We start from the raw sequence: 143,882 nt of genomic DNA, 5'->3' as shown, positions 1-143,882 counted from the left end.
GGTTACCATTTTAGGGGTCTTTTGGCTCATGTGTGCTTGCATGGGGTGAGCCAGTTAGTAACAGGTACGTGAATAGTGGATGTGTTTTAAATTAGTGGTCTCTGTGTTGCAAACAACACTGCTTCTGTAAATTGTTGCATTTTGACCTTCACTGGTATGACCTTGGGAGCCCAGCCTCCCTCTTTGTTATCGGCGGCTGAACAGCTGCACAGAATTAGAAAGCGGCCAAGAAGAACTAAGGAGCACTTTCTGTGTGATGTTATGATGCACTCCGTGACTGAAAAACAAGAATTGAAGGAGCGATGGGACAGCGAGAGGAGGGACTGAAAGGAGAACACAGAGGAAGCCACGGAGCAGCTCTTAAATGTTATGGAGCACCCAGTGGACATGCTCCAGGCACTACCAGCACTGCAAACTGAGCAGCTCCACGCCCGCCCTCCCCTGCAGCTGCTGTTTAGCCCTGCTAAAGTACAGTACCCACTGCCCCGTACTCCAGAGAAGAAGGTTGGATATAATACCTGGACATACACAAATCTTTAACCGTCCCGGGACCCCACCTCCTCCTGGGACCCTCCCTTCCCCCATCCCCCTCAGTGCTGATGTGGTTTTTTGTTTGTCTCTCTCGTCCAGTTGTTTTTAAATAAAAGAATTGTTTTGGTCTGAAAGCCATCTTTATTCCATTCATTGAAAGCAAACAGAGCCCTGCAAAGCAACAGGCAATTTTCTTACACCTTCATAGTGCATCATCTGCACCAATCACAACCACCTGCTAGCATTATAAGCACTGCTCTCCCGAGCAGAGCAACAAATATTAGTAGCTTTCAGCTTCAAATTGCTGCCTCCTGATCCTTATGGCCCCGCGCTGTGCCCCCCGGTCTCTTCAAATGCAGCCTCCAGGCACTGACCCTCAGTGTTCCAGCCCTAAGTGAAGCTTTCACCCTTCCCTTCACAAATATTATGGAGCATACAGCATGCATAGGAATAGTGTCATCAGCCAGGTCCAGCCTCCCATATAGGCAGTGCCAGCGGGCCTTTAAACGGCCAAAAGCACACTCAACAGTCATTCTGCACTTGCTCAGCCTGTTGTTGAACCGCTCCTTGTTGCTGTTAAGGTGCCCCATATATGGCTTCATAAACCACAGCATTAAGGGGTAGGCGGGGTTTCCCAGGATCATAATGGGCATTTCAACTCCCCCTACAGTGATCTTCTGGTCTGGGAAGAAAGTCCTTGCTTGCAGCTACCTGAACAGGCCAGTGTTCTGAAAGATGCATGCGTCATGCACCTTTCTGGACCAGCCTGTGTTAATGTCCGTGAAACACCCACAGTGATCCATATCATCACTGGAAAACCATTGAGAAATACCCCTTCTGATTAATGTACTTTGTGGCTAGATGGTCTGGTGTCAGAATTGGAATATGCATGTCATCTATCGCCCCTCCGCAGTTAGGGAAGCCCATTTGTGCAAAGCCATCCACAATATCATGCACGTTGCCCAGAGTCATGGTCTTTTGGAGCAGGGTGCGATTAATAGCCTTGCATACTTCCGTCAATATGAGTCCAACGATTGACTTTCCCACTCCAAACTGGTTAGCGACTGATCGGTAGCAGTCTGGAGTAGCCAGCTTCCACAGTGCAATCACCATGCGCTTCTTCAACAACAAGGCAGCTCTCATTCTCGTGTCCTTGTGCCGCAGGGCTGGGGCGAGCTCATCACACAGTCCTATGAATGTGGCTTTCCTCATCTGAAAGTTCTGCAGCCACTGCTCGTCATCCTAGATGTGCATCACAATGTGATCCTAAAACTCAGTGCTTGTTTCCTGAGCCCAAAAGCAGTGTTCCGCTGTGGTCAGCACCTCCACGAACGCCACAATTAATATCTTGTCGTAGCTACTATGCATGGCAAAATCAATGTCACACTCCTCTTGTCTTTGTAGTTTAAGGACTAATTCCACTGCCACTCATGACGTGTTAGTCAGAGCAAGCAGCATATTGGTCAACAGTGCAGGATCCATTCCTGCAGACTGAAGAGGCAGAGCACACAGTACACAAACCATTGAAAGATGGCGCCAAATGCAGACAGAAGCACAAGGATTGCTGAGATGCGAAGCAATGCACCACAGGTCATTGGGACAGGACCCAGGATGCCCTGTGACCCCCTCCGCCTTCCCACAACTCTTAGCAGCAGAAAAGAAAAAGGTGCTCTGTGGGATAGCTGCCCAGTGTGCACCACTCCGAATACCTTTGCAAGTGCCACAAGCGTGAACACACTATTGTGCAGGTAGCTGACAGTGTGAATACACAACAGCAGTTTCCCTTCAGCACACTCTGGGCGGTGCTGTAAATGCCAGCACTGTAACTCTGCCAGTGTAGACATACCCAAAGAGATGAGATTTCCTCCCACCCCACCACACTCCCTGGCATCCTGTGTCTGGAGGGATGGTAAAAGCCTTATGGTGTGGGAGACAAGCACTCATATGGGACATTGTAAATAAAGAACATGGTGTTGACGTTGCCATAGGAGTGTGTGAGGGCTGTTATCAACAAGCAGAGCAGGATGAGGGAACCTGACCCTGTTACAAGAAAGGGCTTGCCCAGTATGTTGCATGCTGTGGTGGATGAGAAAGACTAGAGAGGGGAGCTGATGAGAAGGAGTGCCAGACCAGGCAGCAGGGAGAAACTGATGTTCTGGGTAGCAGAACAGCAAAAGGAGTTGCAGAAAACCCTCCAAGAGTTTCAGAAGACCCAGTGACAAATGATACCATCCTTGTGTGACATTCTGTACCCCAAAGCAATGCCCTGGAACTCCCATTTTCACCATGGTGATATGATTATGATGTATCTTGTACAAAATATGTCATGTGAGGTGTCAACTGAAAAGTTATCGTTGGCTGAATATGATTCTCCTATTTCTATGCATGTATCATATTTGCATCTGAAGTAATGAATATTAAGTATGTACCTGTATTTCAAATGTGTTTGCTCCTCTGTTAACTCCCACAAAGTAGTTTACATCCAGCCTAGCCAGCACATTGTGAATAGTCTTTAGTTAATGGCCTATCAGTGATCATAATGGGCAATGGAAGAAGCTTATCTTCACCTGAGGAATTTTCCTGTGGATGTGGCAGCCAATATATGAATAATGGCTGCTATGACTCATTGAAGCATGCAAGGGCATGTGACCAGATCGTGTGATACTGGACTCCATCTTATGCCTATACTTTTCCACAAACTGTGCTGGGGACTTTGGCTGGAACAATGAAGTTCCCTCTACATGGAAGAAGCTACTGATGGGCAAGATCCCCTAGGAGAATAACATGAGGAGGAAAGGAGTCCAGGAGAGCTGGCTGTATTTTAAAGAATCCTTATTGAGGTTACAGGGACAAACCATCCCGATGTGTTGAAAGAATAGTAAATATGGCAGGCGACCAGCTTGGCTTAACAGTGAAATCCTTGCTGATCTTAAACACAAAAAGAGGCTTACAATAAGTGGAAGATTGGACAAATGACCTGGGATGAGTATATAAATATTGCTCAGGTATGTAGGAATGAAATCAGGAAGGCTAAATCAGACCTGCAGTTGCAGCTAGCGAGGGATGTTAAAAGTAACAAGAAGGGTTTCTTCAGGTATGTTGGCAATAAGAAGAAAGCCAAGGAAAGTGTGGGCCCCTTACTGAATGAGGGAGGCAACCTAGTGACAGAGGATGTGGAAAAAGCTAATGTACTCAATGTTTTTTTTGCCTCTGTCTTCACGAACAAGGTCAGCTCCCAGACTACTGCACTGGGCAGCAAAGCATGGGGAGGAGGTGGCCAGCCCTCTGTGAAGGAAGAAGTGGTTTGGGACTATTTAGAAAACTGGACGTGCACAAGTCCATGGGGCCAGATGCGTTGCATCCGAGAGTATTAAAGGAATTGGCAGATGTGATTGCAGAGCCATTGGCCATTATCTTTGAAAACTCATGGCAAACGGGGGACGTCCTGGAAGACTGGAAAAAGGCTAATGTAGTGCCAATCTTTAAAAAAGGGAAGAAGGAGGATCCTGGGAACTACAGGCCTGTCAGCCTCACCTCAGTCCCCGGAAAAATCATGGAGCATGTCCTCTAGGAATCAATTCTGAAGCACTTAGAGGAGAGGAAAGTGATCAGGAACAGTCAGCATGGATTCACCAAGGGCAAGTCATGCCTGACTAATCTAATTGCCTTCTATGATGAGATAACTGGTTCTGTGGATGAAGGGAAAGCAGTGGACGTGTTATTCCTCGACTTTAGCAAAGCTTTTGACACGGTCTCCCACAGTATTCTTGTCAGCAAGTTAAAGAAGTATGGGCTGGATGGATGCACTATAAGGTGGGTAGAAAGTTGGCTAGATTGTCGGGCTCAACGGGAAGTTACCAATGGCTCCATGTCTAGTTGGCAGCCGGTATCTAGTGCCCCAAGGGTCGGTCCTGGGGCCGGTTTTGTTCAATATCTTTATTAATGATCTGGAGGATGGTGTGGATTGCACCCTCAGCAAGTTTGCGAATGACACTAAACTGGGAGGAGTGGTAGATATGCTGGAGGGGAGGGATAGGATACAGAGGGACCTAGACAAATTGGAGGATTGGTCAAAAGAAATCTGATGAGGTTCAACAAGGACAAGTGCAGAGTCCTGCACTTGGGACGGAAGAATCCAATGCACCGCTACAGACTAGGGACTGAATGGCTAGGCAGCAGTTCTGCAGAGAAGGACCTAAGGATGACAGTGGATGAGAAGCTGGATATGAGTCAACAGTGTGCCCTTGTTGCCAAGAAGGCCAATGGCATTTTGGGATGTATAAGTAGGGGCATTGCCAACAGATCGAGGGATGTAATCATTCCCCTCTATTCAACATTGGTGAAGCCTCATCTGGAGTACTGTGTCCAGTTTTGGGCCCCACACTACAAGAAGGATGTGGAGAAATTGGAGAGAGTCCAGCGAAGGGCAACAAAAATGATTAGGGGTCTGGAACACATGACTTATGAGGAGAGGCTGAGGGAACTGGGATTCTTTAGTCTACGGAAGAGAAGAATGAGGGGGGATTTGATAGCTGCTTTTAACTACCTGAAAGGTGGATCCAAAGAGGATGGATCTAGACTATTCTCAGTGATAGCAGATGACAGGACAAGCAGTAATGGTCTCAAGTTGCAGTGGGGGAGATTTAGGTTGGATATTAGGAAAAACTTTTTCACTAGGAGGGTGGTGAAACACTGGAATGCATTACCTAGGGAGGTGGTGGAATCCCCTTCCTTGGGAGTTTTTAAGGTCAGGCTTGACAAAGCCCTGGCTGGGATGATTTAGTTGGGATTGGTCCTGCTCTGGGCAGGGGATTGGACTAGATGGCCTCCAGAGGTCCCTTCCAACTCTGTTATTCTATGATTCTATAAAAGGGGGAAGTGACATCATCATTTGGCCTCACTCCCCCCACAACTCAACACCTGGAAAGACATCTAGAAACAAAGGAATGAGCTGGGGAGAGGGTGCCAGCTGAGAAAGAAGGAATTCCAGCCTGTGTATGGAAGACTGGTGGACTGTTTGTACCATCAGGGTGAAACACTGCTTGATTCAAATCTTGTTTAGTTTATAGAACTTGAATTGTAGTTTTGTTTGATTTCTTAGGTAATCTACTTTGATCTGTACACTTAAAACTTATAATCACTTAAAATCTATCTTTCTGTAGTTAATAAATCTGTTTTATATTTTTTACCTAAAACAGTGTGTTGTTTGAAGTGCAAAGGGAAATCTGCTCCGGAACAGGGGCTGGTGCATGGTCCTCTTCACATTGAGGGAAGGGTGGATGGGGTTAAAAATGTACACTGGTCAGGCTTTTGACCAGGGCAAGTCAGTACAGTTCTGGGGTTCTAGGCTTGGGAAACTGGCTAGAGCCTCTCTATTGTTGGTTCACGTGTGGTTAGAAGCATTCATGTAACTGCACCTGGGTATGTCCCTGTCTGTAAATGTTTGTGTAAGTGAAGGATCAGAAGGGGGTCTGCAGCTCTTCACAACATCAGTGTGAGAGGGGGCCCAGGTTGGTGAGACAGAGGGCTCAGCGGTACCCCAGTTCCAGGTTGTACCCTGGGGAAGTATGTCACACCTGGCTATTCTGGCAAGAAGAACAACAGCTCCTACAACAATTTATTACATTTCAGGTATAGTTGCAGCAACAGCTCATGGAAGAACAGATGAGTCCCCTGGCAGGGGACTGTGATAACCAGGAAGTGGGTAAGGGACTGTGTAAAATAGGCCTGAAGGATGACTCCAACACCTTTTTGTTAACATTCGAGAGGGCAATGTCAGGAGCAGGCTGGTAAAGGGGATATGGGTCCTCTGATTGGCTCTCTACCTCGCAGCAGAAGCAGAAGCTGCGTATATGGTGTTGAGTGATGCACAAGCAGCCGGGGTTGTGCCATCAGCATGTGGAGGGTCACAGCAATCCCTACTGTGTGGAGGATGCCATTTTGCTCCACACGGTGTGACCTCAGATGTACAGTGCACACAAGGATACATGGAGGATTCCATATTGTAGAGCAAAATGGTGTCCTCGATGTGGTATAACCTCACTTGTTCAGTGTCTGTGAGGTCATGCTATGTGGAGGATCCCGTTTTGCTCTGCCCACTCCATTCCACTCACCAAGACAAGGAGAATAGTTTTCACCTACATATTTTTGTGAGCCCATCAGTACAGCCATGTGTGCGCTCAGCACTTTGGGTGTGTTGTGCCACACATCCATTGGTTTTAAATTTGCCCTGAGTTATAATAAATCAATAAAGGTTTTATCATGTACAATTCATCTTAAAAATTTAATGAGCTACAGACCCCCCTAATAACATTAATTATTAATAATTTCTTTACACAAACACATGGCATTCATGTCCTTGGTTACAGGATATTCATTTTCAGACACTACACTCTGACGTCAAAGTAGGAGCCCAACACATCCCTGACCGGCCCCACATCCCTAACCAGTTGAGGTACCTTGTAGAGGCCCCTTGTCTGGCCATTCACAACATACAGAAAGTCCCTCCCAGCTCCCCCTAAGCCATCACTGAGGATCTCCCCCTGGTTCTCACAGGTGTTTTTCAAAACATATCAAGCACCTATCACAAGATTCAGATATTGCTCAGCAGCCTCCAGCCTTGTCAGGAAACTTCTCCTCCTTCCCTTCAGTCTTCCAAACCCCCATTCTACTGACAATCTGCAGTTGCTTATGGCAGCAGTTCTCAAACTGTGGGTTGGGACCCCAAAGTGAGTCATGACCCCATTTTAATGGGGTCGCTAGGGCCAGCATTAGACTTGCTGGGACCCCTGGCTGAAGCTGAAGCCCGAGCTCCACCCCAACCCAGGGCAGCAGGGCTCAGGCTCTGGCCCCTTCTCCCCCTACCTGGAGTGGCAGGGCTTGGGCTCTGCCCCCACCCAGGGTCATGTCGTAACTTTATTGACACAAGGGGGGTTGTAGTGCAATGAAGTTTGAGAACTCCTGGCTTAGAGGATAGTTAAACAGCTCAAGTATCCAGAAAAATGGTTCGGAAGCTGTCTCCCAGAATGACAGGAGTGTCGGGTAAAAAGGAGTTGGATGCCAGGCAATTTTCAAAGTAAAATGACCAGAAGAACCAAACAATTATCAAACTTGATAATTGGGAGAAAGAAAATTAATTAGATTGCATTATAAAGTAATTGCTTTGTTACCCCAGAAATTGATCAAGCTAATCGCAGCCATATTATATGTATGAGGCACCATTAATTAATAAAATAGAACACCACAAGTTAAGGGTTAATTTGGACAAGCAGGGCTTTTGGAGGCAAGGTCAAATACTAGCTGCAGACCTGCAGTTTTTGCTAATCAGAATGGAGGAGGGGAGAAAAGAGTCAACAAATTATGAGACTGAAAGAAAATAAGTGGATGGAGACCTTGAGTTTGGGCACCTTTGATATAGAAGTTTATTATGGTTAAGGTTGTTAGGAATATTTTATTGATGAGTAGTTTATTGAAGATTGGAGAAGTGATGACCTAGTAGGGGTCACTATGAGCTGTATGTTTTGTAAAAGTTAGTTATAAAAAGACTAGATAATAGAGTGTACTTTGGAGCAATTCTCTGAAGCTATCCTGAGAGACTTGTTTCCTGACACCTTACTCCCCAATGCGGAAATGACTGGCCATTGCTGACCTGCTGCTAATTACTCAATACCATCTCAGATTTTAGGTAATTATTTGGGATGTCCTAAACCTATTGCTTATGTCTCTGTATGTTTAAATCTAATAAATAATAGTTTTAGATAAGAGCACACTTATTTGTATACATTTTCATCAGCCAGAAATGCTATGTTGTCATTGATTGCTAACACCACCTGGAATTAAACAGTTAAATTACCACTAATTTGGGTTAAAATCTCTGGGTGACAGATTCTCATATGAATTAAATACTACTGGGAATTATGTTAATTATGGGAGACTAACTTCCTGGATATAGATTGGTGGACAAGTGCTACTAATAATAGTTGGGCCTAGATTTTCCTGGATTTGATATTTGACAGATTTCTTCACCAAATAGTTGCTGAACCAACAAGAGGTGATACCATTTTATATTTGGTATTGGTGAGTAGTGAGGACCTCATACAAGAGCTGGTTGTAGGAGATAAGCTTGGTTTGAGTGATCATGAGCTAGTTCAGTTTAAAATAAATGGAAGGATAAACAAAAATAGATTTGTAACTAGGGTCATTGATTTCAAAAGGGCTCAGTTTAAAAATTTAAGGAAATTAGTTAGAAAATTGGACTGGACTGAAGAACTCAAGTTCTGAATGTGGAGGAGGCTTGGAATTATTTTAAGTCAAAGTTGCAAAAGCTCTCTGAAGCCTGCATCCCAAGCAAGGGGAAATATTCATAGGGAAGGGCTGCAGACCAAGCTGAATGAGCAAACATCTCAAACAGGTGATGAAGAGAAGCAGAAAGCAAAGAAGGAAGAGAAGATGGGAGGGATATGCAAGGAAAACTACCTCTTGGAGGTCAGAAAGTGCCAGGATGTAAAGTCTGAGGCCTTTTCCTGCAGCCATATTAGGAGAGCAGTAGACATGAGCCGAGAAGCAGAAAGTCACATCTGCACATTCCATCTCAATTACATGAAGATAATGTAATATCGGGCTCTTAAGAAGGGGATCCTGCCCTAACAGTACCCATCACCAGATAAAGAAGCAGATATTAAGATTTTTAAAGAAAACTTTGATGGCATTCCGTCTGGCAAGGCATCACCTATCAACAGTTGTGGGTGTGAAATCTCTACTTCTTTATTGTTTTGTCTTTATGGTCCCCACTTTTCTATTGTTTATTGGTATGTTTTTTGTCGGGTTCTGTAATTGTTTCTGTCTTCCAAAATTAGTTATGTAAGAAGGTGTAAATCAACTAAGGTGGTGGGGTACGATTGAGTAAAGAATTGTTTCTCATTATGTTAGGATTGGTCAAAGAATTATTTTGTAATACTTTAGTAAAATGATTGGTTAAGGAATAGCTAAGCAGGACTCAAGTTTCACTATATAAACTGGGGTCCAAAAGGCAGTTCTTTGGAACCAGCACCAGGACACAGCCCAATATCAGAGCTGCCAGACCTCAACACCCTGCCAACTATATGATGCAAAGCTGGAGTTTCTGGATGACCTGTGTGACAGGGTCAGGCCAGATGGCTACAGGAGAGTAATCCTATTGGGATCCAGGAAGTGGGCAGGTGGAAGCCTGCCCACTGCTAAAGGTCAACCCCCCCAGCCTAAGGTGACTGCCACGGACCTGGTCACAGAGAACAGTTTCCAGGTCCAGAGGAGGTCCTGGTAGAAGACTAGCAGCCCGGAGAGGTCTTGCGGAAGACCTCTTGGATGGAGATAAAGGAGCTTCCGGTCGTATTGGAGCTGCCGGTCGTATCGGAGCCCTCGGAAGCAGTGCAGGAAGGCGTGTACCAGTACTCTCCATGCCGGACTACCTGCACCATAAAGGAGCCTCTGCAGAGTCTGGAGGCGGAAGACATGGACCTGAGTGCCGTAGGCACTTCAGGCACTGCCCTCCTCCTCCAGGGGCAGGTGGAGGACCCCTGCAGAGACCCAGTGCACTCCTGGCCAAAAAAACTCCAGAATCACCATCCGGCAGTTGGCCAGGAAACCCAGGGCTGGGACAGAGGTGTTGAGCCAGTACCAGAGCATGGACGGGACTAGTTGATTAAGCACCAGTGCCCTCCCTCAAAGAGAGAAGCACCAGAGTAGTCCTGTCCATTTCTGGAGCCGCTCTGTCACCCTGCCTTCTAAACCATATCAGTTCTCCGGCGGAGATGGATGCATGGCAGAAAGGTAAACGCCAAGATAGAGCAGCAGACTTGCGCTCTACCGGATGGCCTGAAGCACGGGTGGGAGGGAGCTCGCCTGCCACCCATCCCCGACCACCACGCCAGAGCTCTTGACCCAGTTGGCCCGGGCAGAGGAGGCGGCCAAGTAGACGGCCTGGCAAGCCTCAACCTGTGCCAAGTTGCCCGGGTCCTGGACCACGAGGAGCACGTCGTCGGCATACACCGACAGGACCACCCGCAGCTCTGGCTCTCACAGCACCAACCCGTCAACCTCTGATGGAGGAGACAGAGGAAGGGCTCGATCTCCAGAGCATACAGCTGGCCCGAGAGGGGGCACGCCTGCCATACTACCTGCCCAAAGGTGACCGATTTGGTCAGGGTCCAGTTGAGCCTGACCAAACACTCTGTGGAGACATACAGCACCTGGAGAAAACCTACAAAGTGGGGTCTGAAGCCTAACACTTGCAGAGTGCTGAGGAGATACCCGTGGTCCACCCTGTCGAATGCCCTCTCCTGATCCAGGGACAGGAATGTGAATGACAGACCATCCCTACACCCGAGCTCCTAGAGATACCAGACCAGATACAGATTATCAAATATGGTACTACCCAGGATGGAGTAGGTCTGGTCTGGGTGGACCATGTCCACCAGCACGGACCCCAGCTGCAGCTAGATGGCCTTCGCTATGACTTTGTAATCTGTGCTGAGGAGCAAGACGGATGCCCTTCTTCAGCAATAAGGCGAGCACGGCTCACCTGCACGAGAGGGAGGACCCAGCTCTATAAGGACTCGGCCCAGGCAGTGACTAGGTCTGGGCCGAGAATGTCCCAGAACACGCGGTAGAACTCCACGGTCAGCCCATCCATGCCCAGAGATTTATTGGTGGGCTTGCGGCGGAGGGCTTCCGAGAACTCAGCCAGAGTGAGAGGCAGCTCTAGCTGGTCTTGGTTACCCACGCTGACCATCGGGAGCCCATCCCAGAGCATTCTGCAAGTATTAGGATCAGTCAGATCTGGGGAGAAAAGGCCTGCGTAGAAGGTTCTGGCCCTCCCGCATATCTCCACCGGATTTGTGAGGGGGTTTCCATCCTCTGCCAGAAGGCAGGTGACGTGCTTCTTGGCCCCCCTCCTTTTCTCCAGGGCATAGAAGAAGCGGGAGCCACGATCCATCTCTTGAAGGAAGCAGATGCTGGATCGAACAAAGGCACCCCAGGCCCAATGATCTTCAAGGGCCCGGAGCTCTTCCCGCTTTTCCCGGCACGCTTCGCAGAGGGATGGATCCTCGGGGCTGGCAGCCAGACACCTCTCCAACTCTAATACCTCCCGTTCCAACTGATCTATCGCTGCATCCCTCCATTGGCTGGCGCCCTGGGTGTAGTCACAGCAGAAGAACCGGGTGTGCACCTTTCCCACGTCCCACCACCGCGGTGCCGAGGCCTCTGCCCTCACCAGGCCAGCCAGAACTCCCAGAAGGATGCCACAAAGCCCACATCCTCCAACAAGCTGTTGTTGAAATGCCAATAGGCCGGCCCCAGCCTCTCCGCACAGAGAGAGGCCATCACGGTGGCTAGATGGTGATCTGAAAATGGGGCCGGCTGGATGTTGGAGGAACAGACCTGTGAAAGGTGGAAGTGCGACAAGTATCTGCTGTCCAACCAGGAGTGGTGTGACCGATGGGCCTCCACCTGGACAAAAGTGAACATCGAGACATCGTCCGGGTGGTGGTCACGCCAGACGTCCAACAGGGAGTGATGGTCTACAATCTCCTGGAGGATGTTCGCGGCGGCCAGGCACTGCTCGGTCCCTGAGCGGTCCCGCTCCTCAAGGATGGTGTTGAAGTCCCCGCCCAGGACCAGGCATTCGCGAGGATCCAAGGAGTCAAGGAAGGCGGACACCTGCTGATCGAAACGCAGCCGCTCCAGGCCCGATGTCAGGGCATAAATGTTAACGAGGTTGACCATGAGCCCCTCCATGCGGACCCGGAGATGCAGCAGGTGGCCTGGCACAGCCTCGGTGACCTCCAGCAGCTCGGGCTGTAGGAGAACAGCGTCGCCACTCCAGCTATACAAACTGTGAGATGGCTAAAGTAGACCCTATCCCCCAACTCCAGCCGCCAGCTGTCTTCAGCGGCTGGATCCATATGGGTGTCCTGCAGGAAAACCACAGAGTACCCCCCGCCCCCAAAGGAAGGAGAGCACCTGGCACCTGGGGAAACCCATCCTACAGTCTCAGGTGTTCAATGCTGCAAAGATAATGGGTGCCATGAGGAGGGCTGGGAGGATCCTCGCCGGCAGGGATGCTCACTGTCCCCATTGGGCCGCACAGCAAACCATGATCTACCCCCTAGGTAAGCAAGGAGTCACGGAAGCCATGGACCCTCTGATAGGCTGTGGTGGCCTGCTTCCCGGTCCTTTTACCCTCCTCCATAAGGGCCCTCGCAGCCCAAAGGATTTGATGAAAATCCCCCCATCGCTGGAGAGCGAGCTGCACCTTGTTACGGGAGCCATGGACGTCTTCAAGACACTCCCACAGCTCTTCTCTCAGCATATGGGGGCCTGGGGTCACTGGCCCCCAGCCTTGCTCCAGAGGGGCTCCTGGCACAGCCCCACTGAGATGGGCAGGCAAGGGGTGGACCCCCGACGTGGCGCCCAATCGGTCGGCGCCACACGGCCCGCCGCAGACCCCAGCTCTATGGAGGGGCAGCGCTTCTCCCCAGTGCTGCCACGTCTTCTCCAGCCGGCACCGGTGGATGGAACACACCCGTGGGCAAAGCAGAAGGCTTGGTGTTGGTGCTCCCCTTCCTGGTCTTCCGGGGAGCCTCCGCATCTGATGGAAGGAGGGGAGCTCGAGCCTTCAACTTGCCCCACTTCCCCTGTACTAGGACCCAGCCTTCCATGGCATCATCTGGGGGCTGGCTAGCAGTGGTCGGGTTGGGGGGCAGGGGCGATGGCTCAGGGACTCGGGGAGGTAACAGTGGGGCAGCATGAGGGAGGGAAGATTCCCCCTGGGGTGGGCCTTCTCCTATGCCCGGCGGTATTCCCACCGCACCTTCCTCCACAGGCCCCGCCTGATTGCAGGCAGCAGAGGTGGGGCTCTCCTGCTCGTCTGGGCATACCGGGTGAGGTGCCCTTTGGCCCAAGCGGGAGCAGTGGTGAGCTGGAGAGGAGGAGAGGCGGTTCTGGGTGCCGGGCAGCCGGGGCACCGGTGATGACAGGGCCGGTGCCCTGCCAGGGTTCGGGGGTCCAGGATGCGCCTCCATGCTGGGCCAAGGGGCAGTCCCTCCAGATGGGCCCCATTGCCCGGCAGAGGTAGCACCGGGCCTCCCCAGTTGAATAATGCACCTGGTAGCGGGCCCCCTGGTAGGGAACCAGGAAGGACCCCTCGAGCGCCTCTCTGTCACGTGCCACCAGCGGCAGTTGAAGCTGCACCTGCCGGCGGAACGAGAGGACGTGACGGAGGGTGGGGTCTTTGCAGGCCAGTGGGAGAGGGCTGACAATGGAGGTGGGCTTCCCCAGGGTAGAGAGGGTGGGTAACAGGGTGACACTGGGAAGGAAGGGAGGGACAGAGGTCAGGACTATTCGGACGCCTAGCTCCTCTAGCGTTTCTAGGGGGATGAACACCCCCCCCACACACACACACCGCCAGGCCCTTCTCTACCACCTCCTGGGCGGTGGCCTCCGATGCTAGGAAGAACATGACCTTTCTGTACATTTTTGAGGCTGCCATGATGGCCGTGGGCCCCACCACCCTTGCCAATGCCCGCACATAGGTTTCTCCATGGGGTGAGGCAGGCACCAGGAGGCAACAGACGCTGTGCTTCCTGGTCAAGGTGGGGAAGGGGCCCCAGCTGCTATAGATGGTAGCAGAGGTGGTGGTCAGAGGAGATGATGTAGTGGCAGGTGGGGGGGCTGTCGCCACCTGGGCATACACCCTGGGGGCCAGGGGAATGGCACCCGCAGAGCTGGTGGAGGGAGCAGCGGGGAGGGATGCCGCGGCCGGTGGCAGGGCTGTGGCAGTGGGGGCAGCCCCTGCCATGGAGGGCCTGGTCTTTTTGGCGGGGCCTTTCCCCTTCTTTTTGCCCTGGCCCTTCCTGCCGGCTCGGGGGCTCCCCCAGAATAGGAAGGGGCGAGGGAAGTGGCAGCAGCAGAGGTCACCCCTGTGTCCGCTGCTGCCGGCGCCCCAGCGGGGGCAATAGCAGGTGGTCTGGCAGCAGCGGTTGAGGTAGAGGCTAGCGGGGACAATGCAGGGACAGGCGGGGAAAGGGCAGTGGGATCCGCCTGAGGAGACTCACCCGCCGTGTCCCCCGCCATAATGAGCAGGGAGGGAGGGGAAACACCAGAGGGAGGAGGGGAAAGGAGGGGACAGGTCGACCACTCCTCCCCACTAGGCTGCAGGCAAGGGAGGAGACACAGGGGATGTGGCGTGGAGTAGGTCCCTTTTCCCTGGGTAAGGAAACAGGGGCAATTCCAGGACAATCAGGAAGCTACTAGAATCAATTAGGACAGGCAGGCTAATCAGGGAACCTGGTTTAAAAAGGACCTCACTTCAGTTAGTGAGGTGCGTGCGAGGAGCTGGGAGCAAGAGGTGTGCAAGAAGCTGAGAGTGAGAAGGTGTACTGCTGGAGGAGTACAAGAATTATCAGGCATCAGGAGGAAGGTCCTGCGGTAAGGATAAAGAAGATGTTGGGAGGAGGCCATGGGGAAGTAGCCCAGGGAGTTGTAGCTGTCGCACAGCTGTTACGGGAAACACTGTAGATAGCTGTGATCCACAGGGATCTGGGCTGGAACCTGGAGTAGAGGGTGGGCCCAGGTTCACCCCATCCCCCCAACTCCCTATTGGATACAGGAGGAGTTGACCTGGATTGTGGATCTCACCCGAGGGGAAGGTCCCTGGCCTGACACCAGACCCACTAGGTGAGTCTGCAGAGACTGCAGGGATTGTTCTCCTCCCTTTCCCCATGCTGGCCAGTGATTAGGTTAGCTGAGTGAACGGCAAGTTTGAACCACTAGCAAAAGTGGCCAAACTGAGGGCTGCCATGAATCTCTGAGGCGAGCAAATCCAACAATAAGCGCAGGACCCCCCAAGGCAGAGGAGGAACTTTGTCACACCTGATTATGACTTGCTAGCAGGAAAAGTTTGTTTGCCTTATTGGGAGTGGTGAGCACTGTATGCTTAGCATGTGCATTCTGTTTTGGTGATTGTTAATAAATAGAGATAAGGATATTACCATGTAATGCTCTTTCACTGGTAAAAGACCCCACAAACCCATACAGTGTAAGGTTACACCCTGAGCCATAGGAATGGAGTAAGGGTGGGTGCCTAAATTAAGAGGGTTATGCCTTGATCCCTAGAAACTGGGTAAAGGTGGGCGCCCCTAGAGTGTGCGGGTAACAGGGATAAAGTGAGAGATTCATAGATATTTAGGTCAGAAGGGACCATTATGATCATCTAGTCTGACCTCCTGCACAACGCAGGCCACAGAATTTCACCCAGCACTCCTGCAAAAAACCTCTCACCTATGTCTGTGCTATTGAAGTCCTCAAATCGTGGTTTAAAGACTTCAAGGAGTAGAGAATCCTCCAGCAAGTGACCCGTGCCCCATGCTACAGAGGAAGGCGAAAAACCTCCAGGGCCTCTTCCAATCTGCCCTGGAGGAAAATTCCTTCCCGACCCCAAATATGGCAATCAGGTAAACCCTGAGCATATGGGCAAGATTCATCAGCCAGATACTACAGAAAATTCTTTCCTGGGTAACTCAGATCCCACCCCATCTAATATCCCATCACAGGCCATTGGGCCTATTTACCATGAATATTTAATTACCAAAAACCATGTTATCCCATCATACCATCTCCTCCATAAACTTATCGAGTTTAATCTTAAAGCCAGATAGATCTTTTGCCCCCACTGCTTTCCTTGGAAGGCTATTCCAAAACTTCACTCCTCTGATGGTTAGAAACCTTCATCTAATTTCTAGTCTAAATTTCCTGGTGGCCAGTTTATATCTATTTGTTCTTGTGTCCACATTGGAACTGAGCTTAAATAATTCCTCTCCCTCTCCGGTATTTATCCCTCTGATATATTTATAGAGAGCAATCATATCTCCCCTCAACCTTCTTTTAGTTAGGCTAAACAAGCCAAGCTCCTTGAGTCTCCTTTCATATGACAAGTTTTCCATTCCTCGGATCATCCTAGTAGCCCTTCTCTGTACCTGTTCCAGTTTGAATTCATCCTTCTTAAACATGGGAGACCAGAACTGCACACAGTATTCCAGGTGAGGTCTCACCAGAGCCTTGTATAACGGTACTAACACCTCCTTATCTCTACTGGAAATACCTCGCCCGATGCATCCCAAGACCGCATTAGCTTTTTTCACGGCCATATCACATTGGCAGCTCATAGTAATCCTGTGATCAACCAATACTCTGAGGTCCTTCTCCTCCTCTGTTACTTCTAATTGATGCGTCCCCAGTTTATAACTAAAATTCTTGTTATTAATCCCTAAATGCATGACCTTACACTTCTCACTATTAAATTTCATCCTATTACTATTACTCCAGTTTACAAGGTCATCCGGATGCTCCTGTAGGATATCCCTGTCCTTCTTTAAATTGGCAATACCTCCCAGCTTTGTATCATCTGCAAACTTTATTAGCACACTCCCACTTTTTGTGCCGAGGTCAGTAATAAGAAGATTAAATAAGATTGGTCCCAAAACCGATCCTCGAGGAACTCCACTGGTAACCTCCCTCCAGCCTGACAGTTCACCTTTCAGTAGGACCCATTGTAGTCTCCCCTTTAACCAATTCCTTATCCACCTTTCAATTTTCCTATTGATCCCCATCTTATCCAATTTAACTAATAATTCCCCATGTGGCACGGTATCAAATGCCTTACTGAAATCTAGGTAAATTAGATCCACTGCGTTTCCTTTGTCTAAAAAATCTGTTACTTTCTCAAAGAAGGAGATCAGGTTGGTTTGGCACGATCTACCTTTTGTAAAACCATGTTGTATTTTGTCCCATTTACCATTGACTTCAATGTCCTTAACTACCTTCTCCTTCAAAATTTTTTCCAAGACCTTGCATACTACAGATGTCAAACTAACAGGCCTGTAGTTACCCAGATCACTTTTTTTCCCTTTCTTAAAAATAGGAACTATGTTAGCAATTCTCCAATCATACAGTACAACCCCTGAGTTCACAGATACATTAAAAATTCTTGCTAATGGGCTTGCAATTTCATGTGCCAATTCCTTTAATATTCTTGGATGAAGATTATCTGGGACCCCCGATTTAGTCCTATTAAGCTGTTTGAGTTTCACTTCTACCTCAGATATGGTAATATCTACCTCCATATCCTCATTCCCATTTGTCATGCTACCATTATCCCTAAGATCCTCATTAGCCTTATTAAAGACTGAGGCAAAGTATTTGTTTAGATATTGGGCCATGCCTAGATTATCCTTGACCTGCACTCCATCCTCAGTGTTTAGCGGTCCCACTTCTTCTTTCTTTGTTTTTGTCTTATTTATATGGCTATAGAACCTTTTACTATTGGTTTTAATTCCCTTTGCAAGGTCCAACTCTACTTAACTTTTAGCCTGTCTCACTTTATCCCTACATGTTCTGACCTCAGTAAGGTAGCTTTCCTTGCTGATCCCTCCCTTCTTCCACTCCCTGTATGTTTTCTGCTTTTTCTTAATCACCTCTCTGAGATGCTTGCTCATCCAGCTTGGTCTACAACTCCTGCCTATGAATTTTTCCCCTTTCTTGGGATGCAGGCTTCTGATAGCTTCTGCAGCTTTGATTTAAAATAATCCCAGGCCTCCTCTACCTTTAGATCCATAAATTCTTCAGTCCAATCCACTTCCCTAACTAATTTCCTTAATTTTTGAGATGCCAAAAGCCAAGCAGACAGAGTTGGACCTTCTGAAGGGAATTAAAATCAACAGTAAAAGGTTCTATAGCCATATAAATAAAAAGAAAACAAGAAAAGAAGAAGTGAGATCACTAACCACTGAGGACTGGGTGGAGATTAAAGATAATTTAGGCATGGCCCAACACCTAAACAAATACTGTCTCAGTTTTTAATGAGGCTAATGAAGAGCTTAGAGGTAGTGGCAGGGTGGCTAATGGAAACAAGGATATGGAGGTAGAAATTACCCCATCCGAGGTGGAAGTGAAACTCAAACATCTTAATGGGACTAAATTAGGAGGCCCAGATAATCTCCATGCAAGAATATTAAAGAAACTGGCACACGAAATTGCAAACCCAATAGCAAGGATTTTTAATTAATATGTAAACTGGGGGTCAGGCCCTACGACTGGAGAATTGCTAATATATTTTTAAGAAAAGGAAAAAAAGTTATCCAGGAAACTACAGGCCTGTTGTTTGACCTCAATTTTATGCAAGGTCTTTGAACAAATTTGAAAGAGAAAGCAGTTAAAGACATAGAGGTTAACAGTAATTGGGATGAAGTATAACATGTTTTTTCAAAAGGTAGATCATACAAGACCAACCTGATCTTCTTCTTTAAGAAGATAACATATTTTAGATAAAGGAAATGCAGTAGATCTAAACTACCTGGATTTCAGTAATGCATCTAATACAGTTCCACTTGGGAAATTATTAAATTGGAGAAGATGGGAATTAATATGAGAATTGAAAGGTGGATAAATAACTGGTTAAAGGAGAGGCGACAATGGGCCACACTGAAAGATGAACTGTTAGGCTGGAGAGAAATTACTAGTGGAGTTCCTCAGGGATCAGTCTTGGGACCAATCTTATTTAACATTTTTATTACTGACCATGGCACAAAAAGTGGTTGTGTGCTAATAAAATTTGCAGATGACAAAGTTGGGAGGTATTGCCAACATGGAGGAGGACCGGAATATCATACAAGAAGATCTGGATGACTTTGTAAACTGGAGTAATAGAAATGGGATTAAATTTAATAGTGCAAAGTGCAAGGTTGTGCATTTAGGGATTAACAACAAGAATTTTTGCTATAAACTCAGGATTTATCAGTTGGAAGTGACAAAGGAGGAGAAAAACCTGGGTGTACTGGTTGATCACATGATGACTATGAGCCGTCAATGTGATGCAGCCGTGAAAAAGGCTAATGCAGTCCTAGAATGCATCAGCCAAGGTATTTCCAATAGAGACAGGGAAGTGTTAGTACCATTATACAAGACACTGGTGAGCCCATATCTGGAATATTGTGTGCAATTCTAGTCTCCTATGTTAAAGATGAGTTTAAACTGGAGAAGGGTTACTAGAGTGATCAGAGGAATAGAAAACCTACCTCATGAGAGGAGACACAAGGAGCTTGGCTTGTTTAGCTTAACCAAATGAAGGCTGAGGGGAGATATGATTGCTGTCTATAAATACATCCGAGGGATAAATACCAGGGAGGGAGAGGAGTTATTTAAGTTAAACACCAATGTGGACACAAGAACAAATGAATATAAACTGACCATCAACAACTTTAGGCTTGAAATCAGATGAAGGTTTCTAACCATCAGAGGAGTGAAGTTTTGGAACAGCCTTCCAAGGGGAGGTGGGGAGGAGGTGGGAGGGAGAAGAGGAATCTAATTAGCTTCAAGGCTGAGCTTGAGAAGTTTATGAAGATGATGGTATCCTGATACTGCCTACAATGGCATGTAGCCGATCTGTGACTGCTAGCAGAAAATATCTCCAACAGCCAGTGATGGGACACTAAATGAGGAGGGCTCTGATTTACTAAAGAGAATTCTGTCCCAGGTGTCTGGCTCGTGGGTCTGATTGCCATATTTGGGGTAAGGAAAATTTTTTCTCCGAGATCAGATTGGCAGAACCCCTGGTGGATTTTCTTCTGCCTTTGCAGCATGGGGCATAGGTCACTTGCAGATTCAAACCATTACACAATGGTAACTGCAGTCTAAAAGACACAGGAGAGTCATAACAAGGCGTGGGTATGTGGTTTATTCTTTAAGTGATAATCTCATGTCAAGGGCCTTACAGAAGAAGTGGATTTTAAAGAGGGATGTGAATGAAAGCAGCATGTTTTCTAAATCTATTTAATTAGGTATTTCCCCATTGCCTGTGCTGGAAGAGGGATAACAAGCCCCACACAGAACTCTCTTTACTCCATGGTTCTCTATTTAACGCTATGTCTACTCTTAAACCATTACAGGGACACAGCTGCACCTGCACTGTTGAAGTGCATTAGGGTAGACACTTATTACCCATCAGCGTAGTTAACCAACCTCCCCAAAAAGTGTTACCTAGGTTGACAGAAGAATTTTTCCATCAACCTACCGCTGTCTACACTGGGGATTAGGTCGGTTTAACTACACCTCTCTAGGGTGTGGATTTTCACATCCCTCAGAGACACAGCTATGCTGATGTGACTTTTCTAGGTAGACTACCTTTTACTCTGTCTTTTGGGGCAATGAGGAACAACTATAGTCCTGGTTAAGAGAGCACAGTCCTGGCTTCCAGAGTTCATGATGCCCATAAAGTTTCATCCATATCTAAAGTACAAGGTTTACAAGGTTTAGTGATAAAACTATATTGAATGCCCATTCATTTGAAAATTTGCACTGAGCAAATGATCCTACAGCCCGCAAGAAATGAAACTGGGCTGTTCTCAGTGATTAGACCCCACAGGCTCACTGATAAAAATGTGATGACCAAGCAATCACATCACTAGAACACCCGTAGCCTAACTGACCGGGTTGTGATGTTTCATTATTTCATGGGCATCTATTGTATCCATTTATTTGGCTTTATGTAAAACAGTAAAGCAGACCCCCATCCTCACCAACCTTTAGAGGCTGCAATATAAAAATCATCACACCACACTGTAGCATATTTTTCCTCCCCACACATATTACAAATCAAAATCGCCCCATCACTCCCCCAAACCCACCCCACTAGTCTGCAAGTGCCAGCCCAAACAGACAGGCTTTGCAGTGTGACCAGAAGGTCAACAGATTCGGGCAATTTCAGACCCATGAACACCCTGCCGGCAGCCCCTTTTTTATGTCAAGTGGGGGAGGGGGCTCTAACTCAAGTGACCTCACTCACCTCTAGCGGAGCAGTATTATGGCAAGGGAAGTGAAATGTCTCTCAAGCAGGACGGTCTCAGGCCATTTAGGGCTCTCGGTGTCAAAACCAGAATCTAAAACTCCACATGAAAGGCTGTGGGCAACCAGTGCAGATCCAGAGCACTGGTGTCAAAGGACCCAGGACTTCCACACTTGTCTTCAGCAGCCAGACACGACATGGAGCCAAATGAAAGCGTGTGGCATGAAGTTCCCCCAACATATCCAGAACCTCCATAAGTAACGTGATGAAACTGAAGTAGAGGAGTCTTAGGCCATGTCTACACTTTGGGCTCTACAGCACTGTAGCTATGCCTCTGTAGCACCATAGTGTAGATATTTTCTACAATGGCTGAAGGGTTTTTTCTGTTGTTGTACATGATCGACCTTCCCAAGCAGCGATAGCTAGGCTAGCAGAACCATTTTCCCATCAACCTAGTTGAGTCTACAGTAGGGTTAGGAAATCCATAGCTACGTCATGCAGGAGTGTGAATTTTGGACACCCCTGAGCACCATAGCGATGTTGACCTAGTTTTTCAGCATAGGTCAGGCCCTAGAGTTGTTCCCATCACACATTGCCCTGCCTGAAAGATCACAGACAAGCTGGTCTGATTGGCTATGTATGGAACCTTTTGTCCACAGTGAATCCAGCAATTTCACTCACATCAGCAGCGAGGCAGCTGTGATTGACCAGGCAGTTCACCACCTGGAATGAAACCACTGAATGAGGCTTTGCAAATGCTCTGGAGGAGCCACAGAAATGCTTCTTTGCCTCAGGCACAGGTGGGGGTAAGATTTCATAACCTGTTTATGACAAACCAATCAGCTTCAGCATGAGATGTGGGGCATTGGCACGCTGTTCATGTTTCCTCATGTTTTGTCTGTTGCAGGGCAGTTGTGAACTGAGTGGGAGCAGGAGGAAAGAGTCAGGGAAGTGAGAGGACCAGTGCCTGCCGATAGTGGGGGGCGGGGCAGAGTGAAGGCAGCTGGCTTCAGCAGTGTTACTGAGCATGGCTGAGCAGCAAATATGGGGTGGGAGGGCACATGACCCTGCATGATCTGCCTGATGTAGAGCATGGATTTGAACTTGTGTCTCTGAAGGATACAGAGAAAGGTGCCTCACTCCATCCCAGACCTAGGTCCCAAACTCCCTTTTTAGGAACCTTTTTTAGGCCACACACCCCTCTCCTCAACATTTCCCATTGGCCAGCCTAGATAGCCCCTCCCTCTCTGCTCACTGGCTTTTGTAATCCAATTTTTAGGCACCTAACTCAGGGTTGTGTATTCCACTAGGCAGCAGAGTGTTTAAAAATCCGGCTCCACTATGCAGGGTGTTGCAGCACACAGGTCCCCCTTGTGACTCCCAGCCCCAGTGGAATTTGCAAAAGCACCTAAGCAGGTTAGGCACTGAACTCCTATTGAAATCCACGTTTACACCCGAGTTGTGAAATGTGTCACCCCATATCTTAAATCATTGTCTAGACATTTGTGGCTGAGCTCTGGGGTAAACCACAAATTGTTTTTTTTATCCTGGAACAAATGTTTGTGAAGTGTCTAGATGAACATTTACAATAGTGTGTGTGTGTTAACTTGAGCTAAATAGCAATAAATTAACTCAAGTTAAAATAGGGGAACGCACTTGCTAGTCTAGAGAAACCTCATGGGAGATTTGAGAACATACTGCAAATACCTGAAAGCTGAGGACACCAGAGGGAAAAAAAATTACCCACCACACCCCTAAATAATGATGATGAATGCAATGACAATAAGTGAAAATGTGGATTGAATCTCAGGAAATAATTATTTAGCGTATTTAACTATTGGACCAGCTTCCCAAGGGATGTGGTAGATTTTCCATCACTTGGAGTCTAAATTGTGACTGGACAACGCTTTCTGAAAGATCTGCTCAGGCACAAGTCAGTGAGCTGGATGCAGCAGTCATTCATTGTTTGGCCTTAACATGAATATAAGAATCTATAAAACAAAAAGAGCTCTGGGGCTGGAGAAGCCTCTCCCCATGGGCTTGGGATACTGGAAACTCAGACTGGATAAAATACTGGAGAATAGAGTGCTGGGACACTCTGAGGGTATGTCTACACTACGAAATTAGGTCGAATTTATAGAAGTCGGTTTTTTAGAAATCGGTTTTATATATTCGAGTGTGTGTGTCCCCACAGAAAATGCTCTAAGTGCATTAAGTGCATTAACGCGGCGGAGCGCTTCCACAGTACCGAGGCAAGCGTCGACTTCCGGAGCGTTGCACTGTGGGTAGCTATCCCACAGTTCCCGCAGTCTCCGCTGCCCATTGGAATTCTGGGTTCAGATCCCAATGCCTGATGGGGCTAAAACATTGTTGCGGGTGGTTCTGGGTACATATCGTCAGGCCCCTGTTCCCTCCCTCCCTCCGTGAAAGCAAGGGCAGACAATCATTTCGCGCCTTTTTTCATGAGTTACCTGTGCAGATGCCATACCACGGCAAGCATGGAGCCAGCTCAGGTAACCGTCACCCTATGTCTCCTGGGTGCTGGCAGACGCGGTACGGCTTTGCTGCACAGTAGCAGCAACCCATTGCCTTCTGGCAGCAGACGGTGCAATACGATTGGTAGTCGTCCTCGTCGTGTCCGAGGTGCTCCTGGCCACGTCGGCTGGGAGCGCCTGGGCAGACATGGGCGCAGGGACTAAATTTGGAGTGACTTAACCAGGTCATTCTCTTTAGACCTGCAGTCCTATTGAACCGTCTTATGGTGAGCGGGCAGGCGATACGGACTGCTAGCAGTCGTACTGTACCATCTTCTGCCAGGCAGGCAAGAGATGAGGATTGCTAGCAGTCGTATTGTACCATCTTATGCCAGGCAGGCAAGAGATGAAGATGGCTAGCGGTCGTACTGTACCATCTTCTGCCGAGCAGCCATGAGATGTGGATGGCATGCAGTCCTTCTGCACCGTCTGCTGCCAGCCAAAGATGTAAAAGATAGATGGAGTGGGTCAGAACAAGAAATAGACCAGATTTGTTTTGTACTCATTTGCCTCCTCCCCTGTCTAGATCACACTGCAGTCACTCACAGAGAAGGTGCAGCGAGGTAAATCTAGACATGTATCAATCAGAGGCCAGGCTAACCTCCTTGTTCCAATAACAACGATAACTTAGGTGCACCATTTCTTATTGGAACCCTCCGTGCAGTCCTGTCTGAAATACTCCTTGATGTACAGGCACACCCTTTGTTGATTTTAGCTCCCTGAAGCCAACCCTGTAAGCCGTGTCGTCAGTCGCCCCTCCCTCTGTCAGAGCAACGGCAGACAATCGTTCCGTGCCTTTTTTCTGTGCGGACGCCATACCAAGGCAAGCATGGAGGCCGCTGAGCTCATTTTGGCAATTAGGAGCACATTAACCACCACACGCATTATCCAGCAGTATATGCAGCACCAGAACATGGCAACGCGATACCAGGCGAGGAGGCGACGTCAGCGCGGTCCCGTGAGTGATCAGGACATGGACACAGATTTCTCTGAAAGCATGGGCCCTGACAATGCATGCATCATGGTGCTAATGGGGCAGGTTCATGCTGTGGAACGCCGATTCTGGGCTCGGGAAACAAGCACAGACTGGTGGGACCGCATAGTGTTGCAGGTCTGGGATGATTCCCAGTGGCTGTGAAACTTTCGCATGCGTAAGGGCACTTTCATGGAACTTTGTGACTTGCTTTCCCCTGCCCTGAAGCGCATGAATACCAAGATGAGAGCAGCCCTCACAGTTGAGAAGCGAGTGGCGATAGCCCTGTGGAAGCTTGCAACACCAGACAGCTACCGGTCAGTTGGGAATCAATTTGGAGTGGGCAAATCTACTGTGGGGGCTGCTGTGATGCAAGTAGCTCACGCAATCAAAGATCTGCTGATATCAAGGGTAGTGACCCTGGGAAATGTGCAGGTCATAGTGGATGGCTTTGCTGCAATGGGATTCCCTAACTGTGGTGGGGCTATAGACGGAACCCATATCCCTATCTTGGCACCGGAGCACCAAGCCGCCGAGTACATAAACCGCAAGGGGTACTTTTCGATAGTGCTGCAAGCTCTGGTGGATCACAAGGGACGTTTCACCAACATCAACGTGGGATGGCCGGGAAAGGTGCATGATGCTCGCATCTTCAGGAACTCTGGTCTGTTTCAAAAGCTGCAGGAAGGGACTTTATTCCCAGACCAGAAAATAACTGTTGGGGATGTTGAAATGCCTATATGTATCCTTGGGGACCCAGCCTACCCCTTAATGCCATGGCTCATGAAGCCGTACACAGGCAGCCTGGACAGTAGTCAGAAGCTGTTCAACTACAGGCTGAGCAAGTGCAGAATGGTGGTAGAATGTGCATTTGGACGTTTAAAGGCGCGCTGGCGCAGTTTACTGACTCGCTTAGACCCCAGCGAAACCAATATTCCCACTGTTATTACTGCTTGCTGTGTGCTCCACAATATCTGTGAGAGTAATGGGGAGACGTTTATGGCGGGGTGGGAGGTTGAGGCAAATCGCCTAGCTGCTGGTTACGCGCAGCCAGACACCAGGGCGGTTAGAAGAGCACAGGAGGGCGCGGTACGCATCAGAGAAGCTTTGAAAACCAGTTTCATGACTGGCCAGGCTACGGTGTGAAAGTTCTGTTTGTTTCTCCTTGATGAAACCCCCCGCCCCTTGGTTCACTCTACTTCCCTGTAAGCTAACCACCCTCCCCTCCTCCCTTTAATCATTGCTTGCAGAGGCAATAAAGTCATTGCTGCTTCACAGTCATGCATTCGTTATTCATTCATCACACAAATAGGGAGATGACTACCAAGGTATCCCAGGAGGGGTGGTGGAGGAGGGAAGGAAAATGCCACACAGCACTTTAAGGACAGCACTTTAAAAGTTGACAACTTTAAAATTTATTGAATGACAGCCTTCTTTTTTTTGGGCAATCCTCTGTGGTGGAGTGGCTGGTTGGCCGGAGGCCCCCCCACCGCGTTCTTGGGCGTCTGGGTGTGGAGGCTATGGAAATTGGGGAGGAGGGCGGTTGGTTACAGAGGGGCAGCAGTGGCAGTCTGTGCTCCAGCTGCCTTTGCTGCAGCTCAACCATACACTGGAGCATACTGGTTTGGTCCTGCAGCAGCCTCAGCATTGAATCCTGCCTCCTCTCATCACGCTGCCGCCACATTTGAGCTTCAGCCCTGTCTTCAGCCCGCCACTTACTCTCTTCAGCCTGCCACCTCTCCTCCCGGTCATTTTGTGCTTTCCTGCACTCTGACATTATTTGCCTCCACGCATTCGTCTGTGCTCTGTCAGTGTGGGAGGACAGCATGAGCTCGGAGAACATTTCATCGTGACTGCGTTTTTTTTTTTCTTTCTAAGCTTCACTAGCCTCTGGGAAGGAGAAGATCCTGTGATCATTGAAACACATGCAGCTGGTGGAGAAAAAAAAGGGACAGCGGTATTTAAAAAGACACATTTTATAAAACAGTCGCTACACTCTTTCAGGGTAAACCTTGCTGTTAACATTACATACATAGCACATGTGCTTTCGTTACAAGGTCGCATTTTGCCTCCTCCCACCGCGTGACTACCCCCTCAACCTTCCCCCCTCCCTGTGGCTAACAGCGGGGAACATTTCTGTTTAGCCACAGGCAAACAGCCCAGCAGGAATGGGCTCCTCTGAGTGTCCCCTGAAGAAAAGCACTCTATTTCAACCAGGTGAACATGAATTATATCTCACTCTCCTGAGGACAACACAGAGAGATAAAGAACGGATTTTGGTTGAATGCCAGCAAACATACACTGCAATGCTTTGTTCTACAGTGATTCCCGAGTACGTGTTACTGGCCTGGAGTGGTAACGTGTCCTACCATGAAGGACGAAATAAGGCTGCCCTCCCCAGAAACCTTTTGCAAAGGCTTTAGGACTACATCTAGGAGAACCGCAAATGCCAGGGCAAAGTAATCCTTTCACATGCTTGCTTTTAAACCATGTATAGCATTTTAAAAGGTACACTCACCAGAGGTCCCTTCTCTGCCTGCTGGGTCCAGGAGACAGCCTTGGGTGGGTTCGGGGGGTACTGGCTCCAGGTCTAGGGTGTGAAACAGTTCCTGGCTGTCGGGAAAACCGGTTTCTCCGCTCGCTTGCTGTGAGCTATCTACAACCTCCTCCTCCTCATCATCTTCTTCGTCCCCAAAACCTACTTCCGTATTGCCTCCATCTCCATTGAAGGAGTCAAACAACACAGCTGGGGTAGTGGTGGCTGAACCCCCTAAAATGGCATGCAGCTCATCATAGAAGCGGCATGTTTGGGGCTCTGACCCAGAGCGGCTGTTCGCCTCTCTGGTTTTCTGGTAGGCTTGCCTCAGCTCCTTCAGTTTCACGCGGCACTGCTTCGGGTCCCTGTTATGGCCTCTGTCCTTCATGCCCTGGGAGATTTTCACAAAGGTTTTGGCATTTCGAAAACTGGAACGGAGTTCTGATAGCACGGATTCCTCTCCCCAAACAGCGATCAGATCCCGTACCTCCCGTTCGGTCCATGCTGGAGCTCTTTTGCGATTCTGGGACTCCATCATGGTCACCTGTGCTGATGAGCTCTGCATGGTCACCTGCAGCTTGCCACGCTGGCCAAACAGGAAATGAGATTCAAAAGTTCGCGGTTCTTTTCCTGTCTACCTGGCCAGTGCATCTGAGTTGAGAGTGCTGTCCAGAGCGGTCATAATGGAGCACTCTGGGATAGCTCCCGGAGGCCAATACCATCGAATTGTGTCCACAGTACCCCAAATTCGAGCCGGCAACGTCGATTTAAGCGCTAATCCACTTGTCAGGGGTGGAGTAAGGAAATCGATTTTAAGAGCCCTTTAAGTCGAAATAAAGGGCTTCATTGTGTGGACGGGTGCAGGTTTAAATCGATTTAACGCTGCTAAATTCGACCTAAAGTCCTAGTGTAGACCAGGGCTGAAACTCACTGTGATTCCAAAGAGACTTTGTTCAGTAGAAGGGGAGTGGCTGCCTACCTGGGAAGTATTTATTGCCCTAGAAGATAAGATGACAGGCACCATAGGATCAGAGTTTCCTTTTATCAGAAGAAACCAGAATTCTAAATATATTAGAAGAAACAAAGTATTTGATACAACTGCAGAAATGTCTGGGAATGTCCATTTTAAGGGAGGTGTCTTTAACAGAACTGAACTTGCATGGCACGTTAACCTATCGTACTGCCAGACTCTGCAACCTCACAAGGATACTCATTGCACTGCCAAAGAAACACACTTTATGTACCAAATGCTCTAAGGCCTGAATCAGTTTTTATATTGATTCAACTTTAGAACACAATATTGTAAACCCCTTAGTGTGGATGCCCTTATACTGGTATGAAGGGGCTTATGTTTTATAGACTACTTTTGTAAATATGCACAACCTAACCAATACATTTAAATTGGTACAAAACCTGTATATACCAGGCCTACTTCACACATAATGCAAAACCCTGGTGTCCACCCCAGACTCTATCCGTGGAGATCTAAAACACTGTTGTGGACTGAGTTAAACCTTGCTATTGTATGATGGGCATAGCTGCCACCTGACATCCAGGGTAAATGTGACCTAAGCTACAGCAATAGCACCCAAGCCACAGGGACATGGAAAAACATGCGAATAAACTGAATTGTGTGGCCCAAGGGGTTTCACATGCAGGGGTCAGGGTCTGGATGGTGGAGGGGTGTGTGTGTGTGAGAAAGAAGCAGAAAGACAGTCAAGCAGACTTACCTGGAAGCACAGTGTGTTGTGATGGGAGGAGCGTAGAGAAAGGTTTTGTGCTGATGTGCTGACTGACAGAAGCTTGGAGCTGTGAGAAAAGACACTGCCCATGTTGTTTGGTTCCTCCTGTGTTCAGGGAAGCAGGACTTTGTACATTCCGTTTATAAATAAAATTGCATCGAAGAAATACCTGACAACCACCAGCTGCTCCTCCTAACTGGAACAACCTTCAACCGCACCTCCCTGCCACCAATTTTTGGCTAGCTGTTTTTGTCAACAGGGGTAACAATATACTTCCCATGGCTTACAAGTGTCTGCATTAGATGCCTGGGGATATTGCTCAGGTCAGAATTATGGTTTTCTCTCAGAGTGCGAGTGAGGGAGATTCGGCATGTGCACTGTGATCATTGGTACATTGGGAGGCAAAGGGAGCTCCATGCGATGGTGCAGAGTCTGTCAAGGAGATAGGTTAACATAATGTGTGGGCGTTTTGTCATGCTGAAAACATCTCCCTTAACTGGAAACTCCCCTGCTTTTCAGAGGTTGGACGTGCTTTTCAGGTTACATGTGAGCAGCTTGAGCTGTAACAAGCAGAGTTTTTGTTCATGCTAATATAGTGGCATATAGGGGGGGGTGTTGTATTAGGGTCTGTGTAGTTAATCCACCCTGTGGGGCAGGGCAGGTGAGCAGACAGATGTATTCAATGGAATGCCGGCTGGGGAGAGAACTGTCCAGGTTGTTGGCTGCCAGCAGGTCGCAGCTCAACCAGAGACAAAACTGGTTCTAGGGAGCAGAGAGAAATGTGTTCAAGAGCAGAGCTCAGAGAAGAGGCAGGGAATCTTAGAAACCACTGAGGTGGGTGAGGATTCCTGTCACTCTGTAACACAGGGAAGCCATGTGCTTCCAGGTGGGAGGGTGGTTGAGATCAACTCCTGCACTGCAGCTGGAGGCAACACCACATCAGGAAGGGATGGGGGTGTAATGTCCGCCAGAGAAATAACTGTCCAGGTTGTTAGCTGCCAGCAGGTTGCGGCTGAACCGGCTTGTGACACTGCACCCCATAAGGCTTTATGGGAATATGCTTATGAATGTATATATGACATAAATGGAATATGTTTTATGCTTCATATGCCATGTATGCTTGTCATTTTTGTATTCAAAGTTATGAATATTGGCTGCGTACTTGCTTGATTTTAAGTAGCCTTAGTAAAGCATTTGGTCAGCTTTTTGAGAAAGGAATGTGCAACTTAAGTGCCCAATCAAGAAACACTTAACAAACAATGGATCTTGGAAGACTCCAATCCACATAAGAAGTCTTCCTGGAGACATTCAAGATAGCATGTGGGCAATGGCTACTGCATGTAAAAACTGAGTCATGCATGGACATGTGACTTGCCCATGTGACTCCAAAACTCCATCTTGGTGCTGGACTTTGCACAGGAGAGAGGAGGGGGGGTCTCCACCCACAAGAGAGAGTCTATTTAAACCCCAGGGAGATCCCTCCATTTTGTCTTCAGCTGGCTCAAGAGATAGCCTCTCCACCCCAAAGGATACCTGAAAGAAACTGGGACAAAGGATAATAACTACTGGGGGTGTGAGTGATTGCTGGACCCATACTAGAAGGAGACTAGTCTGTAAAAGAAGCTTATTGGAACATCTCTGAGGGTGAGATTTTATCTGTATTCAGCATCTTACTGTATTAGACATAGGTTTGCATGTTTTAATTTATTTTGCTTGGTAATTCACTTTGTTCTGTTTGTCATTACTTGGAACTACTTAAATCCTACTTTTTATATTTAATAAAATCACTTTTTACTCATTAACCCAGAGTATGTATTAATACCGGGGGGGGGGGGGGGCAAATAGCTGTGCATATCTTTCTGTCAGTGTTATAGTGGGTGAACAATTTGAGTTTAATCTGTATATACTTTATAGAGGGTAAAATGGATTTATTTGGGGTTTGGACCCCATTGGGAGTTGGGCATCTGAGTGTTAAAGACAGGAACACTTCTTAAATTGCTTTCAGTTAAGCCTGCAGCTGTTAGGGGATGTGGTTCAGACCTGGTTCTGGGTTTGCAGCCAGCTAGTGTGTCTGGCTCAAACCAGGCAGGGCACTGAAGTCCCAGTCTGGCAGGGAAAGCAGGGGCAGAAGTAGTCTCAACACATCTATGAAATCAGTTGGCAGTTCTCAAGCGGTTTTCTGTGATCCAACACGGTTCCCCGTCACATGGCTCTAGGGAGCATAGAGCAATGTGTCCCAGAGGAGAGTCCAGAGAAGGGGCAGGGGATCTCAGAAAATGCTGAGGTGGGTGAGGATTCCGGTACCCCCACTATTCCTTCCTTCTGTCTTTGGTTCTTCTGCAGAACTCTGCCAGCTAACAACTGGGACAGTTTCCTTAATCCCTGACAACACCTCTCCTGCCCCTGCGCCAGAGGGCATATTGCCTTCTGCTGGAAAGGAGCTAGTCTCAGCCCCCCCATACTTGGAAGCACTCTGCTTCCCTGTGTTACAGAGTCACAGGACAGAACCCTTCCTAGGGGGCACAGAGAAATGTGTCTGAGCAAGAAGCCCAGAGGAAACTGGGGAAGGAATAGTGGGGGTACAGGAATGTCTCCTCACTAGTCACTTGGGGCAGGATGCCCAGGACACTAGGAGGATGGCTGGGTCAGCATCTGTGCACCCAGACACTCAGGCTGTGACCCAGGTTTTGAGAAGGACTGTGTCACTGACCTCCTGGAGGGGAGCCGTCACACCGCTGACTTCTCAGGGACAGAGAAAGGGGTGGCAGATGGTACCCCATTCCAGGTCCCAATTTTTCAGGATGCTATTTCTGATAAGTTTTTGGAAAGTAACTGTCTCTCTTTAAATCAAGATGCAGCTCTAATGCCTGTGATAACAGAGGAGTTTGGACCAGGAAATTGCCAGGTGGTAGTTTGCCAGAATACAAATGACCCAACTGACAGAGAAGGGGGTGTTTTCCCCCAGGCTGGTGAGACACAGACAGCAGTTATGGGAAAGCTGCTGGGAAAAGGTGCATCTGATCAAAGGGTAAGCACCCCTCGCCCAGCTCACAGCCCTCTAGGGGGCAGGGAAGGACTCAGTGCTGGGAGGGGGACACACAGGGTAACCCCAAAAGGGGAGCTGGATTTTCTACATATGTACAGCCCTGGGGTTGGGAGACTGTTCCCCAAAGGGCCAGCCAATGTGCAGGATCCTCCTGGACCCTTATCTTGCCAGACTCTGAGACATCAAAATGCCAGAAACATGATTAAATTAAGAGCCCACACACTGGAGGGAAAGAAAAGCCAGTGACTGATTACATGAAAGAGTCTCAAAGGACGCCATTGGCAATGAACAAACTAACCTCAAACTACACGATCAGAACAGAAGGTGTGGTATCATAAATATTCTTGTAAACACCCATCTGTGATAAAAATTTTGGTATTAATGTTAAGTTTGGGGGATAAGAATTTTGACAGATGTTAAACCTTATGGTAATGCTACTTTTAAATTAATACCTGTAAACAGGTTTAAAGCTTATCACAGCAGAGAAGCCATAAAAAAACCTGGTTTGCTGTGTGAATGGGGAAACTGAGGCACACTGCCTTATGGCCTTAATGGCTGGATGCCAAGAGAACTATACCACAAACTGCCTTTGAGCTAGTCAGTGACTAAGCCTCTTGGAGTAAACTAAGAGGGGCGGTGTGATGCTCTGTACACCTTGGAGGAACACCCTACACCCCCACATTCATCTTTATAAAATGATTGTGTGGTATCCAATGCAAAGTTTGTCATGTTGGGTGTCTTCAGAAGGCTCATGATGCACTGAGCATGGTTGTTATAGTAATTGTTACAGTAAGGTTATAGGTTATAATTTCATGTATGTAGTTATGGGGCCGAAAATTTATCCTCATGGCTTAAAGCGAGCCCATGCAAAAACTCTCCAAGAACAGAGAGGCAGTTCACACCTCATCAGGGCATGGATGGGACAAACTCAGCCCAGCTTCACAGGAACAATAGACGGTGGCTTAGACAGCAACAAACAAATTTGTTAGACCTTCGAGGGAGTCACCCCCCTTCCTTTGGTCACTTTGGAACTGCGATGAGGTAATGCTCACTTTACTCTGAAGGTTGGGGGACAAAGTCAAGAGGGAAGAAAGGACATGAGAAAATAGAGACACATTTGCAATGCTCTCTCTCTTCCACCTCCATCTACAGACATCACCACCAAGCAACTGAAGTGCTGATCAAAGAGGAGAGCCTGGCTGAAGGGCAACCAGCCAGCCTGTGGTGAGAAGCATCTAAGGTTGTAAGGGCACTGAAAGTGTTAAGAGCAGCTTAGAATGCATTTTCCTTTTATTTCATTTGACCAAGTCTGACTTCTTGTGTTTTGACTTATAATCACTTAAAATTTATCTTTATAGTTAATCTCCTGTTTACACAGGAAGCTTCTTCCATGGTATGACAGAAGTGAATTTAAACCACTATAATTGCACCAGTGTATCTCCCCACATGGACACTTATTCTTACTAAGAGTGACCTTTTTCCATTTTAAGCTTGTTACTTTCAAAGTAAAGTAGTTTAAGCTAAGCTTTAAAAAGCCACTCATTCTGGAACAGGAGTGCCCATGAAGGGAGTTATATCAGTGTAAGTGAAAATTTTCCAGTGTAGATAAACCCTTAGTCTGCTGAGGCACTTTGGGATGGCTGTAAAGATTTCCCCACTACACACAAATTGGCAGTGCAGTGAAAAAAAAATACAGCTGACCAGACTGTACTGTGAAATTGTAACACCCTGGCAAACTGTCCAATATCCCCCTCTAGTGGATAACAGCCAACTCCTCCTGCCAGCTAGTGGAGTTAATCTTTGCAGATTTGTACAGTGAATATGAAGCTCCAAGGCTGAAACAGTGCCGAGTAGTTACAAAAAGCAACCACTGCATGCACACAGCTAATCCCTGTGTTGTACCCAGATCAGATGAGAGTCCTGGGAACTGGCTGCAATATTGTGTGTCTGCAGTGTGGACAATCCAGGATTACACTGAATCATGAGACAGAGACACACACACAAGTCTCCACAGGGCATCTTTACTTTAAATAAAATACACAGCACAGCCACTCACTCATACAGATCCACTGGGCTGCCTCAAACTGGCAGAGTTATCACCACAGCCACAGCAGAGTGAAGCCACACCAGGGCACAGCAGCAGCAACAGCCTCCCCCCGAAAAGGGGCACCCATCACAAGAGAGGAGGCAGCCCCAGCTCCTGGGAGACCACAGGGGGTACAGATGAGCCCAGAGTGGGCTACAGGACAGAGGATATGCACAAGGAACTCCCCCTCCCAACAGACACCAAGGCCCCCCATCCCCACACCAACTAGTGCAAATTACTTTCCACGCAGCTTTGACACTTACTTGTCTCAATATAAAGGAAGAGTTGAGTGGGATTTGACCTAGGAAATCTGGAGGAACCAGGCTAGGTAAGAGTACAAGGAGCTGCCCAGGGTGAACCATCTGGTGCTACCTGCTAGTGGGGGAAGGAATCAGCTCCTTGCCATCTTTCGGGTGAAGGTGTTCTGCTCATAGGGCAGACTCCAGGCATCTCTGAGCCCAGCCACCTTTGAGCAGCGGGGAAGGCTATAAAGTTTGCACTGGCTGCTCCTATAACCTCTGCCACTGGGATATGAACCCCAGGCACAAGCACCCAAATTCTCACAGGAGCATCCCTGTTACATTGCAGGAGGTGAGTGAGCAACCCACCCAGTGAGCGTTGCAGGCTCCACAGGATAGGCAGAGGGGACTGACCCAGTCTGTGTTTACACTAGGAGAGGGCATTGGCTCCAGGCCATCTTTATGTCTCAGCAGCAGCCCTCACCAGCCGGTGCTTGGGGACAAGAACTAGGCTGTAGCTATCAGAGAGCTGACACCATAGGGCCCTTGTTCCATAGCTCCCGCCCTGTCCCCCAGGATGTACACATGCAGTAGCCCCAGGCCAGGGCCTATGCCCCCACCAGGAATGTAGTCTGTCAGACAGCAGCTAGTTTTGCTCCCCGTCCCCAGGACATGTAGCAGTGCCGGAGACCAGGTCGGTGAAGGCAGCAGACCACGAATAGTGTGCTGTTGTCTTTGCTCTGGGGAGACCCCAGCTGCCAGCACACTGCGCTCAAGGGAACTGGGTGCTCTGATCAGTGCATGCTGGAAGCGGGGTCTGCAGGTGACACTGCTCCAGCAAAGGGCCATGTCTGCTCCTGCCTCCAGCATGGAGCCCTGCCCCAGGGTACCCAGACAGCCCTGCTGGCTGGAATCAGCAGCCTCCATGCTACTTGTGTCAGTATAGCAACGCCCACATGGAAGTGCAGTGTCAGGGGTCACCCAGCACAGTGTCACTCACCTGGGGGGGAGGGGATGAGCAATGCCCCCTGGGAAGCGTAGTGCCAGAGGTCACCCAGTGCAGTGCCAGGGGTCACTCACCTGGGGGGGAGGGGATGAGCAATGCCCTCTGGGAGGTGTAGTGTCAGAGGGCACTCATGGAAGTGCGGGGGGCCGGGGGGGGAGGAGAGAATGAGCAACGTCCCCAGGAGGTGCAGTGTCTTTGGGCCCCCCTTAGGAAGCAGCGGTGCTTCGCGGACCCCGGGAAAGGCTGCTCCGCCTTAGTGCCGCAGCATCCAGCCACCGCACTCCCTCCTCACCACGGCACAGCCCCTTCCGGCTGGGCTTGCCAAGGGGAAGGGCCAGGAAGGTGGGTTAGAGGCTGACGCTGCGGTGGTGCTTGAACTGGCTCTGCCCGCCCCGACGCCGCTCCTGCTCCTCCAGCTCATCACTGTTGAGACTGGCGGCGTCCGACAGCCCCAGCAGATGCTCCACCGAGTCGAACTTCTGCAGGTCGGAGGCGATGGTCTGCAGGCTGAGCATGGAGAGCGTGTCCGTGGGGGGGCACTCGGCGCCTAGCCCGGCCCCCGCCTCCGCCCCTACCGGCGAGGCCCGGCGTTGGATGAGGCGCTGCAACCGCCGGGCGTGGATCTGCTCACTGATCTGCTCCAGGTTACGGAGCGCCACCGAGTAGCGCATTTTGGCTTGGGAGACCCGCTGCTCCAGCCCCGTCACCTTGGCCTTGTGCTCCTGGGGGTTGGAGGACATCAGGGGTCCGACAGCTCCCTCTGCCACCACACAATGTGCCCAAACCCTTCCCGCCCACCCCACCACTCCAGTCCCATCACCTTGGCCTTGTGCTCCGGGGGGGAGGGGGGGATGGAGAGGAGGAGCCAAACCCAGGATAGAAAGACACCCCCCCTCTCTCCATCCTATAAATTCAGTCCACCCCCTGCATGCTCAGCCCCACCCCCACTCTTCCTTGCAGGTATCCACACGTGTGCGCACAGACAAACACACACGCATCCCACTCCTCTCTAAACCCAATCACAGCCTCACATCTCTCCCTGCTCCCCTGCCTCAGGCCCCACAGCCATGGGAGGGGAGCACCCATGAGAAAATCCATCCCTTCCTGGGTAGGGAGCAGCAACACGTCACTCAGGGCATTGTGGGATCTCAGAGGGGTGGGTATGTCCCACCCCAGCCGCGCACACACCCAGCCCTCAAAATCACTGACACCAGGATGTTAGCGGGGGCGGGGCGTGCACGTGCCCTGGCCCCCCTGAGGATGCCAGGATCTCAGTGGGGGCATGCGTGTGTGCCCCCCCTGGGATGCTGGGATCTCAGCAGGGGCAAGCAGGCATATACCTGCTCATCCACCCACAGGGATGCTGGGATCTCAGCGGGGGCGGATGTGTGCCCCGGCCCCCCAGGATCTCAGTGGGGCTGTAACGCCTCACCTCGAGGATCTGGTTGAACTGGGCCTTTAGCTCGAAGTAGGGCTTGCTCTTTACGATGACGCGCTTGAGGGATTTCTGCAGGCTCTGCACCTTGGCTTCGGCCTGCTGGCAGAGCCGGGTGACACGCTGGTGCTCCCGCTCACTGTGCAGCCGCTCCTCCTCCGCCTCATTCACCTGCAGCCGGAGCAGGATGACATACAGCTCAGAGCAGGTCCCTGTTCCCACCCAGCCTGTGCCCTCACATACACACAGAGCCTTGCAGATCTCAGTCTCCTCCATCCACTCCCCATCCTCCCACGCACACCGCATCCAGCTCCATCACCCCTCCCCATCCAGCTCCATCACCCCTCCCCATCCATCCTTCCCTGACAGGGACTCAGGCTGTCACCCGCCAGGGGGGTGCAACCTACCACCCCCCCTTCTCTGTGCAATTGGTATGGTCCTTGTGGCACCCCTACCCCTCCTCTGGCAGATGGTGTGATCATTTGGTTATTGCCTCCACCATGTCCATGCTCCCAGCTCTCACCAGGCAGATGGCAAAGTCCTCCTCCCGTTGTGCCCAGCCAATGTGGTCCCCCAGCTCTCCCCTAGCAGGTAGCATTGTCAGCACCTCCATGTGGTTGGTATAATTCCCCTGTACCCCATGATTGGTATGGCTCTCTGGCCAAGTCCCCATGTCTGACTTTCCCAATGGCATGGTTCCCTCCCATGTGGTTGGTACAGCCCCCTCTCTCCCCCATGTCTCACCTTGCAAGTGGTGTGGTTCCCCCCTACATGGGTGGTACAACCTCCGGCCCCACACCCACATCTCACCTTACAGGTGGCATGGTTGAGCATCTCCTGCCAGGTAGGGTCGAGACGGTTCTTGTCGGCCATGACGCCCTGCTCTGCCACAAAGACCATCTCGCGGGCAGCATTGTGCATGCTGACCGCTCGTTCGTACCGCAGCGCTGCCTTCTGCGTCTCCTGCTGGGCCTGCATGGAGGGGAGAGGAAAGTCACACGGAGAGAGAGAGTAGGGCAAGGGACTCCTGCCCTCTCTCCTCTCCCAGAGCAGGGATAGAACTCTGGTGTCCCGACTCCCACCCCCCTGCTCTAACCCACTAGACCCCACTCACTCCCCAGGGCCAGGATAGAACCCAGGAGTCTGATTTTGGCATGTGCCAGGGAGGTGGCCACGCCAGGCAGGGCAGAGGAGAGCATTCACACCTCCTTGGCCAGGCGACGGGCCTCGTAGTATGGACGCGCTTTCTCAATGCAGTTCCCCAGCTGGGAGCCCTGGGTGTTGAGCTTCCTGGCGGATTCAGAGAGGATCCTGCGGTAAGTAGTCCTGGCTTCCTGCAGTGGGGAGGAGAGCAGAAGCATTGGGGCCACCACTGACCGCCAGGGGAGAGTACTCCCTGTTGACCCTTGCACTGCTCCCTGCAGCACAGCGTCCCCTAATGTTGCAATGGGGAACTGGGGCCAGCACTGACCACCAAGGGAGAGTGGCCCCTGCTGAGCCCCAACCCACTCCCTTCAGCACAGGCCCCACACTGGGACACTGACTACCAGAGAGCACCCCTGCCCCCTTCCAAGTGCTAACCCAGCCCAACTCTGCTTGGCTTCACAGGGCAGCACAGGGGCTACAGAAGCAGCTCCAAGGGTCACTGAATGCCCAGTAAGAGCCGCGACCACCACAAGGTAACAGCCAGGCTCGCTGGCCCAGCACGGAGACAATCGGTGGGAGCTGCCGGGGATCTCCATGGCCTGGACAGGGCTGTAACATAAGGGTGGTCGTGGCAGGGTCGTGCTCAGTCTGAGGCAAGGCGGCCGGCCCCACAGGGAGCCCAGCGCTTACTCACATCCAGCTGCAGCTCCACCCGGTTGATCTCCTCGTTGGCCTGGTTGAGATGCTCCAGCTCCTCCTGCAAGGGGGAAGCAGAACAGGAGGCTCAGGTACCTGCCCCAATGCTACGCCCAGCTCAGCAGGACAGCACCACCCCGACAGGCCCCCCTCCCAGCCTGCGAGAGCCCCTCCTTGCACCCCTTCCACTCCCGGCACAGCTGCGGGGGATGGCACCACAAACACAGTGTGGCCTAGTGCACAGAGCATATACCAGGCTGTGCCGCTGGCCTGCTGGGTGACCTTGGGTAAGTCGCTTTGCCCCTCTCTGCCTCATCTCCCCATCTGTGAAATGCTGATAAATCTGTAGAACACTTGGCTCTGCTGGGGAGAAGTACTAGAGGAGAGGTGGGGATCATTGTGTGTACCTCTTCTGAGGAGACAGGACAGGGCTTTGTGCCAGGGACTCAGGCTCTCTGATGGCACAACAAGTATTATGGTCATGGCCGCATCGTGCTAGGCACCATGTACAACACCTGCAGTAACATAGATGTGCAAGAGACAACAGGCTGAGACAGATGGATGGGGAGCGCAAAGGAACAATGAGTCACGTCTGATCAGAGCGATAAGCAGCAGCCACAGCTCCTACCCAACGTCGAGAGTCATGTAGGTATCGCGGCAAAGGAGGCACTTAGGTGGCTTGGTGGGTGTTTATGGGAGCTGCTGCTCCCCCTCCTCCAGACAGGGGTGACATGGCAGGCAGCAGGGAGGTGCTGCTGGGAAAATCTACCAAGTGGGTGATGAAGGCTGGTGTCACTAGCAGAGTGGAGGCTGGGCTCCACATCTCAATAGCACAGGGGGGATGATAGATAGGGCCATGAAGAGCCTTAAGATAAGCAGTTTGTGTGTGAGATGCGAAGGGGAGCCAATGGGGAGCTCGCAGAGAGGTGGGGGGGGGGGGTCCCACAGGAAAATGATCTTTGCAGCAGCAGCGTTCTGAACACACGTAAGTGGGGTAAGAAGATGGGACCGGTCCTGGCCAGGGAGGAAGATGCTGCAGCAATCGAGATGCGAGACAGCAAGGGCCTGGACCAGAGACCTAATGAGCTCTGAGATCTATTGATGATCAGAGTTGTCTAATGGCACCTGAGCTCTGCTGTTCCCTGAGGCGGCAGGATGGGACCCTGCACCAAGGATCCTGGATCTCTGATCATGACCTGAGTCACATACATTACGGTAGCCCCTAGGGGCTGCACTGTACTATCACAAAGAAAGACAGTCCCTACTCTAAGCTGTGGACAGACAACAAGGGCTGGACTACAGGCTATTGCGAGGTCCCTTCCAGCCCTACATTACCAGGATCCTAGGAAGGCTTTTAATTTGACCAGTTTAGCATAAGCTGCAGTTACAGCTGCTTTGTCTTGGAATCCCAGGAGGTGTTAATTAGATCAAGTGAGATAACAGGATCAAAGGACACTTTTAAATCCTGATCTAGACAAAGCCTTAATCCAATTCAAAGATGTTTTAGAAATCAGTTTAATTTAATTCAGGGCTTGTCTACATAGGGAAACTGTCCAGCATACTATTATCCTGTAATAGCTACACCCGTGTACCCCCACGAGAGGATATGCCAGTCCAGAATAAAAGTGACTGTTTGCTTGCAAGTAATTATTCTGGGATGAGCATTGTTGTAGAGAGTTAAGGGGCGTGAGGTAATATCTTTTATTGGACAACTTCTGTTATTCTGTGTTAACAGGCCACTTCACCTTGAATGGCCCCTTAGAATATGTGCTAACTACTTACACTAAACTATCCCTTCAACCTTGTATTTCGCAGTGGCACTCAGAGTACCTTTCCCCAACCTGAAAACCTGCATGTAATTTGAAAGCTCGGTTGGTCCAATAAAAGATATTACCTCACCCACCTTTTTTCCCCCTCGAACTTCCAGAAGAAAGTCATTTTTATACCAGAATAGCGTATCCATGCAGGGAGTGATACCGGCATAGCTACAGCATGATAATTATTCCACTATAGCTCTACTGGTCAATCTCTCCTTGTAGACAAGCCCTCAGTGAAGAGGGCTTTTTTCAGTCCCCGGAAACATCATGGAGCAGGTCCTCAAGGAATCAATCCTGAAGCACTTACATGAGAGGAAAGTGATCAGGAACAGTCAGCATGGATTCACCAAGGGAAGGTCATGCCTGACTAATCTAAATCGCCTTCTATGATGAGATTACTGGTTCTGTGGATGAAGGGAAAGCAGTGGATGTATTGTTTCTTGACTTTAGCAAAGCTTTTGACACGGTCTCCCACAGTATTCTTGTCAGCAAGTTAAAGAAGTACAGGCTGGATGAATGCACCAAAAGGTGGGTAGAAAGTTGGCTAGATTGTCGGGCTCAACGGGTAGTGATCAATGGCTCCATGTCTAGTTGGCAGCCGGTGTCAAGTGGAGTGCCCCAGGGGTTGGTCCTGGGGCCGGTTTTGTTCAATATCTTCATAAATGATCTGGAGGATGGTGTGGATTGCACTCTCAGCAAATTTGTGGGTGATACTAAACTGGGAGGAGTGGTTGATATGCTGGAGGGCAGGGATAGGATACAGAGGGACCTACACAAATTAGAGGACTGGGCCAAAAGAAATCTGATGAGGTTCAATAAGGATAAGTGCAGGGTCCTGCACTTAGGACGGAAGAACCCAATGCACAGCTACAGACTAGGGACCGAATGGCTAGGCAGCAGTTCTGCGGAAAAGGACCTAGGGGTGACAGTGGACGAGAAGCTGGATATGAGTCAGCAGTGTGCCCTTGTTGCCAAGAAGGCCAATGGCATTTTGGGATGTATAAGTAGGGGCATAGCGAGCAGATCGAGGGACGTGATCGCCCCCCTCTATTCGACATTGGTGAGGCCTCATCTGGAGTACTGTGTCCAGTTTTGGGCCCCGCACTACAAGAAGGATGTGGATAAATTGGAGAGAGTCCAGCAAAGGGCAACAAAAATGATTAAGGGTCTGGAACACATGACTTATGAGGAGAGGCTGAGGGAACTGGGATTGTTTAGTCTGCAGAAGAGAAGAAAGAGGGGATTGGATAGCTGCTTTCAATTACCTGAGAGGTGGTTCCAGAGAGGATGGTTCTAGACTATTCTCAGTGTAGAAGAGGACAGGACAAGGAGTAGTGGTCTCAAGTTGCAGTGGGGGAGGTTTAGGTTGGATATTAGGAAAAACTTCTTCACTAGGAGGGTGGTGAAACACTGGAATGCATTACCTAGGGAGGTGGTAGAATCTCCTTCCTTAGAAGTTTTTAAGGTCAGGCTTGACAAAGCCCTGGCTGGGATGATTTAACTGGGGATTGGTCCTGCTTTGAGCAGGGGGTTGGATTAGATGACCTCCTGAGGTCCCTTCTAACCCTGATATTCTATGATTCTATGAATCAGATTAAGATAAATTGTTATGAACTGGATTACAAGTCTCCACACAGGAGGTTACACCAGTTTACCACACAAGGACAGGTTACTGCCTTCTGCAATAGGGACTACACACGCCTTTGCCCCTCTGATGTATGTACAAATGTAGACCCTGGTGACGGGGGGCCGTTTTAACCAACACCAGGAATTGAACCAGTGCTAAAAGCAAGAGTCTCCACAGCTCAAGCTAAACATCCAGGCTCTGCAGCTGGGGCTGTGACATCCCCTATGGAGCAGGTCCCCATGGGAATGCGTAGCTCCCACTGGCTCGCAGCTCACATCCACACCAGTGACTGATAGCATTAGAGAAAGCCAGGTACAGCCAGCCCTCACCTGTATCCTGGGATCCAACTCTTCCTCCACGTCTTCCTCGTCCCTCAACGGCATCTTGGTTTCATCACCACTGCAGACATCCTCAGGGATAGGAGCCCTGAGCTCCTCACCCTCCTGCGTGGGTGTCCGCAGCTCCCCAGGAGGCGTCTGGCGCCCATCCCCCACGTTCATACCCAGAACCAGCCGCTGGTCTGAGTCCTCCATTGTGGGGCCCCCACGCCACTCCTCCCTTTGGCAGTATCAGGTCTTCCTCAGCAGGCAGGCCGCCGGTGAAGCCTTCACAGGGACGCAGGCATCTTAGTGCTGGGCCCATCCACTGGGTCACACCAACATACGAGCCATGAGCAGGCAGGGAATTGGGAATGGTTGCGGCAGCCCTGGGTTACAGCAAGAGCTTGGAGAGTGGCTGGGGCATCAAGCAACAAGGCATGAGAGGAGGTATTAGATGGATGTCCCTCCTTGTACCAGCATCTGAACCACTTCTCGCTGCCCAGTCAGAGGATGGCTAGCTCGGAGAAGAGAGAATCAGGACCACGGAGACTCAGCAATCTGAGACAGAGACCAAAAGCCAGGAAGGGAGCTCGCCGAGGGGGTGGAGAAGAATCTCCAGTGGCAGAGAGCCAGACACGCCTCCACCCCCCACTGCCAGCCCCAGCGAGACCCTGATGAGAGCCAGTCCCGGGGGGGCTCAGAGCGTGAAGTCTGGAGAACTGGGGTCCAGCTGGATCTGCAGAGATATGAGAGGAGGCTGGAAAATAAGCGGCAGAGAGTGAATCAGACATTGCTTTCTGTACCAGACACCAACAGAGTAAGGCAGACCCCTGTCAGCACCAAGACTCCCCACCCCACCAGATACACATACACACCCCAGACAGAAGAGAACCCTGTCACGTTTAAATGGACACAGAAGAGTCACCAGGTTCCCACTTCATCCCATGCTATTTACTCCTTACCCCATCTATTGCTACTTCCCATAAAGCACTCTGCAGCCACCCTGCACTCATCCAACCGCCCTCTCCCCGATCCCAATGCACCCAGCAGCCACCCCACCTTCTCCTCCCCAATTCACCCAGCACACACCCCCGCCCCTTCCCCAATGCTCCCTGCACTCACCCCAATGCAGCCAGCACCCACCCTAATGTCTTCTACATCCACCCCACATCCTCCTCCCCAATGCACCCTGCACCCAATCAGCGCCCCCCTCCCCCTATGTGCCCAGCAATGATCCCACTGCCCCTTCCTCAATGCAAGCTGCACCCACTCCAATGTCCTCTGCGCCCACCCCTCCTCCCAATGCAGCCAGCACCCCTCTACCCCAAAACAAAGTACATCAACCTCCTCTCCAATGCAAGCTGCCCATTCCCTGCCACGCCTGCACCCAGCCGAACACTCCATGCAACCACCCCTCCCCTAATGCACCCAGCCCTCCCACATCGCAAACTGCACCCACCGAAATGCGCCCTGAACCCCCTCGATGCACCCTGCCCCGGCTACCTCCACCCCCATGTACCCCGGGCCCTGGTCCCGCCCCCAGGGGCCTCGGCTCAGTGCATAGGGGCGGACAACCCCCGGGGTAGGGGCGACCTGCTCTATTTACCTCTTACTCTCCAGGCTAAGCAACTAGCTGCAGCCCCTCCCCGCAACCCAGCCAGGCCAAGCGGAACCGGAACCCGCTCTTCCGGGACACCTCTTTCCCCGTCTGCATATCTGCCGTACAACATGGCGGCTCCCATGTGCGCAGCCCCCGCCCCGTTTCTGCCCTCAAGCTGCCCCCGGGAGGGGATAGAGGGAAACATCCCTGCAGGCTCAGAGAGATCGCTCGGCTCAGTTCTCACCGAGGTAAATAAATAAGCTCAAAGTGAGAGCGTTAGTAATCACACGTGAACGCCGCCATCCTGGATCCACGGTGGGCGTCGCCATCTTGGTTTACGGTCTAGCTGAAGAGAAAGTAACATCCGGGGCCTCTAGGGTGCCAGCTGTTTACCTCGCCCTCTGCTCCTGCCGTAACGCAAGATGGTGACGACAACGAGGGAAGAGAATATGGCGACGCCCGTAGCAGACTCCAACATGGACACGCCCATAGCGCCACCAGTATGGTCACGTGATCCACCCGCACCGGTGTTCTCTCCTTGGAAGGGAAGCCAGGGGCTTGCCTGCTCGCACGTTCAAGCTGGCGGCGGAGATATGATGTACCACGTAAGGCTCAGCAGCCAATCAGAGATCGGGGACTGTCCCATCTTTATCCTCGGGGAAGAGCTAGCTGGAAGAAACCATTATTTTTTTAACAGTAAAAACAATTAGGTGTTTATTTGTTTATTTTTAATTAACAAATGAGTCCAAATCACACCAAAAACCCATGTTCATTTTCAGGCGTTAATTTATTATGAGGTTTTTTTCACATCCACTGGCCACAGTTGCCATGACGACGAAGGCAGTGGTCATAGTTGCTGTGGCAATGCCAGGTTGGTCCATGGTGTGATGGTTTCGAGGGAAAGGCAGCATCACCAACCCCACAGTGTCCAAGATCGATGTGTCAAAAGACACACACACTGCCCCCTGAAATCATGAGATTGGCTTAAAACCAAGAGATTTTTTAAAAAATAATTTTATATAAAATATGAGTAACAAAATTGAGTTCTTTCTATTAATCATCTGGTTTCTAAGCTGTCAAGGTTCCTCCCCCACTCTGAACTCTAGGATACAGATGTGGGGACCTGCATGAAAAAGCTCCTAAGCTTATCTTTACCAGCTTAGGTCAAAACTTCCCCAAGGTACAAAATATTCCACCCGTTGTCCTTGGACTGGCCGCTACCACCACCAAACTAATACTGGTTACTGGGGAAGAGCTGTTTGGACGCATCCTTCCCCCCAAAATACTTCCCAAAACCTTGCACCCCACTTCCTGGACAAGGTTTGGTAAAAAGCCTCACCAATTTGCCTAGGTGACTATAGACCCAGACCCTTGGATCTTAAGAACAATGAACAATCCTCCCAACACTTGCACACCCCCTTTCCTGGGAAATGTTGGATAAAAAGCCTCACCAATTTGCATAGGTGACCACAGACCCAAACCCTTGGATCTGAGAACAATGAAAAAGCATTCAGTTTTTTACAAGAAGACTTTTAATAAAAAATAGAAGTAAATAGAAATAAAGAAATCCCCCCTGTAAAATCAGGATGGTAGATATCTTACAGGATAATTAGATTCAAAAACATAGAGAACCCCTCTAGGCAAAACCTTAAGTTACAAAAAAGATACATAGACAGAAATAGTTATTCTATTCAGCACAATTCTTTTCTCAGCCATTTAAAGAAATCATAATCTAACACATACCTAGCTAGATTACTTACTAAAAGTTCTAAGACTCCATTCCTGGTCTATCCCCGGCAAAGACCCAGCAACAGACAGACACAGACCCTTTGTTTCTCTCCCTCCTCCCAGCTTTTGAAAGTATCTTGTCTCCTCATTGGTCATTTTGGTCAGGTGCCAGCGAGGTTACCTTTAGCTTCTTAACCCTTTACAGGTGAGAGGAGCTTTCCCCTGGCCAGGAGGGATTTCAAAGGGGTTTACCCTTCCCTTTATTTTTATGACATAAGCCAAGTCCCGCAATTTCATGGCAAAACTTCTGTTTTCCTTAAAGCCCCAGCTCCCAGAGTCCTGTGATTACAAAAAATCTCAGCTCTCATTTAAAAGAAAAATAATAGGTTTCTGTTCCTCATAATTACTTTTAAATGTGACTCCCTAAAGGCTTAGAAACCAGAAGAGTCTAGCACTCTATGAGTGAGAACTGGAATTTCCTTTCTATTAGAAATTCTGCAATTTCAAAATTTATTTTCAGTCCAAATTGGAATGAATTTTTTTAATTAAAATTTCTTGCAAAACAGCATTTTTTAAAAATGGTTTAGGTCAATCAAAATGTTTCATCTGATAAAATTCAAATGTTTTCTCCTGATTTGGACTTTAAAAATTTAAAATGAAAAACTTCAAAATGAAAAATTGAAATGTTTCATTCCACTCACGTTGACAAATTTTCAGTCTGAAAAAAATCCAAAGGCAGCGTTTCAATGGCATTAAAATGGAATATTTGACTGCAAAGCGGATGTAAGCAACATGCTCACGTTCTGTCTGTGCCAGGGGCAATGGAAAGCACATGCAAGTCAAATGATGGGGGCTGGACTAGGCTGCGTCTGTTCAGTCAGAGGAATCCATCCCTCTGTCTCGAACCTATTAATGACCAGTGGGATCTTCTTGTCCTTGGTATAGAAGAAGGGGAAATTTTCCTCCTTGAAAGAGGCAATGAAGGTGTATAGATGGGTCAAGGACTCAGCATTGTAAAAGACCACCTAACCCTCCGTGTAGTCCAGGTAAATCTCGACCCTGTGAAGCCTCTCGTTGCAGTACACAAGGGCCAGGGAGGTGTTGAGAGCCCAGTATTTGCCCATGTGCATCTCCACAGTCCAGAAGCCATGCTTAGGTGTGAGTCTGAGATGTCCCTTCCTCTTCACTGACTTTCTGGCCACCCCCACAGCCCAGCAGCCAGCATCCCACACCTCCATTTCCCAGTAATACCTCCCAAACGAGAACCCTTCATTGGCCAGGACGCAAGGAGCTGTGTCGAATCTCTCGCGGTAGTTGGGCAGGTCCATCCGCTCGTCTCCAAGAGACACACTCCTCCTGTCACTGGACAGGACAAGCTCAGGGTTGGCTGTTTTAGAATTCAGAGTCACCTCTACTGGAGAGAGAGAAAGAGAATGTGTGATTGGATAGATAGATAGATTAGATTAGATAATAGATAAAGGGAGTGTGTGCAATTGGGCTGGGGAAAGAGAAGAAATCAGGTCATTGCAAGGAGAGAAACATTACTTAGAGAAAATATAAGATGTCCCTATCTACTCCCTCTAGATGTATATCACATACTGAGTTTTTCAGTTTTCTGAGTTGGGGAACCCACTGGCTCAGGGGATGTGGGGAATGGGACATGGGCCCTTTCCTTTCTAGGGGCTGCCAGCTCTGTACAGGTTGCAGGAAGAGGGGATGTGACATTATCTGATTAAAATATGACCATGTAGATCATTGTTGCTACCACTGATATATAATTGTAACAAATCTTATAAGGTATATCAAGTAAGGTGTCTATGGAAAGGTTATGATTTTCTGAATATGACTGTGCTATTTGTATGCATGCATCATTTTTGGATTTGAAGTGATGAGTATTGCCTCTATACCTGGATTTCAAATGTTTGCTCTGGGTAGCACCCACAAGATATTTAGCCAGCACATTGTGAAGGAACTATTCAAGTTGAATGGCCCATTAAAGAACACTTAACTCACAATAAGAAAAGGAGTACTTGTGGCACCTTAGAGACTAACCAATTTATTAGAGCATAAGCTTTCGTGAGCTACAGCTCACTTCATCAGATGCATATCGTGGAAACTGCAGCAGACTTTATATATACACAGAGAATATGAACCAATACCTCCTCCCACCCCACTGTCCTGCTGGTAATAGCTTATCTAAAGTGATCATCAGGTGGGCCATTTCCAGCACAAATCCAGGTTTTCTCACCCTCCACCCCCCCACACAAATTTGAATTTATTTGAATTTGTGGGGGGGGGGGTGGAGGGTGAGAAAACCTGGATTTGTGCTGGAAATGGCCCACCTGATGATCACTTTAGATAAGCTATTACCAGCAGGACAGTGGGGTGGGAGGAGGTATTGGTTCATATTCTCTGTGTATATATAAAGTCTGCTGCAGTTTCCACGATATGCATCTGATGAAGTGAGCTGTAGCTCACGAAAGCTTATGCTCTAATAAATTGGTTAGTCTCTAAGGTGCCACAAGTACTCCTTTTCTTTTTGCGAATACAGACTAACACGGCTGTTACTCTGAAACCTGTCATTAACTCACAATGGAAGACACCTATCTACATGTAATGGACTTTCTTGCTATGACTAAGCGAAATCATGTGACTCCAAACACCGTCTTGTCACCTGTAATTTTCCACAGTGAGAACAATGGGTTTCCCTTCATTTGAGAGAAGCTATAAAAGGCGCTGGAAACATCTCCATTTTGCCTCTTTCCTGCTCAAACCTCTGGACTATGGACTTATACTAATGAGAGCATTCCAACCAAAGGACTGAGGACCTTCTAATGATTTGGAAGCAACCAGACACTTAACAAGCCAACAGTTTATTCCATCACTGCTACAAGCCTGAACCAAGAACTTTGCATTTATTGTATATATTTGATTCCTTTAGCCAATTTTAACTCTCACCTTTCTCTCTTTCTTTTTTCTATAAATAAACCTTTAGATTTTAGATACTAAAGGATTGGTAACAGCCTGATGGTTGGGTAAGATCTGAGTTGTATATTGACCTGGGTGTGTGGCAGGTCCTTTGGGATCAGAAGAACATTTTTTTTTGATGAAATTGGTTTTAAATAACCACTCATCATTAAGTCTAGTGTTCGGGTATTGAATCCAGGACTGGAATGCCTAAGGAGAATGCTTTTCTGATTTTTTGTTAGCTAGTGTGGTGAGACAGATGTTTACTTTTGTTACTGGTTTGGTATATCTTATGGGAGAATAACCACCAGTTTTGGGGTATGGCTGCCCTATTGCTTAGCAATTTGTCCTGAATTTGGGTCAGTTGTTACCCACGGAGGCATGGTGACAGGGGACTATGGGGCTCAGGGGAGTGGGGACATAGGGAGTTTCCCCTCCAGGGGCTGCTAGCTCTGATCTGGCTCTAGAGTGGGAGCATTGGCTGACTTGGGGGTTGGTGGGATACAGGACCTTTCCCCCGAGGCATCAGTTCCAGTGTGGCTGAGCTGGCAGTAGCTTGAAGCCATTCCCACTGATAGCTTTAGCGGCACGGGTGAGACAAGCAGATGGATAATAACACAAGAATGGCGATACTGGGTCAGACCAATGGTCCATCTAGCCCAGTATTCTGTCTTCTGACAGTGGCCAATGACAGATGCTGCAGAGGGATATGAACAGAACAGGAAATCATCAAGTGATCCATTCCTATCTTCTGGCACTCAGAAGCTAGGGACACTATCCCTGCCCATCCTGGCTAATAGTCATTGATTTACCTGTCCTCCATGAACTTATCTAGTTCTTTTTTGAACCCTATTATAGTCTTGGTCTTGACAACATTCTCTGGCCAGGAGTTCCACAGGTTATGTGAAGTACTTCCTTATATTTGTGGTAAACCTGCTGCCTATTAATTTCATTGGGTAACCCCTGGTTCTTGTGTTGTATAAAAGGGTAAATAACACTTCCTTATTCAATTTCTCCACACTTGTTTTTTTTTTTTTTTTCCAGAACTCTCTCATATCCCCCCTTAATGTGACTCAGTCCTTTTTTCTGGATCTGACTCTTAGTTCTTTTTCCATTGGGGTCCCAGAGGCCAAACTATCCTGTAACCCTCCCACCCACCCTGAAGTTTGAACCAAGGTGGGACAGCATGAGGGAAGCTCACCCTGGCGCTGCCCATGCCCCACATGTTATGTGGGCTAAGGCCTAGTCCCCAGGGCTGTAAGTGAAGGGGCCTCTCCACACCATCCAGTTGACATTTGGAAAGTGATGTGATTGCTGGGGTACAGCATGCTATATGGATCCATTCCCCCGCATTTCCTTCCACAGAGCCCCTTGCTGGGGAAGCCTGTAGCCCTGTGATTCTCTTTAGGCCAGGTCCACAGTTGGTGCATTTCGCCACAGCTAGCAACGCCCGGACAATTTACACCAGACCTGCAGGACCTAGCCCCGCTTGCTGTCACGCATAGGCCTAGCCACAGTGGCAAGAAGAAAAGGAATGGAATTGGCTCCTGCTTCACCTCTGTAACCCATCATCTGTATCCTCTGGATGCTGTTCAGCAGGGGCAGCTAGCAGTTACATGGCTGTGGCGACTGCAAGCGGAGCTTTGAGGGCTTCTCACTGCCAAACCTGCAACCCACCAAGAGAGGCGTAGTTACAGATCACTGAGCCACAGGACACCGGGAGTGTGGCCCCATCTAGCTCCTTCTTAGGACTGTAGGGTAAAGCATGCCAAGCCACTGGGCTTCCCTGGTTTCCTTTGGAACAATCATCATGAATGCTGCTATCCAGCCTGAATGGGCCTTTGCCCAGCCTCAGGCCTGGGCTACCTTACAAAGTTAGAATGGTGTTAGCTGCCTTACATCAACCCATTTGTGCATGTGTCTACACTTAAATGTGTCCCTCACTGGCGTAAGCACCCCAATAAGCCAACCCAGTAACACCAGCTTCCCAAGTGATGTTGATCTATGGTCGATGTATGTAGGCTGATGCAACAGAAACGTAGACACTGTTACCTATGTTTGCCCTAACAGTCCTCCAGCAACCATCCCAGAATGCCTGCTACGCACCACTCTGGTTGCAATGGTGAACTCCACTGGCCAGGGGTCACACAGGCTGGAAGCCCCCCCATCACCTTTAAAGCCCCTGGAATTTTTGCAATGCCTTTTCTTGATTGTCCAGCTTGGTGAGCATACCTAGCAGCTCTCCATTGTTTTACGCAACTGCCCAGCTGACCACATGCTGGCTACATGTTCCAGGCGTGCTCCGGTTTGGAGCAGACTGGAGCTATTGGATCTCCTAGGCCTGTGAGAAGAGGCTGTGCAGTCACAGCTACAGACCAGACATAGAAATGTGGACATCTACGAGCAGATTGCAAGGGGGACGCAGGAGAAGGGTATGACAGGGACCTGCAGCAGGACCACGTGAATGCTAAGGAGCTGCAGCAGGCATATCAGGAGTTCCAAGGAGGCCAACAATTGATGCAGTTCCAAGACATAGACATGATGCTTTTACAAAGAGCTGCATGCCATACTTGTTGATTCCACCAGCACCCCTCTCACCACCATGGATACCTCCAAGGAGCCCAAGTCACAGACCTCAGATGTGAAGAGCAAGGAGGAGGAGGAGGTGAACAAGAAAAAAAGAGTAGGAGGATGGAGGACAGGTGACAGGGAGGACCACCTATGCTGTGAGCCAGGACCGGTTTGAGATTCCATCGCAGTCCAGTCAGTCCCCAGGTCAAGCATGACCTAACCTTGGATATAGTGATGGCACTCCCAAATTAGCAGGACACAGCTATAGAATTTTCATTAATTGACTCATACTAGAAGAGGTAGTGGTACAACAAAGGGAGCTGGAGTTGCTGTCTGCTTTTCATTTTCATTCTGTAGAGTTAGGCAAGGAGGCCACACAGAGCAGTTTGTTTATGTAACCAAGGATGTGTCTTGAATCCTCCTGAGAGATCTCAATGAAACGTCCATGGAGGTTTCTAGGGATGGCCGCCTAATTTCTGCCTCCATTGTAGAACACTTTCCCAAGTCAGTTGGTGGTAACTTCGGCAGGCACCATTGCCACAAACTGGCTAGGAAAGTACGTACCTGGGTGACTTTGGGACACCAGCATAGCAGCTGCGTTCCCTGTGCCTTTGTTACCCTAAGGAGTGAGATATCAGGTTAAACTGCCACCACCACCTGCAGAAAATGGTGCCAGTATTCAATGCCACTGCTTTAATTTCATACTTTCATGCAACTGAGCAATTTCCTCCTCATTTCCATCACCCCAGCAGCTCATACTCATGACGTCTGGTGCTGTGAGTGCGCTGTCCACGAGCACGCTGAATCAGAAGTCTTAATAAGCTTGTCTTGTGTAACACTTTAGGGGAACAAGGGAAGGGGGCAGTTCTGAACGTTCTTTTTCACTTTCCATTCCTACTACACTGGCGCTGGTACCTCTGCGTGTTTTATCTGCAGCTGCTGCCATTGTGGCCTTGAAGGGTTCCCCCACCACATGGGTGGAACAGTTGACCAGAAAAGGAGGAGGAAAATGGAGGATGTGGGGGGATACGTTCTGTGAGATTCTGCAAGCCGGTGCTGCACCAGACCTTGAAGAGAGGGCCTGCAGGATGAACACTGCAGACTGTATGGAGAAGGAAAAAGAGGACAGGAGAAGCACCAGGACAAAATAGGGCTTCTTTGTCAGCAAACACATATGCTGTAGACTCTTGTGGACCTCCAGGCCTCGACTCCCATTGCAGTCTGCGGAGCACTGCAGCATAGCACCTCCCTACGAGCCCCCTCAGCATTCCTCATAGCCAGCATGCCTATCCCTACCACTCCACGCCGGGGAAAGCGTAAACAACCAGAGCTGACCTGTGAAAGCCAGCGTTGATGTAGCTACAATGGACATGGCTATTCCTTCCTCTGGTTTATTTATTAAGGCTCCCTAATTTTTTAGGTTAAAATGTATTTACTGTTAAGTTTTTCAGATTGTGTGTTGGGAACAGTTTTCATTCTTTTGTTGTGAAAGTGATTCACCTTTCCTAGTTTACTACACATGGTGTATAATGCCTGGTGGCAAGGAAAGTGGTGGTTTGTGCACCGCACCAGCAGGAACGTGCACAGGAATAAAAATTTGGCCGCTTTTGGAGAGGCACTTTCAGTGCCTCCCCTCACCCCCTGTGGGCGGAGAAGCTAGATCTCCCTTCCCCCCATGGCTAGAAGAGCTGGCTCTCACTGCCACAGCCCTAGGGCTGGGCTCTCCCTCCCCACCCTCCGCAGCCCCAGGGCCGGTGGAGCTCGCTTTCTCCCAGCAGCCAGAGGAGCTGGATCTCCCTCCATGGCCCCAGGGCTGGAGGAGCTCACTCTCCAGGCCCTGGCTCTGGAAGAGTTCTCTGCCCCCACTGATTGCAGGGGCCTGGGGCCCTGCTTATCCCACACTGTGCATGCCCCTGCAACCCAGTGGATCAGTGCAGTCGTCATAAATGTACAGCAAGCGCCCCCGTTAACAGCTGCACTGGCAGTAAGATGTGCCCAGATATGCAGCAAGCACCACAGAGTTCCTAACAGGCCCCCAAACTGCAGTGCCAGGTTAAGCACAGTCCACCACAGCACATTACCATGGCTCACTGTTAAAGTGCCCTTTCAAAGCCTCCCCAAGCCATATAGAGCCTCTCTGATAGCCCTTGTGTCTGGCTGTTCAAACTCAAACAGCCCCTCTATCTCCACCCCTGCAGCAACATTTCCCCCTTTGCTTCCCAGGTATTATGCAGGACACAACAGGCAGCTATAACCACTGGGATATTTTCACACCAAGATCCACTCTGGTGAGTAAACAATACTAGCGCTGTTCAATCTACCAAAGCACATTCACCTGTCATTCTGCACCTGTTGATCCAGTAGCTGAATCTTTCCTTGGTGCTGTCGAGGTGACCTACATACAGCTTCATGAACCAGGGGAGCAAGGGCTAGGCTGGGACCCCAGGATCACTACTGGTATTTGAACATCACCAACAGTAATCTGCTGATCAGGAAAGAAGGTCCCTGCTTGTAGCTTTCTAAGCAGTCCTGTGCTCTTAAAGGTGTGAGTGTCAAGCACTTTCCACAACCAGCCAACACTGATGTAGGCGAAGCATCCCTGGTGATCCACCAGCACCTGCATGACCATAGAAAAGTAGCCCTTTCTGTTGGTGTACTCTGTGGAAAGGTGATCTGAGGGCAAAATGGGGTTCCTTGCTCCACTGCAGTTTGGGAACCCCTTAGCTGCAAATCCATCCACTAAGTCCTGCCTGTTGCCAAGAGTCACAGTCCTGCATAGCAGGAGATGATTAATGGCCCCACACATTTGAATGACAGCGGCTCCCACAGTGAATTTTCCCCACTCCAAAAGTAGCAAACCAGCTTCAGTTACTCTGAAACCTCCGAAACCAGCTTGCAAGTTTCCACAGTATGATTGCCACTCATTTCTCCATTGTCAGTGAAGCTCTCAGTTTGGTGTCTCTGTGTTGGAGGGCTATGCCAAGCTCAGCACACAGATCCAGAAATGTGGCCTTGCTAGGACACTCTGTACCTCAAAATAGCACCATAGAACCCCCATATTCTCCCCTGTGATATGATGATATGCTTTATACAATACATGCCTTGTGAGATATCCGTTAGAAAGTCTTGATTTGTTGAACATTAAATATCCTGTTGGGGTGTATGTACTATCATTGTATGTGAAGTTATGAAATATTGCTGTGTGTGTTATTGAACTATGAGGCAAATGGGAAATTCTCACAGCTAGCCTTTCAGTGGCAACAAAGGAGTAACTAACACTGACAAAATAGATTTACATCATGACCAGCCAGACATGTTGATGGCCCATCAAGAAGAATCCACGCTCCCAGAGATCCCTCAGAAAAGGCACATTCACAATGGGGACTACTTAACCCCCATGTCATGCAAGGAGAGACTGTATAAATGAAGGTTGATGACACCACCTGGCCTCTCTCCTCCCCCATCTCAACATCTGGAAGATCGTCTGGAGGACAAAAGATTTTGAACTGGGGAGACTGGTCCCAGGCTGAGGAGGAAATTCAGCCTGTGTATTAAGAACCGTAACCTATCTCCAACATCCAGTGGTGTAAGAAAAGCTGTTTGATTCAACTCTTGCTTAGTCTGTTAAAGTGTAGAATTTAGATTATGATTCTGTATTTTTTTCCATCAGGTAACCAACTTGAAGAGTTGGCCTGCAGGGTGAACACTGCGCCTGTTCAGTGGTAGCAGATGACAGAATGAGGAGTAATGGTCTCAAGTTGCAGTGGGGGAGGTTTAGATTGGATATTAGGAAAAACTTTCACTAGGAGGGTGGTGAAGCACTGGAATGTGTTACCTAGGGAGGTGGTGGAATCTCCTTCCTTAGAGGTTTTTAAGGTCAGGCTTGACAAAGCCCTGGCAGGGATGATTTAGTTGGGGATTGGTCCTGCTTTGAGCAGGGGGTTGGACTAGATGACCTCCTGAGGTCCCTTCCAACCCTGATATTCTATGATTCTAAGGATGGCATGGTATGGTATTGCCACTTTATTTCTGTGCTGCTGCTGGCAGCGGCAGTGCCTTCAGAGCAGGGCAGCTGGAGAGCAGTGGCTGCTAGCAGGGAGCCCAGCTCTGAAGGCAGAGCCATTGCCAGCAGCAGTGTAGAAGTAAGGAAGGCATGGTATGGTATTGCCACCCTTACTTCTGTGCTGCTGCCTGCAAAGTTGGGCCCTCAGTCAACAGCCGCCACTCTCCAGCCACCCAGCTCTGAAGGCAGCAGCGCAGGAGTAAGGGTGGCATAGTATAGTATTGCTACCCTTACTTCTGTGCTGCTACTGAAGGCAGCGCCCCACCAGAACTGGGCACCCAGCCAACAGCTGCTGCTCTCTAGCCCCCCAGCTCTGAAGGCAGCACAGGAGTAAGTGTGGCAATACTGCAACCCCCATAAAATAACCTTGTGACCCCCCTGCAACTCCCTTTTGGGTCAGGACTCCCAATTTGAGAAACACTAGTCTCCCCCATGAAGTCTGTGTAGTACAGAGTAAAAGCACACAAGACCAGATTTCACAGGGGGAGACCAGATTTCATGGTCCATGATGCATTTTTCATGGCCGTGAATTTGGTAAGGCCCTACTCATAGCTTAGAGAAGCAGCTATAAGATGAGATCCTATTACCTCAAGGCCTTCCTCTGAGGGCTTTCACTGGGCTCAGACACCCACAAGGAGTAGCTCTTCCAAGTTATCCCAACACCTTAGCCGATACATGAAAACGAGACTGGTCAATGAGCAGAGTCTAGTCCTCACTCCCGGGGCAGGTCTCCAGACTCTGCAGCTAATGGTGCTGCTCAGAAAATTACAAGTAGCAATGTACTGACAGTGATCCACCCCACTCAAATTTATGATAGCAAATTGCTCTGTCTGCCCAATTACACCATCATGGAATGCTGAGACAGCACCACCTATCTCATCCTAGCATCCACACAGCTCAAGAGACCTCAAAGGACAGGAAGAGCGCCTGCATCAAGGCTTTCAGCCAGTCAAGACTATGTCCATATGCTCACATCACATCATCTCTCCCTCTCTCTCTTCCTCTGGAGCATCTGGATAGATAGATACCATAGAAGCTTTATAAAAAAAAACCAAAAATAAATAGTTAGATCTCTGGTTTATGAAGGTTATTAGGGGTTGCATGTATTAAAGGGTTGTGCTGTCTGAGAAAGGGAGAGTCCTTACCTGCTCAAGGTGATATTTTCATCCTGCACCAGATGAGAGAGAGGAAGAAAGAGTCAGGTTACATTGTAGGTTTTCCTTTTCTCATGTTAAGTAAAATCCTCCCCTTCCCTCTGGCCCTGCCTTTCTAATGGTTTCCAATGCATGGGGTCAGCCTGGCCATGGAGAGTGCCCCCTGCCCTGCTCCCAGCACCACAGGCCCTCTAGTGCTACTCTGGAGCATTGGGGCCAGCACTGCCTGCCAGAGGAGAGTGGAGTGACCCCTGCTGATCTCTGTCCCTGCAGCACAGGCCTCCTAGTGCTGCACTGGGCCTTTGGGGCCAGCTCTGACTGCGAGAGGCCCCTGCTGAGACCTCCCTGTCCCCACGTTGCATTAGAATCCACGGGAAATTCTGAACAGACATTGGCAGCCCTAGAGGGAGTTGGGGGTCTCCCCAGGAGGGTTTGTCCCTTGGATCTGGGCTGTCTCTGTTGCCATCTCACCTGCTGTCCTGGGTCTGGCTCCTCTTTCCTCTCCTCCCATGTGCCATTTGTCTCCTCCATCTCCTGCAGCTTCTGGAGGAACATCTGCTGCCCATCCTACAGGAAGGAGAGCAGGTGCTGCAAGGCAGATAGGGTTGTCAGAGGTGCCTGCTTGGGGGTCTCAGTGCTGCATTGGGGACACAGCTTTAGAGAGGTCCTAGGACACAGCTGAATAACCAGGGTGTTACCAGAGCTGCCCAACCTGCTTAAAACTTGGAGTTCAGATGCCCAAGGGCTACAGGGGAAGAACCTGGAAACGGGCTAGGGAGGGATGGTGGATAAGCAACCAATGTGAGTTCCCAGGGCGATGCTGTGGAGCAAAGGGCTAACGTGATCCTAGGATCTATCAACAGGGACATAGTGAGAAGAAATAGGGAGGTGATTTTACCTCTGCATCCATACTGCAAAATGACAGGGCTCAACAGGAACTGGATCTGACCCATCCCCTAGCAGGGTGCTAGGGCCCAGGGTCAGCCAGCACTCAGATCCAAGTCAGTGATTTGTATGTGGGCAGAATGGAGGCTTGCACTCAGCCCTTCATTAGAGGCCTGGCTTAGTTTGCAATGTAGACACAACCTCATGGCTCCACAATGCCATGTGCCTAACCCAGACAGAGATTGACCTGTGAGCCCAGGTGTGGGCTATTCAGCCCTGGGGTATGCAGGGATGCTGCCACAGAAGTCATGGAGCTGGATGTGGCTAATGGGGTGATAGGGTCACCTACCTCTCACATCTCCCCATGGCATGGGAGGCTCAGCATGATCTCCAGGTCCCTCTTCAGAGTCTCCAAATGTTGCCTGAAACTTTCCTGGAGGGGGAGGAAAGTCTGGTTGGTTAGTGAACAGATCGATCCCACTGAGCATCGGAGGCAGAGAGGGTCCCTGGGATCTCCAGCTGGAGCGGTCATGCAAAGGACATCATGGACGGTGTGATGGGGTGTGCATACCATGCACTGGACAAGAGAGGGTTAACCCCACTCTATGGGCAGTGGAAGTCCTGCCCCTCGGACCTTGCTGGGCATGCTTCAACTGCTGCCTCAGTATAAAAGGGAGCAGTCCAGCTCATTCTAGGCTGACTGCTGGAGGGGAAGGACTGTTAGTGGAGGCTCCAGCTGAAGAGCCATCACAGCCCTTGCTTGTAGGTGCTGGAGATTGAGAGTCAGACTGGAGACCCAATGCCAGGACTCAGGAGGTCTGGTTCCCAGATATTCTCCTTCCTTAGTCAATTCAGACTCAGGGCAGGGAGTGTTTCCTCACTGTGTATCTGTGCAGTGCCTGGTGCAATGGAGCCCTGATCTCAGCTGGGCAGGGATTCTCTCACTGTGTGTTTAGCCAGCGCCTAGCACAGGGAGGTAAGTGCTACTGTAACAGGCATAACAAATTTCATGCCATGCTCTCATTTATTCCCACCCCCCAAACACCTCCCCCACCCCCTTGGTCTTTGCACCTCTCATGGTCCTAATCCCCCTCAGCTGGCACAGATTTGTTGTTTTACTCTTATTACAGTCCAATCCCTGCCACACCCTGGGTTTCACAGAACTAACGTTGCTGCAGACCGGATATATGCACCTCCACCCCAGGATCACTTCTGTCCTGTAATGGGGAGGCCTCAAAGGGAAAGCTGAATGTGCAGTGCAATTTGGGACAGCCCCTTAGGGAATGTCTACACTGCAATTAGACACCCACAGCTGGCCTGTGCCACTGACTTGGGCTTGGACTAAGGGGCTACAGCCCCAGTTCTGCAATGCCCCCCCCCCCCCGGCAGGGTCCTAGACCCTGGACTCTAGGCCTAGCCCAAATGTCTACACTACAATTAAACAGCCCCTTAGCCCAAGCCAGCTTGTGTAACACTGACAGACCCCAGTTGTCAGGATCAAACCTGGGACCTCTGAAGCTTAGTGCATGAGCCTCTACTGCATGAGCTAAAAGCCATATGGCACTTAGCTAAAGCTGTAGAGCAGACTTCTTAATCTCTCTGTGGTATTGGTGCCACTAGATGGGATCTATCCCCACACCTCATGGGTGTGGTGGTTACACATGCACAGGCCAGCCATGTGTTTTTAATTGCAGTGGTGACAACCTCAGAGCTAGTCTACACTAGAAAATTAGATTGACCAAGCCTTAGGGGTGTGAAAAATCCACACCCCTGAGCAACATAGGGCATGTCTACACTACAGCCATAAGTTGACCTATGTTAGGTTGATTTACAGCCACCACAAATGACTGTTTTTTCATGTCTACACTTCCCTTCTGTCAGTGGTGCATGTCCTTACCAGGAACACTTCCACTGACCAAAGAGGGGCAACGTGAGGGGCTGAGAGCCAGGGCTTGCAGCTCCCCACCACAAGCCCAGCTGCCCCCTTGGGCTCTTGGCTCCCTGCTCCTGGCTGTCAACATGTGAGATAACAGCCAGGTGAGCTCAAAGGGGGGAATCCAATCTCAATTCCCCACTGTGTGCTGGGAAGGGAACCAGGACAACAGTGCAGGGGGCTGGTGTTTACACAAAGTCACAGGAGCAGCTAAGGGGAGGTTGGTCCCTGGTACTGAGGGGCAATTTGAGGCCCAAGAGGAAGGAGTGGGGACCAGTGTGCGGTTTTGCTAGTTTCTGTTCCCAGTCTGACATGAATTGTGACCGGAATAGAAATGGGACTGAAACTCCTCCTACAAAATTACCTAGGAAACAGGATCAGAGCAGTGCCCCCATCTAGCCTGGTATTTGCCCCTACACACACCCATCCCCCTCCTCACTGCTCCAGATCAGTCCCATTGGCCCATCCTGCCGGGTGTCCTGTCTGAGTGGCACCAGTGCAGAGCATTTCAGAGGAAGGAGCAAGAAACGCCACACTGATTTATCCATCTTTCATACATGCCCGCCGCCTGTTTGTCCAATCTCCACACATCTCCATCCAGCTGTATCTAGCTCTCCAAGCTTCACACAGCCTGATCTCACCTGCCTGATCTCTGCACAAGCCCCTTTGTCTGTGGTCACCCACCTCCCTGCCTGTGGTCTTGGACTGCTCCCCTCCCCACCCTCAGTGATGAACAGCTGTGAAACTCTGCACAGCTTCTCCTTTCCCAGCCCCAGCTTGGAAGCAGCTGCAGTTGTGGGAAATGCTTTAGTCTTGGGCTGATTTCACAAGATGGAATCAGAGTAGCAGCCTGTCAAGGTTCCTTCCCCACTCTGAACTCTAGGGTACAGATGTGGGGACCTGCACAAAAACCTCCTAAGCTTACTTTCACCAACTTAGGTTAAAACTTCCAAGGTACAAATTAATTTTATCCTTTGACCCTGGATCCACTGCCACCACCAAACTCTACTGGGTTTACTGGGAAATGTAGTTTGGACATGTCTTCCCCCCGCAAAAATCCTCCCAATCCTTGCACCTACTTCCTGGGGAAGGTTTGGTAAAAATCCTCATCAATTTGCATAGGTGACCACAGACCCAAACTCTTGGATCTTAGAACAATGAAAAAGCATTCAGTTTTCTTACAAGAAGACTTTTAATAGAAGTAAAGGAATCGCCTCTAAAATCAGGATGGTAGATACCTTACAGGGTAATTAGATTCAAAACATAGAAAATCCCTCTAGGCAAAACCTTAAGTTACAGAAAAGAGACAGGGATAGTCATTCTATTCAGCACAGTTCTTTTCTCAGCCATTTAAAGAAATCATAATCTAACACATACCTAGCTATATTACTTACTAAAAGTTTTAAGACCGTTCCTGTTGTATCCCCAGCAAAAGCAGCATACAGACAGACTTTGTTTCTCTCCCTCCTCCCAGCTTTTGAAAGTATCTTGTCTCCTCATTGGTCATTTTGGTCAGGTGCCAGCGAGGTTACCTTTAGCTTCTTAACCGTTTACAGGTGAGGATTTTTCCTCTGGCCGGGAGGGATTTTTTAAAGGGGTTTACCCTTCCCTTTATATTTATGACACGCCCCCCCCCCAAATCTCAGCTAGGGTGAAACGCTGGCTGGGATTTCTTCCTGGAGCTCTAGGAAAACAGTTAATAAGACACATGCACCTCTACATATACTACCAAGTACATAAAGACTAACAATATTTTCCACGTCTCAAGGATGATTTTAACCAGAGGATTCTGGGAAACTTCCACAGGAGAATGCATCAGCCACTTTGTTAGAAGCTCCTGAGACGTTGGATGTCGAAATCAAAATCTTGGAGAGCTAAACTCCACTGAATAAGTTCTGTTATTTCCCCATGGTGGTATGAAGCCACTGGAGCGCAGCATGGTCGGTTTTCAGGTGGAAACTCTGTCCCCAAACATATGGGCGTAGCTTTTCCAGGGCTTAGACAATGGCATAACATTCTTTTTCACTGACTGATTAGTTGCTTTCCCTCTCAAACAGCTTCTTGCTGAAACACACTACAGGGTGGAATTCTTGATCAGATCCTTTCTGCATTAAAACTGCTCCCACACCACACTCGGACACATCTGTGGTTACTAGGAATGGTTTGTCAAAGTCTGGGGCCCTTAGTACAGGGTCAGACATGAGTGTCGCTTTAAGCTGGTTAAAGGCCTTCTGACACTTTTCGGTCCACTGAACAGCATTTGGCTGTTTCTTTTTGGTTAGGTCTGTCAGTGGGGTGGCGATTTGGCTGTATTGCAGTACAAATAGTCTGTAATAACCGGCCAAGCCTAAGACTGATTGAACCTGTTGCTTTGACTTTGGGACAGGCCACTTCTGGATAGCATCCACTTTGGCCTGTAGAGGGCTGATAGTTCCTTGACCCACCTGGCATCCAAGGTAAGTCACTCTGTTTAGGCCTATTTGACACTTCTTAGCCTTAACAGTTAGTCCTGCCTCCCTTATGCGCTAAAGGACTTTTTGTAGATGTTCCAGGTGTTCTGCCCAGGAATCCGAAAATAGGGCCACATCGTCAAGGTAGGAGACTGCATATTCTCCTAATCCCGCTAGGAGACCATCTCCAAGTCTTTGGAAGGTGGCGGGTGCATTTCGCAGCCCGAAAGGGAGGACATTAAATTCATACACCCCGAGATGTGTGGTGAAGGCTGACCTTTCCTTGGCAGATTCATCTAGCGGTACCTGCCAGTACCCCTTGGTTAAGTCCAAGGTAGAGATAAACTGGGCCCATCCCAGTTTCTCTAATAGTTCATCTGTGCGTGGCATTGGATAGTTGTCTGGACGAGTTACAGCATTTAGCTTACAGTAGTCCATGCAAAAAACGTACCTCCCCATCTGATTTGGGAACTAGAACCACTGGAGATGCCCATGCACTTCCAGAGGGGCGGATTACACCCATCTGTAACATATCCTGGATCTCCCAGTCTATACCAGTTTTACCTTGAGGAGACACCTGGTAACGTTGGACTTTAATTGGGTGAACATTACCTGTGCCCATGGAGTGGTATGCCTGTTCAGTCAGTCCTGGGGTGGCTGAGAACGTCGGCGCATAGCTAGTGCACAGCTCCTTGATCTGCTGTCGCTGCATACGCCCAAGAGTCATGGAGAGGTTCACCTCTTCCACACCACCAGCACTTTTCCCTTTGTAGCAGGCACCTTCAGGCCACTCAGCGTCGTCTCCTCCCTGGGCTGTAAACTGACAAACCTTTAATTCTCTGGAGTAAAAGGGCTTTAGAGAATTAATATGGTACACCTTAGGCTTTCAGCTGGAGATGGGGAATGCTGTGAGATAATTAACAGCTCCCAGGTGCTCCTGGACCGTGAATGGCCCTTCCCACGATGCTTCCATTTTATGGGCCTGGAGCACCTTTAAGACCATAACCTGGTCCCCTACTTTGAAGAAACGCTCTCTGGCATGTTTATCATACCAGGCTTTCTGCTCTTTTTGAGCATCCTAAAGAAAACTTACAGGAAGAGCTAAAGAGGTTCGGAGGGTGTTATGTAGGTTGGTTACAAAGTCCAGAATGTTAGTTCCTGGAGAAGGTGTAAATCCCTCCCATTGCTGCTTCACCAACTGTAATGGCCCCTAAACTTCACAGTCATATACAAGTTCAAATGGTGAAAACCCTAAACTGGGATGTGGTACAGCTGTGTAGGCAAAGAACTGCTACAACACTAGGTCCCAATCATTGGAGTGCTCATTTACGAATTTACGTATCATGGCCCCCAAAGTTCCATTAAACTTCTCCACCATGCCATTTGTTTGATGGTGGTAAGGAGTGGCAACCAAGTGATTTACCCCATGAGCTTCCCAAAGGTTTTCCATAGTTCCTGCCAGAAAATTAGTCCCCGCATCTGTGAGGATGTCAGAGGGCCAACCTACCCTGGCAAAAATGTCTGCTAGTGCCTGGCACACTCTTTTAGCCCTGGTGTTGCTTAGAGCTACTGCTTCCGGCCATCGGGTGGCAAAATCCGTGAAAGTCAGTATGTACTGCTTTCCTCTGGGTGTCTTTTTTGGAAAAGGACCCAGAATATCCACAGCTACTCGCTGAAATAGAACTTCAACGATAGGGAGTGGCTAGAGAGGGGCTTTGACCTGTCTTGTGAAGTAGGCCAAAGAGTGGGGGAAACCCCAAGACTGGAATAGGTAGAAACATCCTTGCCTATTCCCTCCCAGTGGAATGACCGCCCCCCCCCCCGCAAAAGGTCCTGTTCACCCCAGCATGACCACTAGGGTGATCGTGGGCTAAGCTCAAGAGCTTGACCCGGTATTTAGTTGGAACTACCAACTTTCTCTGAGGATGCCAGTCTTCCTGGTGTCCACCAGAAAGGGGACTTTTCTACAAGGAAACCTGGATCAGTTAGAAGAGCTGAGAGGTGGTGGGTTGCTCTGTGCTGCCGCCCAAGCTCTCTGGAGACTTTCGTCTGCTTCCTGTTCGGTCTGGAACTGTTCCCTTGATGCTGGAGACATCAGTTCCTCATTGGACTGTGGACCTATGCTTGGTCCCTCTGGAAGCGATGTAGGGGATGGGGCTGTTCTGTTGACTGTGAAACGCTTTTCACTGGGATGCTCTGTTGGGGTTCAAGCTCTGGTGGGGTTCAAGCTCTGGCTGAGCCTCTTGTGTAGGGTTATGGGCTGCTGCCGGTTCAGGTTCAGTGGGGCCCTCTGGTGTTGAGGTTGCAAGTACTGGATTCAGTGCTGGCAATGGGTCTGGTGTTGGTTGTTCCACTGGGCCTCTGGGACTGGATCCACTACTGCTGTTGCAGACATTGGCCTGGGGTCTGGGTCCATCACCTCTGACCGGGTCCTGAGAGAAGTTTCTGGAACAGAGCTAGGCCTCACTGCTTGTTTAGCCTGGCTGTGGGTGACCATTCCCACTCTTAGCCTGCTTCACATGATTGGCCAAGTCTTCCCCCAACAGCATGGGGATGGGATAATCATCAGATTGAAGAGTCCACAGTACCAGGGCTGGTCAGGAATGGACAGGCAACTTGGCTGTAGGCAAATTGAAAGAGTTGGACTTGAAGGGTTGAATAGTCACTTGGATCTCTGGGTTGATTAAATTGGGGTCCACTAAGGAAGCATGGATAGCTGACACTTGTGCCCTGGTGTCCCTCCACGTGGTGACCTTCTTCCCGCCCACACTCAGTTTCCCTCTGCTCCAAGGGTATCTGGGCCTGAGGACCTCTGGTGTGATTCCAGTGCAATGAACTAATCTGTTGGGGTTCTTGGGGCAGTTGGCCTTTACATGCCCCAGTTCGTTACATTTAAAACATCGTCCAGCTGACGGGTCTCTGGGACGAGGTGGGTTGCTGGAGAATGGGGTGGTGGGACGATAAGGTGTCTGGAGAGTTCTTTGGGAGGTAGGTGGGGCCTTGGGCGGCCCCTGGTAATAGGGTGTGGTCTGGGGTTGTCCCTTCTGGTCTCTGCTCCAACTGCGACCAGTTTTCTTCTTCTCTGCCACCTCCACCCATCTGGCTCTAATCTCTCCTGCCTCAATTACAGTTTTGGGCTTCCCATCTAGGATGTATCTTTCTATTTCCTCAGGAACACCCTCTAAGAATTGTTCCATTTGCATTAGGAAGGGCAAATTTACTGGAGATTCAACACTTGCTCCTGATATCCAGGCATCCCAATGTTTCACAATGTGGTAGGCATGTCAGGTAAATGACACGTCTGGTTTCCACCTTAGGACTCTGAACCTCTGACGAGAATGCTAGTGTGTTATCCCCATTCTGACTCTCGCCTTGGATTTAAACAGTTCATACTTGTTCATTTGTTCTTTAGGTATTTCAGCCGCCACCTCAGCTAAGGGTCCACTGAGCTGTGGCCTCAGCTCTACCCTGTATTGGTCGGTAGAGATGCTGTACCCAAGACAGGCCCTTTCGAAGTTTTCTAAGAAGGCCTCTGTATCATCACCTGCCTTGTAGGTGGGGAACTTTCTGGGATGGGAAGTGGTACCTGGAGAAGGATTGCTAGAGTTTGTTGGTATATTCTGCTGAGCCTTTATCTTCTCCATCTCCAGTTCATGCTTCCTCTTTTTTTCCCTTCTCTTCTATTTCTCTCCTGTGAGCAGTTTTGAGCATTTTTGGCTTCTTTCATTGTCTCCAGTTTGGCTAACTCCAATTTGTTTAGTGCCTTGGTGTCTGACATCTTTACCTCTGTTTTTAACTAACTTCACACCCGAGCGTTAGAAATAAAAAACAAAAAAAAAACAACTTTGCTTGTAAAATTTTGCTGTGCTGGAATAGGATACCTATTCTCTGATAGTGATTGTCAGCCTACAGAAAAAGACAATTCCCTTTGTCTCTGCTCTGGCCCCAATCAAAGCAAAAGCCTGCTTACCAGCAGCCCAAAGGAAAAAAATTTTTCACACGTGTGCTCCTTTAAAAGAAAAATTGAAATCCTAAAAAAAACCCTGCCACTTTTGTCTCCAGGCAGATGGGTAGAACACCCCCCCTATTTACCTTTAGGGGGAAAAAACTTCTGGTTTGCGAAGACTGAATTTCCCTGCAGGAGGTTAAGTAACTGCCTCCAGGCAAAGAAAATCTGCAATTCACAAAGATAATCCCTTGTGTCTCTGCTCTGGCCCCAAAGCAGAGAAAAAACCAGCTGCTTTCAGTTGGACCTCCTTTCCAGCAGCCCCAAAGGAAAAAAAATATCCTTTTTAAAATCTGTATTTCTGGTTCAAAAAAATCTCAAAATGATTTCATGTTAATCCCACCACTTTGCCACCATGTCAAGGTTCCTTCCCCACTCTGAACTCTAGGGTGAAGATGTGGGGACCTGCATGAAAACCTCCTAAGCTTACTTTCACCAGCTTAGGTTAAAACTTCCCCAAGGTACAAATTAATTTTATCCTTTGACCCTGGATCCACTGCCACCACCAAACTCTAACTGGGTTTACTGGGAAATGTAGTTTGGACATGTCTTTCCCCCCCCCCAAAATCCCCTCACTCCTTGCACCCCACTTCCTGGGGAAGGTTTGGTAAAAATCCTCACCAATTTGCATAGGTGACCACAGACCCAAACCCTTGGATCTTAGAACAATGAAAAAGCATTCAGTTTTCTTACAAGAAGACTTAATAGAAGTAAAGGAATCACCTCTGTAAAAATCAGGATGGTAGATACCTTACAGGGTAATTAGATTCAAAACATAGAAAATCCCTCTAGGCAAAACCTTAAGTTACAAAAAAGGTACACAGACAGGAATAGTCATTCTATTCAGCACAGTTCTTTTCTCAGCCATTTAAAGAAATCATAATCTAACACATACCTAGCTACATTACTTACTAAAAGTTCTAAGACCATTCCTGTTCTATCCCCGGCAAAAGCAGCAGACAGACACAGACCCTTTGTTTCTCTCCTTCCTCCCAGCTTTTGAAAGTATCTTGTCTCCCCATTGGTCATTTTGGTCAGGTGCCAGTGAGGTTACCTTTAGCTTCTTAACCCTTTGCAGGTGAGAGGATTTTTCCTCTGGTCAGGAGGGTTTTAAAGGGGTTTACCCTTCCCTTTATATTTATGACACAGCCGTGTTAGTCTGTATCCGCAAAAAGAAAAGGAGTACTTGTGGCACCTTAGAGACTAACAAATTTATTAGAGCATAAGTTTTCGTGAGCTTTAGCTCACTTAATCGGATGCATACAGTGGAAAATATAGTGGGGAGATTTTATATACACAGAATATGAAACAATGGGTGTTACCATACAGACTAACAAGAGTGATCAGGAAAGGTGAGCTATTACCAGCAGGAGAGTGCGGGGGGGAGGGGAGAGGGGAACCACATGGCCCCACAGTATGCCAACATTTTTATGGCTGACTTAGAACAATGCTTCCTCAGCTCTCGTCCCCTAATGCTCCTACTCTACTCACGCTATATTGATGGAATCTTCATCTGGACCCATGGAAAAGCCGCCCTTGGGGAATTCCACCATGATTTCAACAATTTCCATCCCACCATCAACTTCAGCCTGGACCAGTCCACACAAGAGATCCACTTCCTGGACACTATGGTGCTAATAAGTGATGGTCACAAACACCACCCTCTCTGGAAACCTACTGACCGCTATTCCTACCTACATGCCTCCAGCTTTCATCCAGACCACACCACACGATCCATTGTCTACAGCCAAGGTCTATGATATAACTGCATTTACTCCAACCCCTCAGACAGAGACAAACACCTGCAAGATCTCTATCAAGCATTCTTAGAGCTACAGTACCCACCTGCTGAAGTGAAGAAACAGATTGACAGAGCCAGAAGAGTACCCAGAAGTCACCTACTACAAGACAGGCCTAACAAAGTAATAGAACACCACTAGCCATCACCTTCAGCCCCCAACTAAAACCTCTCCAGCGTATCATCAAGGTTCTACTACCTATCCTGAAGGACGACCCATCACTCTCAGATCTTGGGAGACAGGCTAGTCCTTGCTTCCAGACAGACCCCCAACCTGAAGCACATACTCACTAGCAACCACACACCACAGAACCACTAACCCAGGAACCTATCCTTGCAACAAAGCCCATTGCTAACTGTGTCTACATATCATGGTGTCCCCTGAATAGATAGGGCCTAATTACATCAGCCACACTATCAGAGGCTTGTTCACCTGCACCATCTGCCAATGTGCTATGTATATTGGCCAAACTAGACAGTCTCTATGTAAAAGAATAAATGGACACAAATCAGACGTCAAGAATTATAACATTCAAAAAGATAAGCTATTACCAGCAGGACAGTGGGGTGGGAGGAGGTATTGTTTCATATTCTCTGTGTATATATAAAGTCTGCTGCAGTTTCCACGGTATGCATCCGATGAAGTGAGCTGTAGCTCACGAAAGCTTATGCTCAAATAAATTGGTTAGTCGCTAAGGTGCCACAAGTACTCCTTTTCTTTTTGCGAATACAGACTAACACGGCTGTTACTCTGAAACCAGTCTATAAAGTATCTACGTGGGGAACAAATAATAGAATCTGTTCAGCAGCAGTCAAAAAAGTGACCAGAATGTTGGGAATCACTAAAAGGAATAGATAAGACAGTAAATATATTGCCTCTATATAAATCCAGAATAATGCATGCAGATGTGGTCACCCCATCCCAAAAAAAGACAGTAGTTGAATCTCTCCTTTGTGCTGTAGAGGTGTACAGCTTCATGAGCAAGGGATAGGCTAGGACCCCAGGATCACTACGGGCATTTCAACACTACCAGTGGTGGTCTGCCAGTTGGGAAAGAAAGTCCCTGTTTGCCATATGTGAGCACCCATAGGAAAAAGAGTGGGTGCTCAGCTAGTGAACTGAGGGGTAATCCCACTGTGATAATCAGCAGCAAATCAGCTCTTGCACATTTGGGAGGGCCCCCCCATTAACCTTTGATGGGCAGCTGGATTAGCTGTTTGCAGACAATCAGCTGTAGTGTGCTGAAGACAAAAATAGGCAGTACGGGGAGGGGGCTGGTGTGAAGGGAAAAGAATTTTTTTTAAAAAAAAAAATCCCCTTTTCTCTTTTGCTGCTCTGAAAGGGCCGCAATCCTGCAATGATTCATTTGTCTTAACTTTGATTTCACTGTAGTAAATGAAAGCGTGCAAGTGGTTATGAGATCAGAGCTGAAGGGCCTGTCTATACCACCCACACTTCAGTGGCACAGCTACAGCATTCAAGCGGTGTTACTGTAACACCGTGCTGCAGCAACAGAAGGGTTTTTATCACTAATTAATCCACCCCCTTGAGCGATGGTAGCTAGGTCGATGGATGAAATCTTCGATAAGACAAACTGCCTGTACAGTTGGGTAGGTCATCCTAACTACATCACACAGGGGGTGAGATTTTCCAGGAGTCTGAGTGATTTAGCTAGGTTAAGCCTACATCTAAAACTTAAGTCAAGTGTGTTTGTAGAGTCCATGGCACCATGAGGCCCTGGCTTCTAGGTACTGCAGCAATTAGGGCTGTCAAATGATGAATTAATTGCATTTAATTGTGATTAAAAAAATCATGATTAATTCATTTTAATCACTGTTAAATAGAAATCCCAAAATATTTAAATGGTAGTTTTCTAAATTTTCAACTATTGATTTCAGTTAAACAGAATATGAAGTACAGTGCTCCTTAAATTTTTACAAATATTTGCACTGTAAAGTTACATGCTTGGACCACTGTTCCAGAGAACATGCTTCCATGCTGATTGGTTCTGCTCTAACTATCCAAAGCAGAGCAGACTGATGCATGTTCATTTTCATCATCTGAGTCAGATGCCACAGGCAGATAGTTGATTTTCTTTTTTGGTGGTTTGGGTTCTGTAGTTGCTGCTCAGAGTGTTGCTCTTAGACTTCTGAAAGCATGCTCCACACCTCATCCCCCTCAGATTTTGGCAGGCACTTCAGATTCTTAAACCTTGGGTCGAGTGCTGTAGCTATTGTTGAAATCTCACATTGGTACCTTCTTTGCATTTTGTCAAATCTGCAGTGAAAGTGTCAGGGCCAGATTAACTTTTTTGGCGCTGGGCCCACAACATTTGTGGGCCCCTTGGGGAATGATTGTAAAAGGGGCTGGGGCAAAAGCCCAGTGGGGTAGGAGCTAGGGTTGGTCCCTGGAGCAAGGGAGGGGCCAGGGGTAAACTGCAAACCCAGCAGGGCTGGGGAGAGGTAAACAGGATTTTTCCATGCCCCACCCCCTGCCCACATAGAGCAGGTACTTACCTGGTTCTAGCCCATTCTTAGTCTCTCTGCACTGAGCTGCCCCTCCTCCCACAGCAGCAGGGCCCATTCTCTTCCAGCCTTCTGGGGTGGGTGTTGGGAGTGGGAGGAGCAGAGGCTAATGTCGTTACTCCTATAACTGGACTTTTAGTTTTAGTATGACACTCATGTCATTTTCTACTGGAGTTTCCAGTCTAAAACGGGATACCTGGCAACAGGGCTGCCAGAAAAGCCTGAGGGGCAAGCAATCATTTTTAAAAGTGAGAGGGCTAAGCCTTAAGCAGGAGCTGGCAGCATTGTTGCCAGCACCCAGTGCCAAGAGGCTAAACAGCTGAAGTTGGTTCGTTACCCAGTGTGCTACACCCAATAATCACAACGGGGTGGAGAAGCAGAAAAGTTTATTTGAAGCTTCAAATAGGTACAGGGAGATTTGAATCTCAAATCCTGTACCCAGAGCAGGAAATTACATAGGCTTTTATACATCTTTTTCCCAGCATACTTATCCAATAGCAAGCTGCTCTAAGTATTCATATAGCCAGCCAATGCAGTTCCCAGCTAGTTCCCTGGTTCTCTGTATCATTTGTTAAACTATACATAAAGCTGCTTTATTCAGCATTGTTCTTCCATATCTCCCCTGTTTGGCCTTGCTTAGTTTCAGGCAGTCTGACTCTGCAACATATTGTTGCAGATTCTCAGCATAACTGCTGTGTGTGCCTCCAGGCGGGGAGGGGGGCCCCCCAAGGACACTTGGGCCTAGTGCGAGGGGGCTTCATTGACATTAGTGGTCTTCCATCCCCTCGAGTTACCTAGTGGCCATGCCCCAGTGTCCCTAACAGCATCAAGCTTCTGCCCCCATAGGAGAGCCGGGAGGGGAGGGGGGTGGCGTGGAGAAAAGCGGGCCAGGTGGGGCCCCTTTGAACTGTGGGCCCGGCACCATGGTAAATCCAGTACTGGAAAGTGTTCTGAAAATGAACAACATATGCTGGGTCACTAGCTGAGACTGCCATAACATGTTCTATATGGCAGAACACAGGTAAAACCACAGAGCAGGAGATGTACAATTCTCCCCAAAGGAGTTCAGTCACAAATTTAATGAATGCATTTTTTAACAAGCATCAGCATGGAAACAGCTCCTCTGAAATGGTGGCTAAAGAATGAAGTGGAAGACAAAAGTTTTAGCCTATCTGGCATGTAAATACCTTGCAATGCCAGCTACAAAAGTGCCATGTGAATGCCTCCTCTCACTTTCTGGTGACTTAAATAAGAAGCAGGCTGCATTATCTCCCGTAAATGTAAACAAATTTGTTTGTCTGAGCAATTGGCTGAACAAGTAGGACTGAGTGGACTTGCAGCCTCTAAAAAATTTTAGATTGTTTTATTTGAGTGCAGGTTTTTTGTACATAATTCTACATTTGTAAGTTCAACTTTCATGATAAAGTGATTGCATTGTAAAGATAGTATTTTTCAATTCACCTAATACAAGTACTGTAGTGCAAATACTTGTATCAAATGTAAAGTGAGCACGGTACACTTTGTATTCTGTGTTGTAATTGAAATGTATATGTAGAGAAACACCCAAAATTTTAAATTGGTATTATATTGTTAATGGTGTAATTAAACCTGACTAATTTTTTAATTGGGTTAATTTCTTTTGAGTTAATCACTTGAGTTAACTGCAATTAAACAGCCCTAGCAGCAATCTAAATATCATAATTATATAAGGCCACCCGGTTCAGCAAACACATCAGCATGTACTGCACATGACTCCAGGAGCTGGGGGTGCAAGATAAACTCTACATATTGTGAGACAATAAAATCACAACAGTTGATAACATGATGCAGAAGGATCAATCCCAGCTGTCAACTGGGGAAAGCATCTGTTTAACATGCAATCAAATATAAATTGGTTTGATGTAATTAGTGGTTTTAGATTCCAAGGTCAAAAGGGACCACTGATCATCCAGGCTGACTCCCTGTATAACCCAGGCCAGATCCCCACCCAGAGATTCCTACATGTATGGTGAGCAGTCCTGGGGCTTTCCATAGGCCACACACAAGATATAAAAGCAAAGACTTAAGAAAATAAGAATGACCATACTGGTGTGGTGGTGCATGAACACCCCATCCCTCTTTGGTGTGGATTGTGGGTGTGATGGCACCACCGTTAGTCTACCAGAATGTCCTGGGACTCAAGATAGTGCTGCTTAATGGCCAGAGTCAATATAGCAGCCCTCAAGTGCAAGGTGGCATGGTTAAGTGCCATAGAATATCAGGGTTGGAAGGGACCTCAGGAGGTCATCTAGTCCAACCCCCTGCTCAAAGCAGGGCCAATCCCCAATTTTTGCCCTATATCCCTAAATGGCCCCCTCAAGGATTGAACTCACAACTCTGGGTTTAGCAGGAGCTATCCCTCCCCCCAGAGTCAATATAGTGGTCGAGTGCAGGGCTATGTGGCCTAGAGGCCAAGGACCACAACCCAGGGCAGTGACAGTCCAGGGGGGGCAGGGGCAGGGATGGGACCTGAGCCCTCTCTGCCCCACCAGCTCCTGGCCCAGGGCCCCACTAGTAGCAAATGTGTCTGCCACCCAGTCAGTGGGGAATCATATCACAACAGGCAGACTCTGCTTTGCAGGAGGTCACAACTCTCTTCCCCCTCCCTGGGCCACTTCCTACCCTGCTTCCTGAAGTCATGGTCCATATGACACTGGGGTCTCCAGGCCCTTGGCAAAGGTAACTCACTGGGACTTTGACTCAGCGATAGACAACAGGTCTCTGGTCAGTTCTTGAGCTCTCCAGCTCCCACAGGCAAGGGCTGTACTGGCTCCTGGGCTAGAGCCTTCACCAAGCATCCTTCCTCCTCAGCATTCAGCCTAGACTGACCTAGTCTGCTCCCTCTTATACTCCAACAAGAGTTGGAGCATGCCCACCATGGTCTGAGGGGTGGAACTTCCTCCACCCACAGTGTGGGATGAACCCATTCTCACCTAGTGAGGGGTATGCACACTCCATCACACTGGGCAGACCAATGGTCCATCTAGCTCAGTATCCTGTCTTCTGACAGTGACCAATGCCAGGTGCTTCAGAGGAAATGAACAGAACAGGTAATCAAGTGGTCCATCCCTGGTTGCCCATTCCCAGCTTCTGGCAAACAGAGGCTAGGGACACCATGCCTGCCTATCCTGGTTACCAGCCATTGATGGACCTATCCTCCATGAATTTATCTATTTCTTTTTTGAATCCTGTTATAGTCTTGGCTTTCACAACATCCTCTGGCAAGGAGTTCCACAGGTTGACTCTGCATTGTGTGAAGAAATACTTCCTTTTGTTTTTTAAACCTATTGCCTATAATTTCATTTGTTGACCCCTTGCTCTTGTGTTGTGTTCCTTATTTACTTTTTCCACACCAGTCATGATTTTATAGACCTCTATCATATCCCCCTAGTCATCTCTTTTCCAAGCTGAAAAGGCCCAGTTTTATTAATCTCTCCTCATACAGAAGCTATTCCATATCCCTAATCACTTTTGTTGTTCTTTTCTGAACCTTTTCCAATTCAAATAATTTCTTTTTTTGAGATGGGGTGACCACATCTGCACGCAGTATTCAAGATGTGGGCGTACCATGGATTTATATAGAGGCAACATGATATTTCCTGTCTTATCTATCCCTTTCTCAATGATTCCCAACATTCTGTTTGCTTTGTTGACTGCCGCTGCATATTTTTAGAGAACCATCCACAATGACTCCAACATCTTTCTTGAGTGTTAACAGCTAATTTAGACCCCATCATTTTATATGTATAGTTGGGATTATGTTTTCCAATGTGCATTACTTTGCATTTATCAATATTGAATTTCATCTGCCCAGTCACCCAAGTTTGTGAGATCCCTATGTAACTCTTCGCAGTTGGGGACTTGACTAGCTTGAGTAGTTTTGTATCATCTGCAAATTTTGCCACCTCAGTTGAACTTGCTTATTCACATGCTTAACTGTAATGCAGGATGGGAAGTCGGCAGGACCCTTGCCTAAAACTTGATTGTCTTTGTCACATGGTAGAATTTTAAAATATAGGTACATATGTAATGCTGGTTACAGAAATCCTTTTTTGAAACCTCATATTTTGATCATGGTACACAACCATCTTCAGTCACACTAAGGATGGAAAATTTCACAACCCGAAAAGAAAAAAATTCTTTTCTTGTTTCCCTCCTAATTTCCAAATTGGTTTGTAACTGCTCAGGTGCAGGCAGGGCTCTGGCAGGATTCCTGCCATGCAGCAGGTCTGGGCCCAGGGCTCCTGAGCTGTGGCCACCAGAGGGCTCTGGCTATTGGAAGGAAGGGAAGATGCTGGTTACTGCAATCTCTATGCTGAGCAGATCCGGGGTTGAGCTTCCTGGGTCACAGCTGCTGCTTCATCTGTAGTGTCCAAAAGGCAGACTGAGCTGCTGCCGCCCAGCGGGGTGTGTGCAGGGACAACCCTTCCCTAGTGTCCCTCTGTGCCCAGCCGGGGGGACTTTCTCTGGGGGCTGGAACAAGCCCCCGGGACAGCCCCGGGCTCTGCCGACACCAGCCCCTGAGCCGGAGCCTGCTGCAGGTGAGGGGAGAGACCCGGGGGTGGGCGTAGGTTGACCAGACCTCCTAATATTATCTGGCCGGTCCCAAGATATTAGGGGTTTTGTCTTGTATGGGTAGCTATATCCACTGTCTTCCCCCTGCCCCCTCCCAAAAAAGGTGTCTCAGTTTTTCACACTTGCTAGCTAATCACCCTAGATAGGCAGGAAAGTGACTCTGCACAAATGGCCCCTCCTGTCTGCGAGTCCCAGAGCTGCTCCCCTGAGCGCCTGCAGGAGCCGAGCCAGCTCCGGGAGAGCGACCGGCCCGGGAGCGGGCCAGGGACCCAGTCTCCCAACCCCAGGGGAGGGCAGAGGGGTCAGGAAGGAGATGGGGGAGAGACTGGCAGGGGCAGCAGGAGCAATAAATGGGGAGGGAGGTTCCCGCTCCCAGCCCGATTCCCTGCAGCACCCGGGCAGATTGACTTTCCTGGACAAGATGAGGGGTAGGGAGAGGAAAAGGCAGTTCCTGCCTCTACCAAGTCCACACACTGCTCGGGGGGATGCACTGCCTGGGGACAGTGTCAGGGGGATCCCTCAAAGCAGCTCCTTGGATTCTGCTCTTTTCTAGCTCTTGGCTCAGAGACTCTGTTACTGGGGGGGTTTAAAATGTCTGTGGGTGGGTCTAGGCCGGGTGGGAGGGGCTGGGTCTGTGCAGAACAAAGTGACCGCTCTGCAATGAGCTCTGTGCACTGTGCCTGCACTGGGGATGAGAGCCTTTGTCTGCGAGGTGTTCTTTGTTGTTGGGCTTTAGTGAAAGAGGCCCTGAGAGAAGCAGACTGGAGATGAAGTAAGGTTTGACTTAGTCCCAGGGAGTAACATCATGGCATGGCATGACTGTTTGTTTGAAATGGTTGTGTTAGTCAGGAATGGCAAAGCTCCCAGCAATGGACTTTGCCAGCTCAGCCTATAGAAATATATTGGCAGGATGACTGGTTTTTGTACATACTCCATACCTAGAATATTAATGTTACAAAATATCATAAGGAATACGGTATTGCTGACTCGAAATGCTAAAAAGTCATGCACCACAGTCCAAAAAGATGGATTTAAAAATCATGTTATTTTTTTTAAAAAAAAGAGAGAGATAAAAAGAATCCAATGCATATTAATCTTTTGCTTTTCAAGCCTTTAAAGGGTTGTGTTTTCTCTTCAACCACAAGGGCTGGAAACTAGCAAGAAAGCTAGCTAGCTGAGATTCACAAGGGAGCACAAGACTCCAGGAGCTGGGGCCGTATGATGTACTCTAAATATTACTCACAGTAATATCACCAGAGTTGATAACATGATGCAGAAGGATCGACCCCCTCTCTCACTTGGAAGAACTTGTGTTCTCTAACCCTTGATCCAGTTTGTAGTGGTTTGATGTAGTTACAGTAAATATTTATTATCACCGATTTTAAGGCTGGAAGGGACCACTGTGATCATCTGTCCTGTCCTCCTGCATCGCACAGACCAGGGCTCCTCATCGGGTGATCCCTACATCCAGCCTGACCAGCTGGTATTCTATTCTGATGCCTCACTGTGATCACACTAGTCTCATTTCCTGTTTGAACACAAACCATGAAAAAGTGGGTGTTTACCAGTACAAAAACTTTTCTCTCCCCCCACCCCACTCTCCTGCTGGTAATAGCTTATCTAAAGTGATCACTCTCCTTACAATGTGTATGATAATCAAGGTGGGCCATTTCCAGCACAAATCCGGGGGGGGGGGGGAGAGAAAACCTGGATTTTTGCTGGAAATGGCCCACCTTGATTATCATACACATTGTAAGGAGAGTGATCACTTTAGATAAGCTTATTACCAGCAGGGGAGGGGGGAGAGAAAACCTTTTGTAGTGGTAAACACCCATTTTTTCATGCTTTGTGTGTATAAAAAGATCTTCTGTACTTTCCATAGTATGCATCTGATGAAGTGAGCTGTAGCTCACGAAAGCTTATGCTCAAATAAATTGGTTAGTCTCTAAGGTGCCACAAGTATTCCTTTTCTTTTTACTTTATAGACTGTAATCACATCACTCCTTCACTTTCTCTTTGTTAAACTAAATAGACTGAGCTCTTTGAGTCTATCACTGTAAGGCAGGTTTTCTAATCCTTTAATCATTGTCATTGCTCTGCTCTGAACCTCCTCTAATTTATCAACATCCTTATTGAATTGTGGACCCCGAACTGGACACAGGATTCCAGCAGCTTAAAGAAGTTGGGTCTCCGAGCGACACTTTTGAGCGCTGTCTTACCCAAAGCTGCTGTTTCCAGGTTATGTTAGGCCTCCCACTTTTCTCAGACCACTTTCCACCTGGGTTGCCATGCCTGACACGCAGATGCCCTGCTGCCTAGTGGAAGGCACAGGCCTGAGTTAGGCACCTGTACGATGAATGGGGAGAGTAAGGCAACTAGGAACGGGCTCCGCTAGCAGGGAAACCAGCCTGAGCTAGCCAATAGGAAATGCTGAGAAGAGGGGTAAGTCCTCAGCCCTGTCCCTCTAGGGGACACCTAGGTGCCTAAGTCCTCCCCTTCCCTCTGCTCAGGAGTCATAGCCATGAGCCCTCACCTGACTTTCAAAATATGGAGGAATGGTGCCTCTCCTTACCTGCTAGCTGAGGGGTTGGAGCACTCAGCCAAGGCGAGAGAACTGAGCCTGGGTCGCCTGTCTCTGCCTGGTGGGGAAGCATAGACTTGAATTAGGGTTTACTGCCTCTCAGGGAAGTGCCCTGGCCACGGGGCATTCTGGCCAGCGGGCTCTCCGTCTCGCCTGTTGCAGCTGCTCCACCGTGCATCAGGATTTCAATATTCTTTGGGACAGTGAGAGGGTGAGACGGACTCTGCAGTCCAGTGATTAGTGCTCTCATGGGGGAAACCCAGGTTCTGGTCCCCCTGCTCCGGGTGCAAAGGGTGCTGCGGTAATGGAGAGCCTGGCGGGGTGTTTGAGCTGTGTGTGGGACAGGCAAGGCTGTGTTTTACAGCTGCTATACAGAAAGAAACAGCAAGAATTGGACAGAGCCTAAGTGCAAGGACCTTGGGAGACTGTTCAGCCCATGTCAGTCTCCCCACACTCCTCCCAGCTCCTCTCCTGACCTCAGTGTTTCTCAACAGCCAGCTGGCTCCCAATCCCCCCATTTCCCTCACTGTCTCCCAGTCTCCTTGAGCAGTCCCAGATTTTCTCCCTCCACATCCAGTCCCGGTTCTTGTGCCAATCTGCTCCTTCCCCCCTCCCACCCTGGTCTGCCTTTGCACCAACTGCATTCTAATCATACAGCTTCCTCCGTGGTGCTGCAGGGGGTCACTGAGAGTGTAGGGGAGACGGTTCCACTGGTTCAGGTGCCCAGCCCCGCCATAGTCTGGAGCAGCGGTTGCAGGGAGAGTCAGTTGGAGTGTCACGAACTGCTGCCTGTTCCAGTTTGCTACTGGTATTAATATCTGACACAGCTGGTATATCATTCTGTGCTACCCCGTTAGAATTTTTCTACCTCCATCCCCTGGGGCCAGTGGTAGCAAATTCTGGTGTATGGGGGTCTCCCTGTCGCAATTTGCTACTCCTCACCTTTCCCTGGCCCTGTGGGCTTGCAATGGTTGTTTTGGATTACATTTGCCCTAACTCTGGCCCCCGGAGCTGGCCCGACCTGCTGGAGTGGGTTCAATAACGTTGCTGCCATGCAAAGGAGATGTGAAGGAGACCAAGAGACATTGGGTTGTATTCCATGGATTTGTAGTCCAGCATGCATCCCACCTGAATTCATTGCATTAGGTGCAGCTGCACTGGCTGGTGGAGGGGTTAACTGGAGTAGGCTGGCAGAGTTGTCACTGTGATAGGAGGAGGGGTGCACAACATATACCCAGAGGGATCAGTTATGCCTCGTGTCAGCGCTGAGTTCTGTAGGTTGGGTTAGAGGCAGCTCACAAGAGTTTCTTCTTGCTGTGGGGATGGTCAGCAGGCTGCTGGCATACACAGCAGTGGGCTCCAGAGACTAGTGAGGCATAGGGGAGCTGGGAGGAGACAGGGCTTGTTCAGTTGCTCTCTGGGGATGGTGAATGAACAGTCTGGCCAGCACTAGGAGCAGGGAGGGGCTTGAACATGCTCAGTGAGGACAAAATCTTCAGCAATTTTAGCAGCTAAAACCAAAGAAGCCTCTGCTGACCATGTGTAAATAGCATTTTTCAAAGGCATATACATTAGCCAAATGCGGGTTTCCCAGGCATGGCAAAATTCTCCCCCCCCCACCCCCCCCGCATTACAACACCCTGCTCTGAAGCATGGAGAGTGCGTGAGCTTTTCAAAGAAAAGGACATCCGAATTTTTCAGCATGGGCAAAACCACTTATTTTTCCCTAGCCTCAGTTTCAGAAATGGCTGGACTGTTTGGCTGAAATTTTCCCAGCTATTTCAGCCTGAGGCAGAGACCTGGCATGGAAAAGATCAGGCCAAACAGTTTATGTTTGGCAAAGTTATAAGCCACAGAAAACAGTTTCTTATAACAGGATGTGCCGGGCAATCTTAATAATAGGTGGTGCTGTCAGCCCAGCTTATAATGTGATAGCCAGCCGCTCCCCTGTATAGGTGTGCTTGGGTGGCTGGAGACTGAATGTTCTGTGAGCTTTATTTCTGTATCCACAGAAAGACCCTGGGGGGAATCGGGGTGAGAAATGGGTGAAAGCCGCTTCTGAAACCTCCCCACTCGCCCTTCTCATCCTGACAGGCTGCAGGATAACGTCCCGGTTTCACTCCAGATCAAACCGCCTGCCCGGGGGTCGGGGATGGGAAATGGCTGCAGAGCAGCTGGCTCAGGTAGGGGATGGTCAGGGGCTGCTGGTGGGGGACGGGGGAACAATTAATCTGAAATAACAGAAGGTGCTGAGAAAGGAATGAGCTGCTGAGATGCATTTAATATGGGGCACTCAGGGCACCTGTGACTGAGCGAGTGGGACTGTGGCTCACTGAGTGGGGGATTCTTGCTGTTCCAGGAGCCAGTGACCTTTGAGGAGGTATGTGTGTATTTCAACGAGTGGCAGTGGGCTCTGATGGACCCAGGTCAGACAGCCCTCTACAGGGATGTCACAGGGAAGGGTTCCTGTCCCCTCAGGTATTAGAAGCAGCTGGCTTGGGTTCTACTCAGGGTGCTTTCCCACTCCCTTAGGTTTCATGGGGATCAGCCCCAGAGTATGTGTGCGTGTGTTAAAAGAGTGACTGTTCCTTTCACTCCCCTTCCCCTGGGAGAGGAGATTCAAGGACACACCAGTGGTTAGGGCTGGTCAAAACATTTGCAACTGAACAGTTTTCTGTCAAAAAATGCCATTTCATCAAAATCAAAATGTCTTACCAGAACGTGTCCATTTCAATGAAATTTTCAACGAGAGAAAGTCAAGCCGTTTCATTTTGACCTCTCATTTGCACTTTTATATTATAGGCATATGTAAATTTTAATATTGTATTCTATTAGAGAATATTATGTGTGTGTCCTGTTCTGGTGCCCACAATTCAAGAAGGATGTTGATAAATTGAAGAGGGCTTAGAGAAGAGCCACAAGAATGACTTAAGTATTAAAAAACCTGCCTTATTGTGATAGACTCAAGGAGCTCAGAGAGAAGAGAAGGTGAAAGGGTGGCTTGATCACAGTCTATAAGTACCTAGGTGGGGAACAAATTTTTAATAATGAGCTCTTCGTTCTAGCAGAGCAGGGTCTAACATAATCCGTTGGCTGGAAGCTGAAGTTAGACAAATTCAGACTAGATATAAGGCATACATTTTAACAGTGAGAGTAATTAAGCATTGGAACAATTTACCACGGTTCATGGTGCATTCTCCATCACTGAGAATTTTAAAATCAGGATTGGGTGTTTTTCTAACAGCTCTGCTATAGGAATTATTTGGGGCAGTTCTCTGGCCTGTGTTATACAAGAGATGATCACAGTGGTCCCTTCTGGCTTTGGAACCTTTGAATCTGTAATAGTGACACAACACATCCCTCAGCAGACATCTGACTCTCCCAGAGTGTGTCCATGGACCTTTTCTCCCAACTTCCCAGCACAGAGAGAGGGTTAAAATCACGTCTCTATAATAAATATTCTCTGTCTGTGTCTCAAGCCCTGATCTTGCCTGTTCTCTTTCCCCCAAGCAGGATTTCCCATCCCCGAGCCCAATGTGATCTCCTGGATGGAGCAGAGGAAAGAGCTGTGGGCCCCAGATCTGCAGGACTCTGAGGAACCAGAGCTCCTGAGGGATGTCCGAACAGGTGAGGAATTGGTTACATCAGCCAGGAAAACATTACAGTGGGAAGGATGGTTTGTGGCTAAGGAACTGTCTCTTGATTTTTCTCCCTCTCCCATAGTTATATGGGTTTCTTCCTCCCTCTCTGAGATTCCCTTTCCTCCCGGCACAGGGAGTGACTCCTGTGTGGATTCTCTTTGTCCCAGCAGGTGACGGTACGGGGAGTGAGAGCGAGGAGGAGACCCCTCAGCAGAAAGGCCCTGAACCAGTGGAACTACATGGGGCGGTATCGGGAACAGCCAAAGGGGATGTTTCCCAGAGTGCTGAGCAGGGAAACCCTCAAGGGACAGGGAAGAGCAGATCCTCCTACCCGGGCAGAGGTGTCAATCAGCTCAAAGACATCGGGGAGCGGCCCTACCGGTGCGAGGACTGTGGGAAAAGCTTTAGCAGCAGTTCAGCCCTCATCATCCACCGGCGGATCCACACCGGGGAGAGACCCTACAAGTGCCCCGAGTGCGGGAACAGCTTCAACCAGAACTCGGCGCTGATTGCACACCGGCGCATCCACACCGGCGAGAAGCCGTATGAGTGCCCTGACTGCGGGAAGCGCTTCAGCCACGGCTCCACCCTCATCAAGCACCAGCGCACCCACACGGGCGAGAAGCCCTACCGGTGTGAGGAGTGCGGGAAGTGCTTCAGCATCCGCTCGACCCATGTGCGGCACCAGAAGACCCACACGGGCGAGCGGCCCTACGTCTGCGGGGAGTGCGGCAAGAGCTTCAGCGACAGCTCTTACTTCGTGCAGCACCAACGGGTCCACATGGGCGACATGCCCTACGCCTGCCGGGACTGCGGAAAGAACTTCATCTGGAGCTCGGCCCTGCTCCGGCACCGGCGCATCCACACCGGGGAGAAGCCCTACATCTGTGGCGACTGCGGGAAGAGCTTCAGCGAGAACTCCACCCTGCTGCGGCACCGGCGCATCCACACCGGCGAGAAGCACTACAAGTGCACCCAGTGCGGGAAGAGCTTCAACGACAGCTCCTCCCTCATGCGGCACCAGCGCGTCCACACCGGGGAGCGCCCCTACCAGTGCCCCCAGTGCAGCAAGAGCTTCGTGGATAGCTCCACCCTCATCTGCCACCAGCGCACCCATACCGGCGAGCGCCCCTACACCTGCCCCGACTGCGGCAAGAGCTTCACCGAGAGCTCCACCCTCATCACCCACCATCGTGTGCACACGGGCGAGCGGCCCTACACCTGCCCCGACTGTGGCAAGAGCTTCAGCCAGAGCTCCAACCTTGTCACCCACCAGCGCATCCACACTGGCGAGCGCCCCTACGCCTGTGCCCAGTGCGGGAAGAGCTTCTACCGCAGCTCGGACCTTATCCGACACCACAGGACCCATACGGGGGAGAAGCGCTACAGGTGCCCTACCTAGATCCAGCTGAGCTGCTCTGGGTATCGGAAGGGACCTGGCTCCCTGCAAGGGTAGCTGATCTTGTGGCCAGCGTACACAGCTGCCTGCGTGAGCACTCCGGACGGAGGGCACATGGTGGGTGAGACATCTGCATGTGCCAGGGCTCTGTTTTCACAGGTGTGTATGTGAGCCCTTTCGGACAGAGGGCATATGGTGCATGAGTTGTCTGCTGAGGCACCGCTCTCTCCATCACCTTCTTCTGAGAGTTCACCCTCGAGTTTGTGCAAGTGAATTTGCCTTTGATGCCTCCTTATTGACTTTTTTTTGTTATCGGTAACAGAGTCAACTCAGGAATCACTTTGGTTAATATTTTTCCATCCCAGCCTTTTGCATAAGTTAGTTTTCTGAAGCAACAATCATTCAATAATAAGTTAGTGGGATTTTGCTGTTGTTTTTTCGAAAAGTAGCAAAGAGCCCTTGTCTCTGTGGGGAGAGGGAGACCGGGCCGAAAGGTGGCAGTTTTGCTGTCGATGCTGACATATAGTGTTTTGTGTGTGAGTCCTTGGACAAGGGACACATGAGGCCTGAACTCTTGTGATATGTAGAATTTGAGGCCCTTTTCCTTCACATATCTCTGCATGCCAGAGGGTTTGAGCAGGGCAAGCTTTCACGGTCAATAAGCTCCTGTGGGTGTTGGATTTTGGCACTAAGAAAGGGGTTCCCCTTGGCCCTATCACTGGGGCTATCACTCCACCCCATCCCCCAAGACAAAAACAACATACAGCCCCTGGGCCACACACCTGGCCAGCTGACACAGTTCCTGGAACACTTCTCAGATCCTCATGGGTGTCAGAAGCTCAACCCGTATGGTGCCTCTGAGACCTCTGTTAGTCTGTGCTGAGCTCTCCAATCATTGCTCCGACTGTGAGGGGCACTGCTCTCACATCCGGATGGTGGGGACTAGGCGTTAGCTGTTCTGTGCTGGAGGCTTCTCACTGCCTACGCCATCGTGCAGATATGCCCTTATGGGCTGAGCATTATTTAGCAGGGCTGGGCTGGTGCATGTAACCCTTGGACTGAGGAGGAAACTTCAGCACATAGGGCCAGATTTCTAAAGGTATTTAGGCACCTAGTGGGATTTTCAAAAGCCTCTAGGCACCCAGCACCCATTGACATCAATGAATTTCAGGTGCCTAGGCTTGCATGTTCATGGCCTGCAGGGTCAAGTCAATGCATCCGAGTGCCTAGCTCTTTTGGAGGTCCCAGCTATAATTCCTCTCTGCACAGAGGGCCAGCACAAAGTCTATGCACTAATCTAAACACTGATGTTTGCAGCTGAAATCAAACTTGGGATGCTGATTCTCCAGTGCCTAGCACGGGCTGATCTCCGAGGACCTAACTCCATCTCTGTGTGACTTACAGCCACTATCTGCTGTAACAGGGATCCAGAGAGGAGACCCCAAGGTTACTTCCAATAGGGACAGAGGAGTGGGAGCTTAGAAAGGAACAGAGTTAGGAGACTTCATCCCATGAAGTTTTATGGGCCAAAGCACCCACAAGCAGGGCCAGACTTTCTGACTAGCTCAGCGTGTGGGATGGTCTACGGACAAGCTGAATGCTGTTGGAGATCTGGCCGCTTGTTTTGTAAGTAGCAAATGTTAGCAAAAAATAACTCCCAAGGTTATTAGGGGTTTTTTAAAATAAAAAAGCTACCCAATAAAAAGTGTGGAAACAATGAAACACTCAGGTCACGTGCATCAATGTAGGAATACACCTGCAGTTCATACATTCTATAACAAACACCTGTGCGGGGGTGCTGGCGGTAGGGACACTACTGGGACCCAGGATTATCAAAGGGAATACCCAAAATATAAGGGCACAGGGGCTGAGGGAAGCCTGACCCCAAGAGCCCAGAAGACACATGCCCCTGGTGGGCCCAGGAAAAGAACTGGTAAGCCCATTTGTAATGGGGCCAGAGTGATGGTTATGGGTTTAGTCATTTCTGGCGCACTCCCCTTCTAAGCAATAGAGCTGGGGAGTCACAGACCTGGAGTCTGTAGCAAGAAGGCTGGTTGTGGCATTGGGCTGGGACCGCTCTCTCAGCCTCCCCGTATCACCTCAGGCCAGTCACCTAATCTGTATGTGCCTTAGTTTCCCTGTGTAATATACAATGGGGGTAATAATCTATTTAGACCGTGAGCTATCTGGGGCAGGGACCCTCTCAGGGTCTGCGCATCGCAGTACAATGGGGATCGGTTCTCAGCGCCTTGAGGTGCTCCCGTAATACAATTCATAACAACTGCCCCACCCCAGGCACCCCCAGAAGGGCTCTGCACTAAGTAAGTCCCACAAAAGCTGTGTTTTCAGACCATTGGTTGGCCCCTGTCCCAGGCATGAATTCCACCCTACAACTGATTGTAAAACATCCTAGAGTTCTAAATGCAAATTCCCTGGCTGTATTCAGCCAGTTCCAGTGACATCTCAACCCCCTCACCAGGCTACCCACACTCTGGCAGGTGCTCCTCAGTGCCTGGGGGGCTCAGCTCTCACAAAGCTGGGAAGCTCACCACTCCCATAAAGCCAGGCCCCAGGGGATACTTACAGGTGAGTCTAAATATGATGGCCACATCAACACTGGCCTCCCTTCTCTGTGGATCCAGCAAATGGAAATAAGGAGACACCAGGAGTCTGGGGTGTTTCTGTGAGGACCCAGGATTGCGCCAGAGGATACCTCACAGCAGAAGAGACCCAATGGCCAAGGGACTGCTCGGAGCCCCAGATGGCAGCAGGCTTGGGTGTCTTTGTTCTGCAGGGTCCTCTCTGTTCAGGAACAAGATGGAATCTGGAAGATCCAGGGGGAAGTGTGGGTGGCTGATTTGCTGTTAACTCAAACTCCAATGGCTCAGTAAACCCCATTTGTAAAGAAGCAAGAGGGGCCATGGTGTTTAGGGTTGGCACCCCTGGAGTTTGCGGAGAGTAGGTTCCCATCTGTCCCCTGTGTTATTTGTGGTCCCAGTTCATGCTGCTCTGGGGCACCTGGGCATCAGGTGAGTTTGTGTCACAGCACCTGAAGATTTTTGGGGACCTGTCTCCAGTCTGTGAGTGAGTTGGGGGCAGAAGTTGCAGTCCCGATACTTTTGCAGGGAAGGGCTTTGTTAAGGAAAAGGGAAGGGCTATGGTAGCTGGGGAGAAACCTACATTAACGCCCCTTCCCAGCCGGAGGGGGATTTTCTCTGGGGGCTGCAGACTCCAGGTGAGGGAAGAGACCGGGGGGGAAGGGCTGGGGCCGGGCAGGAAAGTGACTCTGCACCAATGGCCCCTCTTTGCCCCAGCTTTGCTCCCGGGGTGTCAGGGGTTTGTAAGTCCCAGAGCTGCTGTCCTCCCTGACCCGCCCCCAGCTCTGCTCCCCTGAGCGCCTGCAGGAGCCGAGCCAGCTCCAGGAGAGCGACTGTCCCGAGCCCGGGCCAGGGATCAAATCTCCCAGCCCGAGAGGAGGGGAGGGGGGCAGGAAGGCGACATGGGGAGAGACTGGCAGGGGCAGCAGGAGCAATCAGTGGGGAGGGAGGTTCCTGGCTCCCAGCCCTGCCCCATTCCCTGCAGCACCCCAGGCAGATTGACTTTCCTGGGACAAGGTGAGGAGCAGGGAGAGGAAAAGCCAGTTCCTGCCTCTGCCTAGTCCCCGCGCTGCTGGGGGAATGTGCCACCCTGGGGACAGTGTCAGGGGGATCCCCCAAGCAGCTCCTTAAATTCCATCCCCTGCTAAAAACATAAATCTGCTCCAGAATCTTAACTTTCCTTTAAAATAAACAGTATGCCCACCAGCTCTCATGAATGCAAAGAAACCCTTGAAAATGTGAAGGGAGTGGTACTGATGCGGATTTGTCTGCCTGAGTGTGCAGCCAGCCTAAAACAATAGTGCCAAGTGGTGGGGACTGTCCCCATTCATGCAATAATCCCTAAAGGCAACATTTAGCTATTGCAGAAGTATTAACTGCCTGGTTTAGCTGGAACATAAATCTAATCTGCATCCCTGTTGCTGTGATGTGGGATTGGAGACCTGGGATAGGGGGGGTTGTAAGATAGGACCAGGAGCCAACTCATTTCTGCCCAGATTACTGTGGGAGGGAACTACATCCTCACTGCTCCCAAAGAAAGTCCTGCCCCTTCGGAGCCTGCTCACTCACAGGGATGGAAACAGGAGATGCATCCACAACCCTGTCTCCTCAGTCCCCAAACTGCTTCCTAACCCTTCCCCTAGGGACTCAGTTCCCTGCCACAGAGATCTCACTGCCAGGCCTCCTGACCAGGGCTCCTAGTTTTCTGTGATTAAAAAAACAAAATTCTCCAACAAAAAAACATAAAACTCCACATTTTTCTGTGATTAAAATGAAAGGCTGAACTTTCATTTCCCTAGCCCCAATATATATAGGTATCAGTTGAACCCAATGTTTTATTGATATACAGTGGAACTCCATTTATCCAATCTAACTGGGACTGGGTCCCGATTGGATAATCAAAAATTCAGATCATCAGCAGGGGCTCAGACTGTCAGCCATAGGATGGAGGGCTGAAGTATCAATTTCCTATATTCCTATGTGTGCACTGGTGGTTCAGCTAATCTGGAGAGCTGGATAATGGAGGCTCAGATAAATGGGGTTCTACTGTATACATTTTTATTTTTTCACAAAATGTAAAAGTGAAAGATTCTCTGTAAAAATGCAAATTCTGCATTTTTCCATGGCAAACGGATTCCTAGGATGTGACCCGCACCTGGGGGTCACAACCACTAAATTGAGGAGCGTATGCTTTAAAATGCAGAAATCCTCTGTTCCATCCCTGCTGATGACCCAAGGGGAAGTTTCCCTCTGCTCCAACAAACAAGAACAAACCCCCCTCAGATTATTTTGAGATAACATCTCCTAGTCAGCCCGTCTCTCCCTGAGCTGCAGGGCCCAGTGCCACAGGGCTCTGAGCCTTTGATGAGGCCTTTAGATGCTACTGCAGGATTACAGTCTCGCAGTAGCAAGACCCATAGAATTTAAGACCATAATTATGGTTGTGTCAGAACTGGCTGGTTTACCGGGTCCGTACCTCCACATCTCAGCTCTGTTCAGAAACCCTTTCTGGTAAACCTGCCATGTGGGGAATTGGAACCAAAAGTCCACCATGGATGGATGTGCATGTGCAGGGATCCCCGGGCTGTGTTTGGATGGGGTGGATTTTTCAGGAAATTTGGGAAAACTAGCACACTCGAAAAGCCAGCCTTTTCCCACTCTGCACACATTTGCTGTCCCCTGTCAGAGCAGATCCACTGTGACAGCAGAGACAATCAGCCACTCAGTGTCCCCCCATCCAGTCCCTTTGCTCATTTGGGGAGGGTCACTATGACCCTGGCTGTCATGGCAATGGCTGCCTTTGCTAATTGGTTTCCCTCTGATTCCCCCTGTCATTGATACAAAGCAGGGTCCCAGCAGGCACTGCAGTGAAAGCAGCAGGGCTCCTTTGGGTGGGGACTGGGTGGCACATGAAAATAAGGTACAAAATTACAGCTCCTGCTTATGGAGATTGGCTAGCTGCTTCTTACAAACTGGGGGCGATCTCTGGCTTTCTGAATATTTACCTTTCCAAAACAAACCAACCCAGGAAATTAGAGATCTAAGTCCCTATTCCATTTTCCATTACACATTTTTAAGTTATGTAGAAGTTGCAGTAAATGTGAAGTTTAAAACATGTTTCATTTGAATACAATTTAATTTAATGACTTCCCAGGTATTGGTCAACAAGACACTGAAGTGGTGAAATATGGAGCTGCACAAAGATAAGAGTAGCAATAAAATAGGCATTGAACCTAATAAATGTGTTTTATTATTTAAATGGCACATATATAAAAGATTTTGTTTCTATTAAAAAAGAATATTTACAAACAAAAAAACCCCTCATTTAGCATTAGTTAAGGCTGCTCTCATCAATAAACTAAATAATTAACAATTAGGAAATACAAAGTTTAATCCTTAAAGGTTGCAAAGTCAAGGGCTCTCAAGGGAGGAAATTCCAGAATAAATGTTGCACATGCCATCTTAATTTGCCCCCCTTGTGTTTATGTACTATGATGCAGTCTTTAATTACATGAACCTGTATTATTTTTTTCCCAAGATCCCTGCCTCAGTCAGTGCACAGGCTGGGGCTGCTCAGGAGATGAATCCATTGTGTAGTAAAGAAGGCTGTTGTCTGTGGGACTACTGCCTTTTTTGTTGCAGAAGTTGGAAGGTTTGGGGGGGCCTTCAATGAGAGAAAGGATGGGCTTGTGGTTAGGGCAGTTGACTACCACCTGGGAGGTTTGGTTTCTAGTCCGGCTTCTGCCACTGAGTTCCTATGTGATGTTTGCCAAGTCACTTATACCAAACTGTTCACAGATGGTTTCTTCTGTGTGTAATTAAAGCTGCATCATAATGCATGGGCACAAGTAAACTGAATTAAGGTTGCATGGGCAGCATTCATTCTGGCATTTCCTAACTCAAGGGCTTTTGACTTTGCCAAAGGGAGGAAAAAAAAATGTAGCCACAACTCCCTAATTTCTCTGACAAGCTCTGTTTGCAATTATAGCTAGCAAAACAAGTAAAGGCTTATAGGCCTAGGAGGTATGAGTGCATGTCTTTGCAAGCGCAGCTGGTGGTAACTCAAGAATGCTAATGTCATGTTACACTTAGACTTTGGCTAGCAAACTGCACAGTCCCATACAGCACAGGTTTATAAATCCATTGAGTTTCAGAGAGTGGTGAAGTTCTTTGTGGTCCTCATTGCTTGATATACACTCAGCCTGTTATTTTATTGTTCTGATTTTCCTCCACTTCTGCCAGGTGACTTTAGATGACATTTCATGCAGCAGACAGTCTTAGCTGGCTGCCTCTTCCTACTTCCTGCCTCTTCCTGGACTTCTAGGCTGTGGTGGGAAGATGAGGGGGAGGGGAATCCACTCTGCCACTTGCAAGACTCTGAATCCTACTCCAACATCTTGATTCACCTTCCCCCCCCAGCAGGAATTCCAAACAATTGTTCAGATGTCTGGGTAGAGAGAACTCTCTCCCCCCAGCCCCCTCCAGTAGAACCACTCCATTTGCTCACTTGCTGTTCAGCCACCTAAATATCTCCTTTGCATTAGATAATGGGGTCCCACCACTTACCTGGAAAACTACTTCCTTCTTCCATTCTAATATTTCCAAAAGATGTATATCTTCATGGGTGGCACGTGAAACCCCCCACTTCGGGGGTGCTAGCCTCCTGGCCCCACCTGAAATCCTGCCCCTTCCACCCCCCTCGCCTACTGGAGCCCCAAGCCCCCCACAGCCAGAGGAGCGCCTGCCCACTTGCCCCAGCTGCACCAATGCCCCGGCCAGCCCGAGCACTGGCCCAACCTCTGGACTGTTGGCCGGCCCAAGCACCAGCCCAAGTCCCCCTGGGGCCAGGCCACCAGCTGTCCCAAGCCCCAAGCTCCAGGCCGCCAGCCCAAGCTGAGCTTCCGACAGCCTCTGGGGAGAGGGAGAGTGAGGGTGGAGCATGGGAGGGGCCACACAGCCTGGGTTGGGGAGGCTTAGCCTCCCCTGGCCTATTATACCTGCCACCCATGTATATCTTCTATGGCTTCCCCAGCCGGAAACAAAGTTAGAGCAAGTTGATAACTGTGCCCTGCCTCAGCCAGGGGTGGCTTTTTTTCAACACTTTTTTTTCTTTTAAATAAAATGAATGTTCCTTATCATGGTGTGTGGGTGGGGCTCTCCTGATGCTAGAAATAGGAGGGTCTGCACAGGAGAATTCATAAAGGATTAAATACACATTTCAAAATGTTGCAACCCGCAGCCATGTGTAGATGGAGAAAGCAAAGTGGGGGGATTCTTTTTTTTTCTTCCTCGCAGCAATACAATTAATATGCTGTCTGTTTCATTCCACTGGCAGACACTTTCTGCTTGGCCAAGCCTCCCACCCAGGGCGCTGGGTCCTAAAACTGGCCCACACTGAGGAACATAGAGGACCTTTTCAGGGTTGTGGCATGCAGGAGCAAAGAGTGCCTGGAGTTCAAGAGGGTGAAGAAGAAGCGGGACACAATGGGAGCAGGGAGAAGTCCCTGGAAGGAGAGTGTAGGAGCGTGGAACAGGACTGATTGACCCTGGAGCAGATGCTGAATGCACGGGCTAGCAGCAGGGGTGGTTCAGTTCCAGCACCAGTAGCTGTGCCAGCCATCACGCCTGTGACGGCACCTGCCGCTGACTCTCCTGCATGGTGCCATGTCCTGCAGCCAGAGCAGATTTTGGAGAACCCTGATGCCTCCCCTGGAGTGGACAGGGATGCTCTGGGGAGCACAGCCCCCTGCACAACCCACAGTCCTTGTGCAGGCAGGTGGAAGGTGGGTCACAACGTACTGCCTAGGGAAGGAGAAGAGGGACAACACTGGAATCAAGGAATTGTCGGAGCAACTCAGCTTTCCTTAACAAAAACAACAAAAATGTTTCTAGCCCTTCATGTCTGCAGCAAAAAAAGCCTGCAAATATGAAACAAGTGCACCCGAAAGGTTCAGAAACAAAAAGGCAGATAAAAAGAACCCCAAATATATTTATTTTTAAAAAGTTCATAATTTTTGGTGCACAAGTAGTACAGTTTTGAATTCTTAGGGTTGTTGACAGTGTATTTCTATGTTTAATAAAAATTACAGTGCAAATTTGCCTTTGAAAGGAATTTCATACAGGATAGTACAGTGCCCTTACTGAATATGTTGGGAAGTTAGTTCTACACACAAGTGGTGCAATGTGAAAAATGCACAGGGGTGCTGCAAAGAGAGGCAAAACTACAGTTGAAAAAGGCAATCCTCACTGGATCAAAGAAAATGGCAATTCCTGTATACTGATGACAACCCAAGAACTCAGTCAGCTGTAGTCATATGATCACAAATAATAAACTTTTACTATGGAGAAAAATTGCATATTACAAAATCACAGTAAAACACAGGAAGTGTTGTACTAGAACTCACAGTGAGATGCGATTGCTTAAACTATTTGCATAATTTAATATTAATCTTAATTATATTACTCATTAGTATTTGCTATTATAAACATTAAAGTAGCAACATTCCATTCATCTGCACAAAATGTGAACCAAAGTAAATGTTGGAGCGGTAAAAACAATGAGCCAAAAATAATTGTAAACATTAAATAATTAAAAGGAGTGAAGCTACACTGACAGTGGATTACAGGAAAGGGAGACCAGTCCTGGCAATCAGAACTCCAATAAGTCAAACAAATGAACTGCTATGAGGCTGGAGGTGTCTACATGTTACAGTCACAGAAATTGCCAAAGAATTTTTTTAAACACCAATACACCAACAAAAGAAAAGGAGAATTTGTGGCACTCTAGAGACTAACAAATTTATTCGAGCATAAGCGGTTAGTCTCTAAGGGGCCACAAGTCCTCCTTTTCTTTTTGCGGATACAGACTAACAAGGCTGCTACTCTGAAACCTGTCAATACACCGGCCGTTTCAGACAGAGAAGAGCTGCCTTGTCTAGGCACTGGGTGACACTGCGCCTTTAACACCCAGGTTTGGGAAGGGAGAGCTGACATGTTCCAGCCAGCTAGGAGCACAAGCCCCCCGCCCCCCTATTTGGCAGCCCCTGCTGCAGCTAGCTCACCCCGTCTGCAATAACTTTTATCCGCTCCGCCCGCATCCCGGGGCCCCTCCGGCAGCGCTTGGACCCTGTGCTCGACCCCTGGTCCTGCGCCCTGCCCCTGATTTGGCCTCTTCTGCAAAAGGGGAGGCTTGAGATTTGTGTCGTCACACCTCGCCTTCCCCTGAGCACCCTGCACCCCCACCCGCCTTTTACCCCCTTTGATGGCCGGTGTAGTATGGGCAGAGTGAGGGCAGCGGCTTCAGCAGCTGCTACTGAGCATCCGCCTGGCTCCAGGCTGCTGCTCTCGGCCTGCAGATCCGGGGCTGAACTTCCCGGGTCAGACGCTGCCGCCGCCTCCATCGTGAGCCGGAGCCCGGGCTGAGCCGCTGCCGCTGCCCAGCGGGGTGTGTGCGGGGAGAGCCCTTCCCCAGCGCCCCTCGGGGCCCAGCCGCGGGGACTTTCTCCGGGGGCTGGAACCAGCCCCGGGCTCTGCCGACACCAGCCCCTGAGCCGGAGCCTGCAGGTGAGGGGAGAGACCCGGGGGAAGGGCCGGGGCCGGGGGGGAAAGTGACTCTGCACCAACGGCCCCTCCTCGCCCCAGCTCTGCTCCCGGGGGGGCGGGGGTCTGCGAGTCCCGGAGCTGCTGCCCTCCCTGACCCCCGCCCCCCTGCTCTGCCCCCCTGAGCGCCTGCAGGAGCCGAGCCAGCGCCGGGAGAGCGAAGGCCCCGGGCCAGGGTCTGAGTTTTCCAGCCCGAGTGGTGGAGAGGGGCAGGGGCAGCAGGAGCTGCCAGTGGGGAGGGAGGTTCCCAGCTCCCAGCCCTGCCCAGCCCCATTCCCTGCTGCACCCCTGGGCAGATTGACTTTCCTGGGACAAGGTGGGGGGCAGGGAGAGGAAAAGCCAGTTCCTGCCTCTGTTGCTGGGGGGATGTGCTGCCCTTAGGACAGTATTAGGGGGATTCCCCAAAGCGGCTCCTGGGATTATGCTCTTTGGCTGCACAACTTCAGCCTGAAGGGACCAGTTCCTTTGCTTATAACATGCTCAGAATTAGTAGATGGACCTTGGGTCTGATTCACTTTGGCAAATCTTATGCTCGTCTTTAGGGTTGAAAATTTCTGTCTGGGGTGAATTTATTGTAGAAATATTGAGGAAAAGACACTCAGCCATTTTTTGAGATGGGGCAGGAAGGGAAAGAAGCACCATGCATAAAAAAGTTTGATCAAATTTTCAAGAGCCCTTGCATGTTAAAAACTTTTGGCTAGAAACTACATTTGACTGAATTTCTGGCTGAGACACTCATCTCTGTAATATGGAAAGACCTGTTTTGAAATTGCTTTGTTATAAGGGTTGGTAAATCTCCATTGTGCGTACACACTGACTTTTTTTCTTTTTTGATATGATTTGTACTAACTTCAGATCTGATCTGGTAAACACTTGCTTATATGCTTGTCTTTGGCCACGTGAGTGGTCCCAATGACTTCACTTAAATCTCTGTTACCCAGAGGTTTTAACAATGTCTCAATCAGATTAGTCCTGGTGGGAGAGGTGGCACCTGCACTGAAATAAAGTGACCAAGCCAGTGTCTTGAAATACAAGAGACTAAAGGTAGATTTCTAAATCCATGTTCGGGCACCTGAATAAAAGGTATTCAGAACTGAATTCCAATGTTGCTGGCTGAGCATTCTGGAATCTCAGAAGACTTATTGAGAGAAATGAATGTGGATTTTGGACAGTGCTTAATTTGTAATGTAAGAGGTGCTGGGGCTCAAGCAATATTTTTACATTTATAACTGATGCAGCAAGGCCAGAGGTGCCAGGACTATGAACTGCCAAGGCTAGAGGTGCCGGGGCTCAGCCCTGACGCAAATTAAGCACTGATTTTGGAACTAAGTTGATGTTGCTGATTTTGAAAATCTTTGTGGAACTGTTTCCCCACATGGCAGAGTCTAGAATGTGTGCGCATAGAAAGAACCTGGGGTGACTAATTGTCCTTCTAACCCTGACAGGCTGCAGAGTAACATCCAAGTCCAGATTGTCCCATCCCCCAGAGGGAAGGGAAGGGAAATGTCTGCAATAGAACTAGTGACCTTTGAGGAAGTGGCTGTGTATTTCACGGAGGAAGAGTGGGCTCTGCTGGACCTGAGTCAGAGAGCATTTTACTGGGGCGTCATGCAGGAGAATTATGAGACTGTGACCTTGCTGGGTAAGGATTGCTGTCCCTTTGAGTATTAGAAAGTGTGTGTGTGTGTTGTGGGGCTGTGGGGGAGGACTGTGGGCCTCTGGAGCATCTTTGTCAGTTTCTGTGCATGGTTCTTCACTGGTCCTCCAGATTTCACATGACAGCCCCAGATCCCCTGTGTATGAGACTGGCCCCTCCATATCCCCAGGAAAGAAGATGCAGGGACATAACAATGATGCTAGCCTTCCTATAACCAAGGTTTGCAAGTGGGACAAACTCACTGTCTCCTCCTGTTCCCAGGGCGAACGTCCTTTGGAGCCTCTGAGATAGACAAGTGTCTCATGACTCGGCTCTGCCCAGGTCCCCAGTGGGCAATTTTCAGATGCACTTCTCCATCTTGTCTGTGGTGTGCCTCAGCCAGCTTTGTTAGTGGGAGGCCCCAGATGTTCTCAACACTCTGCCACCAGCCAGGAAGGGCATGGTGCAGTGTCATGGGGCTGAGCAAGGTCCGGACGAATTTAGTGTGCATTGGGGGGAAAGAGAGAGGAAGGCTGGTCTTTGTATTTCACACTGCACTCGGACTCAGGACTCTGCAGGGGCAAAACAGGGCTCATGGGTCATGGGAAGGTTCTGAATGACCATTGACCAGCCATTGGATGTGCCCTTGTGCTCTTCCATCATGAACCTGTGACAGGAAGCTTTTTGCTGTCTCTGCCAGACTGAGGGCAGGTGTCTAGTGATTTTCTTTCCAGGCCCTAGGTGGCATTTCCTCTGTTTATTTCTTGGCGACTCATATTTGGGCAGCACCTAAAGGCCCCAATCAGGGGTCACCGCCTCCTTGAGCTAGGCACTGCACAGATACACAGTGAGAGAGTCCCCACCCCAAAGAGCTCACAGTCTAAATTATAGGGTTAGAAGGGACTGCAAGGGTCATCTAGTCTAACCCCCGGCAAGATGCAGGATTTGTTGTGTCTAAACCATCCAAGACAGATGGCTATCCAGCCTCCTTTTGAAAACCTCCAATGAAGGAGCTTCCACAACCTCCCGAGGTATCGGTTCCATTTTCCTTCTGTTCTTACAGTTAGGAATTTTTTCCTGAGATTTAGTCTAAGGCTATGTCTACACTTACCATTTAAAGTGCAAAAAGTCCCTTTTTTGTGTTAAAACCACAGGAGCGTCTACACTTGTTAATGACCTTTTGCGGTGAAACTCAGAAGTTTCACCACAAAAAGAAAACCACCTTCACGAGAGGCATCTAACTCTTACCGCTGTTCTTTTTGTGCTGTTGTGAAAATGAAGACACATTCTACTAGTGTAAATACCTTTTGGCCTCCGAAGGATATCCCACAGTTCCAAAAGTGACCACTCTGGCCAGCATCTCCGCTGCGCTGATGCCAAGTAAACGGACGTCCGCCCCTCCCTCTGTGAGCCCCGGGAAGTTTGAAGCTCTCTTTCCCTTTGCTTGTAGATATGGCAGGGACAGCAGCCAGACAGCAGGGGGTTTTAAAAAAAATGCCACGAAAGAAACAAGGAAGTCATGGGGCTACTGGGACATGAAGCAGGGCAGCACAGGGCACTGGGCAGGGACCCAGCATGCCCTCTGCTCACCCCCCCCCCCCCTTCCTACGAGACCTATCAAGGGAGCTGCACTGTGGGATAGCTGCCCTACAGCGCTGTTCTCATTGGCGATGGAAGTGCTGGTAGTGTAAACACTCTCTGATGCCTGAGGAATTGAGTGAGTACACAAACCAGTGCTTTACTTTCACCGGTTCCCTATCACCAGTGAAACTTACAGTGCAAAAACTCTGTAAGGGTACCCTTAATCTGCTATGCTGTAGTTCGAACCCACCACCTCTTGTCCTGCCCTTTGTGACAAGAGAGAACAACTTTTCTCCATCTTTTTTTTATGGCAACCTTTCAAGTATTTGAAGACCAGTGCCATGTCCCTCCTTCATCTCCTCTTTTCCAAACTAAATGTACCCAGTTCCTTCAGCCTTTGCTCATATGGTTTGCATTCCATCCCTTTGATCGCTCACCTCTGGATCCTTTCCAGTTTCTCCACATCCTTTCTATACACTGGTGACCTAAATTGGACAGAGTACTCCAGCTGAGGCCTAACCAGTGTTGAATAGAGCTGTACTATCACCTCCCGTGACTTGCACTATGCCTCTGTTAATGCAACCTAAAATTGCTTTGCTTTTTTTGCAACAGCATCACACTGCTGACTTGTGTTGAGGTTGTGATCCACCACAATTCCCAGATCCTTTTCAGCAGTGTTGCTGCCAAGCCAGTTATCCCTCATTCTGTATTTGTGCATTTGGGTTCTCTTCCCTAAGTGTAGCACCTTACGTTTGTCTTTGTTGAATTTCATTTTGTTGTCTATAGCCCAGTTCTCCAATTTATCAAGATCCCTCTGAATTTTAGCTCTGTCCTCCAAAGTGTTGGCAACTCTCTCCCTCCCCACATTGTATCATCTGCCCATTTGATCAGCATGCTGTCTATACCTACAGCCAGGCCATTAATAAAGATGTTAAACAACACCGGGCCTGGAACAGATCCCTGTTGAACCCCATTTGAGACCTCCCTCAAATCTGACATCATTCCATTAATAGTTACTTTTTGTTTGTGGTTGTTTAACCAATTATGTATCCACTTAATGGTAGTGCCACCAAGCTCACATTTCTTCAGCCTACTTATCAGATTGTCATGTGGGACTGTGTCAAAAGCCTTGCTGAAGTCCAGGTATATTATGTCCACCACATTCTCCCATCCACCAAACTAGTTACCTTGTCACAGAAGGAAATCAAGCTGGTTTGGAATGATTTCTTCTTGGTAAATCCATGCTGGCTGCTAGTGATCACCCCTTCATGCTCCAGGTATTTGCAAATTGAATGTTTTATACATTGCTCTAGTAACTTCCCAGGTATCGAAGTCAGGCTGACTGGTCTATAGTTCCCCGGCTCCTCTTTTTTCCCCTTTTCAGGCTATGTCTACACTTCTGTGGTAAGTTGACCTTTGCTATGCAACTCCAGCTACGTGAATAATGTAGCTGGAGTTGATGTACCTTAGGTCAAGTTATCGCTGGGTCTACACCACGGGGGGGTGTGTCAATGGGTCGACTTACCTTACTCTTCTCATCAGCGGCAGAGTATGGGGTTGACTGGAGAGCTATCTGCAGTCGATTTGGCGGGTCTTTACTAGACCCACTAAATTGACCGCCAGTGGATCGATCTCAGAGTGTCAATCCCTGCCCTACTATAGACCTCCCATTAAAGATGGGCACTACGTTAGCCCTGCTCCAGTCATCTGGGACCTCTCCTGTCATCCATGAGTTTGCAGATGTTATTGCCAGTAACTCCAAGATTTCTTCAGCTCATTCATTCAGCAGCCTGTGGTGAATAGCATTCAGCCCCGCTGATTTGATTTCATTCTAATTGGCAGAAGATCTCTGACGTGTTTTTTACTTATCCTGATCTGCAGCCCTTCCCCTTTATTGTCTATGGTAACTTCACTAATCATCCATGTTATTTTTTGTGAGAAGACTGAAGAAAAGTAGGCATTGAGCAGCTCTGCCTTCCTATCATCTTCCGTTACCAGCTCACTTTCTCCATTGAGCAGTGGACCCACGCTGTCCTTGATCTTTCTTTTTTGCCTGACATATTTATACAATCCCTTCTTGTTTGTCTCTAACATTCCTTGCCAGCTGTAACTCATTCTTTGCCTTGGCTTTCCTGAGTTTGTCCCCACATGCTTGTGCTATTTACATATATGCTTCCTTGGAGACATGCCCCTACTTCCATTTCCTGAATGTATCCCTTTTGGTTCCCTAAGGCTGTGTCTACACTTAAAACGCTACAGCAGCACAGCTGCAGGTGTACTGCTGTAGTGCTTCAGTGTAGACATGTACTACAGCAATGGGAGGGAATTTCCCATTGCTATAGTTAATCTACCTCCCTGAGAGACGGTTACTGGATCGACAGAATTCTTCTGTCAACCCAATGCTGTCTGCACGGAAACTTAGGTTGGCTTAACTAAGTCATTCAGGGGTGTGGATTTTTTTTACCAGCCCTTAAGGTTTTCCTGCTCTGGTTTGTGTTGTGGAGGTATGTGTGTGGGGGGTGGGGTGGGGGGAAGGGATGGAGGGGTTATAATTGACAGCGATGGAGACTTGGTTGTACCCCAGATACCTAAAGAGCATAGCAACTATGCTCAACTTCTCATGGGAATAAGTTAGGGCCATTCCCTAGGCAGAGTGGTTGAACCCTTGCTCCAGAACAGTGCCTCATGGGATCTTTTACAATGTACAGCCAAGTCCCTGTAGAGTTGTGGGAGGGAGAGGAAGGAGCCTTTCTGGGTTTTGCTACTTAGAACATGGATCTTGAAGTAGTAACAGCTCTTACCCTAATGAACAAGATCAACACTGGTTTTCTTGCCCCCCCCACCCCAGCAGGATTTCCAATTTCCAAATCTGACATGATCTCCCGGCTGGAATGTGAGGAGAAACCATGGGTCCCTGATCTCCAGGGTTACGAGGAAAAAGAGATCCTGAGAAACATTCACACAGGTGAGGTGGCAACTAAATTGACTCAGAAACCAATATTTTTATCCTTGGGCAGTTTCACAAGTTCTGTGTAAACCTATAGCTGCTGCCCTCATCAATATTCAGATGGGACAAGGAGATGGAATTGGTCATCAGCTCTCTCCCCTCTGGGGAAGGGTTTGTGAGGTGATTCAGTTCCTATTTTATTGGTCCCCAGTAGTCGTTGGGGTATATTCCCCCTTGTGCCATACCTCTTTCTGCTGTTCTCTATCTCCCTGACACAGGGAGTGATTTCTGTCTGGATTCTCTCTCTGTCCAGCAGGTAACAGGACGGTGAGTGGAAACAACGAGGAAAATCTTCAGCAGGAAGGTCCTGATCAAGTAGAACCATACACGATGGTATCAGAAAATGCCAAAGGGCATGTTTCGCAGAGTCCTGAGCAGGGAGAAGCCCGTGAGAGGCAGCACAGGCCAGAGAGGCAGCAGAGAAACCAGCCAGGGGGTAGATGGGGTAAATCCATTCAGAGGAGCAGAAGGGTAGAGGAAATCAGAGATATTGTTCAACCGAAAATCCCTGCTGGAGAGGGACCCTTCACCTGTAGTGAGTGTGGGAAGAGCTTCCGTTGGAGATCCGTTCTTATTATTCACCAGAAAATCCACATGGGAGAGAACCCCTATAAGTGCCCGGACTGTGAGAAGAGCTTCAGCAAGAGCTCAGATCTCAATCTTCACCAGAGAATCCACTTGGGGCAGAAATCCTACATATGCACTGACTGTGGGAAAAGCTTCCCTCAGTACCACCTCCTTACTTCCCATCAGAGAACCCACACGGGAGAGAGACCCTACAAATGCCCTGAGTGTGGGAAGAGCTTCAGTCAGAGCTCACACCTTGTCATTCACCAGAGAACCCACACTGGGGAGAGACCCTACAAATGCCTGACCTGCGAGAGATGCTTCGGTGATAGATCTCAATTTAAGACTCACCAGAGGATCCACACAGGAGAGAAGCCCTACAAATGCCCACAGTGCGAGAAAAGCTTCAGTCGGAACTCTTACCTAGTTATACACCAGAGAACCCACACGGGAGAGCGACCCTACAAATGCCCCGATTGTGGGAAAAGCTTCAGTGACAAGTCACATTTTAATACACACCAGCGAATCCACACAGGAGAGATGCCCTACAAGTGTCCTGAGTGTGGGAAAAGCTTCAGGAGGCGCTCATACCTGGTTACACACCACAGAACCCACACGGGAGAGAGACCTTATATATGCCTGACCTGTGCAAAAACCTTCAGTGATCAATCTCATTTTAGAAAACACCAGAGAACCCACACGGGAGAGAGGCCCTACAAATGCCCCGAGTGTGGGAAAGGCTTCTGTCTGCGTTCAGACCTTATTATACACCAGAGAACCCACACGGGAGAGCGGCCCTATAAGTGCACCGAGTGTGGGAAAACCTTCACTCGTAGCACCTACCTTTTTTCACATCAGAGAGTCCACACAGGGGAGAAACCGCAGAAGTGTTCTAACTAGGGATGGGCCAAGTGAATGATACCTCTGGTGGTTCCCACAGTCTCAGCGAGTCAGGCCAGGCTGGAGTGGTCGTGTAATGGGGACATGTAATGGTTATCAAAGCAGAGAATGGAACCACCTTCCTGGGACAGAGTTGTACAGAGCAGGAGGCTGAGATAAGATTTCCACGTTGTAATGGGATTTGATTATTGCATCTCAGAAAGCTCTGAACATCCTGTGATCAGCTCCTACATCTAAATCATTTACCCACAATTGGCCAGTTCCCTGTGTAGTGTGGGAGGACTCTTGGATTCCTTGTTGGCACTAAGCGCTCACATAGCTGCCCCTGTGAGTAATGCTTTCTCTCATCTCTAGTTGGCTAGGAAACTCTGTCCCATCCTGGTGGACAATAAGCTGGCCTCAGTAGTTGTTCATACCTTTGTCACCTGTTGGCTGGACTACAGCAGTGCTATGGACCTGGGCACAAAAGCGTCAGCACTTAGGAAACTCCAGCTAGTACAGAACACTGCAGCACTTCTCTCGACAAAGGCTATGCATGGACAACTCAGGCCTGCCCTCGGTGTCTACTCTGGCTTCCCATAGAATATTGAATCAAGTTCAGGTCTCGGTTCTTATCTTCAAGTTGCTTCCTGGTCTGCTAGGGGCAAACCAGTGCCTCAGATGCTGTATGCACGGGTCTGTGTTTTCGTAGGATTTGCACGAGGAGCTGAGTAGCTCAGTGCCGATCTCTTCATGTGAACAGGGACTCCAATGGAGTGTCCCATGAAAAACATGCTTCACACAGGCATTTGCAACTGACATTGTATTTACAACCCCCGTCCCCACCACACTTTTATTTTATTTTATTTTTGCATCAGCAGTTTTGTTCCCAAAGTACCCTCTAACTTAGGTATTTTACAAACAGTTCTTTTTTTTTTTCTTCTAAACAGGGTTTTGTAATTTGCTGAAGGAAGAAGAAATTCAAGATTCTGCATTAAGCATTTACCTGAGGGTCTTATTATTTCATCTAATACTTTATCTGGGTCTCTAGCATCTGTCATGTTGTTCACCTACTCTACTGCTTGAGCACAATATTCCTGGGTTAAACAGGGACAAATATTTGAGAGTTTTTGGTTCACATCATGTGCAGTCCAGCTCACAGTCATGGCTGCTTTGGCCTGGGACATCTATGACACAATCTCAGCAGTTCTCAGACTGTTTCTCTTTCAGACAATGTGTGATGATTCTGCTTATGGCAACTTGTACAATCAAAAGCAAAAGTTTGACCAGTTATGGGTTAGCACAGCCTCCATGCCAGATTTCTTTCTCAGAGTTAGATAGTACGTGTCTATAGAATCAGCATCTCCTTCTTTTTTGGTATTCTATGGACGTCGGGGTTCTGGAGGTGCTGCCTCACCCCTTGGCTTGAAGTGGTTTCCATTATATACAGGGCTTACAGTTTGATTCAATGGCTCTCAACACCCTTACTATAAAAATTGTTTCTGCACCCTTGCCTACAGAGCATCCGGTTTTGGGCCAGGGCAAAAGCAGGCCAGGCCCAAACTGTTTGTTCCTTCATGGCTTTTGGTGGTCACATTCTCCCAGGCCTCTAAAGAACCATCACTCAGCTGCTGAGAGATTTAAAATAAGAAACGCAGATAAGGCATCATACTAGTTTTTATACTGTGCTTGAAAACCTTTCCTTTGTGTGTCAAGAGACCTCTTCAGGTCACAGCTTTTTTTTTTTTTTCTTAATTGCCTTGGGATGGTCTCACTCCATCGACCTTTCAGCTGGAAGCTGAACATGAGAGTCCACTGAGCTAGCATGGCCAGGTCCTGTTACCAGCCCTCTCCAACCCACCCCACTCTGTTTGAACTGGGGTCTCCTGGTTGGGATCTGGAGTGTTAAACCAAAGCTGGGTCAGCAGTCTGGCCTCATGCTCCCCCTCTGCACTGTCTTGATAACCTTCATCAGGTGCTCTCCCTGTTGGCCTGCTCCCATGACATGCTTCCAGAGTGGCACGCACTGGTTGTGCCAAGAGTATATTGGTTCCTTCTGTTCCCACAGTTTCCTCTGTCTGGTGTCTCTTCATGAGCTGTTTGAGTGCCAGAGCTGGCGAGGCTTAATTCAAGGGACTGTGAGAAACCTCCATCTTTAACTCACAGACCTTTTTGAATGGCGTGTCCTCTTTTATATGATGGTTGCATAGTACTTTCTTAGCCAATAGTTTTGGGGACAATGCTTTAAAAGGCCTGGTCTCCTCCAAGGTAAGGAGAAACTTTTGATCAGTGCATAGTGGGACAGAGACAGTTGTAAAAAGGGAAGGAGTGAGGGTGAAGATGTTTGAACACTTTGTTTTGTATTTTTATAGTTGTTGGAAAGTTACCGTTCATTTAAAAACAAAAGGCATACACACCCGTTCCCCTGAAAAGGGCCCTAGGTGCTTGTATGGGGGGGGGGAGGCTTATGGGAAGTGGTATACCCTGAACCAGCTGGCTCCCATTTGCTTAAAATCTCTTCAATTACACCTTTTTCTGCTTCAACTATGCCTTTTAATTTCCCCTTAGTCTCTCTGCATTACAGTTGTACTCACCATAACACAGTTTTCTGTAATTTCTCATTTCTGTCATCTACTGTCTTGTATTATTTGACATTGTAAAATATCTAGGGACTTGTACACACTACCAGTTCTGTCAGTGTAACTTATGTCACTCAGGTGTGTGAATAAGCCACCCCTCTGAGCAACATAAGTTACACCATCCTAAGTGCCGGTGTCTGCTACCTCTTGTGGAGCTGGTTTTATTCTGCCAATGGAAGAGCTCTCTCCCATCGACATACGAGTGTATTTACCGGATGTGCTACAGCAGCGCAGCTGTATCGGTGCAGCTGTGCTGCTGCAGCACTTCTAGTGTAGACTAGCCTGAGGTGACACATTGTGTAAAAGTAAAATGTGAAGTGTTATATAAGAACAGGGAAAACTTGACTCTTTAGGACTTCTTCAATGTGATGATGATAAAAAAAAAAACCAACAGCAAAGGAGTTGCTCTGCACAAATACCACCAGAGTATCACCAAGTATGTAATCCTGCCAATGATTTTGTTACTGTTATTTTATTTATTTATTGTTACTATTTCTGATAGGCCAGGACAAAGATTAGAAAGATTGGCAAAGCAATAGGGGGAATAAAGCTTCATGAAGCTGGGGAGAGCTGCTGTGTGACAAATGCCCATGCTAAAGCCTGACAATTAACAAAGAATGCATACTTTCACTAAAAAGTATTTCAAATAATTGTCAAATTTCCCCTAAAATCTGGGCCAGCTCTCTTACCCCTATACCCTGGTTTTTTCATGTTAAACTTTTAAAAAGTTATGATAGTTTGTATTTTAAAATTTTATTTGATGTGATTAAAAATCATGTAGTTAACAGAACATGGTAGTTGAAGAAAAAATAAGTCAGGTAAAGAAGAGCTGGGGTGTGGGGTAGGCATGAATAGGCATGTTTCTTTAGATGTCAGTGCCAGGCTGGAGATTTTATCTCCGTTCTTGTCTTTTAAAATTGTATGCGTTGACTGTGAAATCCCCTTATAAATGTGGGAGTGGGTGGGTTTTTTTTAATACAGTATCCCAGAATTTAAAACTTTCTTCACAATTCACAAAATGATAAGCTTATTAAAAGTCCTATGTCCTGTATTTGTAAAGAGATTTAGAGAAGTTATTATCTGGTTGGTGTTTCTTCATACTGGGCAATTCATTTAGGCAAAATTTTAAAAACAAGCTAATGCTATTTTTTTTTCCAAGTTGGGATAGTCTCTCTTTTAAACATTGTATTGTCATTTTCATTTTGTTTCGGTAAGACAAAATCATAATGTTGTATGAGAGGGTTTGGGGAGGTGCTAGAAGTTTTAAAGGCTGTATACAATGTAAAGTTTTATATCTGCACAGGGCAATTAATTCTGTAAGGCCGCTTCAGTGTGGTGATAAATAAAATGGGCAGGAAAGTAATTGTTTTGCAGATAGCTCTGTAAAATATTGGTACAAATGTAAAGATGTTGATACATTTTCATTATATCACAGAGCTTTTTTTATTAATTGAAAGGGTCTGGCTTTGGCTTTTTGCAGCAGTGTCACAGCACAATTCTCTCAATGTGTTTGCTCCCCATCTTGCTTTTAGGTGTTTAGTCACTGCTATTCTGTGGGGCTCCAATGTATATATTTAGTATTTCTGCCCTTCTGTGAAAAAGTGACTAGAAAAATAACAGTGGGAAAGTAATGCCTTATGTATTATATGCATTTACCCTTGTTAAAGCATGACAACTAACAAAGAATGGATACAAAATTTTCACTAAATAAAAATTTCAAACAGTCATGAAAATGTCTCCTAAAATCCTGGGCAACTCTTATCCTCATGCCCTGTTTTTTCATGTTACCTTCAAAAGTCTTGGTAAGTGTGTGAATGTAGATGTTTGTGTCTGTTTCATTATTTTTATTTATTTTTTGTATTTTGCTAAATGTGCCAAGTAAGTTAATAATGCAAAATATGTACTGCTAAAGCATATAAAATACATTGAATCTTAAGGACATTTTATTTGTAGCTACTGCCTCTCAAAGACTTAAAATATAGGTTTCCCTAATGCTCCATTGTTGTTTGTATTTTATTTATTAAATCCAATATGCTAAATGTGGCATATTTATAAAATAGTCTGCTGTTTGGCTTGAATATATGCTTAATTGTTTTGAGAAGGAGGAGATGATAGCAGAGAAATTACTCAGACTTCATTTTGTATTCCTGACCACCATTTTGAATAAGCAAGTCACTCCACTATTGGAAGCTGCAGGTCACATGATATTTATGGAGTATGTGCAAAAATAGGGGAAAGGTCAGCAGATCATAATTCTAAGGTAAACAACAGTCCTGAGCATTTGTGGAATGTTTGGAATGTTGGTATTGAGCATGTGCAGTAAAGATCACAAAAAATGCCAGGCCATTCAAACAAACGGGAGTGTAGTATACTGGGGGAAAAAAGGCATCTAGAATGTTTTGACAGGACAGTATAAAAGTCGATGTGTCAGTGGGTAGCAGCCAGTGCAGACAGAGCTGAGGAGAGAAGAGTGGACAAGAGGAGTCCTGAAGAAGCAAGCAAGAAGGCAGCAGCAACAGTGGCAGCAGAAGGAGTCCTGTGTCAGCAGACAGAGTAAACCTGTCAATTATAATTATAGTATAGTATAGGACAGTATAGTATAGTGTTAGTGAGTACATGTATATTTCTGGGTTAAGAAAGATGTATGAGTGTGTGTTGATAGTGAAAGAAATGTATGAGATTTAAACCATTTAAAAATTGCTGTTAGCAATCTGTGACAGACTGGCCATCTGTAACAGGGTGCAACCACTTAGAATCATTTCAAACAGTAAGGTAGTATGGTTTGGGGTGCTCTTTTACTTGTTATAAGGGATTTGTGTTTATAACATCAATAAGGGGATTGTTAGTTTGTTATTGTATTAGGGATTCTTATTATTTGCACCAATAAAAAGGTGCCTTGTTTTGGAAAAGAATACTGCTTGTGTCAATCATGTATCTGTGTCCTCCACGTATTTCCTAGCTCCCCTGGAGACCCATACCTTAGGAAAACAGATTGGTTAATATTGAATTGTTTTTAGGGAACTCTTGATGAACTCGGGAGGGGACAATAGGTGAGCTTATTCTGGGAGTACCCTAACTCTGTTTTCAAGGTAACAGAGATGGGGGCAAGAGGGGATGATGGTGCTACAGATGTGTGTGTTGAGGAAGGACATACATTGTCAAATCCTGCTGGAAAGGAGGGGTTTGTGTGATACTGCTATTCCCTGCAACCTAAACTTCCTTCATAATTTACAAATGATGTCCGTGTGAACTATTTTTACAATTTTTGTTTGTTTGCACTTGTGTATGCTGAGCAATTCATTTGGGCAAGACTTCATTAAAATTAAGAGTTTCTAGTACAGCTTAAGCTAAAAGGTGCTAATTTCTAATAAATATAAAAAGTTGCCAAGAAATATGTTACTTTGAGTAAGTAGAATAAAGGGAAATTGGAATACAGTTTGGGCATGTAAGTCCATTGGGGTGTCTTGCCAGTTTTTAAAGACTGGTGTAGAAAGAGGAAATTTTAATCCTGGTCCAGAATTTAAAAACAAAAATGATTAAATGTACATAGATATGGTAAAAAGTTTAATAAAGAAATCTGCATACATATCCCATTTGATAGATATTTTAGCTTTAATTTATATTTTAATATGTGATGCTGAATAATGTTAAATGTGATGCAGTTTAGTATTCTATGATGTAGATGTCTGCAAAAATCCTGGGGGTAGAGAAGCACCTTCTGATTGGCCCAGTGGCAAGCTCCCAGAACAGGCTTTTTTGTCATTTAGCTGGAGACATTCTGTGGGTGTGATGGTCTCTCAGAGGGCCCAGTACTGAGAGTCATTTTGTTAACCTTCTGCATCAGTGAGAGAGAGAGACTTGCTGGCGGTTGGCTGCGTACTAGCTCCCTGACACCCCACAGTGTATGGTATGCCCACACCGTGAATACTATGTGCAGGTCTAGTCACCCCATCTCCAAAAAGATATTAGAATTGGAAGAGGTACAAAGAAGGGCAACAAAAATGCTTAAGAGTATGGAACAGCTTCCATATGAGGAGAGATTAAAAAGACTGGGCCTGTTCATCTTGGAAAAGAGATGACTAATAGGGAATATGATAGAGGTCTACAAAATTGTGACTGGTGTGAAGAAAGTGAATAAGGAAGTATTATTTACTCCTTCTCATAACACCAGAACTAGGGATCACCCAAAGACATTAATAGGCAGCAGGTTTAAAACAAGCAAAAGGAAGTACCTCACACAACGCACAATCAACCTGTGGAACTTGTTATAAAGGCCAGAAGTAAACAGGGTTCAAAAAAGAACTAAATAAATTGATGGAGATTAGGTCCATCAAGGGCTATTAGCCAAGATGGTCAGGGATGAAACCCCATGCTCTGGGTGTCCCTAGCCTCTGTTCACAAGAAGTTGGGACTGGATGACAGGGGATGGATCACTTGATGATTGCCTGTAATGGGCATGTGACACTAGGTGTGTGAACTCACAAGCTTGAATCTTATGGGTGGGTGGGTGGGTGGGTGGGATGACGGGACCTGCCTGCTTGCCAGCATTTAAATGGGAAGGTGATGTTGGGTTATGATGAACCCAGCACAATAGAGAGCACCCAGGTAAACAGACAGTCTGATCCAAGTGTGAAGCAGTGCAATGTGGGATAGCAGTGGGAGGACGGCTAGAAGAAGAGTAGTTATTCTGAATTAAGGATACATCCACATGAATCTCAGACTGAATTAACTAGATCTTCCAAAATGGATTAATTAATGTGGAGTAAAATGTTAGAGAAATTGAGGAGGGGAGAATTTTGTGTGTGGACACAAGGCAGTTTATACCACCCCCAAAGTTAATCTGAAAAAAATTCCCCAAATAGAGCAGGTCTAAGGCCATGTCTACGCTACAAAATTAGGTCGAATTTATAGAATTTGGTTTTGTAGAAAGCATTTTTATACAGTCGATTGTGTGTGTCCCCACACAAATGCTCTAAGTGCATTTAGTCTGTGGAGTGTGTCCACAGTACCGAGGCAACCGTCGACTTCCGGAGCGTTGCACTGTGGGTAACTATCTCACAGTTCCCACAGTCTCTGCCACCCATTTGATTTCTAGGTAGAAATCCCAATGTCTGATGGGGCAAAAATGTTGTCGCGGGTGGTTCTGGGTACATATCGTCAGGCCCCCTCTTCCCTCTCTCCCTCTGTGAAAGCAATGGCAGACAATCGTTTCGTGCCTTTTTTCCTGGGTTACCCATGCAGATGCCATACCACAGCAAGCATAGAGCCCGCTCAGCTCACTGTCACTGTATGTCTCCTGGGTGCTGGCAGACGTGGTACTGCATTGCTACACAGCAGCAGCTCATTGCCTTTTGGCAGCAGACAGTGCAGTATGACTGGTAGCTATCATTGCCGTACTCCAGGGTGCTCTTTTAGCCGACCTCGGTGAGGTCGGTCAGGGGTGCCTGGGCAAACATGGGAGTGACTCAGCCAGGTCATTTCCCTTTTAAGTTTTTGTCTCATGGCGATTCAGTCCTGCCGGCAGTCCTACTGCACCGTCTTCTGCCGAGCACCCAGGAGATGATGATGGCCAGCAGTTGTACTGCACCATCTGCTGCCAGCAAGATGTATAAAGATAGATGAAGTGGATCAAAACAAGAAATAGACCAGATTTGTTTTGTATTCATTTTCTCCTCCCTCCCTCCATGAAATCAAGGGCCTGCTAAACCCAGGGTTTTGAGTTCTATCCTTGAGGGGGCCATTCTGTTTCTCCTTGATGCAAAGCCACCCCCTTTGTTGATTTTAATTCCCTGTAAGCCAAACCTGTAAGCCATGTTGTCAGTTGCGCCTCCCTCCGTCAGAGCAACAGCAGACAATCATTTCGTGCCCTTTTCCCTGGATTGCCCGAGAAGACGCCATAGCACAGCAAGCATGGAGCCCGTTCAGCTCACTGCAGCAGTTATGACCATTGTAAACACCTCGCACATTATCGTGCAGTTTATGCAGAACCAGCACCTGAAAAACCATGTGAGGAGGTGATGGCAGTGCAGTGATGAGGACATGAACACTGATTTCTCTCAAACTGCTGCTGTCCCCAGCAATTTGGAGATCATGGTGTTACTGGGGCAGGCTCATGCCGTGGAACACGGATTCTGGGTCTGGGAAACAAGCACAGAGTGGTGGGACCACATAGTATTGCGGATCTGGGATGATTCTCAGTGGCTGCGAAACTTTCGCATGCGTAAGGGCACTTTCATGGAATTTTGTGACTTGCTTTCCCCTGCCGTGAAGCGCAAGAATACCAAGATGAGAGCAGTCCTCACAGTTCACAAGCGAGTGGCAATAGCCATCTGGAAGTTTGAAATGCCAGACAGCTACCAGTCAGTTGGAAATCAATTTGGAGTGGGCAAATCTACTGTGGGGGCTGCTGTGATCCAAGTAGCCAATGCAGTCACTGAGCTGCTGCTATCAAGGGTAGTGACTCTGGGAAATATGCAGGTCATAGTGGATGGCTTTGCTGCAATGGGATTCCCTAACTGTGGTGGGGCAATAGACAAAACACATATCCCTGTCTTGGGAGCGGACCACCAAGGCAGCCAGTACATAAACCAAAAGGGGTACTTTTCAATGGTGCTGCAAGCATTGGTGGATTACAAGAGATGTTTCACCAACATCAACGTGGGATGGCCGGGAAAGGTACATGACGCTCACATCTTCAGGAACTCTGGTCTGTATGAACAGCTGCAGCAAGGGACTTACTTTCCAGACCAGAAAGTAACAGTTGGGGATGTTGAAATGCCTATAGTTATCCTTGGGGACCCAGCCTACCCCTTAATGCCTTGGCTTATGAAGCTGTACACAGGCACCCTGGACAGTAGTCAGGAGCTGTTCAACTATAGGCTGATCAAGTGGAGAATGGTGGTAGAATGTGCATTTGGACATTTAAAGGGTCTCTGGCGCAGTTTACTGACTCCGTCAGAACTCAGCGAAACCAATATTCCCATTGTTATTGCTGCTTGCTGTGTGCTCCACAATCTCTGTGAGAGTAAGGGGGAGATGTTTATGGCGGGGTGGGAGGTTGAGGCAAATTGCCTGGCCACTGAATACGTGCAGTTAGACACCAGGGCAGTTAGAAGAGCACAGCAGGAAGTGCTGCGCATCAGAGAAGCTTTGAAAACCAGTTTCATGACTGGCCAGGGTACTGTGTGATACTTCTATTTGTTTCTCCTTGATGAAAACCTGCCCCCTTAGTTGCCTCTAAATTCTCTGTCAGCCACCCGCCCTCCCCGCTTTGATCACAGCTTGCTTGTGTAACCCTTCTGCCCGTCAGAGTTGGCAGCAACAAGGGTTCAGTATCTAGGGGTTCCATTCCAATAACACAATGCAAAACCGGCTTGAGCCCCCACCCAGTGACCTGGGACAAATATATACCACCCCCCGCTGGGCACCTCCCCTCTTGCAAGCACATAGTCTGAGTGTAGCAAAAGCCTTTTAATAACAGAGAGAAACAATGTGGCATTATGTTGCGGGAAACACCACCAACAGGATTCATATCACAACCCATGAGCAAAACCCACCCCAAGCAAAAAAAGGGGCATGTCCTTTCCCTTTGGTTCTTGAGTCCAGCAACCCAAAATCACCCAAAGTTCCACGACCCAGAAGTCTCTGTCCTTGGTCAGGGCAGCCCCAGAGTTCAAAAGTTTATCTGCAGAGTTTTACCTCCCAACCTGGGTGGAGATGGGGGGGGAGGAGGGGGGTTAAGGGGCACCTTATGTGGTCCAAATCTGATGGCCCCACCTCTCCATGGGGCTCCGCTCTGCCAGCCGCCCCATGAGCTGCTCTAGGCATCCGACAAACTGCTCTGCTCCACCAGCCGCTCTGCTCTGCTCGCTGTCCCGCAAACTGCTCTGCTCCACCAGCCGCTCCACTCTGCTCGCCATCCTGCAAACTGCAATGCTCTGCAGCCGCTCCGCTCGCCATCCCAAAAACTGCAATGCTCTGCCAGCCATCCCGCAAACCACTCTGCTCCACCAGCCACTCTGCTCACCATCCCACAAACTGCTCCACCATATAGCTTCAGGCTCCCCCACTACTTAACACAACACTCAGTGATTTCAGCTCTTAGGTGAATTCAGCTTATAATAGGGGAGCCCCAGTGCTGGTGCACTGTCAGCCCAAAGTGAATTCAGCTCAGCAGCCTGTAACTAGACTCCTAATAGAATCAAAATTAGCTCTGATATTCCACAGTAGAGAGAGGAGGAAGTGCAATTAGCATGTAAGGCCCTTACCAGAGGGGGGGTGGGTGTATACCACCAAGTACTAATACCTGTCCCCAGCCTCTCTCCATTCACAGAGAATTGGAACCCATGTCCCTTGCCTAGTGAGTGCTACTTAGTTGATGGTGAATCCCTCCATCATAACAAAAGGCCAAGTACAGTTCCACTGTCCTTGATTCCCATAATCAGGGTAATAACAATTTATTCTTCCTGCCCCAATAACAGAGACACTGGGGATCCCACAGCAGCCAAAGTGATCATTTGGGCAGCTATGGCCTCATTCTAGCGGGGGTGGGTGAGCCTATGCAAATGAGATCGGCCCCTGAAGTTCTTTTCCACAACTTGCCACACCTCACCACCAGATGTCAGGGTGGAGCTCATCCTGACTCTGCTTACACTTGCAAAGGAAATAAAGTCACTATCATTTAAAAACCATGTATTCTTTATTAATTGATTATAAAAATAGGAAGATAACTCACAAGGTAGCCTGGGTGGGGTGTGGGAGGACGGAAGGAAAAGGCCACTTTAAAACTTCTTGAATGACAGCCTTCTGTTGCTTGGGCTGTCCACTGGGGTGGAGTAGTTGGGTGCCCAGAGCCTTCCCCCCCACCACGTTCTTGGGCGTCTGGGTGAGGACAATGGAACTTGGGGAGGAGGGAGGGCGGTTAAGCAGGGGCTGCAGCAGCAGTCTGTGATCCTGCTGCCGTTCATGAACTGGACAGATGTCCGTTTGATCTCACAGTACCCCAGGGTTGCCTCATGCCTCCTCTGATCTTCCTGCCGCCACCTCTCCTCACATTCATCGGCCACTTTCCTGTACTCTGCTATTGTGTCCCTCCACACATTCTGCTGAGCTCTGTCAGTGCCGGACGACTGCATGATCTCAGAGAACATTTAATCTCGCATGCGTTTTTCTCTCCGCCTTATCTGAGATAGCCTTTGGGATGGAGGAGGGAGGCTTGAAACATTTGCAGCTGCTGGAGGAAAAAATGGGAGTGAAGTATTTAAAAAGAGCATTTTACAGAACAATGGCTATACTCTTTCACGGTGAACAACACTATTCACATTACATAGCACATGTGATTTTGGTACAAGGTCGCATTTTGCATCTTATATTGAGTGCCTGTGGCTTTGGTGTTAGAGATCACACATGCAGTGCCAGGCAACAGAATTCGGCTTGCAGGCGGCCATGGTAAGCCATAGTCTTTCGGCTTCTGCAATCTTCATAACAGCAGTGCCCTCCTCTCCCATACCAAGCAAAGCACGTTGAGTTGGCCATTTAGTGCTGCGGTTTTCCTGTTAACGTGCAGCAGCAGAAACCAAACTAACCCCAAACCCCATCCAATTCTCTGGGCTACTTAATCATTAAAAAACACTTGCTTTTATAATGTGTATTATATTTAAAAAGGTACACTTACCAGAGGTCCCTTCTCCGGCTTTGTTGGATTGGGAGGGTATTTCAGTCAGGGTGAGAAAAAGATCCTGGCTGTTGGGGAGAACAGTGTGCTGTGTGCTCTCCCCAAGCTCGTCCTCCTCCTCCTCATCTTCCCCGTCCACAAAATCCTCAGGCATGGCGGAGAGTACCCCATCATCGGAGTCCACGGACAGGGGTGGGGTAGTGGTGGCGGCCCCCCCTAGAATTGCATGCAGCTCAGCGTAGAAGTGGCATGTCTGGGGCTCTGTCCTGGAGCATCCATTTGATTCTTTGGTTTTCTGTTATGCTTGTCTGAGCTCCTTAAGTTTCACGCGGCACTGTGTTGCGTCCCTGCTGTAGCCTCTGTCCCTCATGGCCTCGGAGATTTTTTGAAATGTTTTGGCATTTCGTCTTTTAGAACGTAGTTGTGATAGCATGGATTCATCTCCCCATACAGCGATCAGATCCAGTACCTCCCGTTCGGTCCACGCTGGAGCTCTTTTTCGATTCTGGGACTGCATGGTCACCTGTGCTGATGAGCTTGCCTGGCTAAACAGGAAATGAGATTCCAAAGTTCCCGGGGCTTTTCCTGTACACCTGGCCAGTGCATCCGAGTTCAGAGTGCTGTCCAGAGCGGTCACAATGGTGCACTGTGGGATAGCTCCCAGAGGCTAATATCTTCGAATTGCGTCCACACTAATCCTAACTTGAAATGGCAATGTTGATTTCAGTGCTAATCCCCTCATTGGGGAGGAGTACAGAAATCGGTTTTAAGAGCCCTTTATGTCGAAAAAAATGGCTTTGTTGTATGGACGGGTGCAGGGTTAATTCAATGTAACGCTTCTAAATACGACATAAACTTGTAGTGTAGACCAGGCCTAAGTAAGTAAAGGAAAGGGAATAAAAGAAAGTGTGAGTGCGGGGTGGGGAACATCTGTTAATTCCTTTAAATTTAAAATGCTTTAACAGGTTTTCCATGACCCCACATAAAAGACTTACAAGGGTGGGAGGAAGGGGGCACACTGACTCATATTGCCTATAAACCAATGCTAGGAGCCTGGGTAACAAACCAAGAGTAATTAGAATTGCTCATTTATGAGTATAACTTTGATCTAGTTGGTATTATGGAAACTTGGTGAGATAATTTGCACTATTGGAATGTTACAGTCAATTATTATACCCTCTCTGGGAAGGAGCAAGTGGGCAAAAAGTGTGTGTGTAGGGGGGAACTTGGCATCCTATGTCAAAAATAACATTACTTGTTTCCAAGTCACTGATAACTTGGAAGAAAATGATGTTGAGCTGTTTATGGATCGGTGTCCGAGCAGATCAAGCACAAGATGGGATACTAGTTGGTGTCTGCTACAGACCACCACATCACAATAGAGAACAGGATGACTGGCTTCTCACACATTTCTAAGTCCTGGGGCCTCAAGCCTATAAGAGAAGGGAGGTAACTGAGTGAGCTCTCTGCTGGCATCTGCCAGGGAGCAAGTGCAGTGGACTGAGTGAGGCAGTACCTCATTTGCATATTAACTGCAGATAGTTTGGGGACATTGGGGTATAATTTGACTAAGTTTTGTACTTGGGGTCCATAAAGTTGAGAGTATGCTGTTGAGAACCCACCTGGGCAAAGGCTGGACAATGACTGAGTATGGTCACCCTGATGGATACTGATGTTTGTCACTGGGAATAGCTCTTTGGGTGGTAAAGTCTCTACCGTGGTCCTAAGGCTACTGGTCTCCTTGCATCTGGAAAGCTGAGCTAAGAGGTGTAATTGCTTCACATGGGTAGAAGTCACCAGAGATTCCAGTTGCCTCGACACTGGCAAGCAGAGGTGGGAGCCTAGCCGCAGTTCTGGATGTCTGAGCAGCTGCCAAAGCAAGGCAGTCATTGGATTCACCCACAGGCCTTAGCTTGTGGCAGAGAGCAGTTGTGTGAATGACACAGGGAGCAGGAATTCACAGCAACCATCTGTGTCAGCCTAGTGACTTTGTCCCAGCTTCTGAACTCACTATAGCACCGTGGTTCTCAACCTGTTTATCACTGGGGGCTGCATATGCGGCCCACAATGTGTTACATGGGCTGCAGGCTGAGAACCACAGTGTGGCCAGGCAGCCAGAGCCCAGGACCTTGTTGTGCGAGGCCAGGCAGCAGGAGCCCAGGATCCCAAGATGTGGGGCCGGGCAGCAGAACCCGAGACCCTGAAGTGCAGGGCTGTGCAGCCGGCAGCTGGTCCTGGACCTCTCAGTGCAGGGCCAGGGAGCAAGACCCCGGGACACCACTGTGAGGGGCCAGGCAGCCCACAGCCAGACCTGACCCCCCACATGGGGCTGGGCAGCTGGACCCAACCCCTGGAGCAGAGCCCCACCTAAAACCTGGGGGTGCTGCAGCACCCCAGCAAAACTCTAGATCCCAGTGCCCTCCCCAACCTACCCACAGACCCACTCCCTGCAGAACTCACCAGCCCCCTGCTGGCAGCATCACTCCAGCAGGCTGCCTTATTCTCTCTCCTGCTCAGCCAGCCCCACCCCTTATCAGACCAGCATGGGAAATTTTGACATTTTTTTTAGCACACAGCTGGGCCACAGCTCTGTGCTAATTGGGCTGCTGATTGAGAACTGCTGCTATAGCAGAACAGGTTTACCTGGACTCTGGGAACCACCAACAATGAGGGAGGAAGTTGGGGACCCATGAACTGAGAGTTGAAGGCTGGGAAGGCAGAACAAACTGCATCAGCCATTCAGGGTCCAATTGTTTGGGACTAAGACTTATGCACCATGAGGTAAATGGTGGTGAAAGGTGTTAAACTGTAAATATTTGTCCTAGTTTAACCTGGCCCTTCCCTGGCCCCCCCAATAAAGTTAAGACCATAAGAATGGCCATACTGGGTCAGACCAAAGGTCCTTGTAGCCCAGTATCCTCTCTTTCGACAGTGGCCAATGCCAGGTGTGGGAATGAACAGAACAGGTAATCATCAAGTGATCCACTCCCTATCTCCCATTCCCAGCTTCTGGCAAACAGAGGTTAGAAACACCATCCCTGCCCATCCTGGCTAATAGCCATTGATGGACCTATCTGTGATGGGTTGGGTCACAGAAGACGCCCTGGGACTGCCACCTGATGTGCTGAGACTACCTCTGAACCAGTTTTCCCTGACAGCTTGGGACTTCAGTACCCTGTCTTGTTGAGGCAGACACGCTAGCCTGCTACAAACACAGATCCAGGTCTGAACCATGTCCCCCACAAGCTGCAGACTTAACCGAAAACAGCTTAAGAAGCGCTCCTGTCACTAGCACCCAGATACCCAGTTCCCAATGGGATCCAAACCCTAAATAAATCCATTTTACTCTGTAGAAAGCGTATACAGGGTAAACTCATAGATTGTCCGCCCTCTATAACACTGACAGAGAGATATGCACAGCTGTTTGCTCCCCCAGGAATTAATTACTTACTCTGAGTCAATTAATAAGCAAAAAGCGATTTTATTAAGTATAAAAAGTCAGATTTAAGTGGTCCCAAGTAATAACAGACAGAACAAAGTAAATTACCAAGAAAAATAAAAGAAAAACACGCAAGTCTAAGCCTAATACAGTAAGAAACTGATTACAGATAAATCTCACCCTCAGAGATGTTCCAGTAAGCTTCTTTCACAGACTAGACTCCTTTCTAGTCTGGGCCCAATCCTTTTCCCTAGTACAGTCCTTGTTCCAGCTCAGGTGGTAGCTAGGGGATTTCTCATGATTGCAGCCCACTTTGTTCTGTTCCACCCCCTTTTATAGCTTTGGCACAAGGTTGGAATCTTTTGTCTCTCTGGGTCCCCACATAGAATCATAGAATCATAGAATATCAGGGTTGGAAGGGACCCCAGAAGGTCATCTAGTCCAACCCCCTGCTCAAAGCAGGACCAATTCCCAGTTAAATTATCATCTCTTTCTAAATGGAAAAGCACCAGATTTAAGATGGACTTCAGTACCAGGTGACATGGTCACATGTCCTGTGAGACCCCAAGCCTTCATTCTTCCCAGCTTGACTCACAGGAAGGCTTGCAAGTAAACAGAGTCATCTACAGTCAATTGTCCTAGTCGATGGAAGCCATCAAGATTCTAAACCACTATTAATGGCCCACACTTTGCATAAGTACAATAGGACCCCAGAGTTATATTTCATATTTCTAGTTTTAGACACAAGAATGATACATTCATACAAATAGGATGACCACACTCAGTATATTATAAGCTTTATAATGATACCTTATAAGAGACCTTTTGCATGAAGCATATTCCAGTTACATTATATTCACACTTATTAGCATATTTTCATAAAATGAAGTGCAATGTCACACTATCCTCCATGAATTTATCTAGTTCTTTTTTGAATTTTATTTGTTTTAAATCTCTGTGCTTGCAAATAGGAACAGATTTGCCTGGCAAAGGCACCCGAGTGATTAGAGGTTTCTAGATTACTGGGTGGGAGCTTGAGACAAAATTGAAGAGAATCCCCTGAAATAAGGACCTGTCCCCTGCTGGTGCCTTGGCAGAAGGGTTACACACCTATCTACAATGTGTAGGGAAAAAAACCTGTGTGATCATGAGGGATTTCAGTTTGAGTGACATATTCTGTAGGTCCCATGCTTTCAGTACTAAAACACAGTGTTTAATTCGTAATGAAAGAGGTGCCAGGGCTCAGGCAATATTTTTACATTAATAAGTGATGCAGCAAACCCAGAGGTGCTGGAGCTATGAATTGCCACCAGAGGTGCCAAGGCTCAGCCCTGGCAAAAATTGAGCACTGCTAAATCCCTGGGAATTTCTAAATGTAATAGATGGCAATTTCCTAAGCAAAATAGTGTTGTAATCAACATAGGGGATTTTTTTATCAGACCTTGTCTTAACTGATAAAGAGAAACTGATCACAGAACTAAAAGTCAATGGAAACTTAGGCACCAGTGATCATGGCTTGATCACATTTATAACAAGGAAGTAGAATAAAGTCCAGACCAGTGAGATCTATACTTGGTAGTTTAATAGGGCCAATTTTGCAAAGCTGAAAACAATTATGATCCAGATCAGCTGGGAGGAAGAATGTAATCAGAAAAATTTGAATGATATTTGCAGATCATTTAAAAACATCTTACTAGGTGTCCAAAAAGCCACAATCGTACAATCAAGGCAGAAGGCCACACTGGTTAAAAAACAACTTGGTTTAATGCGGAAGTGAAGGCCGCTGCAAAAAATTATATATATATATTTATATATATATAAATAAAACAAATGGAGAAAAGGGGAAGTTGATAGTCATACATATAAAGCAGAAGTTAGGAATTCTAAAAAAATTAAAAAAGGAAGCCAAGGGACATAAGGAGAAATCTAGAGTCATTAGAGTCAAGAAGGAGCTTTTAAAAAAAATATTAGAAACAAAAAGAATCATGAGAAAGGTATTGGTGCATTAGTAGATGGAAATGGCAGAATTATCAATAATAATGCAGAAAAAGCAGATATGTTCAATAAATATTTCTGTTCTGTATTTGAGGAAAAAAACGTCATCATATGGTGGTGACAACACATTTTTCATTCCACTAGTATTTCTGGAGGACGTTAAACAGAAGCTACTAAAGTGATACATTTTTAAATCAGCAGGTCCAGGTAACTTGCACCCAAGAGTTTTAGAAGAGACGGCTGAGAAGCTTGCTGGACTTTTAATGCTGATTTTTCAATAAGCCTTGGAGCACTGGGAAAGTTCCAGAAGCCTGGCAGACAGCCAAGGTTGCAACAATTTTTAAACAGGATAAACAGGATGACCTGGGTAATTATAGATCTGTCATTCTAACTATGATCCTGGGCAAGATAATGGAGCAGCTGATAAGAGACTCAGTTAATAAAGATCTAAAGGAGGGTAATGTAATTAATGCAAATCAACGTGAGTTTATGGTAAATAAATCCTGTCAGACTAACGTGATATCTTTTTGTGATGAGATTACAAGTTTGGTTGGTCAACATAAGAGCAGCCATACTGGGTCAGACCAAAGGTCCATCTAGCCCAGTGTCCTGTCTTCTGACAGTGGCCAATGCCAGGTGCCCCAGAGGGAATGAACAGAACAGGTAATCATCAAGTGATCCATCCCGTCACCCATTCCCAGCTTCTGGCAAACAGTAATAGGTAATAGTGTTGACACAATATACTTAGAAATCCAAAATGGTATCAAATCATTCTTTGGGAGAAGTAGCACCCAATCAATGTTTGCAAATGAAGGCCTCTATCTAGAAATAATTTAAACAAACATTTAATTTGATGTAATACAAGTATTCCTATTCATACCAATGCTGTGTGTTTCTAGGTAGTCAAATACATATATCCTGTGTCGCCAACTCTCATTATTTTATCATGGCAATGGCAATGTTTGGTATTTATCTGAAGGCACAAGCTTCTGGAATCAAGGGATTGATTGATAATTGTCTAGATGGCAGCCAGTATCAAGTGGAGTGCCCCAAGGGTCAGTCCTGGGGCCGGTTTTGTTCAATATCTTCATGAATCTTCATAAATGATCTGGAAGATGGTGTGGATTGCACTCTCAGCAAATTTGCGGATGATACTAAACTGGGAGGAGTGGTAGATACGGTGGCAGGTAGGGATAGGATACAGAGGGACCTAGACAAATTGGAGGATTGGGACAAAAGAAATCTGATGAGGTTCAACAAGGATAAGTGCAGGGTCCTTCACTTAGGACGGAAGAATCCAATGCACCACTACAGACTAGGGACCGAATGGCTAGGCAGCAGTTCTGCGGAAAAGGACCTGGGGTGACAGTGGACGAGAAGCTGGATATGAGTCAACAGTGTGCCCTTGTTGCCAAGAAGGCCAATGGCATTTTGGGATGTATAAGTAGGGGCATAGCCAGCAGATCAAGGGACGTGATCATTCCCCTCTATTTGACATTGGTGAGGCCTCATCTGGAGTACTGTGTCCAGTTTTGGGCCCCACACTACAAGAAGGATGTGGAAAAATTGGAGAGAGTCCAGCGAAGGGCAACAAAAATGATTAGGGGTCTGGAACACATGACTTATGAGGACAGGCTGAGGGAACTGGGATTGTTTAGTCTGCAGAAGAGAAGAATGAGGGGGGATTTGATAGCTGCTTTCAACTACCTGAGAGGTGGTTCCAAAGAGGATGGTTCTAGACTATTCTCAGTGGTAGAAGATGGCAGAACAAGAAGTAATGGTCTCAAGTTGCAGTGGGGGAGGTTTAGGTTGGATATTAGGAAAAACTTTTTCACTAGGAGGGTGGTGAAACACTGGAATGCGTTACCTAGGGAGGTGGTAGAATCTCCTTCCTTAGAAGTTTTTAAGGTCAGGCTTGACAAAGCCCTGGCTGGGATGATTTAGTTGGGGATGGGTCCTGCTTTGAGCAGGGGGTTGGACTAGATGACCTCCTGAGGTCCCTTCCAACCCTGATATTCTATGATTCTATGATAATTGCAGCTTTCATTAAAAGGACTCTAGCCTTCCTGGTTAAGGAAAAAAGCTGGAAAATATTAAGCTAATATACCCTATAAACACAAAAACACAAACAAATAGAACCCAAATGTATTTATTTTTTAAAATATCATACTTTTAATGCATGACTGATGATTTTTGAATTCTTGGGGCTGTCTAATACTATAAATAAGTTTAGTAAAAATACTATAGAATGTGGCCTTTCAGAAGGATTTCACAGAAGAAAGTGCAGTACTCCTCATGAAAATTTGGGAAGTCATTTCTATGCACAAGTGGTGATGTGTCAAAGATAGAGGCACTAGATAGAAGGGCAAAACAGCAATTGCAGAAATCAGTGCTCATTGGTGCATCAAATTAAACTGCAGATGTTTTGAGAGCAGTCTGAGAAATCTATACGTCTTAATAACATTTGATCACAAAGAATACATTTGTGCAACAGGATAAAAATACTGCAAATTTAGAAATAAATCTGGTATGGAAATTTTATGTTGGGCCATGAATGCTCACAAAATTTGGGTTGGGGTTCAGGAGGGATTGAGGGGTCTTGGGTGGGGCCAGAAAAGAGGAGTTCAGGGTGCGGGAGGGGGCCCCAGGCTGGGGCAGAGGGTTGGAGTATGGGGGGTGTGAGGGCTTCGGCTGGGGCTGCAGGTTCTGGGGCGGGGCTGGGGATGAGGTGTTTGGGGTGGAGGAGGGTGCTCCAGGCTGGGACTGAGGGGTTCAGAGGGCAGGAGGGGGACCAGGGCTGGGTCAGAGGCATGGTGGAGATCAGGGGTGCAGGCTCTGGGTAGCACTTACCTCAAGCAGCTCCTGGAAGCAGCGGTATGTCCCCCCTCCGGCTTTGGCATGGCCAGGCGGCTCTGCGCGCGGCCCCATCCTCAGGCACCGCCCCTGCAGCTCCCATTTGCTGCAGTTTCCAGCCAATGGGAGCTGCAGGGTTGGCACCTGCGGACAGGGCAGCACACGGAGCGCCCCAGCTGGCCCTAAACATAGGAGCCAGAGGGGAAACATGCTGCTGCTTCCAGGAGCTGCGGTGCACAGAGCAGCCTCTGACCCCACTCCCCGGCTGGAGCGTGAAAGCGGGGCAAGCCCCAGACCCCACTCCCCAGCAGGATCCTATAGGCCAAAGTTTCTCAACTTTTCAGGTTGGCGACCGCTTATTCAAAATAAAAAATGTTTACAACCCTCCTCCCTCTTACACGTACTACAAGAACAAAAGCGTATCCATGATAACTATGATAAACCTGTAGAATTTGTGTGTGTTGTGAGAGGTCAATAGAGAATACATAGCCCAAGCAGTAGACACTCATGCTTTATAATACAGGGATCCTGCTTCAATCCCTGCTGACAACCTGACCAGAAAAATACCCAACCCACAAACAAAACAAACACCCTCAAGATCCTTTCGAGATGACCCCTAATCAGCCCAACTCTCATTCAGTTCAAAAGCTCAGCACAATGGGGCCCTGATACTGCTGGGCTATTTGGACACTACCGCAGTGTAAAGGATAACAGTAATGAATAACAATGAGCCTCATTTCCCCCTTTTTTAATTTCTCATCATCACTCCTCCTGACTTGCCCCAAAATTTGTTGGACTGGATCCTCAGCTGGTGTAAATTGCTGTAGATCCATTAAAGCCAACACTCGCAGATCTTGCTATATCTTGACTTTGTATATCACATATATCTCGACTTTAGCAAAGCTTTTGATACGGTCTTCCACAGTATCCTTGCCAGCAAGTTAAAAAAGTATGGATTGGATGAACGGACTATAAGGTGGATAGAAAGCTGGCTAGATTTTCGGGTTCAACAGGTAGTGATCAATGGCTCAATGTCTAGTTGGCAGCCAGTATCAAGTGGAGTGCCCCAAGGGTCGGTCCTGGGGCCGGTTTTGTTCAACATCTTTATTAATGATCTGGATGATGGGATGGATTGCACCCTCAGCAAGTTCGCAAATGACACTAAACTGCGGGGAGAAGTAGATACACTGGAGGGTAGGGATAGGGTCCAGAGTGACCTAGACAAATTGGAGGATTGAGCCAAAAGAAATCTGATGAGGTTCAACAAGGACAAGTGCAGAGTCCTGCAATTAGGACGGAACAATCCCATACACTGTTACAGGCTGGGAACTGACTGGCTAAGCAGCAGTTCTGTAGAAAAGGACCTGGGGATTAAAGTGGATGAGAAACTGGATATGAGTCAACAGTATGCTCTTGTTGCCAAGAAGCCTAACAGCATATTGAGTTGCATTAGTAGAAGCATTGCCAGCAAATAAAGGGAAGTGATTGTTCCCCTCTATTCGGCACTGATGAGGCCTCATCTGGAGTACTATGTCCAGTTTTGGGCCCCCACTACGGAAAGGATTTGGACAAATTTGGAGAGAGTCCAGCAGAGGGCAACGAAAATGATCAGGGGGCTGGGGCACATGATTTACAAGGAGAGGCTGAGGGAACTGGGCTTGTTTAGTCTGTAGAAGAGAAGAGTGAGGGGGAATTTGATAGCAGCCTTCAACTACCTGAAGGGGGTTCCAAAGAGGATGGTGCTTGGCTATTCTCAGTGGTGGCAGAAGACAGAACAAGAAGCAATGGTCTCAAGTTGCAGTGGGGGAGGACTAGGGTTAGATATTAGGAAACACTATTTCACTAGGAGGGAGGTGAAGCACTGGAATGGGTTACCGAGGGAGGTAGTGGAATCTCCATCCTTAGAGGTCTTTAAGGCCCGGCTTGACAAAGCCCTGGCTGGGATGATTTAGTTGGTGCTGGTCCTGCTTTGAGCAGGGGTTGGACTAGATGACCTCCCAAGGTCTCTTCCAACCCTAATCTTCTATGATTCCTGTGTACTATAAACTGGTGTCTCCCCATGTGAATCAATGAGGGCAGATCCCCACCTGGTGTAAATTGATGTTGCTACACTGGAGCCAATGAGGTCAGATTCCCAACTGGTGTACATTAGCCACTCTTCATAGGAGCCAATGGCTCAGAACTCGAGGGTATATAAAGCTGTGTCACTCCATTGAGTCAGAGGCACTAGATCCCAGATAGTGTAAACAGACCATCACTCCAGTGGACTTGGCAGAGCTGGGCGGATTTACACCAGATGGATATCTGGCCATTTGGTTTGTAATCAGCCCCTGCAGCAGAGATCTAAAACAAAGCCATTTTGTCCATTACACCCCAGCTCTGGGGCCAGTTCAATTTCATATATACTATAGTGCAAGAAACTGCTACCTGTAGGCATTTGCTACATCAGGTAGCAGTGTACTACAATAGCAGTTTCTTACAATCTAATGTATCAGTAACTGCTACCCTACAAGGAGCAGTTTACTACACTACACCGGCAGCTCCCAGGGCTGTCTCCGCCTCCTTAACAGCCCTCCCGGCCTTGGCCCATCACTTCTCAACCACCCTCCATGACAGCCTGGGTGAGTCCATCCCCAGCTGCTGTGAGAGCACCCCTCCAAGCCAGTTCCCTGCCTGGCACCCCCGTTCTCCTCAGGGGCAGCCTAGACATGCAGCAGTGTCTCCCCTCCCCCGACACAGCAGGTGGGGATGAGGAGACTCCAGGAGATTGAGGGGGTAACTTTAGGGCTGTAGATTGTTCCCTCTGGGACCACAATGTAAATAGCTGCAGGGCTGGTGGGTCCCGGTCCTGCAGCAGGGGCAGATCGGCAGAGGCCCTGGGTGTTTTTCACCTTCCTCTGCAGCATGGGGCACGGGGCACTTGCTGGAGGATTCGCTGCACCTTGAAGTCTTTAGACCATGATTTGAGGACTTCAGTAGCTCAGACCTAGGTCAGGGGTTTGTTACAGGATGGGTGGGTGAGATTCGGTGGCCTGCGTTGTGCAGGAGGTCAGACTAGACGATCATAATGGTCCCTTCTGACCTTAAAGTCTATGATTCCTCTGGGGCTCGGTTAGCCTCTGTCTGGTTCATTTGCGCTGGAGGTTTCTGTCTGTCTAGGCAGGAGAGAAGGAATCTGGCTTTATCCATCTTTAATTGACCTACGCCAGGAGAACCAGGGAGGGGTTTTTAGTAGCTGTGGCCACCAGAGGGCCCTGGCTGCTGCTAAGGGAGGGCTGGTGGCTCTCTATGCTTCTCTCTGCCCGCCATTTCCGGGGCTGAACTTCCCGGGTCAGACGCTGCCGCCGCCTCCATCGTGAGCCGGGAGCCCGGGCTGAGCCGCTGCCGCTGCCCAGCGGGGTGTGTGCGGGGAGAGCCCTTCCCCAGCGCCCCTCGGGGCCCAGCCGGGGGGACTTTCTCCGGGGGCTGGAACCAGCCCCGGGCTCTGCCGACACCAGCCCCTGAGCCGGAGCCTGCAGGTGAGGGGAGAGACCCGGGGGAAGGGCCGGGGCCGGGGGGGAAAGTGACTCTGCACCAACGGCCCCTCCTCGCCCCAGCTCTGCTCCCGGGGGGGCGGGGGTCTGCGAGTCCCAGAGCTGCTGCTCTCCCTGACCCCCCCGGCTCTGCCCCCCTGAGCGCCTGCAGGAGCCGAGCCGAGCCAGCGCCGGGAGAGCGACCGGCCTGGGCCGGGCCAGGGACCGAGTCTCCCAGCCCGAGAGGAGAGGAGGGGAGGGAGATGGGGGGAGAGTCCGGCAAGGGCAGCAGGAGCAATAGGGGGGAGGGAGGCTCCCAGCCTTGCCCAGCTCCATTCACCGCAGACGCAGCACCCCGGGCAGACTGACTTTCCTGAGACAAGGTGAGGAGCAGGAAGAGGAAAAACAAGTTCTTGCCTTTGCCTAGTCCCTGCACTGCTGGGGAATGTGCTGCCCTGGGGACAGTGTCAGGGGGATCCCCAAAGTAGCTCTTTCGATTCTGAAATTGTGGGGGCCAAGAGCAATCAAGAGATCTTCTTAGTAACTTCCTGTGCCCAGATACACAAAGGGGCTGGGGTGTTGCAACGCTGAGCATCATAAAGGCCTCCTGGCATGTAGCCAGTCACTGGAGTAACAATGGAATGCACACAACTGAGTGAGGTGCCCACGCTCCCTGTACAGTGACTGGGCAGAGATAGGGGCCTAGGAGTGGGATCCACAAAGGCCCCTATGCTAGGTGAGCAGCTGCTTGAGCTAGCCCATGGAGATGCTGATGACAGGGATGTATCCAAAGCCCAGCTCTCTCTCAGAGATAGGGTTCAGACTGCAGGGCGGCACCTATCCCTGTTCGGGAACTACAGGTGGGATATCCTCTTCAGGAGGCTGGTAGGTCAGGTGCCTATTGTGGTTCTTGTGAGGCACTTAGGCAGCTGTTGAAATCCACACACAATAGACTCAAGCAACTCCCCAGCGCTGCAGAGTGTGGAGCTGCAGGGAAAGAGCCTGGTGGGAATCAGGGTGTGAAATGCATTGAAGCACCTTTGGAAATGGCCCCAATTTCCCTTCTCGCCCTGACAGGCTGCGGAATAGGTCCCAGTCCAGGTTATCCCACATTCCTGAGTAACAGGGAAGGGACATGGCTGCAGTGGAGCTGGTGACCTTTGAGGAGGTGGCTGTGTATTTCACCAAGGGGGAATGGGCTCTGCTGGACCCGGGTCAGAGAGCCCTCTACAGGGACGTCATACAGGAGAATTATGAGACCGTGACCTCGCTGGGTAAGGATTCGTGCCTCCTCGGGCATTCAAAATTGGTGTGTATGTGTGTCTCAGAAGCATTGGTGTCAGATTCTGTGCAGGGTTCTTCATGGGTCCCTCAGATCTCAGGGGGATCTGCCCCGATAGTCCCAAGCTCCTGTCTGTGAAAGACTGTGACCTCCACACACACCCTGTTAGGAGAGGAAATTCAGGGACATAACAATCATGCTACTCTTCCCACAACTGAGGTTTTCAAGAGGGACAGGTTCCCTGTATCCCTCCCCCCCTTCCTAGGGGATGTTCTGTCCTTTGGTGCCTCTGACCCCTCTGCCGTCTGACAGATGAACACGAGTCTCATGCCTCAGCCCTGCCTAACTCCCCAGCAGCCAGATTTTCAAATGTGCTTTCTCTCTGTCTTGCCTGTGGTCTGCCCCAGCCAGCTGTGTTAGCGGGAGGCCCCGGATGTTCTCGATTCTCTTCCACCAGCCAGGAGGGGCATGGACCAGAGTCACGGGGCTGGGTCCAGTTGCTGCTAATGCCTACAGGGCCACCTCCTATGCCAGCATGCTGAATTCGTGGAAGGAGGGTGCTGTTCTTGGTGTTTTTTCTTGGACATGCCTGAGCCTTCTGAAATGATGGTTCCTTGCAGGGAGAAGGGCTGGGTTCTGGGGCAGAATGAGGGTGGAGGATGTGATTCATGGTCTGAATGTATTCTGTGGGGTAGCTCTCTACATTAGAAGAGAGGGGAAAGTTGGGTTTTGGTTCAGGATGCTGTGTGGGCAGAGCGGGTCTCCTAGATGGTGGGGGAACGTCTTCAGCCCCTCTCTGGGCCTTTGCAATCCTGCCCTTCTCTGAGGCTTCTCAAAGAGCCTTGTCCCCTGCTCCTGGATTAGGCGACTTTGCCAGTGGCTGGTGGGGGAACCCAGGCTGCCCACTACTCCAGGTGGCAACCCAGGGACCCTATAAACAGCAACTACATACTACTGGGGGAGGGATAGCTCAGTGGTTTGGGCATTGGACTGCTAAGCCCAGGGTTGTGAGTTCAATCCTTGAGGGGGCTGTTTAGGGATCTGGGGCAAAAATTGGGGATTGGTCCTGCTTTGAGCAGGGGGTTGGACTAGATGACCTCCTGAGGTCCCTTCCAACCCTGATATTCTATGATTCTATGCTCCCTGTTTTCCCTGGGCCTTTGCCCACCTGGGCCCTTTACCTCCCTAATTACAGTCTCAGTCTCTCTCTCTAGTTCCAGTAAATGCAACCTGTCAAGGTCCTCTGGCCAGAGCAGAGCCCCTGTCTTCACCCATCTGGTCCCAGCCAGGTACTGCCCCACTCAGCCCCTGCAGCTCCTTTTATCTGAGCCTGGTGGGCTCTGACTGGCTGCTTCTCTGTGGCCTCTATAGGCAGGCCTGGAGGACCCACCTTTGCTGGTCCTTTCCTGGGGTGGGGTGTGGTAGGACTATGGAGCCTCTAGCAGGGGGCCTGGAAGGGTCTGGTGCACCCATCACAGAGACAATCTTCACTCCAAAGAGCTCACAGTCTTAAATAATGACTTCCTGTTCTGCTTTTGTTGGGGAGGGACATGGGTGTGTGGGGAGGCGGGAGTTGGTGGTGATTTTCTAGACAGTTAATGCATGGCTGTGATGCTTCCAAGTCAAAGCAAGTAGAAATATTGGAAACAAATGGTTCCATAGAAAATCAAATCAAAACGTGCCTTCTAGAGCCGGGACTTAATTAATTAACACGATTCTCTCCTGTCCAGTAAAGTACAGCTCACCCAAAGTCCTTGCAGCACTTTACAGCCAGGCAGGCTGTGATCCTTTTCTCATAAGACAAGTGCGTGACAGTTTGCCTCCTAGCTGAAGGATTCAGAGCATCTCTGTGCACTCCAAGATAAGCCATATCAGTCTGTTGTCTTTAGTCATAAACAGGACACTCCCTGCTGTTTTTTCTACCTGTGGATTTCCCCTCTCGTAGACTTCACAATTGCTCCATTTCACACCTGGCTCAGTACGCGAACAGCCATATGGTGTGAGGCATATGATACATAAATGGCCAGACAGGGAGATCGGTGACAGTTAGCTTCTGTCTGAAAGGAACATTTCTGAGGTATGTCTCCTCCCTGGTGACCTGCCTTAACTCCAAGACTCTACAAACATAACTTTTCAATAAAGATATGTAATTTCTGTGATATTATCCATAGACACGTTTCATGCTGATGATGACCAGTAGCCTACTGGCCTTTGGTAGAGCCCTCATACACCTATCTGCCAGTGAACTGTTATGCAGATCTCTGCCCCTGGGGATTCTTGTACAATCCTGTGCACCCTGTGTGTCCTCACGAGTTGGTATTGAGAGGTCCCTTAGTCTCACCCTCCGTGTTCCTGGGGCCCTGCAACAGCTAGCGCAGGGATGGAGAAAGCTAGTGATGGATTACACACGAGCAGGGAGAGACGCTTCAGAAGCAGGAATTCATGTAAACCTTACGCCACTATGGCTGGTTTAGGAAACAGATTTTTAATTACCACAGCACCTGCCCTCTCCAATGGGCATCAGGGCCGATTGTGCCATAATGGTACTTATATGGGTCCCCGTTACCACCGTGTCTGAGCATCTCGCAGTATTTAACATATCCCTTTGCCCCTGTGGAAGAGGGAGCTGCTATTACATGTGTTATATGCATAGGGGACTGAGGCACAGATAGTCTAGTCTAGACGCTCACATGGTCACCCAGGAAGTCTGGCAGAGCAAGAAACTGAACCAGATCTCCTGAGTTTGAGGCCAAATCCCTAACGACCCCCTTCCTGTCACTCTGGGAACCGATATTCACACAGGAAGAGACAGCCCCTGCTCCCAAGTGACTTCCATCTAAAAAGAGAAGACAGATGGAGAGTCGGTGTCTTTCTCCATTTCACAGAGGGAGAGTGGGGACCAGAGGGATTAAGACTGGAAATTTGTAAGGGGCCTAGACACTGCAGTCAGTGCAGTTGGATGTTTAACTCTCTTGGGTCCCTTTGAAAGCCACAGCCTTTATGAATTAGATGCTCTCATGTCTTGTAGAGTGATGCTCACTCAAAATCCTTTCAGCATCCCACAGCCCGGCTGGCTGTGACCTGTGTTCTCTGTAAGCTGTGCACTTGCGCAGCCGCCCAGGAGAGATTCAAACGCTGCCCAGCTGATTTGCAGAGCATGCACACCCAGCAGCATATGTTCAGGTGCCCCTCCTCCATGTTGCTCTGTCCTGCAACTGCTCTTGGGATCCTCCTGTTGGCTGTGTGGGGGGTAGGAGGGAAGGAGGGTGCTGGTTTTTGGGTGTTCCCCTGCCCCTGTACCCCATCTCTGCAGAGCAGGGAAGAAGGGACACAGCCTGGCTCAGCCTGCACTGTTTCTGAGATTTCCCCAGCAACTAGCTCAGACAGTTTCTGTGTCTGTCTCACACACTCACAGTCTCTCTCTCTCTTTCACACTCACCTCCCGACACATATTGTATTATTGTTGTTACTTCTTGATACTTCCTGCAATGCACATATATTCTCTGTAATTTTATTCTTTCAAAGTGTGTTATTTTAGGGTTTTGACTGGTCTATGCATTTCATAATTTTTATCTCTCTCTTACACTTAAATTTAATTATTCGAGTAGTGAGTTCTAAAATGCCTAACCTGCCCTGGCTGGAGTAATTATCCCTATGGTAACTTTTAAAAATATATATATTCTATCTAGGATTTTTGTTTCTATTGGTGACGCACATCCGCGCATATCTTGGTGCACATGACAAAATTTATTCTGCACATGGATGGAAAAAATTAGAGGGAACGTTGGCTGTGACCCTCTTTCCTTAGGACAAACACGCGGTTAGCTTGGCTCCTTGGTGAAGGATCCTGTGTGTTTCCTTGTGCCCCCAGATATATGCTAACCATTCTGTGTCTTTGCCCATAAACAGGCCACCCCTCTGCTCTCTCCTAGATTGTGCAGCCTTTCAACTGGCACCTGGCTCAGTCTGCAGATAGGCCTCCATTGCAAGGCAGACAATGCATGTATAACCACAGAGGGAGATAAGTGTCCGTAACCTCCTGCCTGAAAGGAGCCTGTCCAAGACATGTCACCTCCTGGTGACCTGCCCTAACTCCAAGACCGTAAATTACACATAGTTGTCAGTATAGACACACAACTTCTTAAATACTATCCGCACATACATCTCACAAGGGTTACAGTGACTAGTGGGTAACTGGTTTTCAGTGGAGACCTCACCTGCTGCCCTCTGATGAGCAATTATGCAGATTTCTGACCCAGAATATCCCTGTAAAACCCTAGGTATACTCTGTGCCCTCTGCCAGTTGACACCAAGCGGTCACTGGGTCACATCAGCAAGTCAAGGTGTAAATCTACAGCACCTTACCGTGCTCTAAATAGGTGTGCAGACCCTGCTTCTGCACACTAAGTGACTGAGAGCAGTACCTCAAAGCACACTACAGAACTTTCAGTGCATGATAGCAGGGTCCACACAGATAGTTAGTGCACAACAGCTGATGTGCTTCTGTCACACTCTGCCTTACTGACCAGGTAGACAAGCCCCCTGTAAAATCTTCCTGTTCTAGCTTGTGTTCTGGAGGAATATGGGCATGTGTGTTGCAGGGGAAGGAGAAGGGAATAATTGGCAGCAACAGAGCCTTAGTAGTAGCCCTGATACCTAGAGAGGGTAGCAAATTTTCTTAGCTCCCCAAGGGAATAAGTAAGGCCCTTTCCCTAGGCAGAGTGGATGAACCTTTGCTCCAGACAGTGTCTCATGGTGTCCTTTACGATTTATAGCCCAGTCCCTTTAGGGTGGGCGTGGGGAGAGGAAGTTGCCCCTGTGGGTGGGCTACTCATATCCTGGATCTGGAAGTATAACAGCACTGACCTTAATGAACAAGATCAACACTTGTTTCCTTGCTCACCAAACAGGATGTCCAATTTCCAAACCTGATGTGATTTCCCGCCTGGAACTAGGGGAGGAGCCATGGGTCCCTGATCTCCAGGGTTACGAGGAAAGGGAGATCCCGAAAAGTGCCCATATGGGTAAGGAATTGACTGAACTGACTTAGAAACCAATTTCTGTATTCTTGTGACAGACATCACTCGTGGGTTTTCACCAATTGTATCTGGCCTTTTAGTCCCTCTCAACATCCATATTGTAATGGAATGAAGGCAGAATTGATCTCCTCTCTCTGCCTCTAGTCAGGAAAGGTTTGGGGAGGAGAGTCAGATACTGATATTTCCATCTCCCCACCACTTATTCTGGTTTGTTCCCCCCTTTCTCATTCCCTTCTCTGAGGTTCCCTTTCCCCCGGCACAGGGACTGACTCCTGTCTGGATTCTCTCTCTGTCCCAGCAGGTGAGGAGATGGTGAACAAGAATAAGGAGGAGAACCCTCAGCAGGAAGGTTCTGAACAACTGGAGCCACATGGGATGGCATTGGGAAGAGCAGAAGGAGATGTTTCCCAGAGACCTGAGTGGGGAGAAGCCCGTAAGAGTCAGCGCTGGTCAGAGAGACAGCAGGGAAACCACCAAAAGGAAAGACAGGATAAATCCATGCAGAATATCAGAGGAGTTGGAAAAATCAAAGACTCTGTTCAGCAGAGAGTCCCCCCAGGAGAGAGACCTCACATGTGCGGCAACTGTGGGAAAAGTTTTCCTTGGAAATCATTCCTTATTATTCACCAGAGAATCCACACAGGAGAAAAACCTTATAAGTGTCCTGACTGCGAGAAAAACTTCAGCCAGCGCTCAAACCTCACCAAACATCAGAGAGTCCACACAGGAGGGAAGCCTTACAAATGTCTCAAGTGTGGGAAAAGCTTCAGTTGTAGCTCAACCCTCACTGCACACCAGGTAATCCACATGGGAGAGAGACCCTATAAATGCCATGAGTGTGGAAAAAGCTTCAGTGATAGATCCACCTTCAGTACCCACCAGAGAATCCACACGGGAGAGAGACCCTATAAATGCCTGACCTGTGGGAAAAGTTTCAGGGATCGGTCAACCTTTAATAAACACCAGAGAATCCACACGGGAGAGAAACCACATAAATGCCCCAAGTGCGGGAAAAGTTTCCGTCAGCTCACGCAACTCGTTAGGCACCAGAGACTCGACACAGGAGAAAAACCCTACAAATGTCTGACCTGTGGGAAAAGCTTCCGGGATAGAGCCACCTGTAACGAACACCAGAGAATCCACACGGGAGAAAAACCCTATGAATGCCCCGAGTGCGGGAAAAACTTCCGGTACAGCTCAGCCTTTATTAGGCATCAGAGAATCCACAGAAGACGCAAACCCTAGTGTGTCCTGACTAGGGATAAGTGAAGTGAGTAACACCTTTGCTGATTCCCATGAACGTCAGCAACTCAGGCCAGGCCGGAGGGGCCATATACCGGGGACGTGGAATAGTTAAAGCAAGGAATGTAATCACCTTTCTGGGACAGAGGCATGCAGAGGAAAAGGCTGAGATAAGATTTCCACATTGTGATGGGAATTTGATTATTACTTCCTGAGAAGCTCTGAACATCCGCTGATCAGCTCCTACCCACGATCAGCCAATTCATTTAACAGTCTAGGAGTGCTCTTGGATTCATCACTGATGCTGAGCTCTCACGTAGCATCATCCACGAGTAATGCTTTCTGTAGTTCCTGGTTGGCAAGCAGACTCCAGTCCCTCCTAGTGGGCAAAGACCCAGCCTCAGTTATTTACACCTTCACCACTTCTTGCATGGAGTACCGCAATGCTACAGAACTGCACTTAGGAAACTCCAACTAGTACAGAAGCACTGCAGTGCATCTCCTCAGCTACACAAGCTACAGGGAGCCCATCACACCTGTCCTTGCTCCCAATAGTGGCTTCGCATAGAATATTGAATCAAGTCCAAGGTCTTAGTCCTTATCCGTGGAGCTCATTGTAGAGATCTAAAAGACTGCCTTAAGCTCTGGGATCGAGACTGGGGTCGAAAACTTCACCCCTCTGGACAACGGAACTCTCAACAATAAGGGTAAAGCTCGTGTGTTCATGACACAGGTCTCTCTTATTGGCTGGTCTGAGACTGTGGAATGAACTCTCCAAGCAGCTAAGGACCGTCTCAAACCTTACTGCCTTCCATGCCAAATGCCAGGCACGTTTCATTGACCTGCATTCTCTAACTTAAATGCACAATGCCATTTATATAGACAAAAAAAAAAAAAACCCCTCCACTGAGCACATACCTCATCCTGGAGAGAGGATAAGAGAACAAACAGCACATGAAAGATGTTAAGTTATGTGATTAATATGCTACTTGGAAAGTGCTCAGATATTACAGTGATTAATGCAGTTTTATAGCAGACCACCAGGTCTGCATTATAATTAAGGTTAAAGCAGCTTTCTATGTATAGTTTGACTCTTGTAAGTGGTCTAAAATCTGCACCATTACTTGGATTGCCATGAAATGTGGTGTGCCTTCTCAGGACATGGGGTGGGGTTACTGATCCAAATTTGGGGTCATTGAACAATCGGTTCCTGAGTTACACTCCCCAAAAGCAGTTTTTCTTAAGGTTCATGGATTCTACCAATTTTCTTTGCACAGAGCTAGGGATGAAACCAAGGAACTGTTTCTGGCACAAGAGTCTCAGTCACTCTAGGGCTACTCCCAGAGAATGCATGGACTGGACCACCCCTCTGGGGGAATAAAGCTGAAAACAGTATTAGTGAGTTTAGCTCTCAAGTTAGGTGTGCGCGTAACGCTCCCACACCAAATGGATCTCACTGTGCATGTGCTGTCTGAGAGGCCACGGGGGTTGGTAGCCAGCTGTAACGTTCAGCAGCTGTGTGGCTCTAGGCAAAATGTTCTGGTGATTGCTCCAGTGTAAATTCAAACCCAGCTGTTGGTAGAAATCTGTAGGGAAACATCAGAGGCATCTTGTGACAATCAGCCTCTATCAAAGAGGGTCTTTTATTTTATTTTGGGGAATTGTAATCTGAGTGCAGCGGGAGATTCAGAAGGCACTTATGCTATTTTTGAAAAGAAAATAAATTACACATGTCATTGCTGGGAGGGGAAGGAAGTATTAGGGGGTGGAAGAGTGAGGGGAATAGGGAGAAAGGGGTTAGGGGCTGCAGTAAGGGGAGGAGGGATAATTAGAAGATGGTAGGGGACAGTGTTCTGGGGGCTCAGGTCAGGGTGAGGGGATGGGGATTAGGGGGACTGGAAAGGGAGAGGTTGAACCCTGGGAAGGGTGAGGTGGAGGAGGGTGGCAGGGCAGGAGGCAGGGAATAGGGGTGGGGGCACCTGTCAGTCCCACATTCTCCCTCCTATGTTTGTACCAGGTTCAGGGGCTCCTTACACCTCTGGGGTGTCTGAGCCCCTTTTCCTGCCCATGTGTGTATGCCAAGATCTGGGGGAGCCCCTTTTTTCTACCCGTACATGAGCCAGGATCTGGGGGGAGATTGTCCGTCTAGGGATGTCGGAGCCAATCTCCCAGCTACCCATGTGAGCTGGCATCTGGGAAAGCCCTTTTGGGTCAGGAGCTGAGACGGGCATGCTGGGGGACATGTAACAAGAACACACACTGAGACTGGGTGAAGAGTTGAACTTGTGAATGGGCCTGTTCAATGCATATCACAGGCTCTCCAGCACTGGGTATGGGGGGAAAGGGGTGGGAAGGGGAGGGTGGGATGGAAATGATGGTTCAAGAGGGAGGGCTGTATGTAGCAGGGGATTGTGGGGGTGGGAGAAGAGACAGGCAAACCAATCTTCTCTCACATGCTTAACATTACTGTTATTACCATGTAATAAAACTGTCAAGTTCTTGGGACACAGACCATGTCTGAGATTTCTCTCATCAGCCCTGCTAGCAACTGCACATTGCAGACATTTCAAAGCACAGCTGTTAGTCCCATTCCATGATATCAAAGTATAGGGAAGATTGGGGTACTTAGGATTCACATAGCAACTGTGTGACCTAGTGGAAAGACATCTGTACTGGGACTCAAAAACCCTGGGCTCTATTCCCAGGTCTGCCACAGGCCTGTGGCATGACTTTGGCCATGTCACCTCACCACTCCGTGCCTCAGTTTCCCCATGTGTACAATGGGGATAATGATGTTTCCGTCCTTGAGATCTACTGATGAACCGCACTGAGGGGTAGCTCTTATTACCTGAACTGCGCACCTACATGATAATTACAACTGTCTAAATGGTGACAGGTTTCAGAGTGGTAGCCATGTTAGTCTATGTCAGCAAAAACAATGAGGAGTCCTTGTGGCACCTTAAGTGCCCAAATAAATTTGTTAGTCTCTAAAGGTGCACAAGGACTCCTCGTTGTTTTTGTCTAAATGGTCTAATTCATACAAACAAGATTTCTGTCTGTTAAAATACTAGAGAATTCACTGACAAAAACCTCTGTGTTAATGCAGACTTAGAGCTGCCCAGTGGTATCTCATGCCTTTCCATGATATTGAGTTTAGCAAAACTTAAGCTTTTGAAACCAGGAAGTGAAGAGTTAAAATATTTCTAGCTCAGATCTCTGAAAACCAAGAGCTAGAGAATTATGGTTCATACTAGTGCAATCTTAACTCTGAGTGATGCCATAGTACACTCTTAACACATTAACCCCACTGCCTTTGCACTGTAGTGAATAGGAGCTACCTACACCTGCCTGGCACTCAAACAGCTAGGCATGGTCTACACTTAAAACTTAGGTCAACCTAGCTATGTTGCTCTGGGCTGAGAAAAAAAAATTGCACTATGTATAGTTATGTCAATCTAACTTCCACTGTAGACACAGCTACCTTGATAGAAGCATTCAACCTAGCTACTGTCTCTCAGAAAGGCAGATTACCTGCTGACAGGTTTCAGAGTAGCAGCCGTGTTAGTCTGTATTTGCAAAAAGAAAAGGAGTACTTGTGACACCTTAGAGAATAAAAGGTGCCACAAGTACTCCTTTTCTTATTGAGATTACCTACTGTCATGGATCCACGTAGCAACGGTGTGGCCTAGTGGAAAGACATCTGTACTGGGACTGGTGCTGTCCCCAGGTTTGGAACAGTCTCTTGGAGGAACCCCTTCAGTGTGCCAGATGCCCAAGGGGTCTCCCTCTGCCTCCAGGGTAAACCTTGCAGCTTCTCTGCCTCCATAGACTGAAGCAGTGGGGCTCCAACCTTCCTGCTTCACACCATGAACTCTGCTCAGCAAGTCCAACTGAGATAGACTCTTGGTACAGACTTGGGCCATGTCTACACTACAAACTTACGTCAGCACAAGTTATGTTGGCATAAAGTCACCGCAGTTAGTACATCACTTGTGCAGTTTGTCTTGGCTCCTTGTGCCGGCGGTGAAACATTTGGCACAGGGTTGCAGAGTACCTCCATGAAAGTTTCATTGAGATCTCTCAGGAGGATTCACAGAACATCCCTGTGCACATAAACTGCTCCATGTGGACCCTACCCCCAACTCTAGAGAGGAATGAAAAACAGTATTAAACTAAGAGAGGTAGAGTTGCTATCTCTCTCTTCTAACACCAGTAAATTAATTATGTCAAAAATGTGTCCTGTTACTTGAGGGGGTGGGAGGCATCCCTGTAATTTAAAATTAAACTACACACTTACCCAAAGTTCTTCCCCAGCATCAGGCTCACCCCATGCTCATCTGGCAGTACTGTCAAACTGCTGTGGAGTAAAAAATGGGTCCTGGCTTGCTGCACGGCTGGATTCCCACTGTCGCTTGTCCCCAATACTCTTCCTCTTTGTCATCCACCTCATCCTCACTGTTCATGGCAGGGGCCTGTGACTCAGGCTCCTTGGAGGTATTCACAGCGCTGTTGGGGATGAGAGCAGGGTCTCCACCAAGTATGGCATGCAGCTCTTTTTACAAGTGGCAGATCTGTGGCTTGGCACTGGATCGGTATGTCTGCCACAGTTCCTTGGCTTTCATGCTGCACTGCTGCTGGTCTCTGTCCTATCCCTTCTCCTGCATCCCCCAAGCAATCTGCTCATAGATATCCATGTTTCTATAGCTGGATTGGAGTTGTGCCTGCACAGCCTCTTCTCCCCACAGGTCCAGGAGATCCAATCCCTCCTCTCTCCTCCATGCAGGAGTGTGTCTGAAGTGTGTAGCTGGCTTAGAATATTAGGGTTGGAAGCACCTCAGGAGGTCATCTAGTCCAATCCCCTGCTCAAAGCAGGGCTAACACCAACTAAATCGTCCCAGCCAAGGCTTTGTCAAGCCAGGCCTTAAAAACCCCTAAGGCTGGAGATTCCACCACCTCCCCAGGTAACCCATTCCGGTGCTTCACCACCTTCCGAGTGAAATTTTCCACTGAATGCATCCAATGAAGTGAGCTGTAGCTCACGAAAGCTTATGCTCAAATAAATTTGTTAGTCTCTAAGGTGCCACAAGTACTCCTTTTCTTTTTGCGAATACAGACTAACACGGCTGCTACTCTCAAACTAGTGAAATAGTTTTTCCTAATATCCAACCTAGACCTCCCACACTGCAACTTGAGACCTTTGCTTCTTGTTCTGTCATCTGCCACTACTGAGAACAGCCTAGCTCCATCCTCTATGGAACCCCCCTTCAGGCATGGTCAACTGGGCAGTTGCACTCAACCATGGAGAGTTGCTTCATATACTTGCCAAGCTAGGCAGTCAGGAAAAGGAATTTCAAAAATTTGCAGAGCTTTAAATGGGAGGTGTGGCTTCTGGTCCAGCAGAGTTGATAATGGGGACTAGAGTGGTCCATGTGGGGCATTGTGGGACAGCTGCTGGAGGATAGTAATGGTCAATGTAAATAACGCAGTGTCTACACGCACACTATTTCAATCTAACTACATCAACCTTTGCTCTATGCCACTCAGGGAGATGGTGTTATTAAGTCAGCATAATGGGGCATTATATTGGCAGGAGCCAAATTTAAATGTAGACACATGCACAACTAGTTTGGGATAAGCGGCCTTATCCTTATCCTTATACTAACTTTGTTGTGTAGACCAGGCCTTAGTCTAATGTATTCTTAAAAACCTCCAGTGATGGGAATGTCACAACATCCCTTGGTAATCTGTTCCTGTGAAGAATTACCCTTCTAGTTCAAATTTTTTCTCCTAATATCTAACCTACATCTCCCTTGCTGTAGATTAAGCCTATTACTTCTTGTCCTACCTTCAGTGGACATGGAGAACAATTGATCGCAGTCCTCTTTTATAACAGCTGTGACAAAGCTCTGTCCTTGCCTCTGTGGGTCCCATGTTTCCTGGCAGATTTCGCTAGCCGCTGAGGCTCACTGTGACCCTCCACATAACCCTTCTCTCTCTAGAGACAAGGGTCACAGTCTACTGAGCCATTTTCATCATAAGCCAGCGAGGGAGGTGAGGAGAAGTTATCCTTCCTTGCACAGTCTCTGTTGTCTCCCAGTCTTAGTGATTAATCAGGGGGCAAAGGGGGGGGGGAGCCCAGGCCCACCCTCCACTCCAGGCTCCAGCCCAGGGACCCTAATAGGATCAGCTATGGTAGCTGACCTTTTAGAAACATGACATGTACAGTTCCCTGGGCTACTTCCCCCACAGCAGCCCTCACTTCCTCAAGCTCCACTTCACTCTTACCTCAGGGCCTCCTTCCTTGTGCCTGATATGGTGTGTACTACTCAGCCTCTCCACCAGTACAACTTCCTCCCACAGCTCCCGATATGCACACCCACCTGACTGACTGGGAGGCTTTTAACTAGTTTCAGCCAGCCCCTGATTGGCTTCAGGTGTCCCAATCAACCTAGCAGTATCCCTGCCTTCTGGAAAGTTCTTAATTGGCCCCAGGTGTCTTAACTGACCTGGAGCAGCTGCCATTTCACTTGTCCTGGTACTAGGGATTTGTTTAGCCTGGAGCTAATATATCTATCTCCCACTACTTTTCCATAGGGTCCGTGATGGCGGACGTGATCCACCCAGACCAGACCTACACTGTCCCGGGTCGCAGCATTTTTGACAACCTATTTCTAGTCCGAGACCTTTTGAAACTCGGGCATAGAGACGGTCTGTCGTTCGCCCTCCTGTCTCTCGATCAGGAGAAGGCGTTCGATAGAGTGGACCATGGGTACCTCCTGAGCACTCTGCAGGCGTTTGGATTCGGACCTCAGTTTGTGAGTTTTCTCCGGGTGCTGTACACCTCCGCGGACTGTTTGGTTAGGCTCAACTGGACCCTGACCGAGCCGGTCAGCTTCGGGTGAGGAGTGCAGCAGGGGTGCCCCCTCTCGGGCCAGCTGTATGCTCTGGTGATCGAGCCTTTCCTCTGTCTCCTCCGCAGGAGGTTGACAGGGTTGGTGCTGCGGGAGCCGGAGCTGCAGCTGGTCCTGTCGGCGTACGCCGATGACGTGCTCCTCGTGGTCCAGGACCCAGGCAACTTGGCGTGGGTGGAGGCTTGCCAGGCCATCTACTCGGCAGCCTCCTCCGCCCGAGTCAACTGGGTCAAGAGCTCTGGCTTGGCGGTGGGGGACTGGCGGCAGGTGAGCTCCCTGCCACCCACGCTTCAGACCATCCGGTGGAGTGCGGGTCCACTGCTCTACCTAGGCGTTTACCTTTCTGCCATGCACCCTTCCCCGCCAGAGAACTGGCAAAATTTAGAGGGCGGGGTGATAGAGCGGCTCCGGAAATGGATGAGGCTACTCTGATGTCTCTCCCTCCGAGGGAGAGCACTGGTGCTCAACCAACTAGTCCTGTCCACGCTCTGGTACCGGCTCAACACCCTGGTTCCGGCCCCGGGTTTCCTGACCAACCTCCGGACAACGATTCTAGAGTTCTTTTGGTCAGGAATGCACTGGGCCCCTGTTGGGGTTCTTCATCTACCCCTGAAGGAAGGAGGGCAGGGCCTGAAGTGTCTGCACACTCAGGTCCATTTCTTCCACCTCCAGGCCCTGCAGAGGCTCCTTCATAGTGCAGGTAGTTCAACGTGGAGCATATTGGCGCACGCCTTCCTGCGCTACTTCCAAGGGCTCCGATACGATCGGCAGCTCTTTTATCTCTGTCCGAGAGGTTTTCCGCAAGACCTCTCCGGGCTGCCGGTCTTCTACCAGGACCTCCTCCGGACCTGGAAACTGTTCTCAATGATCAGGTCCATGGCGGCCACCGTGGGAGCAGATCTCCTCACGGAGCCCCTGCTACACAACCCCCAGCTCCGTGTGCAGGTGGCGGAGTCCTGCTCGGTGCGCCAGAGTTTGGTCCGGGCGGAAGTCACGAGAGTCGGAGACCTCCTAGACTACGACCGGGGAGACTGGCTGGATCCCCTGACGCTTGCCCGGCGCATGGGGCTCTCCAGACCTCATACCCCCCGGCGCATACTTCAGGAGGTGAAGGCCGCCTTAACGCCCGCTGCTCGGGCTTATCTTAATCGAGCCCTGCGCGAGGGCGCATCCCGCCCATGCTCTACCCCAGCCCGCCGGACCTTTTAATTGGGTCCCTACCCCGTAGATCCCACAAACCCCTCACCCTTTCACTGCAAGCTGGCTGCATGAATTGCAGCCGGTCAGCTTCCAAATCGCGCCACGGAAATATTTATACACACTCACGCTTCACACCCTTCACGCCCACACCCTGGTGTCCCGCCCCGATACAAAGTGGCGGGACCTCCTGCCACCTTTGGAGGGTGAGCAACCTCGGTGGGCCAGCCTGTATTCCACCTTGGTCCCGAGGCCCGTCGGGGACATTATTTGGCGGCTCCTTCACGGAGCTGTGAGCACGGGCGTGTTTTTGACATGGTTCACCCCCATCCCGGATACTTGCCCTTTTTGCAATGTGAGGGAAACCCTGGCGCACGTATATTTAGAGTGTGCCAGATTGCAGCCCCTTTTCCGGCTCCTCACGAATATTTTATTACGCTTTTGGCTACACTTCTCCCCTCAACTTTTTATCTACACACTTCCCATCCGTGGCCCCACAAAATCGCGAGATCTCCTGGTTAACCTTCTCCTGGCCCTAGCTAAAACAGCCATTTATAAAACCAGAGAGGGGAGGTTGGCTAATGAAGCGTCCTGCGATTGTAGGGCCGTTTTCCGATCCTCAGTACATTCATGTATCCGGGCAAAGTTCCTCTGGGTGGCATCCACCGACTCCCTTGACACCTTCGAGGAGCGGTGGGCGCTGTCCGAGGTTCTCTGCTCGGTGACCCCGTCCGGTTCCCTCCGCCTGACCCTTTGATTGAGGGGAAGAGCAAGAGACCCCAACTCCAGCCGTTGCAGCTGTGGATACAATCATCATTGTCACCTAGGAGGGGTCCTATAACACGTGGGTGTACTACCCCCCACCCCAAACCGCCCACCCTGCAGCTGTGCCCATCTTGTCGGGCACTCTCAGGAGAGGAATAATCGGTGACACTGGGCGTGGCAGTAGGTAACTCGAGGGGGTGGAAGACCACGAGTGTCGAGGAAGCCCCCCGCTCTAGGCCACCAGGTAATTCAGGAGGGTGGAAGACCACGAGTGTCGAGGAAGCCCCCCCGGTCTGGGCCCAGGCTAGCCTGAACACTTCTCCCTCCTGAAGGCTGCTGTGTTATACCTTCTGTTTGCTCTTGTTTTGTTGCATAGTTTTGCTTTATCCTCTTTGGTGATTCTTTGTAAGTCTTACACAAATAAAATTCTTTTCTGCTTCAAAAAAAAAAAAAAAAACCCACAACTACTTTTCCATAGTCATCTGGCCTTGCCCCGTCACACAGCCCTTAACATATCTGAATACTGTTATCAGGTCCTTCCTCAATTTTCTTTCCTCAAGTCTAAAAATGCCCAGTTTTTTTTAACCTTTCTGCAAAGGTCAGGTTTTCTAAACCTTTTATCATTTTTGTTGCTCTCCTCTGGGCTCTCTCTACTTTGTCCACATCTTTCCTTAAGAGTGGTGTCCAGAATTAGACAAAATACCCCAAGAGAGGCTTCACTAGTGTTGAGTAGACACTTACCTCCCATGTCTTACCTTCTGCACTCCTATTAACACACCCAGAGTGATATTAGCCTTTTTTGCAACTGCATCAAGTTGTTCACACATATTCAATTTGTGATCTGTTGTAACCCCCAAACCCTTCTTAGCAGTACTACTGCTTAGCTAATTATTCCACATTTTGTAAATGTGCATTTGATTTTTCCTTCCTAACTGAAATATTTTGCACTTCGCTTTACTGAATTTCATCTTGTTGAATTCAGACCAGATCTCCAGTTTGTCATGGTCATTTTGAATTCTAATCCTGTCCTCCAAAGTGCTTGCAACCCCTCCCAATTTGGTGTCATCTGCAGATTTTATAAGAATACTCTCCACTCCATTATCCAAGTCTTTAATGAAAATATTGACTAATACTGGACACAGGACTGACCCCTGTGGGACGCCACTAGATATGCCCTACCAGTTTGACAGTGAACGATTGACAAATACTTTTAGTACTGTCTTTCACCAGATGTGCACCCATCTTATACTAATTTCATCTAGACTATATTTCCCTAGTTTATTTATGAGACTATCATGTGGGACTGTCACAGGCCTAACTAAAATCAAGCTATCATAGAATCATAGAATATCAGGGTTGGAAGGGACCCCAGAAGGTCATCTAGTCCAACCCCCTGCTCAAAGCAGGACCAATTCCCAGTTAAATCATCCCAGCCAGGGCTTTGTCAAGCCTGACCTTAAAAACCTCTAAGGAAGGAGATTCTGCCACCTCCCTAGGTAACGCATTCCAGTGTTTCACCACCCTCTTAGTGAAAAAGTTTTTCCTAATATCCAATCTAAACCTCCCCCACTGCAACTTGAGACCATTACTCCTCGTTCTGTCATCTGCCACCACTGAGAACAGTCCAGAGCCATCCTCCCTGAAACCCCCTTTCAGGTAGTTGAAAGCAGCTATCAAATCCCCCCTCATTCTTCTCTTCTGCAGGCTAAACAATCCCTCAGCCTCTCCTCATAACTCATGTGTTCCAGTCCCCTAATCATTTTTGTTGCCCTTCGCTGGACTCTCTCCAATTTATCCACATCCTTCTTGAAGTGTGGGGCCCAAAACTGGACACAGTACTCCAGATGAGGCCTCACCAATGTCGAATAGAGGGGAACGATCACGTCCCTCGATCTGCTCGCTATGCCCCTACTTATACATCCCAAAATGCCATTGGCCTTCTTGGCAACAAGGGCACACTGCTGACTCATATCCAGCTTCTCGTCCACTGTCACCCCTAGGTCCTTTTCCGCAGAACTGCTGCCTAGCCATTCGGTCCCTAGTCTGTAGCTGTGCATTGGGTTCTTCCGTCCTAAGTGCAGGACCCTGCACTTATCCTTATTGAACCTCATCAGATTCCTTTTGGCCCAATCTTCCAATTGGTCTAGGTCCTTCTGTATCCTATCCCTCCCCTCCAGCGTATCTACCACTCCTCCCAGTTTAGTATCATCCGCAAATTTGCTGAGAGTGCAATCCACACCATCCTCCAGATCATTTATGAAGATATTGAATAAAACCGGCCCCAGGACCGACCCTTGGGGCACTCCACTTGATACCGGCTGCCAACTAGACATGGAGCCATTGATCACTACCCGTTGAGCCCGACAATCTAGCCAGCTTTCTACCCACCTTATAGTGCATTCATCCAGCCCATACTTCCTTAACTTGCTGACAAGAATACTATGGGAGACCGTGTCAAAAGCTTTGCTAAAGTCAAGAAACAATACATCCACTGCTTTCCCTTCATCCACAGAACCAGTAATCTCATCATAAAAGGCGATTAGATTAGTCAGGCATGACCTTCCCTTGGTGAATCCATGCTGGCTGTTCCTGATCACTTTCCTCTCATGCAAGTGCTTCAGGATTGATTCTTTGAGGACCTGCTCCATGATTTTTCCAGGGACTGAGGTGAGGCTGACTGGCCTGTAGTTCCTAGGATCTTCCTTCTTCCCTTTTTTAAAGATTGGCACTACATTAGCCTTTTTCCAGTCATCCGGGACTTCCCCGGTTCACCACGAGTTTTCAAAGATAATGGCCAGTGACTCTGCAATCACAGCCGCCAATTCCTTCAGCACTCTCGGATGCAACTCGTCCGGCCCCATGGACTTGTGCACGTCCAGCTTTTCTAAATAGTCCCTAACCGCCTCTATCTCCACAGAGGGCTGGCCATCTCTTCCGCATTTTG

At 48.6% G+C, this 143,882-nt stretch overlaps 2 protein-coding genes across 5 annotated transcripts; one reads left to right on the top strand and one right to left on the bottom strand.

The window, feature by feature from the left end:
- Positions 1-34,238: 34,238 nt before the first annotated feature.
- On the bottom strand, positions 34,239-44,549 carry SH3BP5L (SH3 binding domain protein 5 like). 4 transcript variants are annotated; one of them, XM_073311787.2, is made up of 7 exons: positions 44,454-44,549; positions 42,619-43,366; positions 38,844-38,906; positions 38,209-38,337; positions 37,814-37,975; positions 37,001-37,174; positions 34,239-36,290 (listed from the first exon to the last, which is right to left on the bottom strand). In XM_073311787.2, the coding sequence occupies exons 2-7, from the start codon at positions 42,820-42,822 to the stop codon at positions 35,916-35,918; spliced, it is 1,107 nt and encodes a 368-aa protein (XP_073167888.1). In that variant the 5' UTR covers positions 42,823-43,366; positions 44,454-44,549; the 3' UTR covers positions 34,239-35,915. The 4 variants fall into 4 exon arrangements, with proteins under 4 accessions (XP_073167888.1, XP_073167886.1, XP_073167890.1 ...); XM_073311785.1 differs by lacking the exon at positions 44,454-44,549 and adding an exon at positions 44,216-44,318; XM_073311789.1 differs by lacking the exons at positions 37,001-37,174; positions 44,454-44,549 and adding an exon at positions 44,216-44,318.
- A 30,116-nt stretch (positions 44,550-74,665) lies between these two features.
- On the top strand, positions 74,666-133,839 carry LOC140898105 (uncharacterized). Its single transcript, XM_078848693.1, is given in 11 exon segments — positions 74,666-74,870; positions 79,580-79,668; positions 80,999-81,112; positions 81,294-82,548; positions 94,167-94,363; positions 98,787-98,903; positions 99,199-100,406; positions 100,767-100,907; positions 125,629-125,776; positions 130,695-130,808; positions 131,122-133,839. Coding segments are annotated over 10 exon segments (4,272 nt in total). The 5' UTR covers positions 74,666-74,870; positions 79,580-79,637; the 3' UTR covers positions 132,069-133,839.
- The last annotated feature ends 10,043 nt before the right edge of the window (positions 133,840-143,882 follow it).

Source organism: Lepidochelys kempii, chromosome 14 (assembly GCF_965140285.1).
Source record: "Lepidochelys kempii isolate rLepKem1 chromosome 14, rLepKem1.hap1, whole genome shotgun sequence".
Lineage (NCBI taxonomy): Eukaryota > Metazoa > Chordata > Testudines > Cheloniidae > Lepidochelys > Lepidochelys kempii.
Note: the sequence above shows the minus strand (reverse complement) of the source record. Positions and strands in the feature narration are given on the sequence as shown.

What these genes read in the sequence shown, in the direction of transcription:
- SH3BP5L (XM_073311787.2), bottom strand. Translation starts at nt 42,822, where the DNA reads ATGGAGGACTCAGACCAGCGGCTGGTTCTGGGTATGAACGTGGGGGAT. An exon ending in GGGTGGAGCTGCAGCTGGAT is followed by an intron (nt 38,338 to 38,843) that starts GTGAGTAAGCGC and finishes TCCCCACTGCAG; the next exon opens with GAAGCCAGGACTACTTACCG. An exon ending in AGTTCAACCAGATCCTCGAG is followed by an intron (nt 36,291 to 37,000) that starts GTGAGGCGTTAC and finishes TCCAACCCCCAG; the next exon opens with GAGCACAAGGCCAAGGTGAC.